Below are 127,046 nucleotides of genomic sequence, written 5' to 3' on the forward strand. Positions count from 1 at the left end.
ACCCCCAAAGGGGTCATAACCCATAGGTTGAGAACTACTGGTTTAAATCTGCCTTCTTTGGCCCCCACCTGCTGCCCCGTTCTTCTCACGTGGATGACCTCCTGGCCCTTGGCTCCTCCCCTTGATCCCCTCCTGTGGATTCACTGGAATGCCCTCCCCTCTAGCCCCTCCCACACCTGGGCCTGCCTGTGGTCTGTCCTCCTCCGTCCCCACATCCTGTTCATGCAACTCAACCTTACCCAGCCCTGGGGAGGTCGTGTGGCCACGCTCATGGTCCCCTCCGTCTACAATTCACTCACTCCTCCTCAGTCACCACCCAAGTGCGGCCTCCCGACCCCTGCTGTCTGCTTGGAGCCCACCCCGAGGTCTCTGGGCCTTTCTCCGTCCTCCTCTGTCCTGACGCAGGTGCCGCTCCATCTCACCTAACCTGCACTCAACACGCCTGGGACGTCTCCTACCCTTCCCTGTGTCTCGTGAGAGAGTTGTCTAATCATTACCACAATCAACTTAGAATACTTTCTTTATGGTACTCAGTTATTCGCTCTTCATTTCCCCCCAACCTCCCCTGGCACCCCCCACCCCCACCCAGAAACTAATAACCCAGTTACTGTTCCTATAGATTTCCCCAGCCTGGATTTCGTACACAGAGTAACATACCAATAATCGTAATAATAAAAGCAGCAACAATAACAAAGTAAAACAGTGAAAAACTTCAATAGAAAAGGTAGAAAAATCTTAATCGAAAATATTAAGAATACACACACACACACACACACACACACACACACACCAAACTAGAGCCAATTTAAGCGGGTCAGCAGGGAGACCAGACGACAGGTCTGCATTTTAACGTGTCTGCCCTCTAGTGGGCTCTGCATGGCAGCTGGCTGTCCACCTCCCTGGTCTGCTGGCAGAGGGGGCTCACCGGAGATGGACTCCACATGCATTTCCCTGTCTCTTTTTAATTTTTTATTTATTTGTTTAATTGGCGGGGGGAGGCTGTGACAAATCTTACGACAATCCGTCGTTCAACTGTATTAAGCACACTTGTTCCATGTCGATTTGGAGCGGAGTCCTGGGGGAAGCTCGGTGAGAGTCTGCAGCAGGATCCAGAGGTGACTCTCGGGCCAGAGTAGGTGACACTCCGGTGCTAAGGCCTGAAGTTGATCTGGAGTGAATTCCAGAGGCAAACTCCATGTGCGGTTGGAACAGCTTCACGGGCAGCGTTCCCATTGGCTCTGAGAGGCACCTGGATGTGAATTTTGAGGTTGACCTCGATGTGGACGTTAGGTGACTTCCGGAAGGGACGGCTGACATGGATGTGTAACAGGTTCAAGAGAGGAGTCTTGACGTGCCTCTGGAATGTGCTGGAGAGGCTCCGGGAATACCTGGGCAGGCAGTCAACGCTAACTGGGCATGTATCAGGGACGCCTCTTAAGGTGGTCCTGGACCAGCACCCAGAGGGGACGCTTCTTGGAGCTCCCAAGCATGAGGCAGCAGTGACAGCTGACTGGATCTGGCGTGTCCAAGATGTGGCTCCCAGGGGAGGTGGCATCTGTGTGGCTCTGGACGGGTTTTCAGAGAAGAGGGCAGAGAGATGTGCAATGGGATCAGGCCCCACGTGGACCTGGCAATGCTCAGGGTTGGTTTCCAGCGTGGTGTCCAAGCGAATCTCAGTGAGTGCCGGCAGCAGGTTTCTGAGCTGGCCGTCCCCGTTCAACTGGAGAGAGGAGCCTGAGGTGAAATTTGATGTACATTTGGAGAGGATTTCAGTTGAATCTTGATGTGGGACTGGAGAATTTTCAGAGGTAAAGATCAAAGTGGCTTTGGGGAGGTATACTGAGGTGAATTCCCCCCCCCCAGACCATTTTATTAGGAGCTAATCCTAACATCATATCATTCTTTAATTCAGTCACATCAAGCAGTCTTATACCATTGCCACCGAAACCAGTTTCAGAACATTCTCTACCTTCATGAACTCCTTGATGTCCGCTCCCCCTTATCCCCTATTGCCCCCCCAACCAGAAACCCTTCTTCTAGTTGTTGTCAATCTGGGGTTCCGTATACCTCAAACACAGAACCCCACATAACAAAGATTCAAGACAGCCACCCCAAGCGACACACTACAACAGAGATCTACCTCACCATGTTACCCCTCTGGGAAGGAATGAGTGGGTCCCAGGCTCTCCATCAGTGTTCAGCCTGGTCAGTCTCTTGGGTGGGGGCGGGGCTGGGTATTCATCAGACACTGGAGAACCGGCCTCTCTCTTGCCCTTGCTCCTTCTTGCTTGCTTGGATCCTGCATCTGCCTCCTGGGGCCGGAGTTCCCATGACCTGCCGGCCCCCGGGGAGGGCTGCTGCCCTGCCGTGCTTCTTCTGACTTTGGACCTCAGAGACACTGCGTCCACTTGCTTGTGATCTCCCACTTTCCTGCTTCATCGCGGGCAGCTGACTGGCATTGGATCCATGGGCTTGGGTTGGACTGTGCTAGGCCACTGGCGTGACATTACTCGCATTCTGGGTGTGACGTTCTGGCTCACAAATGCCTGTGTCACTGGTCTTGTTCCTCTCGTCAGCCCCAGCACAGCATTCTCTGTAGAACTTAGGGAAGACTGTGCTGTGTCCATGGCCACGTTCTTTGAGAAGACAGAGTTGGGCTCACATCTGGCTCCTTGCTCTAGGCCTGTGTGTGACTCTAGACAGGCCTTGTGCTTCTCAGGCCATCCTCAGTCTCTGAACCTGCCCCGGGGCGTCATTCTGGGATCTGCAGCTTGGGGACGCCATCAGGTGCATACAAGACCATGCCGATGAAACCTGTGCATGGTGACACATACAGCTCACGCCCAGAGGGTCTCCAGAAGGGGTGGGAAGCAGCGTGGAGCATGAGTGCGGAGGGCTGGCTTCTGGTGGTGTGATGTTGGGACATTTGTTTGTCCTGTTGGGCTCTGTTTCTCATAGAAGATCTCACCACTGTGATGAACTGGGACCACAGGGCCTTTTCTCTTGGTCCTTTAGCAAAACAGCACAGAAGGCGGGGAATAAATGATTTGGGGGCCCTATCTGAGCTGCTCCCAACTCCAGAACCCAAGCCCACATCAGCCCTAAGCCGACTGCCACAAGTCTGAGGCCAGACACCTCCACCTTCCACCTCCACCACTCCTCCCATGATCCTCTACTTCTCGTCCACAGGACATAATCCTTTGTGATGGCCACAGAACTCGCAGATGCTACTCACGGGTATGATGTGTATTAGAGAAGGTATGGTGCTAGCAAAGAATATTAAAAATACCATGGACTGCCCAAAGAACAGACATCTGTCTTGGAAGAAGTCCAGCCAGAATGGTCTTTAGAAGTGAGGGCAGTGAGACTTCATCTCTTGTACTTTGGACACGCTGTCAGGAGAGACCAGTCCCTGGAAAAGGACATCGTGCTTGGTAAAGTGGAAGGGCGACCAACAAGAAGGCCCTCGATGCAATGGGTGGACACGGTGGCTGCAGCCATTAGCTCAAACATAGCAGCGCTTGTGAGAGCCCCTCCAAGGGACTGCTCCCCTCCAAACGTCTGCGCCACCTCTCTTGGGGACCGCGTGTACGGGGTATGTATGCGGAGCATGCCCATCGGACTTCCATGGCTGCTTTCTGCAAGTGCAGTCGCAGGTCTGTCTTCCCGGCACGTCTGGGGGACTGGGACGGTCACCCGTCCAGTGAGCGGCAGAGAACTTGATGTTGGCCCCACCAAGGAACGCACCACTTCCCTCCAGAAGGATCCATACAAACTCGGGGCAGACCCTCGTTCTGTCTTCGAGATGAACTTGTCACTGAAGACCCCCAAGTCCATAACCCCTTTATTTAAACCGCTCTTTTGGTTTGAGGGATACGGACTCTACAGGTTATCTTTTTGTTACTCTTGGCTTAGTTCTTCTTTTACTGTCTTGTTTATAGTTTTCATCTTGTTTTGAAGTTCTTTCTCTTTCCAATTTCAAGTTCATTGTATACTGTTAAGGGTTTGATGGCTTCTCCCTTTGAGTATTTATTCCCTGCTCTCTTCTCTCAGCTCGTTTGTTTATCTTCATAGAGGAATGTTTATGATTCCTTGTTTTAATTTTATTCCATTTCACTTTCAGTATTGCTTAAGTAGAATGTTTTCTCCATATTGCTTCTCATATTCTTAGGTTGCGGTGTGTTGCTACAGGTTTTCGGTCCATAGGATTACTTTTAGTATTTCTAAGGATGGTTCTTAAAGGCTTGAAGGTGAACAAGTGGCCATCTAGCTCAGAAGCAACAAAGCCCACCTGGAAGAAGCACACCAGCCTGTGCGATTACAAGGTGTCGAAGGGATCCGGGAATAAGGCATCATCAGAACAAAAAAAATCCTACCATAATGAGGGGGGAAGTGCAGAGTGGAGACCCAAAGCCCATTTGTCGGCCACTGGAGATCCCCTTGCAAAGGGGTTTGGGGAGATGAGTCAGTCAGGGTGCGATGTAGCACTGATGAATAGTTTTTCTCTAGTTCCTAAATGCTTCCTCTCCCCCTCCCCCACTATCATGATCTGAATTCTACCTTGCAAGTCTGGCTAGACCAGAGGATGTACACTGGTGCAGATAGGAGCTTGAGGCACAGGGAATCCAGGGCGGATGATCCCTTCAGGGCCAGGGGTGTGAGTGGCAATACTGGGAGGGTAGAGGGAGAGTGGGTTGGAAAGAGGGAACCGATTACAGGGATCTACATGTGACTTCCTCCCTGGGGGACAGACAACAGAAAAGGGGGTGAAGGGAGACGTCGGACAGGGCAAGATATGACAAAATAATAATTTATAAATTATCAAGGGCTCATGAGGGGAGGCAGGGAGGGAGGGGAAAAAAAAGAGGACCTGATGCCAAGAGCTTAAGTGGAGAGCAAATGATTTGAAAATGATGAGGGCAATGAATGTACAGATGTGCTTTACACAACTGATGTATGTAGGATTGTGATGAGTTGTATGAGCCCCTAATAAAACGTTTTAAAAAAGGAGAGAAAAAATTCCTTTAGTTTTTATTTGTATGTTTCTATTTCTCTATCTGGATATAGAATTCTTGGTTGGCAATTCTTCCAGCATTTAGGCTACCTCATTCCATTGCCATCTTGCCTGAATGGCTTCTTCAGGCTTGACCTTGGTATGTAATTGCTCTTTTGTGGCTGTGCCACTCCCAGGAGTGTTGCCTTATCTTTAACATTAGGACATTTAATTATTACATAGAAAGGGGATTTTCCTTTAGGGCTAATTCTATTTGGCCTTCTATGAGACTTCCTGCAGTTATTTTATCTTCTGACTTGTTAGGGAAGTTCTCCCTTCAGATTTTATTGACTATTTTCTGTCTCTAGCCCACAGCCCACCTGAGGAGATGGGAGCCCCTGAGCCCCTTTCAAGGGTCTGGCAGCCGGTGGTGATTGAGCTTCTGGAAGAAGCTTTTGCCAAGTTGAACTCGTAAGTGCTGATCATAATGGCACAGGAAGGGGCGGCCTTGAACTGGGGCAGGAAGCCTGCCTGACTCGGCCTGGATCCTCCGCAGCAGCAGCCAGGTGGAGTCGACCCGTGGTGGCCTCTCTCAAGAGCCTCCACTGTGCCCAGCGCGACCTGGCGCTGCATCTTCACCACATCGAGGGCAGTCAGGAGGGCTGGGATTCCTCCAGCCACAAAGCTGATGCCCACGGATGTCTGGTCCTTTGGCCTGGGCCCACTCAGTCAGCTCTTCACCAGCTCGTAGTTGAACCAATACAGGGCTGAGAAGGGCATGTCCCAAAGGGCAGTGGGCCCCCAGCCCAGCCACAGGGAGCGCCAGCAGCCCCTAGCCACTGCGGCGTGCAGAGGCACCCAGCTCCCGATAGGACACATGCTGAGCCTGTAGCTTCGTCCTCGTCCTCACCCGCCCCAAGGGGCTGACCACAATCACAGTGCCCAAGCAGGCCAGAGTGCCAGCCACCATGGGGCATAGAGGTCAGAGGTCAAGGCCCGGTCACACAGGAAGGTCTTGAGTTGGTCATAGGAGGTGAAGTAGATGGCAGTGGCCGACAGTCATCACTAGGGTGGCTGGGAGGCCAGCCCACAGGGTCCTGGCACCTCGTGCCGCACAATCTTCACAAAGGCATCCGTGGTGCCGGTGAACACAGGTAGAGGGCTCCAGGGCACCACGCAGTACAGGAGGCACTTCCATCTGGTGTAGGAGCCGCTTGAGTCTAGAGGGCGGCTTCAGTTCGGTGGCCACTGAGGGGCGCTGAGACTGCAGGGTTGTCATGGAGAGGTGACCACTGCTCCAGCGCCCGAGGCCACCATTTGTCGGAGGGGCTAATGCCCCGTGGGTCCTGGTCAGCCATCGTGTAGTCTCCATCCTGACTCTAGACCGGTGCTCGCTCAGCGCAGCACCCGGAACCAGGCGGGCCCATAGGGACTCCACTGGCCGTGCATGGTCTGCGGGCACTCGCCCCACTGCAATCACTGATTCTTGATTCCAGTGTTTCTGGCTGTTTCGTTCTTTCACAATGTTGTCTAGTTCTAATGATTTGTGCTCGCCTTTTGTTGGAAGTTATTTCTATGTTTCATTCGTCAGGATGTTCTTCCAAGGCACATCCGAGTTCGTGAATTCTGGCAGTTGCTTGTCATGTTTCCTCCAGTTGCTTGCACTGGAAACCACTGCTGTCTTGACTTTGACCTTGGGAGGATCAATGGACCTCTTCTCCCCCAGACCCCCATCAACGTGGATCTGCTCTGTCCTTCTACTGAAAGGGAATGGGGAGGGGTTTCCTATGGCCTCTGATGGAGGCCATCATCACAAGAAAGCCTCAGCACAGGGACACTGACGGGGTGGGCGGGAGCCGGACACAGTGGCCTAAGTCCTAGGTTGAGGACGACAGAGGAAGGAGAGGACATCTGAGTGTGGGGACACCACCTGCACTCGAGTCCTGGGATGGCAGGGTTGTCAGCCCAAGGCCATGTGCTGGACACAAAAGCAGGGTGAGTGGCTGGTGATGAGGAAGGGGCATAGAGGGACTGGGGCAGTCAAGGCTTGGGGTTGCATGAAGGCAGACGTAGTTCATTGGGAGCTGGCTGCAGGGCACACAGATGGAGCCGTGACCCTAGTTGACCAGACATGCCTCCACCCTCCCTCCTCCTTCCAATGGTGACACCAACCATTCCTCCCATGACACTCTACTTCTTTGCTGGGTTCCATAATCTTTTTTCATGGCCACTCAGAACTCACAGACTATATGGTTATGGGGTTTTGCAAGGGAAGCAAATAAGTGACTACAAGTCAGGGTCAGCAAGCAGTAAGGGCAGTTGTGGGTCCACAGCAGCATCTTACTCAGCCAGCAACCAAGTTTCTCCCTGACCCTGTTTCTCTAGTTGCTCACTGCTGAACAAAGGTAGAAAAGCTCTTCACTGGCCTCCACGCCGTGTGCACACGGCTCTCCGCGGCCAGGAGTCCACAATCGGCTCTGCTGTGCTTGCTCGTGTCAAGGCAACCAGCAGGCACAGGCTCCGGATCATACTCACGCTCTCTGGCCCCGCACTCAGCTTTGAATAAATGGGTACCCTCATTCTAACTTCCACCCTATTTCCCAGAGTTCAGTCCAGGGCCTGGCACAAATGTCCACGAGAAACTCCGGCGCTTGAAGGCGACCACGATGCTGGGTATTGAATGTGGGGCACACACCAGTGGTCTCTGGACACAGGGCAGGACACGCCGTCCTCCACTGCCCGCTGGTCTTCACATCTGAGGTCTGCAACATCCGTGCACTTGGAAGAGCTTTCTTCCCAAGTGCACATTCGGAAATACCTTCACACACGACTGTGGAAAGGAAAACTTTGGAAAAAAACATGGTTTAAAGCAAAATTTAATCTAGAAGAACAGCTGTGTCAGTCACCTAATCTGATGTCAATTTAAGGATCAAGAGTGTAGGGGTGGAGTCTAGGCTGTCAGTCTGCATATAGCCAATGAGACTTCTGTGGGCATGGCTTTCTCCTAAGAATTTTGGGAAATCTGGGACTTCCTCCTTGGAGGCGGAAGACACGCTCTGTCTCTGCTACTCCCTGGGAGACATTGCAGAAGACAAGCCAAATGGAGGCAACCAGACCTCGAAGCCAGAGAAGCCACAGAGATCCCTGCCAGTGCTAAGATGTTTCCAGTGACACTGGATCCAAAGACTGTCTACCCACTAGTGTGATTGTCCTGCATTTAGCTCCATTGCATGTGTTTTGTGAGTCTGACCTTATAGACTGGTATCGGACATATGGGCTAATAGCAGACTTATGGCCTTGGACTGGGCTGTTTTCTTAATGTACAATTACCCTTTATATAAAACTGTATCCTAGATACATATGTGTGTCTATGGATTTATTTCCTAACACAACAGCCTAAAAGTAAATTCATTTACCCCATTATGTTTCATTTATTGTTTGGTTATTAAAATAGTTCTGAACTAATGTCCATTTATTAAACTATGTGCTTACTAGAAACATGAAGAAATGCAGTCTTTTCATTTTGCTACCAGATGCCAAATTCATTTACTTAAAAAACAACCAAAAAAAGACAAAATTTCTATTTCAGTGTAATACAGTAAAATGGTAATTCAAAGCAACAATAAACGCCACGATTTTAAGTGGACCCAGAAAGATGAGTTTGTTCATTTAGGTTTTATTGAAGAATTATGCCACTTTTACTATTCCGTAAGAAAAAAGCAAAGGACAGAGGTCAGCTTAATTCTTCCTGGCAAGCTGCTGGCCACTGGGCAGATAACCGATTCACCTGTTAGTCCTTACTGACAAACTTCCAGAAGGCTAAAGAACTGTGTGCACAAGGACCATGAGATATCATACATAATTACACGAGCGGGTTTCCGGAGCCTCAGCCCTCACTAGTAGGAGCGAATAGCGGGGGGCACGGTGGCACAGTCAGTCTCGTCCAGCGTTTTGTCAATCACGGGTCTGTACTGCAGAGTGACCTGGAAAGCACAAGCCGGACACACCTTAGCAGGCAGGCAGGCAGAGCCACCTCCCGCCCCACTTCTGGCAGACAACTCTGGAGCGGAGGCTTAGTAGGCGGGCACTCCACAGGATTCCCAGGGGAGTCATTTTAGTAACAGAAATTTGAAAATAATTTAAACATGCCACCCAGGGCTGGCCAGTGACTGATGGGAACCAAGTAAAGGTGCACAGCTGTGCAGCAGCCCGCTCAGAGGGTCATCGTCCCAGCGCCTTCCGGACCTAAGGGGCACTTCCCTACAGCCCTGCTGCATGTTTCCAAGGCTACCTGCTACTAAGTTTCACTTGCAGGTAGATATTCACACACGTACACATATACTCACAAAGCCAAACTCCGCAGAGAAGAGAGGGCTTCTAAGAGTGCTAAGAATCATTCTAATTTCATTTCCCCACTTTTTGAAGCCTCCTTTCATATAAAACTTGAGGGGAAAAAGATCCCCAAATAAGAATGCCTTGCTGCTGGCAGCTGGACGACAAAACCCATGTTCCTCTTACTGTGTGTATTTTGTGTTTTCCTAATGAACACACAGTCACCCCAGAAAACCTCCCGGGAAACCCCGAGGGCACAGGTCACTGCTGGCTGGATACGTGATGACAACACTGCCCCTGACAGGCTACCCCGAGGCCTGCACCAAGACCCACCGGCTGCCTCCCCCTTGGAGTCACCCCAGAGCTGGCAGGCGGGGCCATCACGGAGCACAGCTCCCTCCTACCTTCCCAGTCTTGACATCGACGTAGGAGAGGGTGTGCTTCCTCCAGTGCTCGGCGAATGGCTTCTTCTGCTGCCCTTGGACGGGCTTCGAGTAATCGTACTCATCCACCCGCACCTGAAGGCAGAGACGGCCACACGCCTCAGAAAGAGCCCCGCCTGCTGCCTGTCGGGGCCGGTTCTTCCCAGGACGCACCAGACTGGAGAGCCTCCAGGGCTGGCCTCCCTACATCGGCGACCCCAGATGGTCTTGTTCCCCAAAGCCCACAGGCTCCACTCTCCAAACATCCTGGTCCACAACCCAGGCCCACGACTATTCCTACCAAACACAAGCCAGACCAGTCTCTTAACCACCCGTGCCACTAAAACATTCCTCAGGAGGGACAGCAAGCAGGCAGACTCAGCACTGCAGGCCATGAGCCCACGCACAAGGCAGCGCGCTTTCTAGAGAAGAGGAAGCGGCCCCCACAATGTCCTCGTCCCCACAATGTCCTCAGTCCTGGCAGCGGGGCAGGGCCCAACAATGTACATTCAAATCGTGACAGCATCCGTAGTGCCAGACCCTGGGGACATGTGGTGCCCAGGGGAGGGGATAGGCAGTGGCAGGTGGGTCACATGATCCCAGGGGGCACAGACAGGCAGTGCTAGATGGGGACACACAGGGCCTCGGGGAGACTGGATGGGCAGTGCTGAGGGGGAGGGGACGGGTGGTGCCAGGCCCTCCACCTACCTTGTAGTCCTCCCTGGCGTGGGCGCCGCGGGACTCCTTTCGGGCCTCTGCCCCATAGATGGTCTGCAGTGCGCACAGCATCAGGTTCTGCAGCTCCAGGGTCTCCACCAGGTCGGTGTTCCAGACCATCCCTGGGCGTGCACGCACACGCGCACACAGAGACACATTGAGGGGTGGGTGGGCAAGCTGTGCACACCCAGGAGACTCGCCGGGAGGTCAGGCAACTTACAGCAGGGGTGTCCTTTGCTGCTGCCCACCCTCCCCCTGCCTGGGCCCCTGCTCACCCCTATCGAAGGTCTTGAGATGCTGCAGGTCCCCGTAGAGCTTGCTGATCTTCTCACAACCCTCCTGCAGCACGCTGCCCAGCCGGAACACGGCCGCGTGGCTCTGCATGGACTGCAACAGAGAATGATGTCACCAGCATGCACCCCTTTCTCCAGCGGTAAATAAACACGATGTGCCTCACGCAGAAAACGGAGACAACAGACAACTGGCAGCGCTGTAGGTAAACCTTGGACTGTGAACGGCAAGGTCAGCGGTTCAAACCCAGCAGCACTGGGTGGGACAAAGAAGCCATCTACTCTCATAAAGGTGTGTGGCCTTGCACACCCTACAGAGGCATGGAGTCAGAAAAGACTTAATGGGGAGAGGTGTACTCTGACTACACAAAGCTCTGTGAGACCGTCTATGCTCCTGTTGGGGGCAGGTGTGTCTACAAAGATGCCCACCCTGTGAGGCAGAACACTGAGACGTCCAACAGAAAGCACTGCCACTGGCCAGGCAAGCAACAAGGGCCGCCTGGGCACCCACTCCCCCCATCAGCTGGCACCAGGCTCAGGAGGTGCAGCCACTGAAGAACCAGCAGACCCCCACGCAGATCCAGGCCACCCTGGAGTGTGCAGCTAATTGACCGTCAGAAGGATCCACTGCAGAGGGTGATGGAAATCCTAGAGGCCCAAGCGCACATCAGGCAGTCTGGCATCAAAGGGCAGGTCGCCCGGCCAGCTAGCCCTAACCAGGCCTGGGGCAGAGCCTCCTGTTTACCTTACCTCAGGAAGAGCTGCTGTGGGCCTGGCTGCCTCCCTCCCGCCCAGATGCCCTGGTGGCTTCCTAAGATCCCTGATACAGGTGAGCAGGTGACCAGACGCAGCGGCAGGCTGAGCAGGAGGGTGGGCCGAGCCACCTTTTGGGCACACACCGCCCTCAACAGACTGCTCCAGTACACAATGAACCAAACCCAACCGCTGGGAAACTCTATCTGGGCCTAGACAGCCCCCTCTTTCTACCACAGAGTGGCTGGGCGTTTGAACCGCTGTCCTTGCAGTCAGCTGCCCAGCACCTAGCCCACAGCGCCACCAGAACTCCTGTCTGCTCATCGAAGACCTTTTCTGTTTTACACACTTCTACTAAGCTAAGCCTGTTGTTACCCCCAGCAGGAGCCACGAGCTAGAGTGGCCGTCCATGCACACAGGAGTTAAAAACGTAGGGCCACAGCCCAACCAGCCACTCTGGGTGACCCCAAACCAAGAGAGGCTGGTGGCCACGTGCAGCGCTGCTGGTCAAAGATGCCCAAGATGCTGGGGCCACTTTTCGACCCCTGAGCTTCTGAGGGCTGTTTAAAGACACCCAGTTGCTAGGAGCTGAAATACCCCGCGTCTATCCTCAGGCTTGTGCCAGGCTCCTGGGGAACCCCTTTTGGCCAGCCTGCGCCTACTCCTGTAGCAGACAGGTACAAGGGGGCTGGAGCACCAGAAGCTCTGGCCTGGTATGGGTAGGGCTGGCATCTGCCCATGCAGGTGGTCTCATTCCGGAGCAGCTGCATCCGGGCCTCACCTTCTGCATGGTCAGCCGCAGCTCGGATGTCCGAATGCTTCCATCTGCAAACCTCAGCCTGTCCAGGTTCATCACAGACTCCTCACCAGCATTCGACTTAATCGGGGGAACTTTGTCTCCTAATTCAAAACAAAACAAAGCCAGTTTGAAGGTTTGGGGAGCAGACGCGAGCTAACCAGAGGATCCTGGGTGACAAGTGTGTAGCAGGCCATGAAGTGAGGAGGGCAGATGGCAGCGAGCGCCCACCACGGTGGGAGCCTCAGAGGTCCCCCCTCAGCCGCTGCTGGTTCTCTACCCTGAGGGCCTGCTGCTGGCTGCTTGATGGAGAGCTGCAAACCACCTGTGGTTGTGGTTGGAGACTGGTGTCTGATCCTAGACTGCAGCCTGCCCTGGGTTTGGTGGTTCCTAGCAGGGACTGGTCGCTAGACTATGCAAATCAAGTGTCTGACCTACTGAGGGGGTGGGCCAGCTCTAGGCTCCCCGTCAGAAGACAGAGGCGGGAAGAAGAGAGCAGCCGTGGAGACTACTAGCAGTCTTCTGTGGAGTGGAAACCTCTGCCCTGGGAGCAGTACGTACCTGGCTTGCAGGACTCGGCGATACTGAGAGCGCAGGCTCGGCCAAAGACGACCAGGTCCAGTAGAGAGTTTGCCCCAAGGCGGTTGGCACCGTGCACCGAAGCACAGGCGGCCTCCCCACAGGCGTACAGGCCGGGCACCACCTGGTCCTGGCCATTCACATGCTTCAGAACCTGTGCCAAGGACAGTTGGGGCGAGATGTCACTGGGTCGGGGTCTGTCTCTGGGGGATGTATACTTGGGTCTGCCCTCCCAAGCTCCCAGCCCCACTCCTCTCCGGCCTCTCGGGACGCTGCCACCTGTGGCTGCCTTCCTGAGCCAGCTTCCCCGCTCTGGCCCTCGGCCCAAATTCTAGCACAGCCAGCTCCCACTCCCCGCCTCCTGCAAGGTGCTGGTCAGCGGCTCTTGGGTGGTGACCTCTGCAAGGGCTGGGACTGTCCTGATGCCCCTCCACCAGGTCAGGATCCTAAACGGGAAGTACCTGTGAACAGCAGGTCCTCTGACTGCACACCAAGGGTACCAAGCAAAGAACAGTGGGCCGAGGACCACCCACACCACTCTGCCCTCCGCCATGGCTCTCTCCAAGGAGTGCCCTGGTGTACACCGAGCGGGACACACTCGGCCCTAGTGGAAGTTGCCCCCACATCACCTGACCTGGATTGGAGGCCCTCCCCTCAAGTTACCTGGCCCCGGAAGTTAGTGGGGATGCCACCCATGTTGTAGTGCACTGTGGGCAGCACCGGGATGGGCTCCTTGTTGACGTCCACGCCCGCGAAGATCATGGCTGTCTCAGAGATGCCTGGCAGGCGTGTGGCCAACTGCTCGGGGGGCAGGTGGTGCAGCTGCAGGTAGACATGGTCCTTCTCGGGACCACAGCCCCTGGCAGAAAAGGGAGGATATGACTTCCATGTCAGGTTCTTCAGGTGTGGCCACTTGGGGGAGGCCACATCCCTACAAGTCCAGAGTCTGAGGCCATCACAGTCCTGCACCTTTTCTATCAACACACAGACCCCCTAAGGGACACCCACAGGCCATGCTGGAGCCAGTCCACAGGGAGCTGGGCCCCACACAGCCCCGGGGGTACTCCTGCCTCTACTACACATGCACATCACAGGCCACACGTGTGCAGGTCATTTCCAGCACACTGGTTTGAATTCTGAGACTGCAGGTCTTCAGAGATTCTTCATAAATACGTCTTAACAGAGCCTGCTGCACTTGCATGTGTCAGCGCCCGTGTGTGTGTGAAATGACATCTTTGCAGCACAATCATACAAACCTGCCTTCCCGGATTTCCAGGGTCATGGAGCGAGAGACGACGTCTCTGGATGCCAGGTCCTTAGCGACAGGAGCGTACCTCTCCATGAACCGTTCACCCTGGCTGTTGATAAGGATGCCCCCCTCGCCACGGCACCCTTCCGTGATCAGACAGCCAGCCCCGTAGATGCCTGCAAAGGTCCAAGGAAATACAAGCTAAGTTACGGCCAAGTTAGCTGTAACCCAAATGTCCAGCGCCCTCCTTAAGGTAATTCTAGGCATAGAGGGTCCACCACTCCACACTGGAGCCCCAGTAGAGTAGTGAGTTAAGTACTAGGCCAGAAACTCAAAGGCCAGTGGTTCAAACCCACCAGCGCCTCTAGGGGAGGAAGTCAAGGCTGCCTGCTCCAGGAGGTCTTCCATCCTTGGAAATCCTACGGAGCAGTTCCACAGGGTGCAGGGAGTTGGCCAGGACTTGACTGTTTGTGGTAGTTACATAATTGCTTGTCAACTTGAGGATTAAGAGTGAAGGGGTGGAGTCTAGTCAGTGAGGTCTCTGTGGGCATGGCCTCCTGAAAATTATGGGAAATCTGGATTTTCCTCCTTGGAGGCAGGAGACACTTCTCTCTCAGCTCACTCCCTGAGAAGACGTTCCATTAACAAGACACATGGTGCTGCGCCCTGGGAGCTGGAGAAACTACGTAGAGACCCCTGCCAGCACTGAGATGCTTACAACACCACTGGATCTAAAGGCTTTCTACCCACTGGCCTGTGATCATCTTGTTGTGTCTCGTGAGTCTGAAAAGGGCTTTATAGATTGATATCGGACATATGGGCTAATGTCAAACTTATGGGCTTGGACTGGGATAGGATGCTTTCTGGATGTTCAACTGCTCTTGCACATAAACCTCTTCCTTACACACACGTGTTTATGCACTTGTTTCTCCAGTCCACCCACGCTACCACACTGCTTTTGACGGGGTCTCAAGGGAGGAAAGGATAAAAGACCTTTCAACCACAAGGAGAGCCCACTAAGCCACCAGCAAGAAAGACGCCACCACGGGAGGCCTCAGGAGGGGAGTGCAATGGACACGGAGAAGTGCGTGTCAGCCCTGTGGCCAGGGCCCCGTCCAGCTGTGGGTCTGGGGAGTGGCTGGTATGTAAGAAGTGCTCTGAGAGGGCCGGTGAGGGTCGAGGAGGAAGGTGTCAGAACGCTGCTCGTACCTGTGGGGTGGAACTGGACAAACTCCAAGTCCTGGCAGGGCAGGCCTGCTCGGGTAACCATGCCGGTCCCATCGCCCGTGCTGGTGTGGGCGGATGTGCAGCTGAAGTACGTTCGTCCATAACCCCTGGAAGACACTCAGCTGTCAGCATGTCCCTGGGCACAGCCACCTGCATGTGTGCCCCAGAGGAGGGAGGGTCTGCAGTGACCTTGCTCTGGGGGAGGGGCTAGAGGTCCTCCTGGGTTTCACCAATCTGAATGACCACACACAGCGCTCTGGATTAAACTGTTCCTAATGAATACATGAACACAGCATAGCCAGGCCCCAATCTGCATTGCTATGTGACTGTCTTCTGTTTGGGTAAGTGAAATAATTGCTCCAAGTTCTGTAAATCCAAATCTCTACGATGGCAATGAGGCTGGATGCAGCCCTACAGGAGGAGGCATATCATGAGACAACCTCTTCTGAGATAAGAAAGATTACAGAAGGCAGTGGAGATCAGCGGGCCCTCAGAGCACTGCAGTCCCGGTGCTGAGAAACTCCTAGACCCTGAGGAAGACTGACGTCCAGTCACAGAAAGATGCCCAGAAGTAGAAGTTGTTAACAAGACTACTTTGGCCTTTCTGCAGAGCTGAGTCAATCTGGATCTGGACCTCTAGTCTCCTGAACTGTGAAAGCCACCCCCCAGGGCCCTTCTGTTCTTACTGCCCTTGAGAACTAAGCCAGCGTGCCAACAGGGTTGCCAACTTTCACCATGGGAGCAGGCAGCAGGAGTACGAACACAGGCTTCCAGAACCTTGGGTATCCACACGGGTTGGGCCAGGCACCTCCTCTGACCCAGGCTGAGGACCACCACCAAACCCAATGAGGCCCCAGTGTGCCCATCCCCACCAGGTCAGGGGCTCTGCTGTCCTCTTTACATACAAGGGACCAGAGCCAGGCAAGCTCACCCCCTCTACAAGGCAGTGCCCATGCTTGGCATCTTACCGGCTGCCCTGTAATACACCACCCGACGTGGAGCAAAGCCATCTGGAAACCCAGCACTCCTGACGAGGACGCAGCCCTTACCCGGTGGCAATGACGGTGTTCTTGGCGCGGATGCGATGGATGGTGCCGTCCTCTATGCACAGGGCGATGACACCCCGGCACTCGCCGTTCTCCATCAGAAGGTCCAGGGCAAAATATTCCACAAAGTAGCTGGTGTCATACCTCAGGGACTGGAGGAAGAGACCCAGGCCCTCTCAATGTGACCCAGGAGGTGGGCTGCCTGATGACATGCTACAACCAGGGATGGAGGAGTGCAGGCCAGGTTCAGTGCTGCAGCCCTGGGAGCACAGACACGGTGCTGAGGGCACTTGTCCAGCAGAGAAGGCACCTGGGGCTTAGTGGTGGGAATGTGCACACGCAGCAAGCAGGCTGCAGGGCCTCTGCTCCTGATGCTGGATACCTGGTCTGCTGCCTACAGGCCTGTGCTGTGCTGTGTGGCACAGGACACACCCACCACTGTGTATGAGATCACCTCAGCCAGACTCTGGTCAGGGCAGCCCCGTCCCCAGGCAGACCACCTGCATGTGTCCCAGCACTAGGGCAGGCAGCCATTGTCACCTGACTTGCAAAGCAGTGACCCAGGCCAGGCCAGCACATCAGTGAGGGCTGCCCGGGGCCCTGGCCCAGCATGCAGACAGAGCTCAGGGGCGATGGGCCTGAAGCTAGTTGCTCTGATGTCCCGAGCCCAAGACCAGGGCTCGCAGTTGCCCATCTGTCCTCCAACACTTATCAAAGGAACCCACCAGGTCCGCCCACTCAGGCGCCCACCGCCTCACCCGGCCATACAGCGTGTGCAGCAGGGAGTGGCCGGTCCGGTCAGCCACACAGCAGCAGCGGTGGGCCTGTCCACCCTTCCCAAATTTGAGGCTCTGCCCGCCAAACGCCCGCTGATAAATCCTCCCGTCTTCAGTTCTGCTGAATGGCATGCCGTAGTTTTCTAGCTGTTAAACACAGCAGAGGGAGGGAGAGAGAAAGGGAGAGCCCTCGCTGCAGGAGCCAGGAGACCCGTGGCCGAACCACAGCCAACAACTCCCCGCAGCACACACACCCAGAGCGGGCCACTGTGTTAACCGAAAACATCAGCAACGAGAAAAGAAACAGCTGCTTACAGTTATTTCAGGAACCCACGAAGGGAAAAACAACCTTCCGACACCGGCTCATGCCCCCTTTTGGTGGGCGGCCATACTGGTCTTTGTCCCCAGGCCCAGATCCTCCGCCCGGCCCGCCCCCTCCCTCCCCCCCCCCCCCCCGCCATCTCACTAGACCCCCAGGGTCCCCTCCCCTCTCCAGGCCTCATGCAACAAGTTACCTCAACCACAGAGGCAGGCGCCTGCTCCGTCATGTAGTGGATGGCGTCCTGGTCGCCCAGCCAGTCAGAGCCCTTTACGGTGTCGTAGAAATGCCACCTCCAGTTGTCCTCCTCCATGTTGCCCAGAGCAGCATTGATGCCCCCCTGGAGGAGAGAGCAGCCAGGGCACAGGGAGTAGCAGCCCCTGGGCACTGTGCAGATCCCGCCGGATGCAGAGGGGCAGGTGACATTTGTACACCAACCCTGGACCCGCCGCATAAGCTGGGGCCTCGGCCACAGCGTCCAGTCTCTCAGTCTCGGGTCTGTCCAGGAGACTAAGTACGCACTACCCGGCACTGCACGGGCAGGGGCTGAGGCTGCCTCCAGGGGCAGGTCCCTTCCTTACCTGGGCCGCCACAGTGTGGGACCTGGTCGGGAAGAGCTTTGTGATGCAGGCGGTATTGAACCCTGCTTCTGAGAGGCCAAAGGCAGCACGCAGCCCAGCCCCTCCGGCGCCAACCACCACTGCATCAAATTCATGATCCACAACAGGATACTGAGTCGAAATCTGAGCAAGGAAAACCCATCCATCAACCACTGGCTTGGCTGAGCAGCAGGGTATGCACCAAGGATCACCCCCGCTCCTGTCCCCCCACCCCCTGCGAGAGCAGGATGGCAGAGGGCCAGCGCAGGGACACAGGAGCCCTGGGGTAGAGGCGTCACCCAGGCGGCAGGTCAAGAGCACTGCTCCCCTATCCTGTCCACTTGTTGCTTAAGTGCCTGAAATTTAAATCTGCCCCACAGGCACAGACGAGCTTCCAGCAACAAGCCTTGGCTATTTTCTCCTCTGACCACAGGTTGCTACCTGGGGGCTGGTGGTGGAAGGAGGCCCTGGTGATCTGCTCCCATGAAGGTGACCTTGGGCACCATCAGGGACATGTGCTGCAGTGAAGCACAGGGAACAGCAGGGCTCCAACCTGCCTGCCTGCCACGCCTCTCCAGCTCTTCCCACAGAACAGCTGGCAAAAGACCTACCGAGTCGGAAACCTTCGCAGAGGCTCTTTTGTTCCCGTCCACCTTGAAGTGAAAGTTGCGCGCCCCGGTCTGGGCGACTGCAGGGCCCTGTAAGACAAAGAAGCACTTACAACAGCCTCCACCTGCACTGCCGGCCAGGTGAAGCCCACTCACACTGCACTGCAGGACAGAATTGCCAGAAAAAAGCCATCTTTCTCCTGGTAGTTTTGAACCGTTGAACTTGTGGTTAGCAGGCCAACCTGTAAGCCACTAGGCCACCAGAGCTCCTTTATTATGTCCACAGTGAAATGAAAGGAAAACACAAGCACCAGCTAATTAAGGCTTGTTCACTAGCAACCTCACCCGCCCCTCCGCACCCTGGATAGTGTCACTCAGCCTCCACTGGCTTTCCCTACACCTAGGCGCTGCTGCAGGAGGCCTGGGGGCAGACTAAAAGGCCAGCTGAAACCACCAGGTGCTCCAAAGGATGTGGCCTTCTACTGTTATAGTCTCGGAAACCCACAGGGGCAGTTCTACTGTGTAAGTGAGGGGTGAGAGGGAGTGAGAAGGGGGTTTGGGGCTTGAGAATGAGTGGGAATAAGAAGGGAAAGGGGAGTCAGGGAAGTTCTCAGCCACATTCAACTTGTCTTAGATTCAAGTCCAGTTGTAAACGGCAGACTCCCTCTTGCATCTATCTCCCTGTGGAGCTGGGGTTGGCAGTTCAAACCCACAAGCTGCTGCATGGAGCACAACGTGGCAGTTGGTTCCCACTAGAACAGGCTTTTAAAAGGGACCCCGCAGCTCCCCTGGGGCCTGCCAGGCTGCAAAGGGCTCAGGGGCAGTGTGTCGGGTTTGTTTTAAATAAAAAGCCAATTTCATGTTTTCTTTTGGAAAGTGAATTAAAAAGTATTAAGGTCTTAAAAAAAATCCTTAAGGTAATTGCAAAAAAATTAATAAAGAACTAAGCCACTAAGTTTAGCACCAATGATATTAGAAGTTTTAAGAAATACAGCATCGTTATAGGGTAACAACAACCCCCAAAGAACATATATGAACACGCAATGCAACTTCTACAACTGACTTGTTTTGTGCCACCCACGGCCATCGAATGGATTCTCAGCATCCTACAGAAGGCTGCAGGCGGTGAGGTGGCTTTACTGGGTCATCAGCCTCCTCTTCCTCCCCAGGAGTGGCTGGTGGGTTTGAACCGCCAGCCCTATGCTCATCCCACAGCCCCTCCAGGGCCTCTAACAGCAGAGTGGCACGGGACACAGACAGAGGTACCAGGAACTGGCTTCTCCTGTCACGTATTCCTGTTCAGAAAACACACGAATGCACGTGCTTGAGAAGGGCACCCGCTTTACTGAAAGCTCTAGCTACACCCTCAGTGACGCCCAACAAGAACTTTTGCTTTAATTTTAGACATTGAAGAGCTTGTGTCCTTTGTGAAATGAACTAGCCAGTTTGCAGAGGGGAAACAACCAAGCATTTTCTAGGAGGGTAACGTGGTGAATGAGGACCCCTACCTGAGGCAGCATCCCAAAGCACTGCTGACCCTGCTTGTGATGGGGGCAGGCTGCACCTGTCAACTTCCCTTCCCTTGCCTCCTGAGACCCTTTGCTGTTGTTGGGAGCACAGGAGCCCCCCGTGCCATCCTCACAACTGTTCTGCTTGAGCCCATGCTGCAGCCTTCACACAAATTAAAGAGAAGGGAGTACAGCTGGGCTACACAGAATGGACACACCACTGACTTTGGGAGCTTGACGGCACAGGTGAGAGGAAAGCACAGTGAGGCAAGCAGACCACCCCCCTAAACACACACACAGCAGAGGAAGTCTCAAACAAGAAACTAGATTGTGAGAATGAGATTTAGAAGGACGGAAGTAACCAAGAAGGACCTGAAACAACTGCACAACTAAGCTGCAGAGGGAAAGGGGCAGTGGGGTGCCAGTGAACTAAACCTCATAGATCAGCAAGTGAAAGGAGTGCAACTGCATGACAGCTCAATGTCAGGCCAACCCCACGCACAGGCAGAACCGCCCCTGTGACATGTGCGTGCATACACGCAGCTGGCCAAAGGGGCGGAGAGCGTTCCTTTCAGTTACAAAGCCTTCTGCACTAGCTAGCTCATTAAAACAAAACGCTCTTGAGCCCTGCTGGTGGGCGACGCAGTGAGAGCGGCTACCTGCCAGGTCAGCCCTGGAGCCCCCTGCCACTGAGGGGAAGGCTGAGGTTGTCTGCTCCTGCACAGATGTGCAGCCTCTGAAACCCTGGCCTATAAGGCCACCCTGTCAGTCAACTCAATGGTAGAATTCTAGAGTTGGAGGTGAGTATATATAAGGGGGCTTCAAACGCTTGTGCAAAACACCCATAATTTTTGGATTCCAACTTTCCAGGAACTTTTTGGAAGACCCCTTATAGATGTATAGTAATTTTTATTAAGAACTATACTTTAAAAAATACATTTCACACAGTCACCCAGCCCCAACTACAAAGGTTTCACAGGTCCCCTCAGGGAACACTTATCACACAGGAGGCGGGAGACCAGCATTACTCTCACTGAGAATCTCCATCTCAGGGGTGAATCCATTGGGGATTCCCCTTCCGACGCCAGATGCCGGCTGTACTTTCCCTAGTCCCAGAGCCCTGCAGGGGAGTGGGTAGACTTGTGTGACACTGGCATTAGACCCATCCTGAGGAGCCAAACAAGGCATGACTATGAAAATGTAATTCTAGGTACAGCAGGGAAACATCCAGAGCCAGCCATTAGAGAAACAGGCGTATAAAACGACATCTTTGTTATTGATACATTTGAACAATGGTGCTGGCGAAGAATATTCAAAGTACCATGGACTGCAAAAATACAAATCAATCTGTCTTGGAAGAAGTACAGCCAGAATGTGCCTTAAAGGAAAGGATGGCGAGATTGCACCTCATGTACTTTGGACATATTGTCAGAAGAGACCAGTCCCTGGAGAAGGACATCAGGCTCGGTAAAATAGAGGGGCAGCAAAATAGGGGAAGGCCGTGATAAGACGGACTGACACAGAGGCTGCAACAATGGGCACAGCATAACAATCAAGAGGATGGTGCAGGACCCGTCAAGTAGGATTCTGTTGTTCGTCGGGTCACTGAGTCAAAACCGACTCCATGGTACATTGCAGCAGACCACCAGAAAGTGAGCTGGCTGCTTTCCTAGTTCCACTTTCCCCTTCCTGGACCAGTGGACAACAGTTTACAAACCCTGTCAGGGCCTAGGGGCAAGGGAAAGGAAACCACCGCATGGGATGGATCATTTTAACTTGACAGTAGAGGGACCTGGAAACATTGCTGACAAGACTGATCAAAATGAGATTCCAAAAAATTCTCTGTGAACCAAACACGCACACCTATCCAGGTCATCTGCGTTCTGTGGTCATTGCTGAATTGGCTACACCAAGCCCACTGCCTTCCTTTCATCTCATTTGTCTTCTGGTTTCTGCGTAATCGATGCTTCTTCAGCAGCAAGAGTCAAACTCAAACTCCAATAAATGGGTTTCCTCGGGACAGAATTAATTTTTAATGGTTATACGTTGGGGTGCGATATTCATAGTCAGCAGTTTGAAACAGGAAGCAGCTCCTTGAGAGAGAGAGACTGGGCTCAGGTCAACAGCCAATGGTCTCAGAAGCCAACAGGGGGTCCCTATGAGTCAGCAGTTTGTTTTGATTATCAAGATAACAACAAAACCCAACCCCACAGCCCTGTGAGGGGGATCAACCAGCCTCAGCTTTCTCCTGCAAGAGGGCTGGTGCGTTAGAACTGCCCCCTAGCCCACGGTGCCACCAGGACTCCTGTCATCAGTCTGAACAACTGTTCAACACCCAGGGGTACTTCCTGGCTCAAACTTGTGATCTTGTTTACAACCACCCAACTCTCATGGTGCAGTGGGCTAAGAGTTGGGCTGTCTGCTGTGATCAGTCACCCTTGGCAGCCTCAACAAGACTGCCCTGAGTAGATATTCATTTGATGGTTTTGGCTGGAACCAGTGCAACAGGAGCTGTGGAGGGGCAAGGGTTAAGTGCTCAGGGCTCAGCGAAGAGACGGTTGCTTGTGGAACTCACCTAGCTGCTCCTGGGAGAAAAAGCAAGCAGCTTGCCCCTGGGAAGACTTTGCCTCTTCTTTCTCCCTTGGAGCAGCCTGGTGGTTCCAAACTGCTGACCTTGCATTTAGCTGCCCAGCGGGTAACCACTATGCCACCAGGACTCGTGTAAAGAGTTTCTCTAAAACCGTTACTGCCACCGACACCCTCGGTCGGTCACGGTTCTACTCTGTCCTTCAGGGTCACCGTCAGTCAGAATCGGCTGCACAGCAGGCAGTGTTTGGAGTTTTACACCACGAACAGGTGGGAGGGCTTAGAGCCCGACAGCGAGTAAAGCAGTAGTAGCCCGTAGCTCTCGGCTGATTCCCCCTGAAGTTTTTATACAGCAGAAAGCGGTCTTACAAACCGTTTTACAAAGCGAAGAAAGTTGCGCCTGTGGGGGAGGTGTGCTAGGCCTGCAGCCAAAAGCTCGCTCGAGGGAGGTGTGCTAGGCCTTCAGCCAAAAGCTCGCAGTCGGCTCTGGACAACGGCGGGCGTGTGCACTGCGACGCGGCCGCCAACCCACTCGAGTCCCCCATTCGGCGGCCGGCGGTAACGTCCCCTCCTGAGGACGAAGGGCGTCCTTGCGCCGGCGGGGCCGCCTCCTGCCCGTGACCTTGGGCAGACGGTTTCCCTGGGTCACCCCTGCCAGTTGAGAAGGGACCGACTGTGGCCCGTGGGTTGACCCCCGGCCCAGGCGCGCGCGCGTGTGCGTGTAGTTGCCTGGACGGCCCGCGGACGCGTGACCTTCACCGGGACGCAGCAACCCGCGCTCCGCACGGACTCCGCTGGGCTCCGGGCCCCCAACCGCTCCCCGCCCGGCTCCCGCAGACCCTCCCCGCCACCTCCCAACACCAGGTGGTGGGCGCGGGGTCCAGTGGGTGCGGGGACTGGGTTCCGCTCTGTGAGGGTTGTCCAGTCACAGCTGCTGGCCTTTGACCCTCACCCGTCCCGCCCGCTGTATCGACTCACCGCCCAAGTCAGCGCCTGGCGCCGAGCGCGAAGCAGCCGAGACAAGACCTGGACCCCCGACATGTCTGCCCACCGTCGCCGCTCCCGCCAGCCTCCGCGGCGGACTGCGCCTGCGCACCGCGCCTCGCCCGGGGCGTGGGACCGCGTCGGGGGCACCGCGCCTGCGCACCGCACCGCGCCTAGGGCGGTGAAGGCGAACGGGAGAGCTGCGCCTGCGCGCCCACCGCGCCGGGGGCAAAGGACGGCGCCTGGGGTTCTGGCGCCTGCGCACTACGTCGCACTGGGAGCGGTAGGTGGGGACGGCGCCTGCGCGAGCGGGTCGGCGGACGCGGGGCGCACCCGCTGGAGTAGCCGGCCAAAGCTTTGCCTGAAGAGACCCTGAGGCTGAGACTGTGCCGCGGATTGAACGCGGAGGGACCGGACGTTGTGCGGCCGCTACCGCTGTGCTCGGAGCCAAGGGGAGGCGGAGACCCCGGCACTCCCGCCCCTAGGTATGTCGGGCCCCAGTGCCTGGGCGAGTCCAGTGTGCGGCCGCCGGTGACCGGCAGGAACGACCGGAAGATGACGCCCCTGGGGATGGGACCCGCGCCACCCCTCTGGGCCGGTCTCCCCTCTGGCTCCGGCTGCAGGCGCTCGGGCTGAAGGGCAGGGGTCAGCTCTCGTGTACACTCGGTGGCTTGGGCTTTACTGTGCACTACTCCCCCCGGTCTTACCTTAGAGCAGGGAGTGCTTTTGTTTTCGCGAAAAATCCGAGATCCCGGTAGGTCGAGAAACCGAACGCCAGAAGTCACGCAATCAGGGAGTTAACAGGTCTGGCTTGGCTGTAAGATGGTGTCTGGCCAATTCAAGCAGCCCGCTCCCTTGCTTCCCGCGCACGCCCAGACCCTCGCCACCCCCGCCTCTTCCACACGGAGCTCCCCCACCCCTAGCCTTCATTCCGAGAGTATGGATGCCTGACCGTACCCCCTTGTGTCGGTGGGTGCCCGGCCGACTTACAGCCTGCTACTTGATACCCGAGTTTCTGCCTATTGGGTACCGAAACCGGGGAGGGTGCAGTGCTGGGACCACGGGGACCCTCTCCGCTTGCATTATTGACTGCATCCACACACCAGCTGATTCTACTGTTTATTTGGGTTCCTTTCCTGAGTCTTCTCCTGGGAGCTCAAATTCCACTCACTCACCCACCCACCCACCATGGGAAGTGCTCAATCCAGGCCGCCCTGAATTTCCCCTCTGGAGTGCCTAATAGCTAATCTTAAAACTCTGGGTCTATACCCAGACATGAAGCCTAAACACTTAACCTTTTGAGGGAAAAAATAAAACAAAACAACACACCTACCGGTAATATTTTTTTTTTGGGGGGGGGGATCGGGTTTGGCCTCAATACGAAGTAGCCGTGGCTCAAAATGACCAGAAAATAGCTCTTCAATTTTAATGCCCTTTGGGACCTTGTCAACAGAACAGCAAGTACCTAGAAGTTCCTTAGGAATGGACTTTTTTCTCCCTCCACTCTCACCCGTCTCTGTGCAGACAGTGCCACACTACCCAACTCCTGCTGGCTCACCAGACAATGAATATTCCTTCAACAGGTTGGATCATGCCCTTCGGCACACACCCTCCCCTGATGCTCCTCATTATCCTCCTCCAGTCTCGCCTTTGCCCCTGGCTCCTTCCATCGCCTCCTCCAACCTGACATTTTCCACCAAAAATCAGACCCTGCTCCCCTCTCTCCCTCTCTGTGAGGTGGCAGGAGCTGAGGGACTTGTAAGAGTACATATCCCTTTTTAGCTTTCTGCCCTGTCCGTTCTTTTTTTTGCTCTCAATTTTATTTTATTTAATTTATTTATTTTTAACAATTTATTGGGGCTGATACAATTCTTTTCACATTTCATACATATACATACATCAATTGTATAAAGCACATCTGTACAGTCTTTGCCCAAATCATTTTTTTCTCTTTTCTTCTTTTACATTTTATTAGGGACTCCAACAACTCTTACCACAATCCATACATATACATACATCAATTGTATAAAGCACATCCATACATTCCCTGCCCCAATCATTCTCAAGGCATTTGCTCTCCACTTAAGCCCCTTGCATCAGGTCCTCTTTTTTTTTTTTCCCCTCCCTCCCCTTTCCCCCCTCCCTCATATGCCCTTGGTAATTTATACCTCGTTATTTTGTCATATCTTGCCCTATTCGGGGTCTCCCTTCCCCCCTTCTCTGCTGTCCCTCTCCCAGGGAAGAGGTCACATGTGGCTCCTTGTAATCTGCCCTGTCCGTTCTTGAAAGAATATCTGGGGCCCTTTTCCTTTGACCCAGACACTTATATTAAACAGTTCAGGTACCTTTCTCGGTCTTGGGATATTGCCCAGCATGAGATTTACATTATTCTTACAACTACCCTATCTCCCAAAGACAGGGAGAGAGTCTGGGTAGTGACCCAGCAGAGAGGCGATGAAGTTCATGCCCAGAACTGGAATAAACTTTTTGGAACCCCATGTAGTTCCCTGACAATACCTTAACCGAAGTTAAAAACTTGGTCATGAGGACTACACTCTCCAAGATGGCATGGTTATGCACCTCACTGAGGGCTTACAAAAGATGGCCAATACAGCAGTCGATCATGACAAGAGAAAATCCTGCTCGGAGGCGTTCCATACGTGCACCAGGACTGATCCCTCAGCACCAGCGGGCACTACTTTACCTCACTCACTTTTCTTACAGTCAGCTCCTGACAATAAAAAGCTTAGAAAACACAAGGAAGGTCCTCAAACTCCTCAGTGAGACCGTCTCAGTGATTTTCAATAACAGGAATAGGAAAAATTTGGTAAACTAGAAAGGGACAAAACTAAATATCAGATGCTGGCTAACAGCCCTTCAGGGCAAGATGGGTGGATTCAAACCATTAAACAATGAGCCACTGACGGGTAAGCCACCCAGACCCTGCTTCAAATGTTCCCAGAAGGGACATTGGGCACACAAATGCCCAAATCGTCTTCCCCCACTGAGACCAAGCCCACACTACAAACAAGGGGGACACTGGGGAATTGAGTGCCCTTTCAGCCAGAGGGCAGGAAGGATAGTCTCTTCCATAACACCACCACCACAGCAACTGGCTCAAGAAGTTTCCTTGTCTGGGCTTCTAGGCTTGGCCAAGAGGACTGATGGTGCCCAGGGTCAAGGGCCCCCAGGGATCACCGATCACAAGCCCAGTGTAGCGATCCTCAGTTCAGGTAAACCTGTCTCTTTGCTTTTGGACGCCAGGGCCACTTAACACTTCCTGAACATTCAGGACAGACTTACCTAGCCCTCACCACCATTGTGGGAGTCTCCTACAACCCCTTATTACATGGCCACTCTTAATGTAGCCTTTATAAAGTACAATCCTCACCCGTTTCTAGTAGTCTCACAAAGCCCTGTCCCCCTACTGGGCAGAGATATTTTTACAAATTTCAAAGCAGTAGTAACTTTATTTACTGGGTGCCTCTCGGGCCCCAAACTTGTTGCTTCTCTTACAAGTTACACCAGACGTTCTCTTGCCTCATCTTCCCCCAAAATAACACTGGTGTCCCAACAACACCCCCCCCCAATTGCCCTTTAACACCTGCCCTAGTTACCCAAGCCTTTGGGACATCACCTAACCCTCTGTTGCTGTGCACCACCAAGCTGTTTATATCAGATTGCAAGACCCCTGGAAGCTTCCCAATGTTCCCCCTACTCTATAGCCTTCCAACACCTGAAGGGCCTTAAATCCATAATCTCAAAACTCCCAGGGGAGGCCTGTTTAAGGCCCACCGCTCTCCCTACAGCACCCATTCTGCCAGTTATTAAACCCAACAGCAGTTACTGACTTGTTCTAGATCTTAAAACCACCAACTCCACTGTTGCCTATTCATCCCGTCACTCGCAACCCCTGCATGGGGCCAAATGCCCTTACGGGATATGGAACCTAAAAAGCTTAGTGTAAGATTTGGCAGGTGACCAAGCCATTAAACAAATAGCTCAAACTGGCATCAAAAGACGAGCTAGCCCAGACCCTGGTTCCCTGCAAACCAATAGACCTCACCAAACTCAGACAAACTACAACAAGCTGACTCCAGGCATCAATTTGATCTTAACACCACCCACCAACTCTGTATCATACAGTGTTCACCACTCAGTGTTGGTTGTGCCACATAATATCTAGCATCTCCCCATTCTATCATGGGAAACAGTCAACAGAACCAAGACAAAGCATCCCCTGCCATTGGACCAGTGGCCACCAAAGTACTTCTCTTTTCCAGTCAAGACCCTCTCCTGCTCCATTGCCTCACCTGGAATATTTTTCCTATGTGACACCTTTGTCTCACATGCCTATAGGTTAACCAAGGGACTATTCGTCCCAATCTTTTTCACTCCAGACGTAACTTTCATGATGAACAAGACCTAGAAAACAGTACAAAAATACAAATCTGAATTGACTCCTCCAAATTCCCTGGATGTAGCAGAGCAGTTGTAATCCCCATCCTCATTGGTCTAGCACAGCGGCAGCTCTGGGAACTGGAGTTGGAACCATTGGAACTACTCGTTTTTACTACAAACTATCAGGAGACCTGAGCATTGATATGGGAGAGATAGGTGACACTCTTCTAACCCTACAAACCCAAATGAATTCCCGAGCAGGTGTGGCACCACCAAATGGGCCAGCCCGGGATCTGCTCACTGCCGAAAAGGGGGAGCTGGTCTTTCTAGGAGAGGAATGTTGTTACTTTGTTAATCAGACCTAGTTACACAAAAGGTAAAAGAACTAAAGGAAAGATCCAGCACCAACTAAAGGAGTTCGGAGATGTAGGACTGAGATAGTTACTGTGCCAACCTGCCTGATAAACACATGTGGGGTTAATTGAAGGGTGGGGGGGGGGATAAATGGCTCAGTGAGCCTCGCCTTTCGAGTTCTCGGGTCTCTTGCTTTGTGATGGTCAGACCAGGGTGCAGCTGCCTTAGCCAATTTGCTTCAGCTGGCAAGGCTCACTTCCTGCAAGACGTCCCCAAGGAGAAGCCGCATGGACTTACCCCGATGCAGCCCTGGGTGGCTGGAGCAGCCATGTGAAGACCCCTGCCAGTACTGAGATGCTTCCATGTTCACTGATTCAGCTTTCCTCCTGCAATCAGCATCATAGTGTGTGTTTTGTGAGATGGAGGAGGACTTTGTGGACTGGTGTTGGACATGTGGGCTTGGGCAGCACTGGGTTGGGATGTTTTCTTGATGTGCATTTACCCTTTATATAAAACTCTCTCTTATACATGAATTTCTGTGGATTTGTGTCTCTAATGTACCCAGACTAACACAAGGACCCACATGGGAAAACATCTTTGGCTCTTGGAAATCTTGGGCCCCATGGCTTCCTGCCATTCTTGGGACCGCTCAGTTTAATATGTATAACTTGGTGCTTCGGACCTTGTCTGTTCTGCTGTTTTCATTTTTTTTACAGGTACTATACATCCTCCACCAATGAAATAGACTGTGTGTAGCTAGGTTCTATCAGCCCCCAAAGCGCTCACCTGATCCTGCGGAGGCAGAACAGCTAGAAGTCTTGCCACCCTGTCCTGCAGGAAGCTGTTGCAGATGAGACCTTTGGCCCTATTATCAAAAGGCAGGAATAATAGGTCTGGCCAATTCAAGCAGCTCACCCCATGCTTCCCACTTGTGTCCTAGATCAGAGGTTCTCAACCTGTGGGTCGCAACCCCTTTGGGGGTTGAACGACCCTTTCACATGGGTCGCTGGATTAATAACAGTAGCAAAATGACAGTTAAGAAATAGCAATGAAAATAATTTTACGGTTGGAGTCACCACCACATGAGAAACTGTACTAAAGGGTCGAGGCAGTGGGAAGGTTGAGAACCATGGGGCTGGAGATGATGCACCAAACTTGGAGGAAGGAACACCATACTTGCCAGATGTATATTGAAAGTTATCCAGCTTTCGTACTTTGAGAAACCTAATTTTGCTATTCTCTGCTCGCTGCCATTGAGTGAAGTCTTACTGCCTCCTGGGAGCCGATAGCCTCTCCTTCCCCCCTCGGTGCGGCTGGTCGGTTTGTTTAACGGGCAGCAGCAACAGGGGCTCCCTTTGTTGTTCTTTGAACACACACAGCCATCCAGTTGATTCTGGCTCACAGTAACCCTGCCCAGTGTTTCAAAGGCTCAGTATTCGCCTCCTGTTCCACCAGTGAGTGGCCAGTGGGTGCGAAGCTCGGACTTGTTATCGTTGACAGTCCAGTGCTCACCCAGCAGCTCTCCTGTTGGAGCCTTTGTGGTTACCATAAGCCCGTAATAGTAAGTTCTGGGCCATATGCTTTTTTGACATGTCTTTATCAAAATAGTGTGTCTTCACACATTAAAAAGTATTTACCTAAAAACCAATTAAATTTTAGAAAAGGAAATTGGATCGATTTTTTTTCTCGTGTACTGAGAGGCGTTTGTTGTCATTCGTATGTATTTCTTCTGAAATACATACAAAGCTCTGAAATAGAGCATGATTCTACCCTGACACTGTACCCCTTAGTGTTGGGACTTGAAATCCCTGGGAGGTACAGGTGGTCAGAAGCTCTGTTCTCCCTGAGCATGGGGGGGGGGGGGGCCCTGTCCTTCCTGAGGAGCCTTGGAAGAGAACCTGTTGAGCACAGTTCTACTCTGGGAACCAGTGTCAGCCTGATGGTGTTGGTGGTTTCTGTAGGTCCCTAGGGAATTCTTCGCGACATTAGATTCCATGCTGGTTCTTGAGTGTATGCCTGGAGCTGATCCTACTTGTTACCTGGATGTGGATACCACCAAGGTAGAAGTTGCCTCCAGCAATGCCCCAGTCCACATGCACTAACACTTCAGGGATATGTCCTTTCCAGTACCGGAAACTCACGGTTTTTAACTCCATCCTCTAGCTTTCTGCGCTTGTCAGACCCCTACCATCTTCTCTGCCTGTTGAAACGATGATTGTCGTTCAAACTCACGGCCTATGGAGCTGCGCGAATGGTGGTAGACCACGGTTCGGAGCTTGCAGGAAGCCTCCGGAGTAACCTCACTCCCACACACTTGCCGCGGAGCATATGCCCCCCTCTGCTTGTATGTGAGCGATGGAGTTTGGGACATACCTTTTCCCCACTAGATTGTGAGTTGCTTTCCTGTACTGTCGCGTGTTTACGTCAAAACTTAAAGGGCACTGTCCTGTGCCCCATTTGGGTAAATGCTATTGTAACAGATGTGTTTCATTCCTTTTCTAGTCTGAAAACTTTAATTCATTACTTTAAGGTATATCTCCATGAATAACTTAAATGACCCCCCAAATTGGAATATCCCGCCTAATTCCCAAGCTGAAGGTGGTTCGCAAGCTGAAGGGGGTGATGGAGGCCGGTGGAATTATGCCTTATTGGTTCCAATGCTGGGATTGGCTGCTTTCCGTAAGTTGTTTTTTTTTTTATTGTGGGGATGGGGTGTTGGAGGGAAGGGGCAGTATTAAGACTTTGAAATATTTTATTGCAAATTTTTAATCACATATTAAAAATAATGATGTGTATTTACTCATGGAAATACTAGTACATTTTTTGAAAACAAACATTTTTGTACCCTTAGTAACAAATTTAGAAAATCAAATAGGAAAAAATCAATGAGAAAAGATATTTTTAAATAAATTTAATTTTAAAAAGCTATTCAGTAAAGAAAACTATTCGGTAGGTGGACACATATTGACTTTGTACATCAATGCTTTAGTTGTTATATTAAGATATATGTTATTCTGGCAGACTTGTGATTGACATTGTCAATGAATAATGTAAATTTTGCCTGACAGCCAATTCCTATTATTTGTGTAAATAGTGCGCAGCCACGGAAGGATTTATTCTGCATGAGTGAATAATTCAGATATTTGATATGTAGGTAGCCTACACTGGTAGGTTCAACAGGGTTTTAAAAGTTAGTATCAGGGGTTAATCAATGACAGTATTAACAACAGAAGATATTTTTGCTCCAGGGAGATGATTGATAAGACTCTCTACCATAATTTAGCAAAGAAATCTCTAAGGGGAGTCAATGGCAGGTAAAAAACCACAGAACCAGGAATGGATTTGGGTTTGCACTAAATCCTAGCCCCAATTTAAGAACAATTAGTACTTACATCATGGCCCTGCTATCAGTACACACCCTCATGAATGGGATACACAAGATATGGGAGCTATAGCAAAGTATGGTGAAGAAATTATTGGAACGGGAGCCTGACTTACCAAGTAGGTCCCCTTGGGGCATATAACAGTGCTCACGGAGGGGGTTAGTATGTGGGCTGTCTGGACTGAGTGAGGGAACAGAAGTTGGGGAACCAGAGGTCCTGGCTCAGTGGAGACTGATAGGTGCATCCTCATTCCATCCCATCTCGTGAAGTGAGTCTTACACACACCTTAGGCCTCTGAACCTTGGTGTTTCTGTCCAAGGGAGGTGACCATCACACGTCTTTCAAGTCATCGTGAGAACTCAGGAAGGTTTGTCCTTAGGGGATTTTGTTTGGAGTGGGTTTAATAGGCTTGACCCTCTGGCTCCCATGTCCCTGCTATGGGATGATGGGGAGCGAATGAGAGACCAGTGTGTTGTCTGTTCTTGTTTGAGAAATCCGTCTATAGTACTTAGCCCAGGCAAGTAGGTGTTCTTTCTGCTTTGAATCAACTTGGTAGTACTACTGGGAACTTTAACCTCGTCCCATTCGGGTTTATTATTCTGGCCCTTAGTCATAGCCACTGTGATACAACCCTTCAAGTTCAGGGTTAGTGGGTTTTATATATTTTTTTACCACCCATGTTTTTTGGTTGCCGTCTAAGAATTTGTGTAATTGAATAACCATGTGGAAGGAAAGCAAAAACTGCTCTCTATTTGTAGTGGTATATTTAATATAGTGGCCTTTTCTGGGACAGTATATCTTGGGCCACCGGGCTAATGAGAGCAGCTAGTTCAGTTGAGCTGCACCAGGCTCTGCACCTTAGTGAGCAAGGTGTATCCATCCAAATCCTGCCCTAAGGATATGGCCTTTCTGAGCTCATCAACCTGCAATCTTGCAAAACACTTGGAATGGCTACCTGTTGCCCTCGGCTAGGGTGATGAATTCCTACCTCAGTTAATGAATTAGAAGGCTTGAAATGATATTTACTAAGGAACTAATAATTAGTTATATTCAATAATGTAATCATTGGTGTTGAGACTTCAGCTCAAGCTCCCGGCCACCCAGTTTATTGCAATGCATATCCTCCTGGACCCCTTTTATTTCATGTGGCCCTGAGATGATGTTCTCAAGAACTCTAGTGACAAGTTGGGCTGTTCATCGAAAAGTCAGTAGTTTGAGCCCACCAGCTGCTCTGTGAAGAAAGAGGAGGCTCTCTGCTCCCAGACAGGTTCACAGCCTTGGAAACTGCACAGGGGTCGTCCTGTAGGATCTGTAAGTCAGAATGAAATGGAAGCCAGTGAGTCGCTGAGAATATTAGCTCTGGGGGGGTGGGGAGGGGGGTTAGGCACTGGGCCTAGCAACAAGGTGGGTAGTTCAAACATGCCAGGAGAAGATTTACAGTCTGAAACCAGGTGTACTGTTATGAGTCAGATTGACTCCATGGCAGTGGGTAGGCTTTGTTTTATTTATTTTTTTCTACTTAGCTACTTGCTTGGGCAATGTGGTCAGATATCTTCTGTGTCTTTAGAAGGACTTTCTGAAGTCATGTTTCAACATCACTTGTTGCAGAGTAAATTCTAGCATGGTCTAGAAGTGAAGACAATTCTTGATAAATAGTGTTGGCTGGCTTCTGGATGAGAAAGGCTAGTTTTCACTTGATCATTGAAAATGCCAAGTTATATAACTTTCAAGATAACACAGAGATCAGAATCATAGTGCCCGCCAAAGAGCAGCAATCCATGGCAGAAATTCTTGCTTGGGTAGCTCCCTTGAGAAAATCCTTTTCTTCAGTAGGAGGCCTGGGTGGCAGAGGAAATAGGGCTTAAGCCACCATGCGCCCGGAAAATGCCCAGTACTTCAGCCCTTTGGCAGGTGGCCTCTCAGTCTCCATCCCTATTCCATCCTCCTCTTTGCCTGTCTTTTTCTCAGCCTCCCTGTTTCTCACTTCCTCATCTTCTCCCATTTTCTTCGTACGTGTTCTTGCAATATCGCGCTCTTCTTTCCTGGCCTAGAAGTCACGCAGAAGAGTTCATTTAGTCCAACTTTGTTGTGCTGTGCTTCGAACGTGGAGTTAACTGTAGATTTACATGCAGCAGTAATAAAAGATGCAGAGAAATCCCACGTCCCCTTTCTCCTTTTCCCTCCAGTGGTCATGTCACACTGCAGTGCAGCCTTGCAGCCAGGCTGTTGCCACGGGTGCAGCCACAGCAGGTTTCCATCGTAAATCCCCCTCCAGCCTCCCGCCATCACCGCTTGAACCCCCCCTCCCGCCCCTCAGCCCTAAGCCTCGGCAGCCACTCCTCTTTCTCTGACCTCTCTGCAATGTTATTTATATAAATGGAGTCATACAGATAAAACTTTTTGAGATTGGCTGCTTATCATTGGTATACTTCTCTAGAGCTTCTTGCAGAAGACCCTTCAGTGTGTCGTTGCAGGGTAGTACTTCCTGTGACGGCAGCACAGTTTATTTAGCCATTTAGTCACTGAAAGACGTGGTGTGGTGTTTATGGAAGAGTACCGAGTTCTTCAGGCAAGGGTTTGAGTTGTGGGGAACAGAAAGACTTTCAGAAGTATGTAGACCTAGATAGAGGGAAGGTCTGTCAAGAAACAGTAGCTTCATATTTTGATATTTCTGTTTAACAAAGATTGATATGATTTTATAGCAGTCCTTTTTCACTCGGCCTCGTATTTGCCATTGGTCACTGAGTTGGCACTGGCTCGTTGGTCTCTTCCCTTTTGTTTTCCACCTCATTGACTTCTGCTCTCATTATTTGCTGTTTTGTGCTTGCTTTGGGGTGGTGGTGTTAGGTGCCATCAAGTCAGCTCCGACCATAGTGACCCGACGCACAGTCGAAGGAAGCGCTGTCCAGCCCCGTGCCCGCCTTGTTTATTCCCATTGCTGGAGCTGTGGTGGCAGTCTGTCTTCTCTGTGCTGCCCTTCTACGGTTTCAAACATGCCTTTCAAGGCAGTAGTCTGTCCCGACAATGTAGCCACACGATGTAAGACGAAGTCTCACCATCCTTGCCTCTGGAGCACTCTGCCTTACTTCTTCAAGGCAGAAAGGTTTGTCCTTTTAGCAGTCTAGTACTTCCGATATTCATCCACAGCACCACAATTCAAATGCATCCATTCTTCGCCATTCCTTGTCAGTGTCCCAACTTTCACATGGATCTGAGGCAATTGGCTTGGTTCAGGCACACCTTAGTCCTCAAAGAAATATCCTTGTTCAAGACTTGAAAGAGGTCTTGTGAAGCACATTTACCTAATACCAACATATCTTTTGATTTCTTGATTGCTGCTTCTATGAGTGTTGTGTATCCAAGCAAGGCAAAATCCTTGACAAATCCAACCTTTTCTCCATTTCTCATCCTGTTGGTCCAGTCGTGAGGATTTGGGTTGTTTAAACATTGAGTTGTAATTCACACCGAAGGCTGCACTCTTTGATCGTCACCAGCAGGTGCTTCAAGTCCTCCTTGCTTTCAGCCATTGGGGTTATGCAGTAAGCTCTCCTCCAGTCGTGATGCCACATTCTTCAAGTAACCCAGTTTCTCTGGCAGTTTGCTCATGTTTGGGGTTTAGTTATAGATTCTTGATGCGAAATTTTGCCTTTTTTCTAAGGGATGCATTTTGTGCTGTGAATTTCCGCCTCCCTGTGTTCATTGTACCTTTATTTCTCTTGAGACGCCCTCTCACGGAGTTTATTTAGAAGGGTCCTTTATCTCCCAATGTTTGAAAAGTTCCCTGTTGTCTTTGTTTGTCAATTATTTTAGTTTGATTCCATTGTAGTTGAAGGTTACTCTATGTGACTTCAATTCTTCTAGATTTGTTTTTTGAGATTTGTTTTATGGTTTAGGTCAGTGGTTCTTAACCTGTGGGACACGACCCCTTTGGAGGTCGAATGACTCTCTTATGGTTGCCCGATTCATAACAGTAGCAAAATTACAGTTAAGTAACAACGAAAATTATTTTATGGTTGGGGACCACCACAACATGTAAGATCATGGCACTAGGAAGGTTGAGAACCACTGGTTTGGGGGATGGTATATGTTGGTAAGTGTTGTGTGAGTTCTTGAGAATGCGTTTTTTGCTGTCTTGGGTGAGGTTTTCGATATACGTCAGTTTTATCTTAATTGATGATATTAGGGCTTTTTAGTTGATATTTGTTAGCATTCTTATTTTATGTCGTTGCTGATTTTCTATGTAACTATACTATTGTTGAGGTGAAGGGGGATTGAAGTCTTTGGTTATAATTTTGGATGTGTGTTCCTCCTTTTCGTTTTATTTGTTTTGCTTTATACATTTTATGGCTTTGTTATTTGGTGCATACACAGTTCTGGTAGTAGGTGTTTCTGCCTGGTTTCTTTGCTTTGAAATCTGCTTTATCTGACACCTTCCCAAGACCCGTCATGGAAACCCCTGAAGCATAGTTCCGCTCCGATACACATAGGTTGCGAGGGGCTGGAACTGACTCCATTTGATTTGGTGTCACTGCTCTTGCTTTATTTTGTTTGCTATTTTCATGATGTAGCTTTCTTCAGCCTTGGTGGTGGAATGTGTTAAGTGTTGGGCGGCTCACCTGCCAGGTTAGTGGTTCAAACCCGCCAACTGCCCCCTGGGAGGGAGAACGACAAGGCCCCCTTGTTCCCTTAAGCTGTTCGGTCTCTGAGACGCTTGGAGCAGTTGGACTCTGTCCTCCTGGCCGCTCTGAGTCAGAGTTGACTCCCTGGGGGTGGGCTAGGGTTTGGGTTCGGGCTCCCCACGGCCCCTGCATCGCCCATCCCTGGAGGCCGTGTTCACCAGGATGTGTCCTCGCCACCTCCCGCTGTACAAGCATGAAACCAGACTCTTCCCTATTGTAGCTCAGTCAAGCAAGACCCAGAACATTCCAGAGAGCTCACGTCTGGGAGCGGACCAGTCAAAAGCATGTCGTGGACTATGTGAAGCACTCGGAGGTGTGAGGAGAAGGGAGGTGGGAAGGGCCACTTCCGTTTAGGGGGAGTCGGGAGAGCTTCAAGAAAGGGGCGTTTGAAGGGCATCAGGAAGGCTGCCTGCCCGGGAGCTGGCCTGGTGACCATGCGGGAAAGGTCACCCCAGGTGGCAGGAGCAGGTGCCTGAGAGGTGTCACATGTTATGATAGCTGATGTCTCCCTGGGGTCGGCGCAGATGCACTTGGCGTGGAGACTGTCAGGGAGATGCTGCAGAAGACTGAGCACACCCGCGGGGCTCTGTAATGCCAGGCCTTGCAGGCGCTTCCAAAACAGGGCTGGGCGCCGAGGTGAGGAGCCATTAAAGACGCTCTTATTTCTCTAAGGAATCTAAGTGACATCATGGTGGTGACGTGCAGGGTAAGGAGGTGCGCAGGAAGAACTGTTCAGCGAGTATAGGGGGACTGGAACAGAGCGCCGGCTCCCTGCTTTTTCACATGCCAGACAGTTCATGTCCAGGACTCAGGACCCTGAAGGACCCGGGAGGAAGATGGACTGAAGGGCAAGGCCCGTACCGAGGGTGGGGTGGAGGAGAGGGAGGCAGCATGGGTAGTAGCTAAAAGGTAGGACGAGAAGCCCAGAAGCTTCTAGGTGGGGGGCTAGCTGTTTCTGGGGTACCAGCCTGGCACAGTAGAGAGAGGATCGGAGGGAGCAGCCTGGCCTCGTTTTGAGATCATGGCATAGATGGTGCTTCGAAAAGCCATGAAGTGTTGCCTTTGTTGATGTTCCCCAGGGCACGGCCGAGCTGGCCGTGGCTCCAGGATTTCTCTCCAGCAGCAGTCTTACTGCATCACTGAAAAGTCCCTTCACCTTAGTGAAGTGCAGCCTCCCGTTGCTGGGATGGTGAGAGAGTTGGCAACTCCTAGGAAAGAACAAGCACCTGAATCCAGCAGGCTTTTGTGGACGTTGAGATGTCCGGCTTGGTCTGTCTCGGATCTCCAAGCAGCAGGGGCGGGGCGGGCAGGCTGATCTGGTCTTCAGGCTCACCCTTCATTCCTGCCCTGGTTGGGGGTGGGGTGGGGTGGTGTGTGTGTGTGTGTGTGTGTGTGTGTGTGTGTGTGTGTGTGTGATCCCTGCAGGAAAGCAGGTACAGGTAGGACCGTGGGTCCACCTTGTTTGCATGTTCAAGCGCAAAGGCGCCTCAGTCGCCTAGTGGGTCAGTGCTGAGCTAGCTGCTAACCACAAAGTCAGTGAGAAAAAGATGAGATTTTCTGTTTCTGCCAAGATTGACAGCCTCAGAAAGCCACAGCCACAGGGCCAATTTTGCCCTGCCCTCTGGGTCCCCGAGTCGAAGTGGACCCCACGGCAGCGAGGTCTCCATCTAAGCAGGCACGCCGACCTGGGCTGGGCACTCGCTGAAGCCGACCCATATTCAGCTTTTACATGGCACCTCTCTGGGGACACTGGGGCTCGTAGTGCTAGGTTTATGAGCAAAGGAAATGCTTGTAGATTGTTCTGGAACCATAGTACATTCGGGGAAATGGTATGTGCAGCCTTATCATATTTGTCTGTTAGGCCTGCAGTCCTTGCCTGACTTTGCGAGAACTTTGCACACGACATGCATACAGAGCATGCTCTTTGGCGCCTCAGAGGTCCTAAGTTTGGACGGAAATGCTGTCCTGATGTGGTATTTTTGGCAAGTCAAGACTGCAGAACTTCAGCTCTGACTTGACGATGCATTATTTTTCTCCCTGTTTATTCGTGTCAGGTTGGATCTGGTCTAGGGAGTCCCAGAAAGAAATCGAAAAGGAGCGAGAAGCTTTCCGCCAGAGAACAGCTGCCTTCCAGCGGGATCTGGAAGCCAGGTACCACACCATGATCGCAGAAAACCGCCGGGCCGTCGCCCAGTTATCGCTGGAGCTTGAAAAGGAGCAGAACAGAACCACAAGTTACCGGGAAGCCCTTATCTCTCAGGGCCGCAAGCTGGTCGAAGAAAAGAAGCTTCTGGAACAGGAGTGGGCTCGGGTCCTGCAGGAGAAGAGGCAGCTGCAGCCCTTGAGGAGCGCCTATCAGAGCTGCCTTGACGGGGAAGAGGACTGGCAGAGGAGAGCCCGGCTGCTGCTGCAGGACTTTGAGGAGGCGCTGGCCGAGAGGCAGAGCGTCTACTGCAGCCTGGTGCTGCCCCGGCGCCGGCGGCTGGACCTGGAGAAGAACATGCTGGTCCGTGCCTCTGTTGACCCGGTGGCTGCCGACCTGGACATGGTGGCCGGTCTGACTGACATCTTTAAACACGACACACACTGTGGGGAGGTCTGGAACACCAACAGACGCCAGAATGGGAGGCTCATGTGGCTGTACCTCAAGTACTGGGAGCTAATTGTGGAACTGAAGAAGTTTAAGCGCATAGAGAAAGCCATACTGGAAGAGTGAGACAACAGTGGAGTGGAGTGGAGTGGAGCAGAGCGGAGCCTTGTTTCGGATTGGAGGCCCGTCTGGGGGATGTAGAGTTGCGCCTTTCAGGCCTCAGCGGTGATGCTTTCTCCCGACCTTCTCAGCTCTCCCGCAGGCAGAACAGTGTAATCTCATTTTCAGTTATAGGATAAACGTTTGGTTTGCTTTTTAAAGTAAAATACAGTATTAATTTCACCCTGTGCTTTGTTGTCTTATTTTTATTGCTGTCTAAATTGTTTCTTCCGTGAATTAATGTAATTTCAAAAATTAAATTTGAAAGTTGTTAGGTAACATTTCCCCTCCCACTCTTCCAAAGGAAAACAAGTAAAATTCAAGTGGTTTTTAAAGTTTTGTACCCCGGAGTATTTGTTTGGAATTTGGTTGTGTCTACTTGGTACGCAGGTATTTATTAGCAGTGATACATAATAAAAAATGCCATTTTTCATTTGTACAATTTTTTACTCGTGACAAGACAGTGTAAACATTTTACCTCGGCTTTCAGCAGCAATTGAAAAGAGACGAGGCCTGTTGTTGGAGGCGCTGAGCGATCCTGACGGACAGCCGCCGTGTGCAACAGCAGGAGGCCTTGCCCGGTCCTGCACCGCCCTCCCATTCTTCACTGTTGCAGCCCCTCTGTCAGCCCCTCGCTGGGAAGGGTTTCCTGTTTGTCACTGCCCTTCCTGAGTGCCCTCCTCCCAGGGCAGGGGTGTGTGGAACATGCTCAGTATTCCTCACAGCACCCTCCTTCAGAGGCCCCTGTTCTTCACCTTCCTCGCTCACCGGGCAGTCTTTGCGTGCATTCGGGCAGTGGAAGATGGCATGGCTTGCCCTGTTGGTCACAAGTCCAGAAGGAATTGATCCCTTACCATGTGTTTTTGCAGGTCCACTCATGAAGGGACAGGCCCTCACAGTGATTGCACGCGATGACCACACAGCTGCGCTCGTTTCGCAGGTGTGGAAGCTGGAGCTGAGGTCAGGAACGTTCAGTAACCTGCTCAGGTTGCACAGGTGGTCCTGGTGGAGCCGGCATGGAACCAGGCACGTGGGTGATGACTGACCGTGGCCACGAAGGTCTGAGCAAGGTTGGCCACCTTTCCCCTATCATGTTCTCCCAGTCCACCCTCCGTGCATCCACACAAGAGCTGGGAGCCTGTTGGAAGTATTTAGCTCAGAGAAGCCTGGTTCCTGTCCCAGTCTGACATAGCTGAGTGTGTGCATGTTCCTTTCAATCCTCATTGTCCTTGAGACCAGACTCGGGGTGAAGTCCGCCCGAAACTGGCCAGGGCCTTCAATTCCTGCCCCCAGGGGACATGGCCCTGCTTTACTGTCAACCTCCTCTGGTCCCACCGGGTGTCTCCAGCAAATCCAGAGCAGGCCTTGTCTCACGGCCCCTGGTAGACTAGACCCTGACTTAAAGAGTCAGTTCCTATTACTCCAGTGCTTGGTTGTGTGTCCTTGGAGAAATACCTTCACCTGCTTCTCTATAAAACAGTCGGCATTTAACACCCCCTTCGATGTCCAGCGTGGCTAGGTAAATCTGTTCAAACTATCCACACATACGCGGACACTGGCACCACACAAGCACTCCCTGGGTCAGGAACAGGCTGCCGTAGTCCAGTATGTCCTGAAGTAGGTTCTCTCTGATGTTGGTGTAATGCTTGTCTTAGTATATCATACACCCTTCTGTCACTTCAGAAACACACAAGCATCTTTAACATGAGGATAAAATGGTGATGTTCTGGTTGAGACAGCTTGCTGTTAGAAACCCGTGTACCTCCAACTGCAATGGAATCGACTTTGGTTTGTGAGGTGGTGGTGCCCTGGTGGTGGTGTGCTAATTGAAAGACTGGCAGTTGGAACCCACTTGGCATTCCGTGGGAAAAGACGCGGCAGTCTTTGAAGAGGTGACAACCTGGAAACCCAACAGGGCAATCGGATTCGATGTGACGACAGTGGGTTTGGTTGATAAGTTATGAAGACAAACCAGGGCCCCAGTGTAGGCTGTACTGCTCCCTGGAGGAAAACCAGTGCGATGATTTGGTTTTTAGTAGACTTGGGTGTCAAATAAAAATCCCTGGTGGTGCAGTGAGTAAAGTATTGGGCTACTAAGGATGGGCAGGTTGAGCCCACCAGCCGCGCGTGCACAGGAAGCTGAGGCAGTGTGTGTGTTCTTGTGAAGGCAGACAGTCCTGGAAGCCCGCTGCAGCGCTTCTCTACCCTCCAGGGTCAAATCAGAGCCCCTTGTCTCTCCCACGAAGCAGCTGGTGTGTTTGAACCGGCCGTGCGGTCCACCGAGAGCACCATCAGGACTCCTGGGGAGTGTTTGTTAACGTCTGTGTGCATCGGAGTTTTGTCTGATTGAGTGCTAAATGGCTTTATTTCCATCTTGAATTTTGGAAAGATGGATGGGTTCATCATTTACTGAGATCGCCTTTTTGAGGTACAGGATGGAGCCCCCCAGCCTGCACCCCAATGAGACCCCCTATCTTAGTGTCACTACCCAAGTGCCAATATGTAGCAGTAAGACCAAGTTCCGTACTTGTTTCAACCAGGTGGCTGAGCTTCAGGCACACCCCACCTGCCTCTTGGTTCTGCATTGGCTGCCAGCTCAGCCAGGGGCCAGATGTCCTAGGAGGGACATCCAGTGAGAGCATCGGTTGACCACTCAGAGGTGGGTCTGCTGGCTTTGTGTAACCAGATGCAGGTTGGTCCTATTTGCATCCCTGAGCTGTGTTAGGTAGGTTGTCATTTCTACATATGATAAGTCATTTCTGCATTTCTCTGTAAATCAGAACTCATGTAATGTATATGTTGTTAGGGGCCATTCGATCGATTCTGACTCACAGCGACCCTACTCAAAACAGAACTAAACACTGCTCAGTCCTGCACCACCCTCAATGGTTCTAGCCCATTGTTGCAGCCATGTGTCAATCCACTTTGTCAGGGGCTTTCCTCTTTTTCACTGCTCCTCTACTGTCCCTGTTTTCAACCTAAAAGGCAACTATGCACAGACTTCACCAGATGGAACACACAGAGATCACATCAACGCCATCTGTGGCAATACACGATGGAGCAGACTCAACATCAGCACCTGAAACCAGACCAGGGGCTGACTGGTACAGCCATTCATTGCTGTGTAGGTTCAGGATAGACTGACAGCAGTTCCCAGTCCACGTGCTGCTGCAACCGATTTTGGAGACTCTTAAGCAAAGTTTTGCGTGCTATATCCATGATAGCGTTCTGTGGTTTTGAGCATTGTTGGGTCGCCTTTCTTTGGAATGGGGACAAATAGGGATCTCTTCTAGTCCACGTTTGATAAGGTGGAGGGGCAGTGAAAAAGCGGAAAGTCCTAGATGGGATGGGCTGACACAGTGACTGCATCATTGGGCTCAGGCTTGGGGACAGTTGGGAGGATGGTGTGGGAGTGTACATTGTTCTGTGGGGCACGGGGTCACTGAGGGTCAGCCGACTCGATGGTACCTAACAACATCTGCTTTACCAAGTCTGATGTCCTCCAGGGACAGGTCTCTACTGACAAAGTGTCCAAAGTAGGAGACAAAGTCTCAACATCCTTGTTTTTAAGAAGCATTCTGGATGTTAATTCTTCCAAGATAGAATTGTTTGTTCTATTGGTAGTGATATTTTCAATATTCCTCACCAACACCACAATTCAGGTGCGTCAATTCTTCTTTGGTCTTCCTTATTCAGTGCCCAACTTTCACATGCATGTATATCAGGCAACTGAAAATACAATGGCTTGGGTCAGGTATAACTTAAGTCTTCAAAGTAACCTCCTTTGTTTGTTTTTAATAGTTTTATTGACATATAATTCACATATCACACACTTAAGCAGTTTGGTCATATGAAAGAGTTGTATAATCATCACTACACTCAGTTCCAGAACAATTACTCCTTGTGCTCACTGTTAGCTCCCCATGTCCCTGTAACTTCCCCTCCCATACCCCCAATAAGCCATGAATCCAGCTACTATAGATTTATCCCACCTTGGTTTGTCAACACTTTAAAAGAGATCTTGTATAGCAGATTCACCCGGTGCAATGAGTGATCTCTTGACCACTGCTTCTGTGAACATAGACTGTGGATCCAAGCAAGACGGAATCCTTGAGATCTTCGATCTTTTGTCCACATTACACATTGGTCCAGTTGTTAAGAGTTTGGCTTTCTTTGCATGGAATTGTACTCTGTACTGAAGGCTGCAGTTTATATGCGTTTATATAAATACAGTGGAGCAGTGGACAGCTCTTGTTTCATAGGGACCCGGGGGCAGGCATGCAGATGGAGCTAGACTATGAGCGGGACTAACAGCTCTCCTTCTCAGACTTCTGAGCTTGGTAGCCCTGGGTGTGTGGTGGAAGGGGAACTCAGCCCTGAGGCCCCCAGCTCTAACCCAGGACAGATGTCTGCAGGGAGGGCACTGGTCTGAGCCTAGCCATGCTTTCCCAGGGTGCCCGGCTGCCAGCGCGCTGAGGAGCAGACCTAGCTGGGGAGGACAGTACTTCCTCCCTTGGCACACATGCTCCTGGGCGTGGCATCCCGTGCATCTGCTGCCTCCCTGTGGGGGTGAGGAAGGCTGAGCAAGGCAAGAGACTACTTGCCAACCCCAAGCCCCATCCCATACCCACCTGTCCCACCCGGCCCTTGCTTGCTGCTTGTTTCCTGGCTCCCACCAGGCAGCAGAACAGTGAAGCTAGCCGCATTCACTGGTGGTCTGATTGGTATAATTCCAGGACTAGGAGCACCAGGCTGGCATTGGCACCCTTGCCTGTGCAGCGGGCTCACAGCTGAAACCACGACAGAACAAAGCCAGCCCTCATGGTCTGGATGGCTCCAGCCAAACCACATTCTTCATGCCGGCCTATGTGACTCGTGGAGGATGCCAGCCTGCTTCTGAAAGGCACTTCGGGTGCCGTGTTCTATTCACCCAGCTAGCCCGGGGTCCGCTGCCCTTGCAGATGCCCATCTGTGATAGGCAAGCTGGATGGATGGGCCTTTGTGTGCCGGCACAGTTCCGGGGTCAGTCACCAAGCCAGTGCCAAGATCAAGTGACAGTCCGCCCATTCGTTCCTACCTCCAGGTGAAAGTGCCAGGGCAGGAGGGAGGACAAGGACACCGAGGAGCATGCCTTGCAGACACAGGACCGGTGGCTGGGGAGGAAATGGAACCTCACTGCAAGGCCAGCACCCCTTCCTCACTCCACAACATGAGGCCCAAAGGGCCCCACTCTAAGGTCTGCACGTGACAGTGTCTCCAAGCCACCACGGCACAGCAGTTCCACTGGCCCCCGGCTGCTCCCCTCCTCTGGGACCAGCCTCCACTAGGTCTTCCCTGCTCTCCCTCCCGCCACTGGGGGTGAGAGCATTCTTAATAGCAAACAGCTACTTGTGATTCAAAACCATGACTTGTTCTCATTGCTAGTGTATTATGTTAAAGGCCGCTGAGTGCTTCTGGGGTTTGCTGCAGAGAAAGGTACACGTGCCACATGCTGAGTCAGACACTGGATTATAACACACACCGGCCATAGGCAGACTACAGACGTGGGGACGGGTATACATGGAAACCAACAATGAGCGGACATTGGAGGTGGGGACAAGTTTGCTGGGACACCGAGGCTGGGGGAGTGGGAGTAGGGTGTTTGGGAAAGGAGAGAGAACGCTAGCACAACACGAAGACTGTCACTGGGGTGTCTGGATCACACGTATGTGCCACATGACCCTCTAAGTTATGTGTAGATCTGTGTAAGTACCATGTCTTTGTGTCTCTGAATCCTACACATCATAGCATCCCGTCATGCATGCATTATCTGTAATCTGGTCTCTGAACTGCATATGTTCTGTGTCTGCATGTCTGAGTTAACGTGTTTATGTGTAATCGGAATCTAATGTGTATGTACTGTCATTGTGTCGCTCAATCACGTGTACATGTAATCCCATCTGAATCTAATGTCACGTGTGTTTTGTCAAATCCCGTCTGAATCTAATCTCACTTGTATGTATCATTGCATCTCTGAATCACATGTGTATATGTGTGATCCCATCTCTGGATCAAATCTCATGTATGTACTGTGTCGTTGTGTCTCTGAATCCTGTGTGTCTGTCTGTGTGATCCTGTCTGAGTCTCACACGTGTGCTGTGTCACTGCATCTCTGAATCACACATGCAGATCCTGTGGAGCTGCCGTGTGCTTTACGTTTATCCCGAGTGTGGTTTCTGAAGACCTGACAGCTCACACCAATGCTGGGGGTGCTGGAATGAGGGAACCCTGTTGGGTTAGCGTTTAGTTACATGGATGCCTGACCACTGGGCAGCTCCGATCTAGTCCACATGTCTTCTTCACCCTGCCAGGATCTACTGCTACCCCGGCAGACACCCCCCCCCCCCCGGCTGTGAGCTCACCCCTTCAGCTCCTCCAGGCAGCTGACAATGTGGATCCTCAAGGACTGGAGCCAGCAGACACCAGTGCCCCTCCACCACCATCACTGGAGGAAAGCTGCCAACCTTGCTGCCCGGGGCGGAGCAGGAAGAGGCAGCCAGGATACCAGCCCCACAGGACCAACACCAGGGCCAAACAGAAGGGGACGGTCAGGCAGGACACCCTCTCCCTCCCAGCCCCTCTCCCACCGTCTGCCCCCCAGGTATGTCCTGCTGACGCTGGCTCGCTGCCCACTGCCAGGGCCTGCCCTACTCCATCTGCTCCAGGGTGCTGCAGAACTTCTCCAGGGTGCTCTTGAGGGCTTGCAGCAGGAAGGCCCCCAGCTCGGGGCCCGTCTCCTGGACGTCGGGGTCGAAGGTCCCGAAGAGGGGTGTGCAGGTCTGGATGTCTTCCCGGCCTGCCTGCAGCAGCACCGCCCGCAGCTCCCCAGCCACCTCCTCGTACTTCTGCTGGTCGAACTTGGCCACAGCCGGCCCATCCAGCGGGTAGGTGGCGCCCTCGGGGTAGCAGTCCGTGGGTACCGGGAATTCCACGCAGCGCAGCTCTGGAAGCTGGCAGAGGCAGCCAAATAGGCGCCGCAGGGCAGTGGCTGACAGCGGGTTCCCCAGGAGCCGGAGCTCCTGCAGCTGGAGGCAGGCACTGAGGCCCAGTGCCAGCCTGCCCACGTGCTCGTCCCCAAGGCCACACTCCTCCAAGGTGAGGGCGCGCAGTGAGGGTGCAGCGCGGCCCAGTAGCTGGAAGAAGGTGGCTGGGTACAGGCTGACCAGCTCGTGGCCACTGAGGTCCAGCACCTCCAGGTGGGCGGCATGTAGGCAGTCGGCCAAGAAGGCCATGTCCACGTGGTTCAGGGCGCAGTTGGCCAGGTCCAGGGTCCGCAATGGGGTCTGCAGGGACCTGCATGCAAAGGGGGGGCAGCACAGGTGAGAGGGTGGTTCTGGGGAGGGGGCCGATCTACCACTGGTTACCCAGCCCTGGAGCCAGCAAACTGCAGTCTAGGCTGGAGTCTACACTATGCCTTCCTGCTCACCGTGAGGTCAGGTTCAAGGGCCTGCTCTTGTATAGACTGACAAGACTAGAAGCCCTGTAGAGGGTCACAAGTAGTCAGAACTGACTGAGTGCACAATGGGGTGAGCGGAGCCTTGACTTAAGGGTGCTCCCAAGGCCCTGCCTGGTCTGAGCACCTCCAGTGCAGGCTGGAGCTCGAGGCCCCTGGGGACTTTCCTCTGCCCACCTTGATTGGCGCTCCTCCCACTCTTCCCAGCCAGGGGTGTGCACCTCTGGGTTCTCTGCCGGGGTGTGACTCCCCGGGTATGTGCGTCCTTGTCCCTGGGTGCTCTTTGGATAAAAGTAGCCGAGGGCTTCCCCACAGGCCTGACATATGCCTTTAACCCACCGCTCCAAAAACCAAACGGAGTTGGAAGATTTTCTATGTACTGTGGCCCGCAGGAGCCCTCCTGGTGCCGCACCTCTGTCTGCCACCCTGCTCTGTAGGCTAGATCCGGTGGCTGGCTTTTAAACCAGAGGGCAGGCAAGGGTGGTGGGGACCAACTGTCATTTCAAGCTCAGGTGTCAAGGCCCACAACGTCCATTCTGGGTTCCCTGGCCCCTCATGTCCCCTTCCTCCCTGTCATCACTTCCCTGTGTGGTGGGGCCTGGGGCAGGCCTCCTGGTGAGGATCTGAAGCCCCACAGCAAACAGTGGAGCCTAGTGAGCTTGGAAGAGACCCTGTAGGGACCCTGAGCCACCCCCACACTTTGCTGAGGTTCCTGACCCACAGCCAAGGTGATGTCAGGAAACCACCTAGCGTGGTGGGTTAACTGCCTGCCCCATCCTGGGTGATCCCCAAAGCCTGGTTTCCTTATTGGTTGAAGGGCCCGCTCTGCCTTCTCTCACCCACAGGCCCACTCTTCCTCTGTGGCTCTGAGAGGGCTTGCTGGGAGTTGCCCCTTTACCTTGGATCTGCTGGGCAGCAGTCAGCAGCTGGCCGCCCAACACTAACCAGGTCCTAATCCCCACCTCCCACCCCGGTGCGGGCACAGCCTGGCCCCGCCCCTACTCACCCAAGCAGCTGTGGGATCTTGCCGGTCAGGGTGGAGAAGGCCAGGCTTAGCTCGGTGAGCTGCGTCATCTTGCTGAGCGCCATGGCAATGGTGGCCAGGTAGGGTTCCCGGCCATCGGGGGTGGGGGCCCGCGCGCGCGGCGGGTCGAAGGCCTTGGCGGGCAGCGTGAGCGCAGTCAGCCGTGGAAAGCGCACGTGTGCCAACAGCTGCTCCACGTGCCCGGCATGCAGCCGCACGTTGTGCACCACCTGCAGCGACCGCAGCACCCCGGGGCCCGCTAGGCGCAGCACCTGCAGCAGCTGCCCGGGCCGCAGACTGTCGCCGCGGAAGGTCAGGCAGCGCAGGCGCAGTGGCGCGGGGCCCGGGCGCAAGGCGCGCACCACCGCCTCGAAGTTGCCGTCGGTGACGAAGAGGTCGGCCAGCAGATCGACAGCCGGGCGTCCAGCCACGCGCGGCTCGGCTCGCAGCTCCACGCAGGTCCGAACCAGCAGCCCCGTGCGGCCCCAGCGGCCCAGCGGCCGCCCGCAGCGGCAACGCGGCTCCTGCACATCTCGCAGGCCGGTCAGGTCGGCCCAGCGCAGGCGTGCGCGGCCAGTGGCGTGCAGCGCGTGGGCGCGCAGGCCGCGCACACAGGCCTCCAGGCAGGGCCGGCAGGGCCGGTCGCGCAGGTCCTCGGGATGGTCGGCGTTGGGCGCCAGCAGCGCGCCCAGCCGGAACTCGGCCAGTGGCCAGCGCGTCAGCAAGGCCTGCAGCAGCTCGGCGCGCTCCTGCATGAAGGCGGCCTTGAAGAGCAGCGGGTAGAGGTCGTGCGCCATGGTGTCCAGGCTCTGCTCGGCGCCCGCTCCGGGCTCCACCAGGACCTCCGCTGAGAGGCAGCGCAGCGACCGCATGGTGGCTCGCCTCTGCCTGCCGCGGCTCGGCTCTGTGGCTCTGCCCCGTGTGGCTTGGTTCTGCGCGGCGCAGCTCGGCTCTGTCCGGCGCGGTTAGGCTCTGCAGCTCTGCCCGGCGCGGCTCCCTCCGGCACAGCTCTGCTATGCGGCTCTGCTCGGCACGGCTATGCGGCTCTGTCCAGCTCGGCTCGGCTCGGCTCTGCCCGGCGCGGCTCGGCTATTGCGGCTCTGTCCGGCTCGGCTCTGCCCGGCGCAGCTCGGCTATTGCGGCTCTGTCCGGCTCGGCTCTGCCCGGCACAGTTCGGCTCTGCCCGGCACGGCTCGGCTCTGCGATTCTGCCCGGAACGACTCGGTTCTGCCCGGCACTGCGGATCTGCGACTCTGCCCGGAGCCGCTCGGTGTTGCGCGACTCTGCGACTCTGCCCGGAGCCGCTCGGCTCCGCCCGGCACGCCTCGGCTCTGCGGCTGTGCCGCTCTGCGCAGCTCTACGAATGCGCCCGGAGAGGTTCGGCTCTGCCCGGCACAGCTCGGCTCTGCGACTCTGCTCGGTACGGCTCGGGTCTGCCCAGCCCTCCGGAAGGCCCCCGCCTGCGCGCCTATTCTTAGCTGCAGTTGCCCGGAGCGTCGCCAGCCTCTGCTGTCACCTGATGGCTATTTTGGTCGGGACATTGGTTTTCTTGGGGGCGGGGGTATATGTCTGGGTGTTGGCAGAGAGCAGGCCGGGACTGCCGGTGCCGCCCCAGCTCAGACATGTAGATGCTGATCCTTGGGGGCCTCCTGTACGTGGTCATATCAATCTGTGTGTGGGGTGGTCCCTCACCTCTCCTTGCCCATCCTGGGGAACTCTTTCAGAACCCAGCCTAGGGGTTCTGCCGTAGCGCTTCTGCAGGGAATAAAGCTAAGGGGACACCAGTTGTAAGTGGCCAGTCCTGCCCTCGGCTTCTTAGTTCCCTGGGACCCCCCCCCCTCCCCCTAAAGACAGGGCCATGGAAGGAGGAGCTGCAGTCAACAGCATCCACAGACCAACATGTGCCTGTGGCCAGACATGCCCCTCCCCCCATGTCAGCAAGTCATGGACTGACCTCATGCCAGTACCCCTTCTGGTTCATGCTGTCACCCACACCCCTGTGTGAGTGAGTGAGACTGCCCTACCCATCAGGGAGGATGAGGGGGTGGGGGTCAGCTCCATCATCACCCAGCAGAACACCCACCCAGGGCCCAGTCCGATGTTAATGTGGCAGAGTCCCGCCCCATGCTCAGGCCACTACCCATGATGCAACGAGACCATGAACAGTGGGAAGCCTCATTTATTGAAAATTTCAGACCAGTTGCATTGAAGTCAGGCAGCAAAACTAAGAGTGGCTTCTATCTGGCTCCGGACAGGCAGTTTCCAAAACCTACGTGGGCTGTCGTCTGCTCCTTCTGCAGCCAGTGGCCTGGGGAGGGTGCTAGGGTCAGAGGGGACCCTCAGTCACAGGATGAGGTGCAGGCTGGTCCACTCGGGCCCACTGTCTGTGTTCATCACACCTCTTGGCCCACCACTGCAGTGTGTGTTGGGAGGGGGGTTGCTGTGGTCTGCACCCCAAGCATCTGAGGGGCCTCGTTCTGGGAAGGGCAGCAAGCAGCATGGCTAATCCTTGCCCCACTGCATGGCAGTTTGCAGAAGAGATGCTTCCAGGCACTGCTGGCTGTCCTCAGATGGGTAAAGGCATCTTGGCCCTCCATGGGTGTCCACTGAGGCCATAACCCAAGTCTGTGGTCACAGGGAAGGGTCCCTCCAAGATCAGGGTCTGAGTTTCAGCTACACCCCTCCAGAGTGAGGACACTGTCCAGAAATGGGGTGGTAGTGGTCAGAACCAAGTTATGTTGTCCCAATGCCCGTGGTCACAGCAGGTCTGTCCTGCCCTGGGTCCTGGCTGGGCCGGTCACAGCTGTCAAAACAGATCCGGTTACCAGCCACTCCGTGTCCACTGCACAGCTCCTGCCTGCCACTGCAGGAGGCTGCCCCAGGATGTCTCCACCCATCCACCCACTCACCCACGATGCCGCTATCTAGGCAGCGCTGGTGCCCAGGAGCTGCCACACACACACACACACACACACACACACACACACACACACAGGGGAGAGCAGGGGGCCGTGGACTGAAGGGGCCCCAGATGTCTTAGGTTAGTGCAGGAAGGAGGGGGGTCTCTCGCTAGTGAGCGCACAGCCCTTGTGGGCAAGGGGTATCCTTGGTTGGGACCCATGGGTCTCCCTGGGGAGGGGCCTTTTCCTGCACTGCTGGCTTGGTGTCCCATTGTATGGTCAAGCACTTGAGACTCGGGCAACGGAGTACTAACATGGACAGCCAGTTGAATTGCAACCAATGTAAGGCGGCTGGCCTGGCGCAGCCAGTGGAGGACCTTCCGGGCAGCCTTCTGAAGTAGTTTTCCCAGAGGCCCCGGACACTAAGTCTGTGCTCCCTGCCCTGAGCCAGGACTTTGAGGATATACCACCAGCCAGCTGACCCCCAACCACTAGCTGACATACTGGATGGGACCGTTGGGCCCTAAAAAGATGCCACCCTCAGATTCCTCCTATGCAGCTCAGGGCAGGCACCTTTCAACATGTTTCGCCCATGGGGTATGGAAATCAGCATCTACTGCCCAGTCAGTAGGCCCCGCTTAGAGGGGCTCATCTAGACTCCTGCCCACGAGGGCGGGCGGGCAGACTTCCAGCTCTGGTGGAGGACAGCGGGGTGTGGCCTTGGGAAAGGGTGTGGTAGGGACTGTTTGAAGACACACAGGCCGAGGTGGGAGTGGTGTGGGGAACCTGCTGGGCTGCCGGTCCTGTGGCCCCAGAGCTCAGCGCAGGTGGTCCCAGAGTCCAGGCATAGGGCTCTTGGAGGAGCTGCAGGCTGGGATGAGGGATGTGGTGAAGGGACCAAGAAGTAAGTTCATGCATAGGATGGGGTTGTGTGTTGGGGGGTGGGGTATGGACTGGGAGTGGACGTGGCCCCAGGGCGGTTAGTGTGCCTGCGGTCAGGCTGCTCTGGGCAGGAGTTCAGTGGAGTTCCGGCAGCATGCAGAGTTGGAGGGCCTTGACGAGGACCAGCACGTTGGGCAACCCCTGCAGAGGGCCTGAGATGGGGTTGGCTTTCCTCTGACGAGAAGGTGGGATCACGGATCAGGCTTCATCCAGGGCACAAGGACTATTCCCAAAGCCAGCTTCAAGCCCCGAATTGCAGACCCCACATCTTCCCAGGCCTGGGACTTGCCTGGGCTGGGGCATGCCCACAGAGGCCCCGGATCCCGAAGCACCAGCTAGAAGAGGGTACATCCCCATCCCAGGAGCCTCCCTGACTGCCCGAGGCCACTGGGCTGGGCTGGCAGATTCACTGCAGCTTTGGGAGGTCTCCATCGCCCTAGGCTCACGGCCCATGCCAGGGGACACACAGCACACCCAGCTACCCTGGGGCCCCACATGGAACCCAAGCCCCACCCTGGCTGCCTGCTAGGCTCCCCATCAAGCAAGACGAGGCCAGGCCTGGGGGGCCACTAAGGGGTGACAGAAGCATGGTCCTGGGTGGGTCACATCACATGCCAGGAGCCAGCCCCCAACACAGCACTGACTGAGGACCCTGAGGCTGGACAAGTTGCCCACTCAGGAGTGAGGGGGCTCCTCCAGGCCCAGGTGGGACCCATCCCCCTGGTGCCCAGGAAGGCCACTCACCGATGTGGTGAGCTGCCCCCCACACCGCCTCGAGCTCCTGCTGGGAAGGGGCGGGGAGGCACCCCAGGTGGGAGTCCTGCAGCCAGGGCTGGATGTGCCATCATCTTTGTCGGCCAGCTGCCGCAGCCCTGGATGTGGGGAGCTGCCCGGGCAGCCTGCACTGTCCCCCGAGGTGCACTGTGAGGATGCAGAGCTCTCTGTGGCTGCAGACAGATGGAGGGGTTGCATGGGGTCACACAGCCTGAGGCGGCACAGTCAACCCCTGACCAACCCGACAGTGCGTGCCTCTTGATATGTCCCCTCCCCACTCCTCTGCCTGGTCTCTCCTGCCAGCACCTGCACTCCGAGAGGTGAATTCCGCCAGCCCTGGCACTGGCACACCAGCAGTGTGTGCCGAAGATTCCAGATGCTGAACCCACTGCACTGTAAATTCTCATTTTTATCCCAGGGAGTGGCTGGCAGGTGGGAACTGCCTGCTTTATGGTTAACAGCCCAACAAGTCACCCACAGTGCCATAAGGAGGACGTCTTTACCCAACCATTAAAATCAACCTCACCTCCACGGAGTCGATGCTGACTCAGAACGACCCTACGGAACAGGGTAGATCTGCTCCTGTGAGTTTCTGAGACCAAAAGTGTTACTGGGAGTAGAAAGCCCTTTCTCCAGAGGAGCGGCTGGTGTTTCCGAACTGCTGACCTTGTAGATCACAGCCCAATGTGTACCCACTGCCCCACCAGGCGGGGCTCCTCTCCGTAATGATGGCAGCTAGGAAAACCAGGGGGCAGTTCCACCGAGGGACCCAGGTCAGAATCCACCCGACAGCTTGGGTTTGTTTGGGGACTGATGGCTGTTTGTCTCACTAACCTACCCCAAATACTGCCTGTCCCTTCCTAAAGTCCCTTCTGAAGTCGTTGTCTGTCAACAGTGTTTGGGCTACGGGCTGTCCTGAGCCCGTCCCCACGACTTCACCACTCCTGCCCGAGTCTGTTCCTCAGCGGCAACGGTTCCTTCTGCTTGTAGCATTTTCCTTTTGTCAATGACTTTGAACAACCAGCTATGACATGCCCCCAGAATACTTTCCCTCTTCTTTCTGGTGCCTGGGGCTAAGCAAGCTGTTGGTTGACTGACCTCTAGTCCAACTCAAAGCTACCCTACAGCACAGAGTCGAACTACCTCTTTGGGTTTCTGAGACATTGCATCTTTGAGGAGCAGGTAGCTGCTGCTGTCTCCTGCAGAGCGGCTGATGGGTCGGAACCACAGACCTTGTCATTAGCAGCTCCACATATAACCCACTATGCCACCAGAGCTCCTGGACGGTGGGCCAGCCCACTGGAAGCCCCTGCTCATTTTGTGCTCTCTCCTCCTTGGGGTTCTTTTAGCTCTGTGTTGAATTCTGGATCACTGCTACTGCTTTGTCTTCAGATTCAGTCGTATGACTCGCCTGGGTCTCCCCTTCAGGTGCCAGCTAGGAAAAGGATCCAAACTATCCCATGGTCTCTGCGGTGGGGCAGGCAATTCCTTTCGGGCAGGGAGATGGCACATGCGGTTTGGGGACTCCTATGGGGGCCTCCCAATCAGAAGCTTCTTGGGAAGCTGTGTTAGGAAAACTGAAGTCTGCATCGCTGATAACACGCCCCAGAAAGTGGTGCCAATGTGTGGTCTTTCTCCCGGAGCGATGCCCTTGCTCATTCCCCGAAGGCCACAAGGGCTGGCCTACGAAATTCAGTTGGGAAACCTTGCCCCATCCACCCTACAGCCCGGATCCTGGCCCCCCAAACTTCTCTGTGTTCTCCAGACTCAGAAAACATGGGGAAAATAACGCAATTGGAGTTGCCCCCGCAAATGCCAACGCTGCCATGTTGATGCGGTATAAACTGAAGCACACAGAGTTCTTTAGGAAAGGTGAGAGAGATGGACACGCCACTTTCAGAAGAGTCTAGACCTAGATGGAGAAATATTAGTTTCAGACTTGAAATGTTTTGAATAGAGGTTTCTGTATCTATTCTCTCAAGTAAGATGTTGCCGAAGATCATCGACAACAGTTGAAGCAGCACACTGACAGGGAGCTGCCAGAAGAGGACGTGGAACAAGGGATCATTGCTGACATCAGAGGGACGTTACTCAAAGCAAGAAGACCAGAAAGATGTTGGCTGTGTCTCATTGTGCACAGGCATTGGACTGCGTGGAGCATAGTCAGCTGTGGGCATCCTTGAGAAGAGTGGGAATTCCAGACACTGCATTTTGCACATTCGGAACATGTACACAGACCAAGAGGCAGGGAGGCAAACAGAAGAAGGGAATGCAGCCTGGTTGAAATGGTTTAAAATCAGGGAAGGTCTGAGTCGGGGTTGTGTCCTCTCACCACACTTGTTCAATCCGTAAGCTGAGCAAATCATCAGAGAAACTGATTGTGTGAGGAAAAACGTGGACTCGGGATTGGAGGAAGATTAGGAACAACCTGCGGTGTACACAGATGGCACGGCACAGCTTTGCTTGCTGACAGTGAGGAGGACTTGAAGCACTTGCTGGGGAAAAGCAAGGATCACAGCCCTCAGTGTGGATGACAACTCAATGTCAAGAAGACCCAAATCCTCACAACTGGTAACATGATAAATGGAAGAAGCATTGACTTTGTTAAGACTTGTGTCTCGCTTTGACCCACAATCAGTGCTCATGGAAACAGCCATCAAGAACTTAACTGCATTAGGTGCATCTGCTGCCTAAGACCTCTGTTGAGCATTGAAGATCAGGCATGTTACTTTGAGGTCTAAGTTATGCCTGACCCAAGCCATTGCCTCATATGCATGTGAAGGTTGGCCTTGGACATGGAATAAGGAAGACTGAAGAATGGCTGCATTTGAATGGTGCTGAAGAAGAACATCGACAGTACCCTGGACTGCCAAAGGGCAAACTGATCCATGTTGGAAGAAGGATGACCAGAGGGCTCCTTAGAGGCAAGATGGCAAGACTTCATCTTACAGATTTTGGACATGTTGTCAGAAGAGACCAGTCCCTGGCGAGGACATCATGTTGGGTAAAGTGGAAAGCTCTTGATGAGGTGAGTTGACACAGTGGCTGCAACAATGGGCCCAGGCATAGGTATACTTGTGAGGATGGTCCAGGACCGTTCAGTGTGTCATTCTGTTGGACAGAGTTGCTGTGGGTCGGTGTCAACTCCGTGATACCTAACAACAATACTTCTGCCTACAGAACATCCCTATTAGTTGGAACTGACTTGACAGCACCTAAAAATAACATGATTTACTTAGGCATGTATCATGATTTTTATCTAAGTTTCATCTCAATAAGGTCTTTTAAATATCTCTGTCTTTACTTACAAGGAGTCCTGGCAGCCTAGTGGTTACACATTGGGCTGTGATCTCCAAGGTCAGCAGTTCGAAACTACCACTGGCTATTTGGAAGAAACAAGGGGCTTTCTATGCCTGCTAAGAGTTATAGTCTTGGAAACTCCCAGGGTTCCCACAATCTACCCTGTCCTCTAGGGTCATTACGAGTCAGTATGGACTTGATGGCAGCAAGATATTTACTGAGTGTGGTAGTTACATAATCGGTTGTCAATCTGAGAGGATTAAGAGTGAAGGGGTGGAGTTTAGCCTGTCAATCAGGTCGTAGCTTGATGATCTCATTTGGCCGCACTAAGGAGATAAATAGCTCACGGGAGGCAGGACGCAGGTTCACTCCCTGGGAGGCACTGCAACTGACAAGACACATGGAGCTATGCTATTGTCCTGAGCTGGAGACCCGTGGAGACCCCTGCTAGAGCCGAGATGCTTATAACACCGCTGGATTCACAAGACCTCCCATCCACTGGCCTGCGATCTGCCTGCATTCGGCGTCATTGCATGTTTTGTGAGTCTGAAAGGCCTTTATAGATTGGCATTGGACATATGGGCTAGTATTGGACTTATGGATTTGATCTGGACTGGGCTGAGATGTTTTCTTAATGTATAATTACTCTTTATATAAAGTTCTTTCATATACACGAGTGTCTATAAATTTGTTTCTCTGGAATAACACATTTAGCAACCGCTGACCAAACCCTCAATAAATCATTAGAACTTGGAATGTGTGAAGTATGAATCTAGGAATATTGGAAGTGGTCAAAATGAAATGGAATGCATAAATATAGATAAGCCACGTACTAGTGAGCTGAAACGGACTAGTATTGGACACTTTTAAATCAGAAAATCATGGCTCACTCTGCCGGAAATGACAGATTCAAGAAGAATGGCGTCACAGTCCATTGTCAACAAGGAAGTTTTCAAGATCTATGTTGAAGTACCACACATCTGATAATATCTATCCATCTACACAGCTGTTACTCAAATGTATACACCAACCAAAGAGCCAGTCATGAAGCTGTTGAAGAATTCTACCAACGTTTTCAGTCCAAAATGATCGAACATGCAATAAAGCTGCACTCATAACGATTGGTGATTGGAATAAAAAAGTTGGAAACCAAGGAGCAGAAGTTGGAAACCACTGCCTTGGAGACAGAAACGAAGCTGGAGCGTGCATGGTACAATTCTGCAAGGTCAACGTGTTCAGAGCAACAACACAAAAGGACACGGACTTCTCCAGCTGGAACATACAGAATTCAAATTGTAAATGTCTCTGGGAAGAGAAGATGCATTAGCTCAATATCAGCAGCTAAAAACCACGCCAAGGGCTGACTGAGGAACAGACCATCAATTGCTCTTTTGTAAGTTCGAGTTGCACCTGAAGAAGATTAAAACAAGTCCACAAGAGCCCAAATATTCGTACAACCTTGAGTCTATCCCACCTGAAATTTGAAAACATTTCCAGAGCAGATTCGATGCACTCAACACTACCGGTAGAAGTCCTGATGAACTGTGGGAGGACATCAAGAGCATCATTAAGAGAGTAAAAGGTCATTCAAATTACAGCAAAGAAAGAAAAGATTAAAGTGGGTGTCAGAAGAGACACTAAAACTTACTCTTAATTATATAGTACCTAAAGCAAATGGAGGAAATTATGACGTTAAAGAGCTGAGCAGAAAATTCCAAAGGGCAGCTCAAGAAAAAAGTAAAATATTATAATGAAATGTTTAAAGACCTAGAAGTAGGGGGGAGAAAAAAAGTACATTCAGCAAACTGAAAGAGTTCAAGAAAAAATTCAAGCCTTGAGTTGCAATATTGAAAGATTCGATGGACGAAATATGGAATGATGCAGGAATCATCAAAAGAAGATGGAAAGAATGCAGTCACTGTACCAAAAATAACTAGTCAACATTCAACCATTTTAAGAAGTAGCAGGAACCAATGGTATTAAAGAAAAAGTCCAAGCCGCACTGAAAGCATTAGACAAAAACAAGGCTCCAGGGATTGATGGAATTCTGACTGAAATGTTTCAATAAACTGATGAAGCTCTGGAAGCACTCACTCATCTATGCTAAGAAATGTGGCAGACGGCTGCTTCACCGGCTCACAGCTGTGAAGACCAGAACGATGTTTACCTGTGCTCCATCGAGTACGCAAAGACATTCGACTGTATGGACCGCCTCGAGAACAGGAATTCCAGAACACTTCACTGTGCTGCTGGGAAAGCTGTACGCGGAGCCAGAGGCAGTTGTGGAACGAACAAGGGAACACTGAGTTGCTTAAAATCAGGAAAGTGGGCCTCAGAGTTGGATCCTCTCTTCATACTATTCCATCTGGATGCTGAGCAAATCCGAGAAGCTAGATTGTATGAAGAACAACGTGGCATCAGGATTGGAGAAAGGCTTATTTGCAATATGCAAATGGAACAACCTTGCCTGCTGAAGGTAAGGAGGACTTGGAGTACTTGCTTATGAAGGTCAAGGATTTAAGCCTTCAATATGGATTATGACTCAGCATCAAGATAAAAATCCTCTTGACTGGGCCAATAGGTAATATCACACTAGGCAGGGAAAAGATTTCAGCTCATGGAACCAGATAAAGGGTACATTGCATTAGGTAAATCTACTCCACAAAACCTCTTTAGTCTATTGAAAAGCAAGGATGTTACTTTGGGGTAAGGTGCACTAGACATAAGCCACGGTATTTTCCATCACCTCACATGCATGAGAAAGTTGGACACTGACTGAGGAAGACTGAAGAAGTATTGATGGATTTGAATGACAGTGCTGGCAAAAATCTTGAAAGTACCATGGACTGCCAAAAGAACCACCAAATAGATATATGTGCATATATTTATAGGTTTAGTGTTAAGGTAGCAGATGGACATTGGGCCTCCACTCAAATACACCCTCAATACAAGAACACTGTTCTATTAAAATGGCATTCCGTGATGCTCACCTTCACATGATCACTGAAGACAAAGCGGGTGCATAAGCAAATGTGAAGAAAGCTGTTGGTGCCCGGCTATCAAAAGATATAGCATCTGGGGTCTTAAAAGCTTAAAGATAAATAAGCTTTCATCTAGCTGAGAAGCAACAAAACACACATGGAAGAAGCACACCAGCTTGTGTGATCACGAGGTGTTGAAGGGACCAGGTATCAGACATCAAAGAACAAAAAAATCCTATAATTGTGAATGAGGGGGAGCGTGGAGTGGGGACCCAAAGCTCATCTGTAGGCTACTAGTTATCCCGTTACAGAAGGGTCATGGGGAAGAGATGAGCCAGACAGGGTACAGTGTAGCAACGATGAAACAACTTTCCTCTAGTTCTTTAATGCTTCCTCCCTCCCACTATCATGATCCCAATTCTACCTTACAAATCCGGCTAGACCAGAGGATGTACACTGGTACAGCTAAGAACTGGAAACGGAATCCAGGGCGATGAACCCCTCAGGACCAGTGGTGAGAGTGGCGATGCCAGGACTGGGGAGGCAAAGTGGGGTAGAAAGGGGGAACCGATCACAATGATCTACATATAACCCCTCCCTAGGGGATAGACAACAGAAAAATGGGAGAAGGGAGACATTGGACAGTGTAAGACATGACAATATAATAATAACATAAATTATCAAGGGTTCCCCAGGGGAAAAATGAGCTGATACCAAGGGACCAGTAGAAAGCAAACGTTTTGAGAATGATGATGGCAACAAATGTACAAATGTGCTTGACACAATGGAAGTATGTATGGATTGTGATAAGAATTGTACGAAACCCCAATAATTTTTTTTTTAAAGAACCACCAAATATGTCTGTGAAAAAGTACAGCCAGCATCACTCCTTAGAAGAGCGGATCTATTTTGGACACACTTTGTTGTGTCAGGAGAGACCAGTCCCTGGAGAAGGACCTCATGCTTGGAGAAGTGCAGGAGCAAAGAACAGAGGAAGCCCCTTGACGAGACGGATCACCACTGGTTACATCAATGGGCTCCAGCCTAAGAACGATTGTGAGGGGGACGCAGGGCTGGGCAGTGTTTGGCTGCTATGCGTCGGAACTGACTCGATGGCACACCGCTGCCGCCGCCACCTTCACTTTCTACACATCTGGAACTCAGGTTAAGATGGCCTTAATGCCTGTGACCCATCAGTCCAACATCTGCGTCAATTCTGGGCTGCTTCTATGTTCTCAATCATTTCCCTCCTTGATCTCACGTGGGCCTGCTTCTGCATACACTGATGGCCTTTGAAGGAAAGTCAGACTGTGTGAATTCTACTTCTTGGGTCCTGGATCTATTTGCATTCTTATACATCATCAGAGTTTTTTTCCTGTGGTGAAGTTAAAGAACAACGACAAAAACCCAAATTCATGGCCATGAAGTCAATTCACACTCAAATGCCCCCCACAGAGCAGGGTATAGTTCTACCCTGTGGGTTTCCAAGATAACTGGCTCTGGTAGCTCTTTACAGGAGTAGAAAGTCCCATCCTTTTCCCACTGGATAGAGTTCAGTTACTTGGAAATAGCTGGCCCTTTTGGGGTCTAGTGCTTATGGTTTGACAGGTGGGTCTGGTTAGGGTTCTGCCCCACGAAGGACATTTTTCCAGTCTGGCCTGAGTGTGTGAGAGCAATTGTTCTCTAGTCCTTCCGAGTGTTTTCCAAGCCCTCTCCTAGCTCTGTGGGCCCTCTGGGCCTGTCTCCCAGCCAGATGGTCTTTCTCCCTACCCTATGGCCCCTCTGGGCCCCTCTCCCGGAACTGTGGGTTAGAAACCCCTTTGAGGTCTCACCCCACTTGCTCCCCATCCGAAGAATCACTGCTGCCCCCCGCAATTCCTCATGCCTTGAGATCTCTTGGTCACGTGTGTGGTTTTAGGGGGTGGGGTTGGTATTATGACTTCATTTCCTGTGACTCCATCTGGAGTGGAAGTGACAATCTTGTTTTAAAATAAGAGAGAGTTTAACTTGTTTGAGAGACACTGAGAAGCACATAAAGTCAGGTGACCTAAACAAGCCGTCCCTGCACCCCCTGTGCTTCCCTCCAGCACCTCCCCCCATCTCTGGAGCCCCCAATGCCTCCCTCCAGCACTCCCCCATATGGACCCCCCAATGCTTCCCTCCAGCACCCTCGCATCTCTGGAACCCCCAATGCCTTGCTCCAGCAGCCCCCGGCGTCCCAGGCGCCCCACTCACTCATGGAGGGCTGGCTGCCCGTCTCCTGCTCCAGCTCATCTTCCTCGATGCAGGCTCTGCCGTCCCGGGACCAGGGGCTCAGTGGGCCCGGGGGGCTGGGGTACACGTGCAGGTTCAGGGGGCCCAGGACCGAGGAGGACCGGCTACTGGAGGAGGAAGTGCTGCTCTCCGAGATGGTGGAGTGGGGCCTCTTGAAGGGGGTGGCACGGTCAAAGGAAGACACCGCGATGGAGGCACGTGACCGTGGCTCTGCCAGTGGACAGGAGGGCAAGTGGGTCTGGCCACTGTGTGGTCCACAGCCTGGACCCAAGGACACAGCATATCCCCACCCCTTCTCCTCTCCCAGCCAGGGCCAAAGGGCCGAGGCTGGCCTCGTCCCCCTCTCCAGGGCTCAGGAGGCACCATACCTGTCCTCTTCAGGATGTAGTCAATGGCCCGGTCACTTATAGCAGCATCACTGGGCTGGATGTCCATGAAGGGCTTGTTGCCTATGCCCATGGACACCATTTCTTGCATCCTGAGCTCTGCAAGGGAAGGGCGGGTGGACGCTCCTTTGTAAAACCTGTCCTTGTGAGCTGGGTGACCGTTTACAGAGTAGATCCGTTTTCCATGTGGCAGGTCACACGTGTTTCACGTCCTGGACTGACATCCCACAATGTAACACAGCTTATCCCGCCTCCTCCTGCTGTGTGGACGGTTTTCAGAGCAAATACCATCGCTGCAAATGGCGCGTGTCCCCCACTGTCCAGCCAAGTGGCCCGGTCCCTGCTCTGAAGCGTCTGAGAGGATGAGCGGTGCCAGGGCACTGTGTTCTGAGACACACTTATGATGTGGCCTCCGCGTGGCCTCCCCAGGGAGCAGACGGAGTCAGCCAGGGAGGAGGGCATGGGGCCTTGGAACCGGGGGAAATGGAAGGCCGGCTCTGGAGGGCCAGGTCCCCAGGCAAACAAAAAGGAACAGCATCTGGTGTGCTTGAACGTAGCCTGGAGATTTAAGCTGGAGTCAGGATTTTAGAATGAATCCATTTTTGGTGAAATCATCGCAAAGGCAAACCAGGGAATTGGGAGCTGTCGGGAGACCCTATAGGCTGGCAGGAACTAGAACGATAATTCCTATTGCATCCAGGGCAGCACATCCAGACTCAATCAGGAAGCTACAACATCAAAACCCATTTTCAGCCCGTTTGGGGAGAACGGGAAGAGGCCACGGCGAGTGTGTGCCTGCATGGTAGAGAGTTCTCTCTGCCTCCCGGCGACAAGGGGACAAGTGCGTGTGTGGCCAGGTAACAAGGAGACAGGTGTGCCAACTCGTTAGGTGTGCAGCTGGAAGGAGGTGGGCCAACAGGCTGACTGGCAGCAAGAGGACCCAGAGGTGCAGCAGAAGGAGCCCCCAAACAGCTCTTTTCCTGTGTGCCTTCAAAGCTTAATTTTGCTTTTAGACACATGGATGTGGACCACGGCTCCTGCTTCAGTGTCTGGCTCAGAACCACCAGAACAATGGGCTGTTCTAACACGTGTTTGGGGCAATGTGAAGCTCCGAGGCAGCCACACCTCAGGGAAAGCGGGGCTCAGGGACGTGGCACCCCACATTCAGTCTCAGAGGCTGGTGCAGATAAGATTGGAAATCCAAGGCTCACCAGGGATGTGTAGCCCTGGGAAACACCGCCTGGTGGGAACCCCAAATACCAACACAGGCCTTAGCAGCAGCCCCACAACTGTCTGGAATTCAGCCTGTCTTCAGCCACTCGGGCCCTGACCAGATTAAGACAAAGTCCTTGCTCCAGAAACACCCAGCGAGAGCCTAGAAAGATCTTTACAACCTCGAGTACCCAACTTCTCTATCCAGTAAGAAAGCCTCAGGCACGCAAGGAAAAAAGGCCTAATGACTAATATCCAAGAGGGAAAACCCGGCAACAGAAACACCCCCAGGAGAGCTCAGTACTGGAAGTGTCGGGGGCTTTGGTGAAGTGAACCGGGATGGATGCCGTCAGGAAGCAGATGCCAGGGGAACAGAGAACACTGCAGATCACAGAGCTCTAAGCACGGAGGGACCAAATGGAAACGAAACCATCGAAAGCAACAGCCCAGTAAGTAAGCTTGTGGTAGATCAGCTTCGTAAACTTCGAGTTTAGTAACTACCTAGCCCGAAATATGGACAAAGGTGACAGGAAATAGCAACAAAAAAACCCCAGAGACATAAGAAACCTTGTAAAAGGTTGTTTAGCTGGAGTTCCAGGAAGAGAGGGGAAGAGAGATGGAAAAGAATATTTGAAAACATGAGGTCTCATGCTCCAAGACTGTGGAAGTTACATCATCTGGTGCCAATTTGAGAGGATTAAGAGTGAAGGGGTGGAGTCTAGCCTGTCAATTGGGTCGTAGTGTGATGACCTCATTTGGAGGCGCTAAGGAGATAAATAGCTTGTTGGAGGCAGGACACACGCTCAGTCCCTGAGAAAAAATTCTTGTTGACAAGTCACATGGAGACAGGCTGATGGCAGCCTGAACCTCAGAGCTGGAGAAGCCACGTGGAGACCCCTGTCAGCGCTGAGATGCCTCTGCTCCCACTGGATCCACAAGACTTTCCACCCATTGACCTGTGATCATCCTTCATTCGGCATCACTGCACGTGTTTCATGAGTCTGAAGAGGACTTTATAGATTGGTATCTGATATATGGGCTAATATCAGACTTATGGACTTGATCTGGACTGGGCTGGGATATTTTCTCAATATTCAACTGCTCTTGTATATGAAGCTCTTTCTTTCTTTCTTTCTTTTTTTGAAGCTCTTTCTTATAGGCATGGGTCAGTGAATTGGTTTCTCTAGTCTACCCAGACTCACACAAAGACGGAGCACGTGAGGAGCACCAAGCGGGGCTAAATACAGAGCTGCCACTCCTGGGCCACCCACGTAGAACTCTCCACAGTCAGCCCTCCAGTCTCTCGTCCACCCAGGGAGGGCTGCTGTCGCTCCATGTGTGCCTCCAGCCGTGCCTCCAGCCAAGGGTGTTCTCTGGCTTTGAGAGCATGGTTCTGTCTGTGTGTGTGTGTGTGTGTGTGTGTGTGTGTGTGTGAGAGAGAGAGAGAGAGAGAGAGAGAGAGAGAGAGAGAGAATGGAAGTTAGGTGTCCCAGTCTGATCAGTGAGGGACAAGAGCTGGTAGAGAAACACCCCAGACTCCAGCTCCTTATGGGAAGATGCCGAGATGTTCTGCTCAGCCGTTCAGAGGATCCTCAGTGGAGCCTGCTTAATGGTTACACCCGTTTTGACTCTTCTCCTGTCCCTGGCTCATTTCCCTATGCTGTCACCAAAGGGCGAAATAAATAGAACACAAAGTGGAAGGTAGGTTCATACCCAGATTGTGCCAATAATTACAATAAACATGCTAAATGGTCCAATTAAAAACCAAATCTACATAGACTGTATTAAAAACAACATCATGTGTGACTTAAAGAGGCATAAGGGCACCGAAAGCTTCCAGGAAAACACACGGAACCAAAAGGACCCAGCCAACATTTAGATAAGAAAGCTTTCATTAATATAAAAGTAGACACAGAGGTGGAAGGCATTCCTAGAGCTCCACATTTCACATGTGGGGAAAAAAAGCAGCTCATTTTTCCAACAGGACAGAATGTCCTAATGTGAACAGAACTAGTATTTATATCTGGGAGTGGCCCACTTGTATTCATATGATTCTCAGTGGCTTTTCTCCCCAAAGTGGATTGTCTTTCGCCATCATCTGTTTTCAGTCTGAAATCGAACAACATTCTGCATTGGCACTTCCACTGCACAAGCCTCTCTAAGGTGTCGAACGGCTAGGATGTTACTTTAAGGACTGAGCTGTGCGCAAGCCAAGCCATGGTATCTGCACTCATCTCAGATGTAAGTCGGACACCGAGTACGGAATGCGGAGGAACGGGTGCATCTTCAGAAATTCTGCAAGTACTACGGGCTGCCATAAGAAGAAACATCTGTTTGGGAAGAAGTACAGCCACAATGCTCCCGAGAAGCAAGGATGGAGAGACTTTGTCTCAGGGACTCTGAGACAGCATGCCCTGGAGAAGGACATTGCGCTCGGTAAAGTAGAGGGGCAGTGAAAGAGAGCAAGACGCTCGACGAGATGGATGGACACGGTGGGGGCCACGATGGGCTCTGGCATAGGGACAGTTGTGAGCCTGGCGGTGGACCGGGCTGTGTGACCTCTGCTGTTCAGAGGGTTGCCATGCGTCCCTAACAGAGACGCTGACTTAGTAATCCACACCATAACGGTAACGTGTCAGTCAAACATCAGCAGGTCAAAGGGAGAAATGGACAAAATCAAATTGACATCACCCAGGGGGATTTTCACACAATTGTTCTTAAGTGGAAAGATCAGAGTATAGAATACTTTGTAAAACACATACTCTGCAAACCGCAAGCAGGACACTGCCCACCCCAGTTCCCAGTGCATGTGGAACAGTTAGTTATCTAAGTGCTGAGCCCTCACACCTTTCAGAGAACCGGAACTGTAGTGTCTGTCCTTTGTCCAGAGAGGTCTACCACTCAAAGTCACTATCAACCAAGTATCGAGAACATAGTAGCCACTAAGTAATATAGTCCCATGTAATCTATAAACTAAGAAGAGATCAAGGTGAAAATTAGAACATCGATTCAACCCAATGATTGTAAACACATGGCATGAAAATTCATAGGATTCAGCTAAAACTGCACCTGGAGGGAAATTCATAGACTTTAAAATACACATCAGGAAAGGAAAAAAAAAAAAAGGCTGAAAATCAGGACATTAGAAAACAGAGCCAACAGCACCTTACTAAAAGTCGCCGGATAATCATAAAGGTAAGAGTGGAAATTAAAAAGAAAACAAATGCGGAGCACAGGTAACCTGCTGGAAACCATGGGGAAGGGACTGAGAGAGGCGCCACTGCTGGCCCTTAGGGCCCCAGACAACACGAGGCACACAAGGCCTCTGGACACAAGAGGTGGCCAGCTGTGTCTGCAGAAGGGGATCGCAGCTGAGCACCCACACCCACACCCACACCCTGCTCCTGGGGAGGGCGTGCACTGTGTGTTCAGTGAGGGCCCTTTTGGGGTTAGGAGTCCACTTGAAAGGGTTTTAAATGGCCATTGGGCCCCGTGAGGCGCTGCTGGGGTGTGGTAGTTACATAATCTGTTGTCAACCTGAGACTACTAAGAGTGAAGGGGTGGAGTGTAGCCTGTCAATCAGGTCGCAGCTTGATGAGCTCATTCGGAGGCGCTAAGGAGATAAATAGCTCGCTGGAGGCAGCACACACACATTCCCTGCAAGACATTCCTGTTTAGAAGACACATGGAGCTACATTAGAGCCCTGGCGCTGGAGGAGCCACATGGAGACCCTGCCAGCGTTGAGATGCTCCCACTGCCACCGGATCCACAAGGTTCTCCACCTACTGGCCTTTGGCTTCATTGCATGTGTTGCATGAGTCTGAAGAGGAATTCAAAGATTGATATCGGACATATGGGATAGTATCGGACTTAGGGACTTGATCTGGACTGGGATGTTTTCTCACTGTTCAGTTGCTCTTGTATATAAAGCTCTTTCTTATATGCATGCGTGTCTATGAATTTGTTTCTCTAGTCTACCTAGACCAATGCGTGAGGTTTGGAGTTTGGGTAGACAAGTCCTCACAGAAGGGGTGCCGAGGCCCTGAAATATATCATCCCGGAGAGGAGGTGGCAGGAACAGCAGTAAGAAGAGGAGAGACAGAGGACGGAATGTTGGGCCTAGGAGAGATTGTGGGTAGCCCCCACGCCGGCCTCTCAAGGTCCCGGTCCAAGTGGAGCTGTGCTGTGGGGAGGGCCCAGGGGAAGTAGCTTCTCCAAGATGTGACCTGTCCATGTGTTCTTGACTGGACCTGGCTCCCTCTGCCCACCTCTCCCTGTGCACCCCTGCATGCTGGCTACGCCCCATGCCTACAACCCACCTCGGTTTCGCAGTGCCTGCCGCCACAGGATCCTTCCTATGAGTCCGGTCCAGGCGGCCTTCACCTCCGCTGAGCTTGCCTGCAGGATGTAGGTGTCCTGCGACCTCCGGCGCCGGCGGAACCAGATCTCGAACCGCAGGCCGCTGTCACCCACATTCTCGGTCATCCCGATCTCAGCCGTCTGGTCACAGCAGACACCACAGTGTCCAAAGGGCCCAGCGCCTTCTCCTTGGCAGCCTGCCTGCCTGTCTGCGCTGCCACCCCCACCACCTTGTGTGGCCTCCGTGCAGCTGGGAGCTGTATAGCTGCCCCTTGGGCCTCAGTTTCCCCATTTGGGAAGGGAGGAGCCAGTCAAGAAGGACCTGGGCCTTGGGCACCTCCCTCACTCATACCCTGCGTCGCCCTTGAAAACCTATATGGTTTCAATGCCCCCCAAGAAACCCCCAGCAGGCCCATGTACAGGATGGTCCTCAGTTGGAGGGGGGTGGCTGTGAGGAGACCCCTGGGAGCCTGCCAGGTCTGGCCACAGTCACCTGTGCTCTCCACACTTGGAAAGGCTAGGGGCACACCTGCTCCCACAGTGGCCCAGTTCCACCCGGGACACTGCAGCTCTGGGGTGAGCGTGGGCCGGAGTAGTGGCAGCGGCACTACCTTAAAGGACTGCTTGTACACATAGATGTCATAGCCACCGTCCATCTTCTTGGTCTTGCTGAACAAGATGAGGTCCTCAAAGAGGAACACCTGCCGCAGGTACTTCCTCCGCCCGCAGCAGACGACAAACTCGTCCTGGCACCTCAGGGGCCCCTGCTCCTTCAGGTTCACCTGCGGGGAGGGGGCATGGTCAGCGGCAGTGGCTGTGTCGAGACAGCGGCGAGGTCACACTCCCATCATCTCTGCAGACACCCCTCCAAGAAGCTTTCCCGCCACAAGCTGTGATGGCAGTGAGTCTGTATTGCTGCTTCGCTGCACACAAGCCACTCAGCCGGACTGGGCCCCACTGCCCAGCATCCAGCCCCGCCACCAACGCCAGCATAAAAGCTAGCTATCACAGCCACGTGTGGGGCCCGGGGGCAGCCAGGGCTGGGGACCTCAGACCATGGCACCTACATCTGCGGAGGCTGCAGCGCGCGTTTTTTTGGGCTGCAGCTTCACGCCCCACTTTTAAAGTCCTCGGAGACACTGTACTGAAATCCCACTGATAACCACGTCATCCCTGCCGCCTTCCCGCCGCCGCCGCCCCTGCTCAGCGTAGGCCTCGCCTCACCATGCTGCTTGCTGTGGGCTACTGCCCTCCCCACAGCCCCGGAGAGCAGTGGCCACCCTCAGAGGCCACGGGGAAGGCCCAGCGTGTTTCGAGCCGCGGGCTGCCGTCTTGAGTCTCAGCGTGGCTCTAAGGAGGGCCCACGGTGCCCCTCTGTCCCGCTCCAGTCCCACAGCTGGCCTGGCCGTGGGAGGTGCAGCGCCCCCGGGTGCAGGGCCCCTGCGCACGCACGGCGCGCACTCACATCGCAGCCGCGCACGGCGTCCATGGCCAGCAGGTCGTTGCCGTGGCGCAGCTGGAAGCGGACCATGCTCTCGGCGGCCCGCAGCTGGCCGAGCTCCTGCTCCCGGGCGGGGTTGCGCGCGGCCTCCTTGACCAGGTCCGCGAGCAGCAGCGCGTACTTGCTCATGCGCTGCACCGGCTTCAGCAGGTAGGACGCCAGGTCCATCTTGTCTCCCAGCGCCTGCTGCTTGGCCTGCGGGGTGGGGTCCAGGCAAATGGGTGGGCTGGAGCCTGCTGGGGGCGGGGCAGAGCGTAAGGGGGCGGGACCGACCTTGAAGAAAGCGTTGCCATGGCTGCTGAGCAGAGCGTCGGAGAGGGGCTTGTTCTTGCTATAGAGCGCGTACATGCAGAACTGCTCCTCCTGGGGAAGGGGGATTGCACGGGGTCTGCAGGCCGCACCGCCCAGCACAGACGGACACATGTGCACACGGGTACACGCGGACTCCCAAACACAGGTACACACGAATTCACAAACACAGGTACACGTGGACTCGCAAACACAGGTACACACGGATTCACAAACACAGGTACACATGGACTCGCAAACAAAGGTACACACGGATTCGCAAACACAGGTACACACGGACTCGCAAATACAGGTACACATGGATTCACAAACACAGGTACACACAGATTCACAAACATGGGTACACATGGATTCACAAACATGGGTACACACGGATTCACAAACATGGGTACACATGGACTCGCAAACAAAGGTACACACGGATTCACAAACACAGGTACACATGGACTCGCAAACAAAGGTACACATGGATTCACAAACACAGGTACACACAGATTCACAAACATGGGTACACATGGATTCACAAACATGGGTACACACGGATTCACAAACATGGGTACACATGGACTCGCAAACATGGGTACACATGGACTCACAAACAGAGGCACACATGAGCAGACTGGACACGTATGCCGACACAGATGTATGTGGACACACACACAATACATAAACAGTCAGGCACAGACAATGTGAATACACAGACTTAATGAAACATACATGGAAACACAGACACACACTCAGACACACCCTGACAGACATGGAAATGCAAACGCAGGTACACATGACACACTGGACACAGAAACATACATGGACAGATTCATACACACACATGAAGGCATGTGAACACACAGCTATACCCATAAATACATGGAGACACAAACACACACTGACAGACGCATGGGCTCAGACATGCAAGCACTGATATAACTAGAGATACACAGGTCGAAACAGGCACACACCTGGACACACACACACACACACATGACCGTGAGAGATTCTGAGCTGGGCACAGACCCCCGTGTCCCTCAACAAACTGGTAGTATTCTTTTTAAGACCAATAGGCATGTTCTGGGGAGAAGGAAAACCCTTGAATGTGGGTGCTACAGATAAACCTCAAGTTCTGTGACAAGTAAGTGGGTTCGATCACAGTGGCCGTGGGCTTAGCTGTGAACTTGAGACCGCAGTCCCTGGACATGGTGTACTCTTCTGGCTGTTCGGCTTTCCTTCTGGCCCTGCGGTGAAGTGATAGGTCTTACTCCGGAGCTGGAGAAGGGCTTGTGGCTGAAACACCATTCCAGGGCCTGCGGGGGCTTCTCAGTCTTTTGTTTTTATTTCAACATCTGAACAACTCTGAGATGTGAAGTCCTAGAATTTCATTTTTAAATGCTAAAAATATAATTCTTCTGCCATTTGGCTAACTTGGTGAAATGCTGCAAGTGGGGAAACCTTATCCCCAGAGAAGACAGGCCGTTCAACAGATCAGGAGGAACCCGCAAAAAACGGAAGATACTCCGCCCGTCAAAATGCTGAAACGACCAGCTCTGAATATGCAGTCGCGCACACGGGAAGACACTAGATGATTTCGAATCAAGAAAGGTGTGCCTCGGGGCTGCGCTCCCTCACCAGCCTTCCGCCATGCGTGTGCTGAGCACATCCCGGGAGAAGCTAGCTAGACTCCGGGAGAAGCGCAGGGCTCCAGGATGGGAAGGAGAATCGTTAGCAGCGTGTGGGGGGCGGACGCGTGCAACCTTGCTTGGCGAAGGCGCGGATGAGGACCAGAGACTACAGCCTTCGGTGTGGATGATACCTCCACGGAGAGGAAATGGGGGCCCTCACAAGGGGACCCTCGAAGCACCGTGATGAGGAGAGAAGGATGGAAGTCCAGAGCTTCGTTTTACTTGGACCCACAGCCGACACCCAAGGAAGCGGCAGAGAAGCCAAAGGATGCACTGCACTGGGTGAATCAATGCTCTCTAATGCTCTCTCTCTCTCTCTAACAAGCAACATGGCGCTGTGAAGAATGCAGCCACCTGACTCAAACCACGCTCATTTCTGCATGTGAAAGCCGGTGCTAACTAAGGAACCAGGGAAGGGCTGGACCTTCGAACGGTGGTGTTGACGTGATGAGGTGCAGTGGCTGCTCCCGGGCTTCCAGGAGAAAGGGGTAAGCACTGGGCTCCCAACAGTGTGGTGGGCGATTCAAACCCACCAGCCTGCTTGCTCCTCGGGATCAAAGTCTGTGCCCGTCTCAGTGGAGTCTCAGAAGGCCCCATAGAGGGCTGTTCTGCGTCGGAGTCGACTTGGGACAGTGGGTTGAGTCTTTCTGGTTTTCCAGAAGAATCAAATCTGCCTGGAAGGACAGCCAGAAGGCCCGCTAGAAGGCAGAGGTGGAGACTTCATCTTATGCACTTGGACGTGTGGTCCGCAGGGACCAGTCCCCGGAGAAGGACAAGCTCGGTCAGGTGGAGGGCAGTGACAAAGGAGATGTTCAGAGAGAGGATGACGCTGTGAGGGTGGGACGGTGGCGCACGTGTGCTCTCCAGAACCGACTCAGCAGCGTCTGCCAACACCACACTTCACAGACGAATAGGCTTTTTCACGGGCAGTTCAGTGAACGGCTTTTGTTCCTTTTGTTTTCTGATTCTTTTATGAACGAAGCAGTTATCCTGGCCACTGAAGGCCCCACTGCCTGGGACCCCACCCCTTGCATATTTGTTGAATTTCCAGTATGTTCAACATGTCATTAAAGGCAAATGTGAAAAACCACCCTGTTCATGGTGGAGAGGAGACTCACAGAGAGCGGCTCTCCTCACCCAAGGCCAGGTCCACAAAGGCTGTCCCCAGCGCTCGGCGAAGCAGCCCGCATGCCCCTGGAGGGCAATGGAGAGCAGAGAGAGGGTCTCAAGGGGGACCCAGTCAGGAGCGTTCCCCGAACGCATCCTCTATGCAGGCATGTGCCGTGACTGGTCCACTGTGAAGAATACATGTCCTACACGTGTGCTGAAGCCATCCCAATCCTCCAGCAGGAAGGATGGAGCTGGCCCACGCTGGGGACAGGGCCCGGCCCAGGGACTCACGTGTTTCAGGAAGCCACGGCCCACGGCCAGCGGGCAGTGCCGGCAGCGCTCCAGCTCCCTGAGGAAGTGCTGGCCGTGGAAGCCGTGTAGTTTCTCCAGGTTCCCGAAGATGGTCCCGCGCTTGCCCCGCAGGTCCTGGGGCAGGTCCGTCCTCTCCATTTCTGGAAAATAGTTGTCGATGACATAGCCTAAGGACTTGACATACTCCCTCTCCGTGGCAACCATCTCGGCCACGATGTGGTGCAGGCGGCTGGAAGACAGAGAGAGCAGGCTGGACGCTAGGCTCTGGGGGACGCTGTCCCACGCGGACGTGGAGCAGGCAGTAGGGGTGGGGGCACCATGGGCAAAAACCAGAAATGCTGCCATTTCAGGGGTGTTTCAAGCCTGGTTCACCCTTGGGCTTTCTCTTGCAAATCGGAGCACTGTGGGACTTACACAATCTGTTGTCAATTTGGGAGGATTAAGAGTGAAGGGGTGGAGTCTAGCCTGTCAATCAGTCATAGCCAATGAAGCCTCAGTGTGGGCATGGGCTGAGGATTGGGGTGGGCACTCTCCTGAGGATTCTGGGAACTCTTTAGACACTCTCTAGCTCAGCTCACTCCCGGAGAGACTCTACTGACAAGACACGTGGCGCTCTGCTGATGGCAGCAACAGTCCTGGACCTGGAGGAGCCACATGGAGACCCGCTCCAGTGCTGAGATGCCTCCGCCACCAATGGGTCCACAAGACTATTCTCCTGGCCTGTGATCTTCCTGCATTCGGCATCATTGCATGTGTTTTCTGTGTCTGAAGAGGTCTTTATACACTGGTATAGGACATATAGGCTAATATCGGATGGATGGACTTGATCTGGATTGGGCTGGGATGTTTTCTTAATGTACGTAATGTATAGAAAGCTCTTTCTTATACACACGAGTGTGTCTATGAATCTGTTTCTCGAGTCAACCCAGACCAACACAAGCACGCTTGAGAAACGGGAGTTCGCCTCAAGTAGTCAGGAGGGGCTGAGGGACGGGCTGTGGGGCTCCAGTGCCCCATCTGCACCTGTAGCACCCGCCAGTGCCTGCAGGGTATCACCGACTGCCTGCACCACTGGGGGGGGGGCAGGGGCAAAAGAGGGGATGACAGACGTGACCCTTTACTGAGCAGCTTTCCTCAGCAGCTTGGGAGAGGCCCTCTGAGACATAACCTCTGGCCTCTCCCTGCAGGGAGCAAAGAGGTGTGAACACAAGCAAAGATTCCAGGGGACAATTGATCCAACAGACAGACCGGCCATGGGAACCTGGCCTCCGTTACCAGGAGAACCAACTGGTGCCTGGAGACTGCCACTGACCTCAAAAGCCCCTGTCAAAAAAGGGGATAGGGGGATGCAGAACAAAAACTTAAAATACAACAGAGACCAGACTTATTGGTCTGATAGGGGCTGCCGGAACCACGGGACAGTGACCCTAGAACACCCTTCAAGCCCACCCCCAGGGTCCTCTTGCAGCCAAACAACAGTGGGGCCCAGGAGGTGACCGCTAAAAGCTAGAATGCCCAGCCCAGAAGTCACCACTGGAGATCAAAGGGCAGTGTTTTTGCACCCCCAAAAGCTCAGCAGGTGGCAGCAGGCAGGACAGAAAGATCCAAGTCCCGGATCAGTAAGAGAAGAGTCAGAGTCAGAGTGTGGGAGTGGTTCCCACAGGATGCTCAGACCAGGACAGGACAGGGTGGGGGTGACTGATCCATGGTAGCCTGTGGTGGAGGGAGTGCAGGACAGGACAGGGTGGGGGTGGCAGCCCCCGGGTGGAGGGACCGCAGGAGAAGTGAGCCTTGCAGGGGTTTCAACGGCCGCTGTTGTAGAAACAGATCACCAGTCTTCTTCCCAGGCATTTCTGGGTGCATTGGAACTGACAAGCCTCCCCAGTGAGTAGTCGAGCACACAGCCATCTTTGGGCTCAGAGAGTGGGCCGGGGATCCCCAGTAGGGCTACCTCGAAGGCAAGCATGTAGTACGCTGAGGACACTGACCCTGGCCCTCACGGAGGGTGCATCCACCTCACCTTCCCGCACGTGGCCTTCCATCCCCGTTGGGGGCGGAGACCCTAGACGGAGAGGACAGGCTGCGGTTCCGGGGGTCTGGGGGGGTCTCGGCGGCCACAGAGCTGGTCACCTCCAGGCCCCTGATGTGCACCCCAGTGTGTCCCGGCTGGCGGGGCTCCCTGGGGCCAGCAGGCAGGGCAGCCTCACAGCTCTGTGTTCTCATCATCTTCTTCAGGGGCTGCTTCCTGAGACGGGGGCCCGGGGCCCAGGAAGGCGCAGTGGGGCAGGGGGAGCTGCCGTCCGGGCAGTCCCCCAGGGCAGGCACTTCTGGGCCCCAGTGCATGTCCTCCTGTGCAGGGCTAGCCTCCAGCGGGGAGAGCGGTGAGCTGCAGCCAGGGTGGGGTACAGGAAGGGCCTGCTCCGGGCGGCTGGGCAGCGGGGACCACAGGGCCTGGCTGGGCCTGGGCTCCTTGGGGACATCTGCCTGTTGGCAGCAGCTCCCTACATGCTTGGGGTCCTCTCTGCAGGGCGGCCTCCACCCAGCTGCCTGGAGACAGAGAAGGGGAAGGTCAGTGAGGGGTGGGCAGGGTGTTGGCCTGGGATAGCTCTGGTGGGCCCAGGCAGGACAGAGAGACGGGCAGCCAGAGGAACAAACTCACATGCAGAGCCCTAGATGCTATGGGGGGAAGCGGGGAAGGAAGAAAGGGCCTGGTTTCCCCACCCACTCCTCCAGCCCGCCCCACCTGCCCCTATCATTCTTTACCCACTCTTCAGGGGCTCATATGAGTGGGGTCCCATGAGCACCAGGGTGGAGTCAGGTGAACCCTAGGGTGGGGCCCCATGAACACAGGGTGGGGGTGGGGTGGTCTCATGAGGCTCAGCAAGGAGGCTTGGGGTCTGTGTCTGGCGGGGAGCACCCACCATGACTGCTGCCTCCTGCAGGGCTGAGATCCCTTCATGCACCTCGCTCTGGCTCCCAGGAGTAGGCGGCTCCTTGGGGTGGACGGTGAGCTCTGGTTCTCTTTCCAGCCACCGTGGGACCTACGAGGGTAAGGAGGAGCCAGCAAGATGGGTCATCCTGGGTTAACAGGCCAAATCTGAGCCCCTGTCCTAGGCTGGGCCTAGAGTAAGTCAACAGAAAATGAAGGTCTGGGAGGGCTTGGCAGCCACTGGCCTGTCGGTCACCATCCCAGATGGACACAGACAGCTGGAGTGTGGAAATTTCACGCCAAGGCCACAGCCAGGGAGCCAGCGAACTCAGCAGCACTGGGAGCAGCAACACACAACTGGCCAGCAGAGCTGAGTCGGCCCAACTCCGGGGCATGGCCCACCTCTAGCTTCAGGAGAAAAGTAAACTCTGACAGGTGAGCATATTTGAATATAAGCTGAACTCTCAATCTCCCGGCCAGTGAGTCAATCTGACTCACAGCAGCCCTACAGGACAGGGGAGACGGTCCCTGTGAGTTCCAAGCCTGCACTGTCAGGGGAATGGAAAGCCCAGTCTGTCTCCCATGAAGCAGCTGGTGGTTTTGGGCTGCTAACCGCTGTGGTTAGCAGCCTAAGCGTCACTCACTCTACCACCAGATTCTCTCCCTGCCACGAGTCAGTGCTGACTCATAGCCACCCCCCGAGGGTTTCCAAGGATGTCACTGTCTACGCAAGCAGGAAGCCCAGTCTTTCTCCCTCAGAGCAGCTGGTGGGTTTGAACTGCCGACCACTTGCATCGCAGCTCAGGGCATGACCACCTCGACACTGGGGACCCGTGTGCCACCAGACTAGTCAGCCTGTGAAGGGAAATCAAGCCCAGTTCCATTCCCAGGAGCTGCCAGAATGAGCGGTGCCCACTGCGCTCCCTCCGGGCCTGGGGACACTGACCTGGGCTGTTCCCTGCTCGCTGTGCTGCAGCCTCTGCAGGTCCTCCAGCCACTGCAGGCACCGGTTGGAGGTTCGGACCAGCCTGTGCACCTCCTCGTCCACCCGGTCATACAGCCTGGTGGCCGCCTGGAGGGCGTCCCTGGAAGAGAGGACAGAGTGGTAAGTCCCACCTCTACACAGAGACAGCTTCTCATGGTGGGGGGGTGGGACGCCGGGAGGGTGCCCGCAGAGATGGTGCCCAGGGGACGGGGTAGGGACACCACAGTTTACTAGGACCCGTGCAGTCACGTATGTTTGCATAATCAATAAAAATCAAATACAATGGGGCCTTCTCCTCGCAGCACGTGAACCAGGGTCAGCTCTGGGTCCCGGCAAACGGGAGGGCAGAGTGGTCCAGGGGGGACCTGCTCCCCATGCCCAGGGCAGACTGCGCGCTCCCAGGAGCGGCTACCGCCCATCCCGTGGGCTCTGGGAATCCCTGCAGCGGGGCAACTCACCGGCTGTCCTCACTGGCGCCCGGTGCATCCCTCCTCAGCCTCGCCAGGACAGCGCCGCCCTCCAGCCTCAGGGTGACCAGCAGGGGGTCTTCCAGGACGTGCCGCATCACGGCCCTGTGCCTGTGGATGAGCTCGGTGGCTTCCTGCCGGGCGAAAAACATGCACCCAGTCTGCTCCAAAGGGGTTCGGCCAACTTACCGCAGCAGCCCCACTCCAAGGGACCCCCGTGTTAGTGGCACCCCTACTCCAAGCAGGCTCTCCCTCCTTGTCAGCAGCAGGCCCGCCCTCAGGGAACCCCCACCACCCACTGCTGTCCACCCGGTGGGTCCCGACACATGACAACCCGGGTACAACAGGACGTCACTCTGCCCGGTCCTGTCCCCTTCTCAACATGGTTGCGTTTGAGCGCAGGCTGGCAGCCACTGTCGATCCATCTCCCGAGAGTCCTCCTCATGTGCTCCTCTGAAGTGAGGGTGGCAGGACGTCGTCTCACCTAACTCGTCCTTGGAGAAGTGCGTGCTTGGTGAAGTAGACGGGGCCCCGCCAGGAGACAGACTGACCCGGTGACTGTGGCAGTGGGTCCAAAGAGAAGAACGACGGTGTCCTGCGGCGCAGGCGGTATCAGCTTCCGTCGTACACGGGGTCACCAGGAGTCAGAACCAACTGGACAGCAAGCACCGAACAACAAAGAGATCTTCTGCAGCAGAGGTGCTCAAAGCAATATGTGATTTGATTTCTTGACTGCTGCTTGAGGAGCCCCAGTGGTGTAGTGGTCAGGAGTTGAGCTGCAATTCACATGGTCAGCAGTTCGAAACCACTAGCAGCTCCTCGGGGAAAGACTGGGCTTTCTACTCCCACCAATAGTTAGTCTTGGATGCTCACGTGGGGGTGGGGGGAGTCATTGAGTCAGCATCAACTCAACAGCAGTGAGGTTTGTTTTTCTTCCTTCCACGATCACTGACTGTGGATCTGAGCAACATAAAACCCATCCAACACCAATCAATTCTCCGTTGAGTATGTGACTGATGGCCCGGTTGGGAGGACTCCTGCTCTTTCCGTTGATCATGTTGTGACTGATGGCACGGCTGGGAGGACTCCTGCTCTTTCTGTTGAAGACTAATAAAACTGAAGGCTCGAAGTCATTTCCTTCGATCATGTCTTCGTTCATTAAGGGCTCCAAGTCCTCTGGGGCTGCGGTCAACAGGGCTGTGTCACCCGCTCATTACGGGTTGCTAATAAGTCTTCCTCTAACATGCATGCCAAGTTCCTCTTCATGTAAACCCGGCTTCTTGGATTATTTGCTCAGCTTACAGACTGAATAAATGCCATGAGTAGATGCAACCCTGACACACATCTTTCTTCTATTGCAGTGGGTCGCAACCTTTGGGGGTCGAACGACCTTTCACAGGGGTCGCCCGATTCATCACAGTAGCAAAATGACAGTGATGAAGTAGCAACGAAAATAACTTTATGGCAGGGGGTCAGCACCACAGGTGGAAGTGTATGAGAGGGCCGCAGCCTGAGGTGGGGAGCCGTGTGCTATTGGATCGACTGTCTCTTGCTCTACATCCAGGTTCAGGAGCACGTTCAATTGTTCTGGAGTCACCAGAGTTTACCGAGATCCACACCTGTCACGCTTTCGTATAAGCAATAAAACCCACCTAAACATCATTCTAGTATTCTTTGCTTCCCACCAAGATCCATGCAACACCAGCAATGATACCCCTCATTCCTTGTCCTCTTCTGAATCCAGCGTGAACTTCTGGGAGTTCCTGTCAACGTACTGCTGCCACCACTCTTAAAGTATCTTTAGAAAAATGTTCCTTGCATGGGGTCTGCATGGTATTGCCCGATAAGGTACACGTGTGTTGGGTCACCTTTCTGTGGAATGGGCACAAGCATGGAGCTCTTCCGGTTGGCTAGCGAGGTAGCTGTCTTCTAAATGTCGTGGTACAGATGAGGGAGTGCTTCCAGGTGTGCGTTCACTTGTGACAACATCTGGTGGTGGTCCCTCAATCCCTGGGCATGCCTTCAGGGCAGCGTGGGCTTCTTCCTTCAATACCAGTGGCTCTTGATCCTGTTACCTCTGGAGTGGCTGCACGTGGACCGAGTCTTCCTGGTACCGTGACTGTGTACACCCTCCACCTTCTCTTGATGGTTCCTGCGCTCTCCGACAATTTGCCCACGCAATCCGTCAACATGGCTGCTTCGATCTTACGCTTTCCAGTTCTTTGGCGTAAGAAATGCTGAGCATGCGCCTACCTTTTGCTTTTCTAACCCCAGGTCTGCACACAGTTAAACACTTTGCCCTCGGAAGTCCTGCCCAGCTGTTCTCCCCGACCTCCGAGGGTCGCCGTGAGTGGCTTCAAGATCAAGTTTCCGTCTTCTCCGTTAGCGAGGTTTTCCTTCGTCCTGTCTTTGCCACGACCTTTAGCTTTCTTCAGTCTGAAGCCCTCCCGTGACTTGGCTGATCTGCGGTTATTAAGGTTCCAACGCATCAGATCCGTTCGTTCTTGAGGTGGTTTAGATGCAGGTGGGACAGACTCACGGCCGTCCTCAGACGTTCGTGGGCTTGTTTCCATTTTCTTCGGCTTCAACCTGACCTTGCGTACGAGCAGTTGATGATCTGTTGCAAAGCTGGCCCCTGGCTTTGTTCTGATCGATGATGTTGAGCTTCTTCATTGCCTCTTTGCACAGACGTGGTCAACGGGATCCCGGTCTACTCCATGCAGCGGGGGTCGCGGATATTCCCAATGAATAAGCCATTTGGTTTCACAAGATCCTGTCTTCTCCTAGCATTCCTGGTCTCCATCACCAAGGCCATATTTGAAAATGTGTTTTCCTTTCTTGTTTCTAACTTTTGCATCCCAATTACCAGCAACGGTCTGTGGATCTTGGTTACATGGCTGTTAAACACCAGGCCACAAAAATTAGTAAAAAATCTTTAACTCCATCGTTTTGGTCTCCCCTGTAGGCATGTGACTACTGCCCCATCACCAGCAGCACTGGACCGAAGGACAGATTCTGAAATGTTTCCTTTTAAACAATGAGTAAGATGCTGGTCCTCTTCAATTTGTCTTGCCTGCCACAGTAAACCACAAGACTGTCGGATTCAAAATGGCAAATCCCAGCCCATTGCAGCTCACCAATGTCCAGTGACCTGAGCCTGTGGTATCAGATAATGTGCTCATTGCAAAGTTATAAAGGCCTTTAAAAAACATGTTTTTAGAAAATAGGTGGCCAGGTCTTTCTTCCTCACCTGCCTAGATCTTGAAATAGTGCTAAAACCTCCCACCCTCTTTCAACGTCAAATTCTGTCCCCACACCACTGGATATTAGTATGTGTACATGCATGATAAGTGATGGCTACAAAAATTAGCTAACGATAGAACTACATTTTCGAAAAATTTAAGACACCATAAATAAAGAAAACCTGTCCACCACCGGTGATCCGACTTATATTCGAACTATCAATGGCTTAGCTTCCAGCATCACAGCAACATACAAGCCACCGCCGTGTGACACACGGACAGATGAGGGGTAGCCCAAGTCAACTGGCAGCAGGCATGCCACAGTGACCCACATTCCTGGTTTTAAAATGAAAATAGAAGAACCACAGCGTGGCCTCGCCCACACGTGGACACCAATTTAGAGCAGGGAGTGAAGCCTCAGACACTGACAGGAGGGTGGGTGTCTGAGGTCAAAGGGTGCTCATGAGCATGCTGGTGGCAGCAGACCTACTGTCACAGGTCCTGCCCCTGGACCTTGGCCCCACACCCACTGGAAGTCTCCAGGGCCCGTGGTCTGTATCACCAGCCCACCCCACCGTCTTGCCTGGGCCACACACTCTCAACAGCATTCGCTGTGCCACAGGACCTGCCACCAAATCCCGTGGGGCATTTCCTCCTCGGCAGGGCAGGGTGCTCTGGATGACGCCCAGAAAGACCTGATCTCTTGCTAATTAAAAGGAGGTCTGATGGGTCACGCCTTGCTTGAGCTGCTAACCACAAAAGCCAGAGGTTCAAAACCACCAGCTGCTCTGCGAGAGAAAGATGAGGCTCTCTGCTCCCACAGAGGGTTGTGGTCTCGGGAAACCCATGGGCGTAGCTCTACCGTTCTCTAGGGTCACCGTGAGTCACAGTCAGAGTTTCAAAGTCTCTACGCCAGACGACAAGGAGACCCGACGTTTGTTTTCATCTTGGCCGAGCCCCTCTGCCCCCACGTATCTGTAAAGAGGGGTGTGAGGACCTACCTGTGCTGTACCTGGAGCTCTGCGGGGGCTGAGGGCACAGAGAGCGTCTTGGAGGAAAGCAAAGGCTTGCTTGCAGTTTACCATGAAGGCCTCTAGCGTCTGTCGGGCGCGAGAGGCGGGGAGACAGCGGTAGGAAAATTGTGTTAGACGCCGGGCCAAACAGCTCTGCGTCCCTGGAGTGCTGGTCATCGCTCAGCGGCAAAAGACGGCCACTGCGTGGCGCGTGCTCTTCGGGGAACCATCGAGGAGAGTGGCCCACCTCTCCCAACCCAGGGGGGCTCGTTCTCAGTCAAGTGGGCACTGGCCCTGCCTTCCACGTCTGGGCTGCGAGGGGTGGCTAGGGTGGTGTGGCCCACGGGGTAAGGCGCTTTCTGGATATGAGGAAAAGCCCCGAGGCCAGTGCACGGCCCTTACCCTTCGGAAGCACATCCAGTCGCGGTGGCTGTAGGGAAAGGTGCCGTCCAGCGCTGCGGTCAGCTGCGAGCCATCAATGAGCTTGTGCAGGGCCTTCAGGGAGCTCACCACGTCACACTGCCAAGAAATGACGTTCCCGGGGTGAGGGCCGCAGGCCGCTTTCCTTGGGGAACGGCCCCTGTGAAGGGTTTGCTTCTGGGACGATGGCTCCTGGCGGGAGGAGGCCTGCACTCTGGTTTGCCTGGGTGGTTATCAATGGACAGAGTGCGGCTGGGCCCAGCTAGGAGGTGAGAGCGAGTGAGAGAAGGGGCCACAGGGAACCGAAGAAAAGCCCTCCTTGAAAGACAGACACTGACCAGTGGAAAGAAGAGAGGGCAGCCGGATGAGCGGAGAGGAAAGGGGCAGAAAGGAAGAGGAGGATGAAAGCCCACCCCCCCTTTCAGCATGGCAGTTGACCTTTCTCAGTTAAAAACCCACAAAGTCCAAGTTCAAGACTATGATCCAAAAGCTCAGGAGGGTGACCAGCAGCTATGAGGTAGGAGCAATTAACACAGAGCAGCACCCCCATTTCTGTGGTACACTGTGTTCATGATGAGATGTGCAGGGGCGGAACTCTGATAGCAACTGGGTATCTCCCTGTGTGAAGAGCCGGAGAACAGGCTTGGGGGTGGGGATTGTGCCCCAGCCATGGGAAAGGGAAAGCAGATTCCCAAATGAAGAAACGCAGGGAAGGTGTTCCCGGGAGTGTGTCAACCCGGTGGGAGTCTCTGCTCACACGGGGCAGACCGAAAGGAGCCTGCGGCTGAAGGCTCAGAGAACCGAGTCAACCCAATGAAGGTGGTTATGAGTTTTCACTTTCAGTCGAGCCAGGTTAGGTCCATGCTGAAACAACAACACTCTCCAGAGGTTTACAACAGAATCTAGTTTCCACACCGGAGCACTCACAACGTCCCAGTTGTCATCCAACACACAAATGTGTGTCGGGACCGATTCTCAACGGGGAAAATAACCCAGAGGACAATCCCGAGACGATGCAGATGTCAGCCTTCGCGGAGAAGGACTGTAAAGCAGCTGCGGTGACTGCGTTCAGTGAGGCAAAGGGACACGTGCTACAATAGATGGATGGAAAAGCTCTGCAGAAATAGTTGTGTTTTTTTAAAATTTTAACTCACTGGAAACTTCATGTGGTAGTTACATAATCTGGTGTCAATATGAGACTATTAAGACTGGAAGGGTGGAGTTTAGCTTGTCAATCAGGTCACAGTTTGATGAGCTCATTTGGAGCTGCTAAGGAGATAAATAGCTCGCTGGAGTGGGGGCTCACACTCAATTCCTGGGAGACATTCCTGCTGACAAGACACTTGGAGCTATGCTAGAGCTCTGAAGCTGAAGGATCCACATGGAGATCCCTGCCAGTGCTGAGATGCTTCCACCACCACTGGATCCACCAGACTTTCCACCCACTGGCCTGTGATCTTCCTGCGTTCGGCATCATTGCATGTGCTGCGTGAGTGTGAAGAGGAATTTACAGATTGGTATCGGACATATGGGCTAATATCAGACTTAGACACTTGATCTGGACCGGGCTGGAATGTTTTCTTAATGTGCAATTACTCTTTGATATAAAACTCTCTTACACACATTGAGTTTCCCTGGATTTGTTTCTCTAGTTAACCCAGACTAACACACTTCAGATGTTGGAGTAAGTCCAATATCTGGAATAGAATAAGCCATTCGATAAACACATAATTTGAAGATGTCAGAGTAAAGAGCTAGTGCCTCTGAAGACAGATCAACAGATAATTGTGTCTGAAGACGAGAGAGGACACATCTCCGCGGCCTGTGGGACAATACCAATAAGCATAACCGAAGCCCTGGAGAGAACCCGGGCAGGAGAGACATGTTTTCCGAGAGGTAATGGGTGAAACTTGTTTGGTGGCAGACAAAGTTCATGGACTTTCAGGAGTCGGCCAGGCTGGAGCAGGGCACATATGCAGAAAACGAGGTCAAGGCGCACCCTGCTCAATTTGTTGGCCCAGCAGAGCATGAAACTAATCCATCATGCACCAGCGAGGCCCCGTGCATGTGGAGGGGTAAAGGTCTGAATTAGCGTGGGCTCTGCGTCTGAAACGAGGAGGGCCAGAAGACAGTAGACCAACCTCTTACAACCGCTGACGGGAAAGAACCAACAAAAACCGACCCTAGATCCCGCGAGTCCCTGAGAAGCTGTCCCTACAGTGGCTCCTTCCCGTTTGTCTTTCCCCACACCTCATTGTCAGCAGTAAGCACAGCATCCAGTGGTGCAGCATCTGACTTGCTGACGTTACCATCTTGCAATGTTCCCTCACAGATGATCGATTTTATGATCTTACGTTCAAGACGTGGCAGTGTTTTGAAATGAAACCTGAAAAAGGAGAAGTATTCAAAGTGCCTCAGCACCGACTTATCGCAAGTTACCCGACCGACTCACTTCCTAGATCAACCACTACCTGTAGAGAGAAAGCATCCTATCAGAATGAAGGCAAAATGAAGGCATTTTCAGATAAAAGAGGAAAACAGCAAGAAAAGAGAATAGGAGAGAAAAACCACCTGGTGGGGAAGAAAGTCCAGATTTTACATTACTTTGCCAGACTCCCGCAGAACGTAGGAGATAAGAGCTGGGTTTCCAGGTTCCCACTGGGCTGCAGACACAAATGCTGCCTGTGAGGGGATGCGTCCTCACCCGCTCTATCAGACACCTTATCTCCCCAGATGTGCGCCCTCACCTGCTCTATCAGACACCTTATCTCCCCAGATGTGCACCCTCACCCACTCTATCAGATACCTTATCTCCCCAGATGTGCGCCCTCACCCACTCTATCAGACACCTTATCTCCCCAGATGTGCACCCTTACCCGCTCTATCAGATACATTATCTTCCCAGATGTGCGCCCTCACCCACTCTATCAGATACCTTATCTCCCCAGATGTGCGCCCTCACCCACTCTATCAGACACCTTATCTCCCCAGATGTGCACCCTCACCCGCTCTATCAGATACACCACCCACCCCAGATGTGCACCCTCACCCACTCTGTCAGATACCTTATCTCCCCAGATGTTCACCCTCACCCACTGTATCAGATAACTTATCTCCCCAGATGAGCGTCCTCACCCGCTCTATCAGATACCTTATCTCCCCAGATGTGCGCCCTCACCCGCTCTATCAGACACCTTATCTCGCCAGATGTGCACCCTCACCCACTCTATCAGATACCTTATCTCCCCAGATGTGCGCCCTCACCCACTCTATCAGACACCTTATCTCCCCAGATGTGCACCCTTACCCGCTCTATCAGATACATTATCTTCCCAGATGTGCGCCCTCACCCACTCTATCAGACACCTTATCTCCCCAGATGTGCACTCTCACCCGCTCTATCAGATACACCACCCACCCCAGATGTGCACCCTCACCCACTCTGTCAGATACCTTATCTCCTCCAGATGTGCATCCTCACCCACTCTATCAGATACCTTATCTCCCCAGATGTGCACCCTCACCTGCTCTATCAGATACCTTGTCTCCCCAGATGTGCGTCCTCACCCGCTCTATCAGATACCTTATCTCCCCAGATGTGCGCCCTCACCCACTCTATCAGACACCTTATCTCCCCAGATGTGCACCCTCACCCGCTCTATCAGATACACCACCCACCCCAGATGTGCACCCTCACCCACTCTGTCAGATACCTTATCTCCCCAGATGTGCGCCCTCACCCGCTCTATCAGATACCTTATCTCCTCCAGATGTGCACCCTCACCCACTCTATCAGACACCTTATCTCCTCCAGATGTGCATCCTCACCCGCTCTATCAGATACCTTATCTCCCCAGATGAGCGTCCTCACCCGCTCTATCAGATACCTTATCTCCCCAGATATGCACCCTCACTCGCTCTAGCAGATACCTTATCTCCTCCAGATGTGCGCCCTCACCCGCTCTATCAGATACCTTATCACCTCTAGATGTGCACCCTCACCCACTGTATCAGCTACACCACCCACCCCAGATGTGCGCCCTCAACCACTCTATCAGCTATCCATCCGCCCCGATGCTAAGGGCCCACATTCACCTGCATGGTGGCCTCCTTGTCAGGTTTAATCACCGATTCTTTGTCCACCAGCAGCAAAATGCTATGAATTACGGGAGGCGCGGTGTTCTGAAATAAGAAAGGTTATTGATTAGCTCTGTAATTTCCCACCCCCCTCAGGAAAATGTTATCTTTTGATTTTCTTTATTAAAGTTTTATTAACACAAAACTCACACACCATACAATTCAACGGCTCGACATGTGTACTGGTGTCGTCGGCACAATGCGCTTTAGACAGTTTTGGTTTTGTTCTCCTCGCTATTAGCTCCCTTTCCCCGCAGCCCCCCTTTGCCGTATCCCCAAGAAACGATTATCCTATTAGCTGTCTCTATAGAGTCACCCTTCCTGGATCTCAGATACAGAGAATCACACCAACAACCCCACAACACACACAGCCCGTCAAGGGATGCCCTTCAACCCATGATACTGCCCGATCTTCCCTTGCCCCATATCTTGCTTGGTGACTCTCAGTATGAAGGTCCTGCTGCATGTGCAGCAGAGATGGGCGGAGAAGTGGCCGTTAGCCTCAGTGGGAGGAGGAAAGATGGGATTCCAGGGCAGGAGAGGAATCATGGCCCCGCAAAGCCCACACACCCAGTCCCCAGCACAGTCTGGCCTCAGGGGGCCTGTGCACACCCATCAGGGGAGCCAGAGGGCCCCACGTGGGCCCTAGAAGCTGGATGCAGCTGCCAGCTGAGTGTTCCAGGGCCTCCTCCCCCACAATGAGTCCATCTCCCTTGTCCATGCCTCAGCCTTTGGGGGGAATGCTTGTCCCTGTACCCTGATTTTCTGACAGACTATGAACTCGCAGCACCCACACACGTAGTCCTGCCAGGCTGTAAGGCTCTGCAGCCACTCCAGAACACAGCTTCCCCGATGGACCGGAGGACGGACAGACAGGCAGATGTTCCTTAGCCCGATGGCCCTGCCTGACCCTGAAAGACCAGGTCTGGGGGCTTGCTGACTCCACGCTCCCTCATATCTCTCTCCCGTTTGAATGCAATGCTCTGGCCCACCAGCTTCCCACCTCACCTGCAGGGCCAAGAGGGCCTGGGAGAGAGCAGGGGTGACCGGACCCTTCCTCGCATCCACCAGGACGACCAGTCCCAGGTCCCGCACCTCCTTCCTGCAGAGAGAGGGATGGGCATTGCTGGACGAGAATGGCTCAGGGTTCTCACGAAACAGGTCCTCCACCCCAAGTGTGAGCAGTGACCAGAGGCCCCTTCAGCCGGAGGCGGGGACTCCGCCCCGTCTCAGGTCAGTGCTAGTCGTCGGTGGGTGACAGCGATGAGCAGTCTGTAACCAACTCACCTTGTCAGGTCTGCCTGCATGCAGGGCCTCGGAGTTAGGGGGGATGGCTATGGGCCCTGCTGGGGTCGCCCCTCCCAGGGCTCAGACACACCAGGCAAGCGTGAAGTGGCTCATGGTCCTCAGCCTCCCCCGGGGAAAGCAGAGACCCCAAGCATTCCTGCCTGTTTGCCTGGTTTGGGGGCACTCGCTCCGGAGGGGGAACAGGAAGAGAAAGGGGTGCCGATCTCGCAGAGGGAGCAGGTCCACACCCGCCATGTGGCTGTCTCTCAGAAGCACCAGCTCATCTGGGAATTACTTGACAAACTTTGCCACAGTGGCGACTGGCGCAGCCCATTCTAAATCCGAGGACCCCTGCCGGCACAGCAGGTTACGCGTCAAGCTGCCAACCACATAGTCAGTGGTTCGGCACCACGAGCCGCACCAGGGGAGAGAGCTGCGACGCTCTACTCCTGTACAGAGTTACAGGGTTGCTGTGGGCCAGGACCCACCCAGTGGCAGTGAGCTGAGTTCAAAATTTAACTGGACAAACAGCCCAGGTTAGCCTGGCCAGACAAAGTCATTTCCCTTAGTTCTCCTTCTCCGTGTAAGCATCTTCACTGCCGCTTCCAGGGCAACCTAGTACCCGGGTCCACCTGTGCCTCCAGCTGTGGATCCCAGAATGGACACGTGCTCCGCCCACCCCATCGTTGCCTCCTCCTTTCTCCAGCCACCACGCACAACCTGTGTCGAGATGAAAGCGGAAGCCAACTTTATTTGGCATCTGTATTCACTTGTATGTACATTCTCCTCTGTATTCCTTAGGTAAATGCTGGACAGATAGTTAGGGATAAATAGACACACGGATGGGCAGCTGAGTGGAGGCTGGATGGGGAATGTATGTTCAGTGACTGCATGAGCAGGAGGACTAATGAAGGTGGAGCACCTGGGGCATCGAAGACTGCACGAAGGATACATGGCTGGAGGATACACCAAGGGAGGATGGATGGGCAGAGGGAGAAAGGGTGGACAGTTGGTCAATGGACAGAGGATCGATGGACAAATGTGTGAAATGGTAGGATGGACGGATGGATGGACAAAGGATGGAATGTTGGTGGATGGAGGATAAAAGGTTTGTGAGAAGGTGTTAGAGGGATGGTGAAGGAGGAGGTGAATTCATAAAAGCACAAAGGGTTGTTGGTGAGGATTGGAGGATGGATGGAAACATGGATTAAAGATGGTTAAAAGGATGCTAGATAGGTGGATGGATGGGTAGGGTGAATAGGATGGTGGATGGGTGGAAGGATGAATGGGTAGGTGAATGGGATGGTGAAAGGATGAATCGGTGGATGGATAAATGGGTAGGGTGAATGAATGAATGGATAAATGGGTAGGGTGAATGGGATGGTGGATAAATGAATGGTAGAGTGAATGGGATAACGGATGGATGAATGGGTAGGGTGAATGGGATGGTGGATGGATGAAAGAAAGAGGGATGGCTGGCAGAGGGATGGAGAATGGACAGATGGAGGAAAGATGGCAGTCTGGATCGAGTCTAGATGGATGGAGGGTGGGCAGGTGTTTGTACGTGTGTACGTATGAAGGCTGACTGGTTGGTGGGCAGGTCAAGGAGAGCCGGCTGGACAGAAGATGGACGGATTAGTGGGTGGGGTGAGGGCATGGGCGGTAGGGCAATCTCTGCACTGGTCACCCCAGGTAGGAGGACGTTGGTGGCTGTCTACCTGCAAGCTAAGCCCACAGGCATGCAGGACCCCTCATCACCCGCCCTCAGGCCCTGTGAGCAAGACGCTCCTCCCCGGGGGGTAGCTAGGCCAGGCCCTGCCAAGGCTAGCATGCCCGTGCCTCAGGCCACACCCCACGAGGGCAGTGGGTTTACCTTCTCAGGTGCACTCGTCCCCGAGGAGCCTGGCACACGCGGACTGTGCAGGAAGGCCACCAGCTGAGCCCTTGGGTTTCAGCAGCCTGTCCTCCCATGCTTTAGAATCTGCTTCTCGTCCTCAAGGGGCAAGGACGTGCCAGTCCCGTCTCGGACACAGCTCCCACTCCGTGCGGTCCCATGTGTTACTGTGAAGGCCCTGCTGTGCCAGCTCCCGCCTGCCTCCCAGTCTTGCCCGGATGCCACTAGCCCTTCTGCACAGGCCCCAAGCCTCGTCGGGTTTCCAAGAGTGCCAACCTTAGGGAGCCGACTGGCTCCTTCTTCTGTCTCCACCTAGGCCCACACTTTACCTGCTATACCAGGTGACGGGGCGGGCACAGGTGCAGGGCATGGGGGCACTGCGGCACCCACTCTGGGGTGGGAAACCAGTGTGGGCTGGGGCTGGCAGGGCCCGGAGGTCTGAAGGACAGATGGAACAGGAGCATTGATGGCAGAGGGCTGGTGTGGTAGTTACATAATCTGTTGTCAATTTGAGAGGACTAAGAGTGAAGGGGTGAAGCTTAGCCTGTCAACCAGATCACAGCTTGATAACCTCATTTGGAGGCAGGATACAAGCTCACTCCCTGGCAGACATTCCTGAGGTGAAGACATGTGGAGCTAAACTAGAGCCCTGGAGCTGAAGGAGCGATGTGGAGACCCCTGCCAGTGCTGAGATGTTTCCAATGCCACTGGATCCACAAGACTTTCCACCCACTGGTCTGTGATCTTCCTGCATTCAGCGTCATTAAATGTGCTTCGTGAGTCAGAAGAGGACTTCATAGATAGATATGGGGCACATGGGCTAATATCAGACTTAAGGAGTTGATCTGGGCTGGGCTGTTTACTTAATGTACAATCACTCTTTGTTTTATTAGTTTTTTCCAATTACTCTTTATATAAAGCTCTATTTCTTATACACATGAGTGCTTTCATGAATTTGTCTCTAGTCCACCCGGACTAACAGTCAGCCAGGCGGCCTGCAGCCAGAGGGAGGCCCTCTCTCGGAGAGCCATCCCAGCTGCTGATGTCACCCCTGGGGGCCCACCTGGGAACGCTGTGCAGATACAGTAGGAGGCGGGTCAGCTCGGCACGAGAGGCCTGCTCCCCGGCCCAGGACGGGCCGCCTGTGCACACCTGCACAACCGCCCGGCCACCGCGGTCCCGGGTCCCTGTGGGGAAAGAGACGTGGTAAGTTTGGGCTGAGTCTGGGGACCCGTCCACAGAAGACAGGGCTGCTCACCTGGAAGCATCACAGAACCCACATGTAGCAGTGCCGAGATGTCACCCCATGCCTGAGCGGGCACCCCAAGCTCGGGAGTCCTGACACCCTTGGGGCCCAGCAGCTGGGGCTGCTTGTCAGAGAAGGTGCCGGGCACCAGTCTCGGGGAGCCAGTGGAGGCGAGGGGAACACCTGCCAATAAAGACAGAAGGCTGTAAGGGAAGCATCCCACCAGGAGGCAGCAAGCCCCCAGTCCCCCAAAGCCCATCCGCGACCAAGCTCAGAGGTTAGGGGGGAGGAGGAGGCCTACACACAGGAAGGGCAGGGTGGGGGTGGGACAGAAACCAAAGCCACGTAGCACCCTGTGGATGAGCTGCTGATGGATCTGCTCTGCACGTTCAGCCAGCTCACAAGGAAAAGGTTTTGCAAATTAAATGGGTCAACTCCCCCCACCCCAACTATCATGACCTTAGTTCTACCTTACAAATCCAGCTAGACCGGTGCATGTACGCTGGTGCAGATAAGAGCTCTAGACACACAGAATCCAGGACAGGTAAACCCCTCAGGACCAATAATCGGAGTGGAGAGACCATGAGAGTAGGGGAAAGGTGGGGAGAGAAAGGGGGAGCCAATCACAATGATCGATGTGCAATCCCCCAACCCCACCCCAGAGGGACAAACAACAGAAACATGGCTGAAGGGAGAGAGCGGATGGTATAAAATATGAAAATAAAAGTAATTTATAAATTAGTAAGGGTTCATGAGGGAAGGAGGGTGGGGGCGGGAGGGGACAAAAGAGTTGCTGATACCAATGGCTCAAGTAGAATATGTTTTGGAAATGATGATGGCAACCTATGTACAAATGTGCTTGATACACCTGATGGATGAATTGTTATGAGTCCCCAATAAAATGATCTTTTTAAAAAAAAAAAAGGGAGAAAGAAAGAGGCCGTTGGGAGGATCTCCCTCTGAGGCCTGAGGGCAGCCAGTCATCAGCTCAGTAACAGTGACACCAGAAGAAATCCTGGGTCCCTGAAGGTCCCCCCAGGGAGACCGGCCACACCTGCGGGCACAGCTACCCCCCTGGAAGCAGGACGGGGATGAATGATCTTTAACGATCCCGGTTTCCATCCTGTCATTGGGAGCAGCGTCGGGGCAAGTCCGTCTGGAGTCCACATGGGCTTGGAGACAGCTCGCCCAAGCCTGGGACCAGTGCGTGAGATGTGGGCTGGGCATGTACCTTCTTTCTCCTGGGGGCTCTCAGGGCTCCCCACGGCCACACAGCTGCCAACGGTTCCCTTGCCAGCAGCCTGACCCCCAGGGCGGCCCTCGGGCTGGTGGCCAGATGGGTCACTGGTCTCCTGTCGGGTCTTGCCAAGGGGGCTCTGCAGGGGCTTGTCCCAAGACCTGGACCTCCTGGACGCCATGACTGCTCTGTCCGTATGCAGGTGGCTCCCCCGGGACGTCCTCTGCACTGGGCTGGTGGTCACCTTGGGTCTGCTGCCTGGGGTCAAGGGTCTGACTGCTTCGTCTGCAGCTTCATCCAGGAGGGACTCCTCAGAGCTGGTGCCCAGGGGCACGGGGTTTCGAAGGGCTTCCACGTAGGACTTCCGGAACCATCGCCCTCCAGGGCCTGGGCTGGACCCACCTGTGTAGAAGGCCTCGGGGCTGCCCCTTCCGTCCAGGAGCCCCGGCCCTCCTTGTGGCTCTCCAACACCTTCGTTGGAGCTCTTGCTCAGGGCCTGGGGCCCTCGGCCTGGGCACCCACTGGGGGGCTGCAGGGTGGAGGTGCCCTGCTGGGAACAGGGACCGGCCATGGCCGAGGTGGGGGCCTCCTGGGCGCTGTGGGGCTGTAGACACTCAGGCCAAGGGAGGTCCTGTGGGACGAAGGCCGAGTCCAAGATGCTGTCCCATGGGGCGTGGTGGACACTGGGGCTGGTGGCCAGCAGGCAGTCCTGCAGGGGGAAGCCGCCCCGCTCGGCGCTCACCCACTCCAGAAGCTCTCCTGCAAAGACATGGCCGTACATGGCCACAAGGACAGGGACATGCTCCTGCCTCGACCTTGCGGGAGGGGACCCGCCCGGACCAGTCTGGCTGCCTCTGCCACCACCTGCGTGCACAAGTCACCGGGCCCAAGCTGGCCTCCTTGGGTGGCCACCAGCTGCACCACCACCTTATATTGAACACCTGGCGTGGACTGGTCTGCGGTGTGCTGGGCCTGGGACAGAGGACAGGAGAGAAGCCAGGTTAGCGGGCAGGGACAGACTAGACAGACCACCTGGAGGCCCTAGCAGTCTAGCCCCAACATCCCCAGGTCTCTGCACTGGATCCTGCCAAGCTCACTTCCGCTCACAGTGGAGAGGAGGGGGCACCTGGGCCCGTAACTCCTATTACCAGCCCCCACCCACAAACATACCCCATGAATGATCCAGACCCCTCAGCAGGGCACAGTCCCATCCCTCTGCACAGGACAGCCTGCTAGGGCCACCCCTGGGCTTGTCTGTTTTGGTGGGGGGGGGTGCAATCCAGTCCCCCAATTTAAGAAAACATCAACCCCTCAACTCCGCAGTGGCCAGTGCCCTCAGTCTGCATGCCCCTCAGCAGTGGCCGGGCCTCTGGGCTGCGTGGTGTCGGACCTCAGGGCAGGAGCTCCATCTCCACACCCAGGGCCTGTGTTCTGCCCCGGGCTGTGAGCTGGGCATCTTGGAGGGGCTCAGCTGGTGGGGCACTAGCCCAGGGCTCATGCCAAGGTGGTACCTTCAGCCCCTCTGTGTGTAGCCTGGCTGCCCGCCTCTCTTACTCTGTCCCCCCAGCCTCTGTCTCTATGCATGAGTGTTCCCTCTCATGTGTCTCGGAGCCTCTAGTTCTCTCTGTGTGTCTGTGCCTCTCTGTTTTTGCATCTGTATTTCTCTCTGTTCAATTCTCGCTGTGTCTCTCTTTCTATCTGTCTCTGTGTGTCTCTCTCATCCTCTCAACTTGTCTTTCTGCGTTTCTCAGCCTATTTGTCTCTGTTTCTGTCTCTCAGCCTGTGTGTGTGTGTGTGTGTGTCCCTCTCTATTTCTGTCTCTCCAGCTCCTGGTGTCTCTCCTACCTCTGGCTTCCTCGCCAGAGTTTGGGGGTGGGGAGCTCTATCCGTGGAAAGGTGCAGGGCAGGCCAGTCCTGGCTGTAGGAGCTGTGGCCCAGCGGAGCCTGGGTCTGTGACGTGGCAACAGTGTCCCGTGATGAACAGCAGGTGGCAGCAGAGACCAGCGTCGTCTGCATCTCGGGTAGGACGGAGGTGACAAAGGGGAGGCCTTTCTCAACTCTCCCCCCACCCTGCCCTCCCCACCCCACACCGGCCCTGGCCCATACCTAGCCGTTACGCTAGCATCTCACAGACGCCGGGGTCCACACACGCTGGTCCCCAGGATGTCGGGGCGCTAAGCCTAACTAACCCTGGAAGGGGGTGGTGGTGGGGTAGTCTGTTCTTGATCCCGGGAGCCTGTTGTCACCAGGCCATGAACAGAGTCTGACCCTGAGTATTTCCACAGCCACAGAGCTGGGCTCCCCTCCTCCCATCAGCCAAGCACAGGGCCCACGTGCAGCTCTTTTCGGGAAGCCAGAGTTGGGTTATGGTAACCAGCGCAGGCCATCAAGTTCGCTGGCCCTGGGGGTCTCCACCCTCCCGGCCACCCCTCATCGCAACGGCAGCCTGCAGAGGCCTGATGTGGAAAGGAGGGAGTGTCCCCACTGCCATCCGGCTGGCCCTCTCCCTGTTCCACCCCCCCACCAGACACAGTGCCCACAGGGCTGCAGCCTGGCCCTCTGCCCGGTGGGCAGACAGGGAGGGGTGGCTTGAAGCACTTCATCCCAGGAGTCTCCTCCAGATTGGACAGCACCATGGGCCCCAGGGGGTGGTGAACTAGCCACCAGAGGTCAGGCACCAGCTTCCTTTCTCTGGGCCTTTCCCAAGGCCTGTCTCCTGACCCCCGCAAGCTGGGGCAGCCTTGGAGCTAGGGAAGGGGTCCGAGGAGAACTGCCCTCATGCACCCCACCGTCCTCTGAGCACTGTGCACTCCCCAGTGCCCACATGCTCCCTTCCATGGTTTACCCAAGGCTGAGATGAAGCAAAACTTCACCCCCTTTTCTGCCTTAAGACGGCCACGTTCCCACAGTCCCAGACAGTCAGGAGGCCAAAGGGTGCAGTGCATTGGGTAAGCCTCCTGCACAAGACCTCTTGTGAGGGTGGAAAAGCAGGGATGGGCCTGACCCAAATCATGGTCTTTTCAGTGGCCTCGGATGCCTGTGACAGTGGGACACGGAATAAGGAAGATGGACGACGCATGACAGTGAATGACGGTGCCGGGGAGGAGTCGTAATGCCAGGGATTGCCAGAAGAACCATATCTGTCTTGGAAGGAGGACAGCAGGAGGCTCCCCAGAGGCAAGGATGGAGGTACTGCGGATACGTGGTCAGTCCCTGGAGAAGGACACACACCACGCGTGACACAGAGGAGGGCAGCAGAAAGATGGATGGCACAGTGGCTGCAACAGTGGGCTCGCGCTGAAGGAGAGCTCTGAGGACTGGCAGTGCTCCGCTCTGGCACATGGGCGCACTGAGTCAGCTCACCGCCACAAAGCTGGGTGCTTCACCTCTCGGCCTTGCTCACCTGGGGGGGTCTGTTATTCCGTTTCCTGGGTCCCCCCCTGCAACATTCTCACCACATGATGTTCTCACCGACCACCCAATGCTCTCTGCCCCAAGTACCCCTGCAAGTGCTAGGTCCCCTTCCACCATCCTCCTGGACCGGGGACCCCTCCTACTGCAGAAGGTCTCCCACCGGCCTCCTGCTGTAGACTCTGCAGCATCTTCTGGGTCCTCTGGCCAGTACGAGGACGTCAACGCTGCCAGAGGACCGTGGCCACTGTGGTCTTGCAGGGCAGGTAGAGGGCAGCGAGTATGGCCTGGACATGGGCGTCCAGGGGCTCCCCGTCCTGGGACAGATGGGTGCAGATGCTCAGGCCAACTCCGCAGGTCCAATGTTTCCACCCCAGCCCCCTTGGGTGCAGATGTACCCAGACTGCAGACCTCACACTCTGCCTTGGGGGGTTGGTGGGGAGAGCACGCAGGGATTGAGGACGAGAGAACACCAGGTGCCTCCCAAACGCCCAAGTCCAGCCCTTCAAGCCCACACCTTAAGCTGCACTTGGATGCGGCCACCCGCCAGCCTCATACTCCTGGTCCGACTTAGGGGATAGCCTGTGGCCACGCAGCCCTTTTTACAGTCGGGCAGGACAGAGAGTGGGGTCACAGGGCCTCAGTCCTGGGACCACTCCGCCCACTCAGCCACACTCTTGTTCCCCCTGGACCAGCACGCTTTCATATCATGAAGGAATTGCTTTCTCTTGGAAACTGAAGGCTATTTCGGGATGTGAGATTTCCTGAGGAAATGCCACCAGAGGGTCCCCTTGGCAGGGAGGGGAATGCAAGGCTGGGAATGATGACTGGAAGCTGAAAGGGCTAAAAGCAGGACCCCAGAGTCTAAGGACAGCAGTTGTGCTCAAAGTTTCCCTGAATAACCACCAGCATTTCCGAAGACGGCAGCAGCAGTCAATGGGGCCCGGATTGGAGGAGGCGTAGTAACAACCTGCAGTAGGTAGAAGACGCGAGGACTTCAAGCCCTTGCTGATGAAGATCAGGGACTGCAGCCTTCAGGATGGATTTGAACTCAATGTAAAGAGACCAAGAGCCACAGAGCTGGACCCACAGACAGCATGGTGATAAGAGCAGGAAACACTGAGGCTGTCGAGGATCTCACTGGAGGAACCCCGGTGGTGTGAAGGTTGGCCCACAAACCCTAAGGCCGGCAGTTCAGAATGACCAGCCGCTCCGAGAGAAAGATGAGGCTTTCTCCTCCCACAGAGATTTCACACGGTGTCGGAAACCCCCGGGGGCGGATCTGCTCTGTCCTGTAGGGAGAGTGAGTCGGAACTGACTCTAAGGCAGCGCGTTTGGTCTCATGAGTGAGAGGATTTCTTGCTGGCTGGACCCACAAGTAACACTCATGCACACAGAGCCACACACTCAAAGGACGCCGGGCTCTGGGCAAACCAGCTGCATAAGGTCCCTTGGAGGTGATGCAGAGTGGGGCGCCTGGCCTATGCCTGGCCTATGCCCCGGCATTTTCTTTTCTTCAACAAATCATTTTATTGGGGGCTCTTGTAGCTCTTACAACCAACAACCCATGCATCAGTTACATCAAGCACATTTGTACATATGTTGCCATCATCCTTTTCAAAGCATTTTCTTTTTACTTGAGCCCTTAGTATCAGCTCGGTTTTTTCCTCCCTCCCCCACCCTTGATAATTTAATAATTATTAGTTTCCTATCTTACACTGTCTGCGGTCTCCCCCACCCACGTTCCTGTTGTTCGTCCCCCTTCTCTCCCCACCATCCCCCTACCCTCATGCTATTGCTACTCCCATTACTGTTCCTAAGGGGTTAATCTGTTCTGGATTCCCTGTGTTGCTAGCTCTTTATCTGTACCCATGTACATGCTCTGGTCTTGCCAGATTTGTAAGGTGGAACTGGGGTCATGATAGTGGGGGGGAGGAAGCATTAAAGAACGAGAGGAATCTTGTATGTTTCGTCAGTGCTACTCTGCACCCTGGCTGGCTTGTCCCTTCCTTGTGAGCCTTCTGTGAGGGGATGTCCAGTTGTCTACAGATGGGCTTTGGGTCTCCACTCCAACCCCCTCATTCACATCCACATGTTTGGTTTGGGTCTTCTGATGCCTGATACCTGATTACCTCATGATCACACAGGCTGGAATGCTTCTTCCAGGTGGGCTTTATCGCTTCCCCAAGCCCAGGTATTTCCAAGCACCTCCCATGCACACAAGTAAGAAAGACCAAAGGAGAACTGCTGCTTTTGAATCACGGTGAAAAACACTGAAACCATCACGCTGTGGTTGTCAGGTGCCGGCGCTCACCACGGTCCCTGTGCCTGAGCCCAAGAATGCAGCCACCGGGTCAGTCCACCTCGCTGAGGGACTTCCTCTTTGTTTCCATCGCCCCATCCACTTGACCAAACAGCCCATCCTTCTCCAGGGACCAGGCTCTGCTGACAGCCTGCCCTTCGTCAGTAAGACAAAGTCACGCCATCCTCGCCTCTAAGGAGCAGTCTGGCCGCGCTTCTCCCAACACCGCACTGCCTTCCTCTGAGCAGTCACGGTGCGCGCAGCGCTCTTCTCCAGAAACACGCTGTGCTGGTGGATGGAGGAAGCACCACGGGCTGGCTGAATGACAAACGGACATGTGTTGGAGAGAGGTTGTTCCTGACCACTTAGGGTGCCCAGGCTCCTGGCCACAGACTCCGATGTGGTCTCAGAGAGACCCATCGCTGGGGAAGGGCATCATGCTTTGATGAAAGAAGACGGCTCGCAAGGACGGGCACCGTGGCTGCCACACAGCTCAGGCAGATCATTGCTCCTGAGGACGGGCAGGCCGGGTGGTGTTTATTCAGTTGGATGCAGCCGGCACAACAGCACCAAACAAGTCAGGATTTACGCGCCCCGTGCTCGCCTGCACAGATGTCTGGCTTCTCTCACCCACGGTCACCTGGGCACACTCACGTGTGGCCCATCTTGCCCACTGCGGCAGAGCCCAGAGGCCAGGCCGAACTGCATGGCCCCAGCGCGGGGAGCTGGACAGAGCGGGCAGACAGGCCCCACCTCACTCTCCCTGGGCAGGCTGCAAGGGCCAGTGCCTCCCTCGCCAGTCTCCTCACCTGAGAGGGGAGGGTCTGTCACAGTAGAAGGAAGGCTCCTCACTGCCCCTCCTGCTGACCCCGACGCAGCACTACCCGGGTGAAGACACCAGCCCTGCCGTCTCTGAGCTCCAACTCCTGGTAGTGCCAAGGCCAGGGCATGTCCCCTGTGGCTTCCACAGACCTGCTGCGACCTGCTAGTGATGGGCGCGGCGGACGGTCCCAGCCAGCGAGGGGGTGGCAGCCACCCCTTCTTCCTCTCCGGGTCAGTGTGCTGACATGTCTCCAAGGGGCCTCTGCTAACGTCCTGCTCATGCACCTCTCTGGCCCCTCGGGTAACGGAGAAGGCCCCTCCAGTGGACACTCCGCCCAACCAACAAGAGAGGATGCCGGAGGCCAGAAGGACCCCTCGTTCCACCCGAGACCTTGCAGTGGGACTGGGGGAGCATGTCGAGACCAAGAGGCACTGGTCAACTTGGCCCACAATCCAGGGCCTGCACAGGCAAGTTCACAGTCCTGAGCAAACCCCCACTTTGTGTGGAGATGTGTTCTTGGGGAGACCACACAGGGGCTGCCTCTGCAGCAGCTTCACACCCCCAGGACATCTGTCCCTGTGGTTCCCAGAGGGCCCCACGCGCGTCTGCTTAGAGACCGATGGAGAGAGAGGCTGGTGTCCATGGATCAGCCTTGAACTCACAGTGAGCTTTCCAGCCAGGTCATGGCCTGACCTTCCTCCTTGAGACCCTGCGGGCTCTCTCTAGGGTGTGACGTTGTAGGGCGCCTCAGGGGGAGCCCTGGTGGTCCAGCAGTGAAGCACTCAGCCACTGACAGGGCAGGTCTGTGGTCTGAACCCACCAGCCGCTCCGAGGGTGAAAGACGAGGCTTTCTGCGTCTTTAAAGAGTTAATAGTCTCATCAGTCAGTGTAAGACATGAAAACTAACAATAACTTATAAATTATCAAGGGTTCATGAGGGAGGGAGGGCAGTGGAGGGAAGAAAAAATGAGTTGATACCAAGGGTTCAAGTAGAAAATGTTTTGAGAATGCTGATGGCGACAAATGTGCAAATGTTCTTGACACAATGGATGGATGGATGGATTGTGATAAGAGAGGGATGAGCCCCCAGTAAAATGACTAAGAAAAGAAACAAGGGGGAAAAAGAGTTACAATCTCTTTAAAGTTATAGTCTCTTTAATCCCACAGGGACAGTTCTCCCTTGCCCTGCAGAGTCACGGCTAGTCAGAATCCACTCTTGGGCTGTGAGCTCATGGCCTCATTAGTGATTCCCCTTCCCCGGTAGCCATCCAGGAAGGCTCAGGGTGGAGGCATATTGCCGACTTCCGTGGTCTCATAGCACATTTGCCCTTGGGCTTACTCCACTCAGCATAAATGACCCCGAGTCCAGACTGTTGCGAGATGCTCCGAGACCCGTCCTCCAATTTCCAAGCGGAACAGTGCACTGGGGGCATGTCCCACCTCTGTGGGGTGTGCGAGTGTGTATGTGTTTGTGTGCACGCACACTTATTTCTCTCGGAAACAAGGGAAACCTGGGAGGGGCCTGTCCTATCGCCCCATCATAGCATGCCTGACTTCCCTCCTCCTGGGTCCGGCGAGGACAACCGCCCACACTCACTGGGCCAGGCCCCACCTGCCCGTGCACCTGCACCCCGGGTGCTCTGGGAGCTGGGTGGGAAAGGCCTTTCTCCTTCACATCCTTTGTCTGGGAGGCTCTTTGGCAGGATGCGGCAGCGCAACCAGACGCAGGTCTTCTCCTCCTCCTGTCCTTGTGCCAACACCCATTACACGCAGCCAAGACAAACCACCTTCGGAGCACAGTGCATGCCCCTTTGTCTGGGCCAATCTGCTCTGCCAACGCCGTCCTGGGATCCTGCCTTCAGACAACACACCTGGCCGCCCTCAACCTTTCCCACGGGTGCTTTCCAGAGGAAAACCACCTGCCTGAACTCCTGGAGGGAGTGGCTGGAAGGAAGCTTTCCACACTGCATCTTTGACAGTGGGTAACATCGTGATAAAGGGGAAGAGGTGGAAGGTGTCAAGGATCTTACCCTGCTTGGATCCACAACCAATGCTCATGGAAGCAGCGGTCAAGAGATCCAATGACGGTAAATCTGTGGCTGCACCAGATCTCTATAGAGTGTTGCAAAGCAAGGAGGTGACCTTGAGGACTGAGGTGCGCCTGACCCAAGCACTGCTTTGCTCAACTGCCTCGTGTGCACCTGGAAATAGGACGCTGCATAAGGAAGACCTAAGAAAGATCGGTGCACTTGAACTATGGTACTGGAGAAGCAGCAGGTTGAAAGCAAGCAGCACCACCCAGAGAACACACAGATCTGTCTCAGAGGAGGATGGCCAGAGTGCTCCCCAGAGGCAAGGACGGCGGGCTTCGTCTTACGTACCATGGACGGGTTTCCAGGAGAGACAGTCCCTGGAGAAGGCACTTCCTGCTTTGAAAAGTGGAGGGTCAGAGACGAAGACCCGGACAAGATGGATGGACACAGTGGCTGCGGCAACGGGCATAGACCTCAAGCCAATGTGAGGCTGGCACTGGACCGGGTGGTGTGATGCTCTGTGGCACGTGGAGTCGCGATGAGGCAGGACGGCTCCGTGGCACCGAGCAGCAGTAGCCCCAACAACTAAGCTAAGGCTGGCGGTTCAAAGCCCCCCTGCGGGGCCCGGACAACAGCAGGGTGGTCTGCTCTGCTGAGAGAGTGCAGCCGTGAAGACCCTTGGAATGGAATCCACTGGGCGCACCCAGCATGACTGTCCCCTTTACTGCTCACGGAGGACAGAAAGGCAGGTGGGGAAGGGGCTGTGTGCACCCCACCTGTTCGTGAGCAGTCTCCAGCCCCTAGCTGTGAGGCCAGGAGCTGATGAGACAGTGGGTCTGGGTCTGTGCTCTTCAAACAACTCCCAGAATCCAACGAGCCCCCCCTATTGACCTCTGGCCAGTGTCTGCCCCTGTAGGACACCTGGCAACAGTGGGTACCTCTACCCTGACCTTGTTTAACCACCTCACACAGGAAGTCATCTGTCTCAGAAGGAGTCAGGCCAGAGCGCTCCTTGGAAGCAAGGACAGCGAGGTGCCCCCTCACCAACTGTGGACGTGTCGTCAGGACGGGCAGCCCCGGAGAAGGACGTCATGCCTGGTAAAGTAGGGACATCACCCCTCTGGACCAGATGGACAGGCACAGTGGCTGCAACACTGGACTCCGACATAAGAGATACTGTGGGGACGGTGCGGGGCCCGGCGGGGTGACCTTCTGTCGAGCTCAGTCGTGAGGAGTCGGCACCGACTGGACTGCCGCTAACAACAGCAGCCGGTGTCGAGTGACGGTGTGACTGCCGGCCACGGGGCCCACATGATTCTTCCTGCTTTTCTTAAAGAACCACGTGGTTCGGACCCAACTGTCAGACACGGGATGGTGGCTGCCAAGCTCGGGAGCAGAGGAAGCTCTGCGAACCCGAGGTGCCACTGGTGCCCACAGCGCCATTTTGCTGGGATGAGTGGCCACCACCTCCCATCTCCTCCTACAGTGTGGTTGGGACTGGGGGGCGAGCTGGTGTCTCACGGTCCAAATTCGGTGGAGGCCGGATGGGAGAAAGCTATCATAATGTGACTTCATAGGCAGCAGGCCCTTGGTTACCAACTTCCATCCTTGGTCATGATTTTTCCTCACAGGACTCCGATTTAGACAGGCCTGGCTGGACACTGGTGGCCTAGTGGTTATGGGTTGGGTTGCTAACCATGAGGTCAGCTGTTCCAAACCCCCAGCGGCATCTCAGGAGAAAGATGAGGCTTTCTATCCCCATAAAGACTTAGTTTTGGAAGTTCACAGGGGCGGTTCTACCCTGTCCTATAGAGTCGCTATGAGTCAGAATCGACTGGGTGGCAGTGAGTTTGTTTGGGTTGTTTTGCCTTCTGATAGCGAATTTCTTCTTTAAAAAAAAAAACTATTAGTTGAAATTTAATACGTGTATCATATCGTTCCAGATTTCAATCACGTCAAGTAGAATGTACAGCTGGCAGTGACGGCGGCCTGGCTGAGAGTCTGGGTCCTGCGAATGTCTTTTTGAGGCCTTACTCTGAGCTGTCAGGGCTAGTCCGGCCCCTCTTAGGGCAGGGTCTTCCTGGAGCCCAGGACCCCCAGTGGTCAGTGAGGTCCCCCCGTCCTGTGTGACCTCACCCAGTTCACAGCCACAGGGGCTGTTCTCAGGCTCGTGGGGCCTCGTCTTTGGAAGGAGCATCGATCAAAGACTGGAGGGGACCCTGCACAGCCTGGGACGCCTCTCGCTGTCGGCTGAAGCCTGGCTTCAGTGGATGAGAGGGGAGGGAGGCAAGAAAGCTCTGGAGCTTGGCTGGGGGTTCACTGGAAGGACCCCGTCTCTCTGGGACTTGGTGGTTTTCCCAGGGATGGCTGGTAGGACTGGCTCGGCTGCTGCCGCCTCCCCCGGGGGCAACTGGGACCGTCGTCACTCCTCCTCGCCCGCTGTGTCTCGTGGACAGAGTAGGAGTTCATGAAGTCAACAGTCTGAGTTCAAGAGGTCAGCAGAGGCGTCATGAAGTGCGTCAACCAGGACAAAGATGGAAGCGGATCAGGAAAGGCCAGGAGAAGTCACCAGGGGCACTGGGCCCCTGGGGACGCCTGGTGAGATGCTCTCCCTGTCCCCCACCCTCCCCCCAAAAAAATCAATCCCAGTGACGAGTATACCATCAGCCGGGATCAGAAGCCCTGGGAATTTGAGTCAGAATCCTGGTCAGATGGGATCTGGACCTCTGACGGAGACTTGTCTGTCAAGAGGGTTTTTTCCGACCTCAAATGTGCTTTCTTAAGATGTCGTCTTATGAAAGGCAGTGAAACAAAAAGACAGAAGAATAAAACTCGTTCCAGAACCTTCTGGAAACGGTCAGCAGCCTTCCCCTCCTGCTGGTAGCGCTAGTCTCCGCCTGAGGCCTGACCTCCTTCCCCGGGTGTAATCCATCCTCCATCAACCCTCCCACGTGCCCTTCCTTTTCAAACGTTTGTCTTTGTGGCAGGGCCGCTCCGGACACACAGGTGCCGCTCAGATCTCAGTGCTTGGCGCTCGAGGCTGACTGAAGGTTTGCCCCAGTTAAGCCTCCTCCAATCTTTCTAAAGCACTCACCAGGGCATCGCTGGGGTATCTGAGCTCCCTGGACTTCATGAACTCCGGGGGCGGGGTAGGCAGATCCACAGCCTTTTCTTTCACAAACGTTTACGGATGCAAAGCTTCTGAAATCCAACAGGGGGGGGGGGGGCAAGCATGGCCTACGGGTCATTGGGAGAGAGTCCAGAGCCCAGAAATTGGTCTAAACATCTGTGGTCAGTTGGCTTTGACAAAGGCCCCAAGTCCAGTCTGTGGGGACGGAGTAGTATCTTCAACAAATGGTGCTGGTACGACCGGATGTGGCGAAGAATAAAGCCGGACCCATACCTCACGCCATACACAAAAAACAACTGAAAACGCACCCAAGCCCTAAAAGGAAAGGGCTGAAAGTACACACTCTCAGAAGGAAAACAGGCGGACAACCCACAAGGTCGGATTTGGCACTGGGTTTCTTCAATGTCACGACACACGCAGGGTCAACAGCAAAAGCCAAATAAGTGAACAACTGTCAAAATAGTACATCCTTGTGCACAAAGGACAGCGTCCACGGGGGAGGGGGGCAAACCCACAGAATAGGAGGACATCGTCCCTCTTGACTATTAGATACTTGTAAATCATTTCTCTGAATAGCATTTATCAAAAAAAACTCACTGTTGTGGAGTCGATGCTGACTCTGGCAGCCCTGAAGGCCAGGCAGAACCGCCCCGTGGGTTTCTGAGGCTGTGACTCTCGGAGAAGCTGGTGAGTTCACACTGCCCACACTGAGGATGGCGGCCCAGTACGTGACCCACCCCCACCAGGGCTCCACCTACTGTCCAGACGATATCAAGAACTGCCCGGCAACTCCTACTTCTCAGCAACAGAAAGACACACGGCCTAATGAGAAGCGGGCACTGCAGGGCATGGACAGCCATCTCATGGCCTGAGTCACCCCCTCATCAAGAAGGGCACTCGCCATCCTTTGTCATCCTTCGTCACAGCCGCACGGTGAGACCACTCCATACCAGGACAGGGCTCTAGCGATCATTTTTTTAACAGCCAATGCAAGAGCTAGCAAAGATGTGGAGAACTGGAACCCTCTGGGGAGAAGACTGGGTTGGCCATTTCCCAAAAATAGCTAGACGCAGAATAACAATCAATAAAAACTCCAAACCGCACGCACGGCCAACACGTTGGTTCATTCTGACTTACAGTGCCCGACAGGACAGGCTGAAAGTGACCCTGCGTGTGGGCTTCGGAGACTCGGACGCCACTGGAAGAGAAAACCTCGCAGTTCCCCTTTGAAGCTGGTGGTTCCAAACTGCTGACCTGGGGCGTTAGGATAAAACCGTAAAATAAAATTTACAAGCTCACTGCTGTCGAGTTGGTGCCAACTCATAAGTTTGCAGTTTTAACCACCAGGTGCTCTGTGGGAGGAAGACAGGCCTTTCTCCAGCCCCTGAACAGCTCCATCTTGCCTTGGGAACGCCACAGGGCAGTACTACCCTGTCCTTAGAAGCTGCCTGAGGAAATAACCATAAACAAGGACAGACACTCGCTGCAATCCAGTCAACGCTGGCGCATAGACAGACCCTCCGGGTTTCTGAGCCTGTAGCTGCTCCTGAGCATGGACAGCCCAGTCTCTCCCCCTTGGAGCTGCTGGGGGTTTTGAACTGCGCGCCATGGGGATCGCACCCAACATGTCACCACGACATCACTAGGGCTCCAAGAATAACCACCGTACCCAGTAATTCCACTCTCAGGTATCCCAGAGGGCTTCCAAAGTTCGAGGGGAAAATGGAATTAAAAGATACAGAAACTTTTCCACAGCCGGCCCGCAGCCCCCTACAGAGTCAGTCAGATCCTTGGACATGGGTGCTCATTACATAACTGCCAAAAGGTGGAGGCCGTTGGGTGTCACCCCCATTTGAGGGGTGCACAGCATGCTGTGGCTATCTACGCAATGGAATTTTATTCAGCCCTAAAGAGAGTCTGGCACATGCCATATGGATGAGGCAGCCCTCATGGGGCAAGGACAAGTGCACGGCTCTGTCCGTGTGAGGAAGGGAGAGGCTGGCAGCTCACGGAGACAGAGGCTGAGGGTGGGACGCAACTCTGTAAGGCAAGGGGACGCCGATTCCATCTGGGGAGATGAAAGTGTTTCAGAAACACAACGCAGACTAAAACGGCTGCACCACTGTGGGGATGTTACGATGCCGTGAGACTGTACGCTGAAAAAGGTGAAGATGTTTTATATCCATAAAAACCAAACACAATGAATCACATGACTTCGCCAGGGGGCTTCAAAGGGTTCAGGAAGATGTTCTCTTTCAATTCCATTTTCCACCAGCCCTTTGAAGCTCCCTGGTATTTAGAGCCAGAGCAGCATAAACTGAAGCTGTGTTTTTACTCCTGGTGGTATCTCACCTCCAAGTCTGTGGGTTCACTGGATGTTTTTCCTTGAAGAATTTGACCCCAAACATCACAAGCTGTTTCCTCTCTAGCTTGCCCTCCCTTCTCAGTCAAGCTCTCTGCTTTGTTGCAAGGTCGCAGGGGAGTCAGGGGCCTTGGTGGAGAAGCAGAGCCAAGAGGCTGTGCACACCCTCCCCAAAACAGGAGCTGCCACGTCCAGTCCCCAGCTCCCCACAAACCAGGCTTAGGAATCCAGGGGTTCCTTTCCTTCAAGGCACCCTGCTGTGCAGTGGGTAATGATTTGAGTGGTTAACAACCCTCGGCAGTAAGAATCTGCCAGCCACCCCTCGAGAGGAAGCTAAGGCCTTCTGCTCCCGTAAAGGTTTATCGCTTCGGAAACCCACAGGGACAGTTCTACTGCGAGTACATACATTGATGCACGCACACGCACGCACCAAACCCAGCATTCACACCCCCATTTACACCTGCGTCTATGCACACTCCCAAACACAAATACACCCCCCCCCAAAGAATGCCACCGCCCGTGGGAAAGACTCATCTGAGTGGGGAAAGAAGTGTGGGTCCAGCTTGGGTGGAGGGAGGAGCCCCAGGAGCCAAGGACCCATTCCTCACAGCCAGTGTTCAGCTCTTTGAAGCCCACGGCCCAAGGTGCTGGCCAGCTCAAGGAAGCAGTGTTTTACTCTCCTAGTAAAACCTTATGGGGTGATCCAAAAGGAATTGTTCACTGAGTGAACCCCAAGAACTATGGAACAACCGGGAGGGGCAACTTCTACCCGAACCTGCTCCCTCAGAAAGATATATGGCTCCCTGAACAGGGGTCCTGCGGTCACTGGCTGAGGGACGGGAGGGTCCTTCCTCCACAGGCCCCTTGGGAAAGGTACCACGTACACATCAAGTCCCAATACACACACGTCTGTGCACTGGAGACCAGCCACTAGCACAAGCAGGGTGGCAGGCCCTCCTGGAAGCCGGGAGCTGTCTGAGACCTTCCAGAAGCAGCAGCTCAGGGACATCCAGAGTGGACCCCGTCCACTGTGACGCCCTCACGCAGGCCAGGGCTTCCCCAGAGCCTCCCTCAGGGCACAGCCCGTTTAATGGCCAACTGGCTCAGCACAGCCATTTCATAACTTATTAATTATGCACAGCTTCCAGTATGGTCAGCTTAATTTTCTAATTATATGTCTTCATTCTTAATTGAACACCTGGAGGTGCCAACCACCCATTCCAAGTAGAGTGCTCTTGAGTAACAGGCCCGGAGTATAATTAGGGTGCAGAAAACACCCTCTAATCTCCCCACGCAGCAGAAGATCCAGACAAACCCCACACACTGTGCCTTCCCAGGGAGAAACACCAAGTCCGTTCTTTCTCCAAGCCACTGGTGGGCTCGGCTCACTGGGCAGGGATGGTCTGGGGGGCTGGGGCGGCCCTTGTCATCCTTGGCTTTGTCTGCGGGCTTTGTGCTCCTCCCCCTCCCCCCTACCCACCCCGCCGCTGAAGCCCCTTCAGAGCCTGAAAATGCAAATCTATGTCGGAAAGCATTTCCCTCGTAAATATTCATGAGGTGACTGGGAAGTTTGCTCAACTACGCTGAGCGCCTCAAAAGTCAAACTTGGTGGCTCTCCGGGATGGAGATCGTCGGCGGGGTAGACCCTCGTCTCTTCTCAGGGCCCGCCTACCTCGTCGCACGGTGGAGACCCCCTGGCTTCACGCCGGCGCCGCCTTTGTCCCTGCGCGCGCCCCTAAGTCCACTTTGTCCGAAGCGCGCGCTGCGCCGCGGTCCCTGCGTCCCCGCCCCGGGGCGCTGTAGCGGCGGGGGGGCACAGAGGGGGACACCGGGGGAGTCAGGGGGACGCGTTTCAACCTGAGGGATGCGCCCCAGGTAGGAGCTGGCGAAGGGGTGCTCACCTGCGGGAAGAGGGGTCTTCGAGCTGGGTGGGGGGGTCTCGCCCTGGGCCCCCGGAGGCAGGCCACAGGCAGCGGCTCACATCCGGGACGGACCGACCGGCCACCGAGCGGCCCAGCCCTGCGGACGCGCCCTCACCTGGCGCGCCGACCTGCGGGACCAACCTGGGCGGGCACGCTCCTCCCTCCGGGCCGGGCGCCCGTGCTTTGTTCCCGCCGAGCCGGGGACTGCCATTTTACTCTGGGGGTGGTGGCTCCCACGAGTGTAGACCAGCCGCCCCCCATTCACGCGGGTTTAAGCCGATTCCACGCTCCCACTCCCACCGGTGTGGATGGGCTGCTCCCCCATCCCCACGCGTGCAGAAGTGTTGCCCCCCCCCATTGTTTCCATCAGTGTGGGCGCTCCACACATCCCTGTCTGCAGGGGTGGCCCAGCTGCCCTCCCCCCATTCCTGCAGGTGTTGATGGACTGACACCATTCCCACAGGTAGCCGGGCTGCCACCCCACACTGTTCCCATCAGTATAACCGGGCCACACCCCCTACCTGCTGGTGTAGACCAGCTGTCCCCCTAATTCCAATCTGTGTGGACAGGCCACTCCAATCCCCAGGGGTGTAAACAAACACCCCCCATACCCACTTCCCACCAGTGTGGACAGACAAGCCCTGGTTCCTGCAGGTGTACAGGAGTCCTACCCCCATCTCAGCCCGTATGAAAACAGGCCACCCTCATTCTCCCCAGTGTAGACAGGCTACCCGATTCCCACAGGTGTGGAACATACACACACGCACACACATGGCTCCGGTGGTTTCCTGGGCAGACTCCGTGCCGGGTAAACAGGCCTGAACCTTCCCAGTGGAAGGCTTGAATGTAGAACCTTGGCATCTTCCCACCACTTTCCCATTCCCAGAGGCGGCTGGATCCCCAAATCTAATGCCATCTTTTGGGAGGGGCAGCACAGGCTGAGGGTTAGGCCCCATCCACACCCTTATGTGCATCACAAAGGAAAGCCTGTCCTCGGAGGGGCGGGTTCATGGGCACCATGTGGCTTCCTGAGTTTGAGCATTAGACGTTTGCAAGGGGGCGCTCCTGCCAGGGCGTCCTGTGGCACTAACCCTTCCTCCACGTGCTTGCAGGCGTTTCCACGAAGTAGGAGCCTGGTGGCACCTTGAACCAACCAGCTGCTCGCTGAGAAGGGTGTGGCACTGGCCCTAGGGGGCAGTGCTACTCAGCTTTACAGGGGAGCTGCTGGTAGCGCAGTGGGTGATGCCTCCAGTGGCTAACTGCAAAGTCAGCAGTTCGAAACCACCAGCTGCTTGGAGGGCGAAAGATGAGGCTTTCTACTCCGGCAAAAAGTTAACAGTCTTGGAAACCCACAGGGCCATCTCTCACCACAGTCTCGCAGGGTCGACTCCATGCAGTGAGAATGGAGTTCAGAATGAGCTCGGCTCTACTGGGCAGCCATGGGGCTGCCTGGCAGACTGGCCGTTTACCCCTTTTCACCTAGTTTGTCACTTGTTGCGCCATTGAATAACCCAGAACCAGACCCACTGCCATCAAGCTGACTGGGACTCACTGGGACGGGACACAGGGTTTCCCAGGCGGTAAGTCCTGACCAGGGCAGAAGGCTTCCTCTTTCTCCCAAGGAGCAGCTGGGGCTTCGTTAGGTTAGCAACATAGTTACTGTACCCTGTGTTAAAAGGAATGAATACATTGTTAACCTGGTGACGTAGTTGGGCTGCTAACTGCCAGGTCAGTAGTTCGAAGCCTCCAGACCCTCCTCAGGAGACACATGGGAATTTCTACTCCTGTGAAGAGAACCCCAGAGGACCAGTTCTCCCCTGTGTCCTACAGGGTTGCTGTGGACGCCACTTGGCGAGTTTGGTTGTTTTAGGTCATTAACATTGTGTCAGAAGCCATGCCAAGAGAGCTGTTTTCCACAACCAATGAGACACGAGCAAGGGGCGGGGTCAACTCAGCTCCTGGAGGCAGCTCCCCGGGGGCCGGCCTCAGTGCGTGGCCCTGCAGCCCCCGTGGTAGGGTGGAGGCTCTGTCCCCTACACCCGTTGACACAGCCGCCCAGCAGCATGCCTGTGTCCTGAGCTACCCACACGCGTGCGAGCTGTGAACCAAGCAGAAGTGAAGAGTCTGGCGCTCACAAGGGAAGGCTGCCTCTCTCCGACCACCTCCTGCCACCTTCCAATGAGCTGCATTCTCAGCTGCCAAGCCAGCATTAAGCAAACATTCACTCTGTCTGGCTACTTCCTACCTCTGGGGGTAAATCGACCCTGCAACCCCCAACCGGGGAGTCACTCTCTAGTTTGCTCTTCCCCCCACCCCCCACCCCCACCCCCTAAGGGACCTCAGAGGCCGGTGGCCCAGCCACTGCCTGGCCTCAGGTCCCAGCAGGACAAAGCTGGGACACAAAGAAGGCTGAGGGGGAGGCAGACATTCCTGGGGCCTGGAATGTCAGCTATTCACATGTTCGCTCTGGAAGGGCTGAGGGGCCAGCGGGCTGGTGCACACGGGCTCAGACTTGCTGAGCCCACCTCTCACTCCACACCCAGGGATTGTCACTGCCTGGTCAACCCTGACCATGCTCAGGGAGCGAGGCTGGCAGGAGTCATCTGTGGTTCTTGGGGCCACAGCTGCCCCGCCCTGGGTGAGGACAGACACCTGCTCCCCGTGGGTCAGGGCTTCACCCCTCGCCGCCCCACCTCCCTGCCCTGGCCCTGTGATGGTGTCCATCCTGCGGGTTCTCCCTGTGGCTGTGGAGTCCGCTGTGTAGGCCTCCCACCAGGCCAGCACCTGCCCCCAATGCTGCTAAGGCAAAGATGTGGCAGAGCACAGTGGGACCAGGCCAAGAGTGACCGGGACCGGGGAGAGGCTGGGCTCAGTGGACCACACAAGTCCATGCCGAGCCCAGCCCAGCCCAGCCAGCCAGCTGTGGTCTGGAGGTGGCGGGCACCTGGGCCGGGCGGGGCACCTGCACATTCCTGTGTGTCTGAGGCAGACCTGTGCACTGGGTCCGACCCCAGCGGCTGCAGGCTGCCTCAGGAAGGCGGGTCTGCCCCACAGCAGGAAGAAGGCAGCCGAGCTGAGCCAGGCCCAACAGGTGGGTCCATGCCAGCCATCAGGGAGGAGCAGGACACAGTCAGCACCCACCTTATTCAGTACTTTTCCTCCCAGGACATCTGTGTGCCACCGCCTCCACCCAGGAGACCGCCATGTGTCTTCTCTTTCCAGCCTCAGCTCCCTCACAAGCAGTGCCAAGCAGAACTGGTGCCTGGACCTGGTTCTGAGACATGTAAGGTGTGTGAAGGGAGCGCTGGGATCCTGCAGGGGTTAGAGATCTGACTGCTAGTCATAGGTCAATGATCAAAGCTGCGCCGTTTGGAAACTAGAACATTGCAGTCAAACATGGGAGGCAAAATATTTCAAAAATGACCTATCTGTCTGGGATTGGGCAATACCTGGGTACCTGCAAGGAAGTCCAATGACTGAAAGATTATTCAAATCTACACACCCATCACTAGAGCCAGCGGTGAAGAAAGTGATGTCTTGCGGCTGAAATTGAGCGAACATGCCATCAAGAGGCATTGCCCATCATTGGCATCTGGAATGCCGACGCTGCAAACAAAGAGGAAGGGATGAGACGGCCTTGGTGAGAGAAATGAAACCGGGGTCCATATGCGAGAATTGTGCCAGGCTGGCGAGACGTCATCAACAACCCAGATGGTGTTTGCACACATGGACCCTGTCAGATGGAATCCACAGGAGAGACCACGGAGAGGCTCGCTATCAGACCACGGAGAGGCTCGCTATCAGCAGCCAAAGTGAGGCCAAGAACTGGCCATCACTGTTCATAGGTAAGTTGAGGGTGATGTTGAAAAAAATTAAAACACATTCCCAAGAGCCAAAGTAAGGCCTTGGGTCCATCCCACCTGAATTTCGGAACCATCCAGAAGAGATGAGATGCACCGAACACTAGAGAGAGAAGCGCTGAGGACCTGGGTGAGGACAAGGAGGAGGCCAACGTGAAGCAGCAAGAGGTCATTCAGAAGGCAGGGAGGAAAGGGAGCTCAGAGGGGTGCTTCGAACAGAACCTGGAGCTTGCTCTTGATGGAGGAGCAGTTAAAGCAAATGGGAGACAATGCCAAGAAGACAACCTGTCTTTGAATTGAGTGTGCAGAGACCTGGAGTCAAAGACAGACAGGAATAAACACACCCAGCATCTCTCAAGCTGAAAGAAATGAAGAGCAAAGTCAAGCCTGGAGCTGTGCAACAGTTACGTGTTGCTGGGCTGCTGCTAACCACGAGGTCAGCAGCTCGAAACCACCAGCTGTTCCGCTGGACAGAGACGAGGCTTCCTACTCTCGTAAAGAGTTACAGTCTTGGAAACCCACAGGAGCAGTTCGACTCTGTCCTGAGTTGGAATTGACTCAATCGCAGTGAGTGAGAGTCTGGCCTGACAATCAAGATATGAGAGGGTTCTGTGTGGGCATGGCCCTCTCCTGAGAATCCTGGGAATTCCTGTGTTTTCCTCCTTAGAGGCAGGAGACAGCCCCTCCCTCTGCTCACTCTCTGGAAGACACTCTACTGACAAGGCACATGAACTACGCAAGTGCCCTTAGCTGGAGAAGCCACGTGGAGAACCCTTGCCAGTGCTGAGATGCTTACAACGCCACTGGATCCAAAGACTGGCCTGTGATCCTCCTGCAATCGGTGTCATTGCCTGTGTTTCATGAGTCTGAAGAGGGCTTATAGATCCGTATCAGACTTATGGGCTTGGACTGGACTGGGTTGGGATACTTTCTTAATGTACAATTACCCTTCATATAAAACTCCCTCCTATACACGTGTGTTTATGAATTTGTTCCTCTAGTCTACCTGGACTAACACAGTGAATGAGTGGCAAAATACTGAATAATGCAGAAAGCTTGAAAAAGAAGACGGAAGGAATACACAGAGTTAGTATACCAAAAAGGACTGGTCACTGTTCCACCATTTCAAGCTGTGTGTGCCTGGGCAACCCTGCCCAGCTCCCCGTGGGTTCTCCTGGGACCGTGAGCCTGGACTCCAGCCTCCAGGAGGTGGTGAAGTGAGGTCACCCCGCCACACCGAGTTCCTAGGCCTGCGCCATCCAGACTGGATGGGACGCACCTGGAGAGCGTGACACCACTGGGTGCGGGAGCCAGTTCCCAGCATTGCCCCCGGTCCACGCTGGTCTACCATGGCCACACCCGAGACCTGGGTTATGTGGTGTGTCTCCATGGTCAGCCCCACTTCGCCTGCACTGCCCACCGTCTGAAGGGGTTGGCGGAGACACACAGGTCCATAGGCGGGCAGCAGGCGTGGCCCCATTGGCCCTGTGCAGCACAGCCGGGACTCTGGCTGTTGGCAAATGACAGGAAGAGGGGCGTCACTGCGTGCTTGAGGTGAGAAGTGACATTCCTGGCGGATGGGCTGCTGGCAGAGCATGGCAGAAGAGCCTCTGCACCCCTCCAGGAGTCTCGGAGACCAGTCTTTGATGCTCGGCAGCCCAAAGCAGGTTGGTGCACGTTAGCAGCGGTGAACTTGAAACCAAACTCATGAAATCCTGGCAAAGAAACTTCACAAAAGATTCGAGGAAAATGAACCGTGGCAGTCGGCTGTGAGGAAATGGGAAACATTCCAGGTTCTGGAAGGGGAAGGCTTCACGTCCGAAAACCATGGATGCTCCCAAAATTTGCATGTCAAGTCGGAATTTCACCTGGAACCGGAGCCCACACTGCTGTGGTCAGTGCGGAGCAGGGGCTGCCAAGAGCAACCACAGAAAGAATAGAAAGGAAGGATGGGGGCAGGGCGTGCCCGCCAAGTCATGGAACAGAGAAGTCATTGAGGACGGCGGCGGCACCACAGACAGAGGGCCCAGAGCCCACTCATAATTGATCCAAGAAATAATTGGTCCACATGTAATTGGCCCATGTCTCTTCACAAAAGGGACACTCTTATGTGCTGCAGAGGAAAGCACTAAACCTACAGGTTGGGGAGAGGGCCGGCCATGCCCACACCAAAGCAAACCAAGGAGAGAGAGCGAGGGACTAGACCCCGTGCTGTCACAAAGCCCTGAGGGTGCCGTCCCTGCACGGGGCTGCTGAGGCACAGAGGGCTGCAGGGCCGACAACGGCTCAAGACACGACGTCACCCCACTGGAGCACACGCACCACAACAGAGGACAATACTGGGGACACGCGGTGGGGAGTGAGTCCAGTCTGACCACCCCCACAGCAGGGCAAACCAATAAGGGAACATAACAGGTGAGCAACAGGGGCAAAGCCAAGCCACAAAACCCCTGAGGAGCGCCCCAAATAGACTTCAGGCTAGGAGGGGAAGTTCCAGGAAGCCCACAGGACCGATAGGGAGAGAGTAAAAAAGGTCAGTGGCCAAACCTGGAATTATTTATGCTTTTTCACTTTTTTGGGCTAGTTTTTTCTCTTTTAATTACATCTTTTGTCTGTGTTATTGTTGGTTTGCCTACCTATATAAGACAGGCATGAGAAGCAAGCCCGAGGAAAAAGCAATGGGACTGATGGTCCCAGAGGGACTTAGGGGAGGAGGAAGCGGGGGAAGGGAGCAGTGAGCAAACAATGCTATAGCCAGGGGAACAACTAGGGAATTAAAAGCAACAACAAGGAGGACATAGAGATCCCGAGGGTGTTGAAGCAACAGCAATCTTGCTGAGAGGAATTGGTAAGAGGCAGAATACGGGTGAGCTTGATGGTGGGGCAGGAGGAAGGTAAAAGGAAACAGAGGAAAGATGTAGGAAGCAAAGCTACAGATAGAGGTATAAACATAGGTGTGCATTTACGTAAACATATTAATTCATAAAAATAGAGGTATTGGCCTATGTACATATATTTATGTGACAAAACATTGAGGAACTGGACAGGCTTTGGGCCTCTAATCAAGACCTCCCTCAATGACACTTGGTTCTCTGTGATGCTCACTCTCCCCACACGATCACTGAAGACAAAATGGGTGCACAAGCAAATGTGGTGAAGAAGGCTTATGGTGCCCGGGTATCAAAAGATATAGCAGTGCCTCTCAACCTTCCTAGTGCCGCGACCCTTTAGTACAGTTCCTCATGTTGTAGTTACCCCCCAACCATAAAATTATTTTTGTTGCTACTTTATAACTGTAATTTTGCCACTGTTATGAATCATAATGTAAATATTGGTTATGCAAGATGTATTTTCATTGTTACAAATTGAACATAAAGCATAGTGATTCACCACAAAACAATATGTAATTATAGATTGTGAAATATTTATTTCTAATGAAAAAATCAACGAAATTTTGTCTTGAAGCATGTTGTAGCATGGGGAACAGTCTTCACACCAGGGACTTATATGTGGGTGTATCTGCAAGTGCATGGGCCCACCTGGAGACGGATAGAGGAGCGGTGTCTCGGTTCCTAAGACCATCGGAAATATGTGTTTTCTGATGGTCTTAGGCGACCCCTGTGAAAGGGTCGTTTGACCCCCAAAGGGATCATGACCCACAGGTTGAGAACTGCTGAGATGTAGCATGTGGCATCTTAAAGTCTTGAAGTTAAACAAGCAGCCATCTAGCAGAGAGGCAACAAAGTCCACATGGAAGAAGCACACCAGCCTGTGTGATCATGAGGTGTTGATGGAATCAGGTAACAGGCAACAGAAGACCCAAAACAACCCAAAAACAACATTGTTGAGGATGAGAGGGGTTGGAGCAGAGACCCTGAACTCATTGGCAGACAATGGGATATGGCCTCACAGAAGGGTCACAAAGAAGAGATAAGTCCACCAGGCAGGGTGCAACACAGCACTGATGAAACACACAATATTCCTCTAGTTCCTTGAGGCTTCCTCACCCCCCACTATCACGACCCCGGTCCTGCCTTTCAGTTCTAGCTAGGCCGGAGCATGTACATTGTTACAGATAAGAGATCAGGGCGCACAGAATCCAGGTCAGATAAATCCCTCAGGAACAGAAATGGGAGTAGTGATACCAGGAGGGTAGAGGTAAGGTTGACGGTGACGGGGGTAGATGGGGGAACCGATCACAATGATCAACATCTAACCCTCCCCTCCAGGAGGACAAACAATAGAAACGTGGGTCAAGGGAGGCAGCAGTCAGTATAAGATATGAGAATAAACAAAAAAGATATGAAAACAATAGTAATTTAGAATTTATCAGGGACCAGGAGAAGAAGGGGGAGAGGAGCTGATACCAAGGACACACATAGAAAGTAAATGTTTAGAAAATTATGGTGGCAACATATGTACAACCATGCTTGATATAATTGACGTATGGAATGTTTTAGAGATATAAGAGCCCCCAATAAAATTATTTTAAAAAGAGACTTTCTCAACACAAGACGCCAGATAACGAGAATAACATGGAGGGAAAGCCATGCTAGGCGCGTGACTATCAGAAAGCCGGCAGAGAAATTTTAGCACTTGTTAGAACCGCTGTTAAAAATAAGAATGTTCTCTTTGTATAAGCAAGGCACTAGGCAAAACAAAAAAAAAGACAGCCACCATCAACATATTTGCACCCGACTACATAGTCTCACGTGTCAAACATGGGGCAACGCCTGCACAGAGAAACAGAAAATCTACAAGTGCAGGGGGACTGCTACACTGACACCGAATCAGAGCGACACCCAGTCCTGAGCGAGGGGCATATGTCATTGGCAGCTGTTGGGTCAGTTCGGACACACAGTAGCGTGCGTTCCACATATGGCAACACAGCTCATCCTGTCTGCGCCACGGTTGCAGCAGCCATTCTGCCTAAGGGGCTTCCTCTTGCTCACTGAGCCTGCACTTCATCAAACAGCATGCTCCTCTCCACGGATGGCATGCCCAAGCATGTGAAGCCAGGTCTTGCCATCCTTGCTTCTCAGGGGCATGGCGACCTCTGCACGTCCTCCTACGCAGGTTGGTGTGTTCTGCCGGCAGACAAGGCAGGAGACCGTGAGGAGGACCTCGTGGCCTCAGGTAGACACTGGGCTCCCGTGTGAGTCTGGCATTCCATCCGAGGGCAGCCATGGCTTAGTGTGGAAGTGACACTCCCACTCAGAGGGACAGCTGTCCTCGGATAACAGAGACGGAGACACCAGGCTGAGTGAGGTCTTCAAGGTAGGCCAGGCGGGTGGAAGGGCCCCTCAGCCACCCCTGATGGCAGTGGCCCCGCTGGTCGGCCAGCAGGCCCATCGTGGCCATGGGCCAGTCCCAGTTCAAGCCTACGGCCTTGAAGATTCATAAATTCTGCTGCTTCCTGTGTGGACGATGCACTGGCCTGGAAAGTGCGTTCCCCTCGACTGGTGCCCACACTGACCTGCAGGTGGGACCCTGTGTCTTTTGTGGCCATATCAAAAATGTAAGCTCATCACGCAGCTAATTTTGCTGCTATGTGGACCTAACCCACCCTATGCTTCAGAGCTGCATCCTCTCACTGTACTTATTCAATCTGCATGCTGAGCACATCCCCAGAGAAGCTGGCTTCTATGAAGAAGAGTGTGGCATCAGGTTTAGAGGAAGGCACTTATCCACCCGAGGTACGCAGGTGACACAGCCTGGCTTGCTAAGAGTGAGGAGAACCTGAAGCCCTTGCTGATGGAGCTCAAGGATCGCAGCCTGCAGTGTGGATTACCTACGTCTCGATGTAAGGAAGACCAAGGTAATCACCCCCAGACCAGGAAGGAGCGTCTCGATAAACGGAGAAAAGGTTGAAGTTGTCAAGGATTCTGTTCTGTTGGACCTACAATCAATGCTCGTGGAAGCAGCAGTCAAGAGATCCAAAGCTGTGTTACCCTGGGTAAGTCTGCTGCACAAGACCTCTTTGGCGTACTGACAAGCAGGGCACTTTTTACGTTGAGGACGGAGGCGGGCCTGACTGGAGCCGCGGTATTCTCAATCGCCTCCCCTGCAGGTGAAAGTTGGACACTGAAGGAGGAGTCGGAAGAAGAATGGATGCAGTTGAGCCGTGGTGCCAGAGAAGCACATTGGCAGTACCTTGGTACCTTGCTACCAGGGCAAACAGATCTGTCTTGGAAGAAATACAGCCAGAGTGCAGGCGTGTTGTCAGGAGAAACCAGTCGCTGGAGAAGGACATCACATTTGGGAGCGGGGCAGCAAAAGCAAGAGAAAGGCCCTCCCCGAGATGGACGGACCCCGTGGCTGCATCACCGGACTCAGGCGTCAGAACAACGGTGAGGAGGGTGCAAGACCGGTGGTGTCTCATTCTGTTGTTCGCAGAGGGTCTCCATGGGTTGGAACCAAGTCAACAGCCCCCAACAACAGCCACCATTCCAAAACGGTACAATTCCCCAGCGGAATGGTTGCAAAGCAGTGCCGTGGGATTCGACCCTCGTCTCCCCAGGTCTTGGAGGTCCAATGTGAGCCTCATGCCCGCATCCCATGTCAGGCTGAAGGGGCTACATTCAGGTCACCCCACCCCGGCCCCCAGGCCTGGGGCTCCTGGGCTAAATGGTGCTGTCCTGGCCTCCTGTACCCGAGTGACCCTTCCCTGCCCTTGCTGGGTCCATCCACCCTGCTCCTCCCCAGGCTCAGCCGGTCAGCAGATGATCCCCTGACCCTGTGCTGAGGACATGCCGAGCCCAGGCCTCCACCCCACAGCTGTCCCACCTGCCCCCAGTGGCCACCAGGGCCTACCTCCTCCTGGGCAGCAAGGAAGGATGAAGTTGGGGCCACCTGCTTCCCATCAGCCTGACAGGAAGGAAGGAAGGGCTGTGGGGTCACTCTGAAAGGCAGGGCCACACAGCCCACCACAGCGTTGAGTCAGTACACAACCCACAGGGCAGGGGCAGAAGCATGGGCTCATAGGGACCCTGGACTTGCGATACACATAGATGCTGAGGGTGAGACCCCTGCTCCCTCCTCGCCCACCTCTCTCAACTTTCCTGCTCTGCAGACCCTACCCTCACCCTTGGGGTCAGACACCCCAAAACTACAGTCCCACAGCCCCTCTGGCAAGTCCCCTGATACGATAGGGCTCAGACTCTCCCCTCGAGTGCTATTACCACCCCCATCTGCTCCACTGAGAAGGGATAAGAAGCTGGACTGGGGTTGAAAGACTGACAGTGTGTCCACACAGAAGGAGGTGACTCTGGCCCCTGAGGAGACACACCCTGACCCAGGACCAGTGGGAAGAGCCACATGGCCAAGAAGGAGTTCTCCTTTCTGACGTGGCAGTTCCCAGACTTCCTCACAAGGGTCTGCACACACACAGCATGAAAATCCGCCCCAACTCACCCAGGAGCTGCACACCAGAGTCACTGTCTACACTCAGGACACAGGCTTCTACATGGGTTAGTTGTTGTTTTACAACATACCATCAGCTGTCTACACAGCACAGTGCACCATCTACATGCCAGATCACCTACCATCTGGAACAGCAGTTCTCAACCTGTGGGTCGCAACCCCTTGGGGGAGGGGTCAAATGACCCTTTCACAGGGGTCGCTGATTCATAACAGCAGCAAAATTACAGTTATGAAGCAGCAATGAAAATCATTTTAAGGTTGGGGTAATCACCACCACATGAAAAACTGTATTAAAGGGTCGAGCCACTAGGAAGGTTGAGAACCACTGATCTAGAACATTCCTTTGATGCCCAGCTGTGAATCTGTCCACTGTAGATGCACTGGGACAATATGCCCCAGGCAGAGTTCTGACTGGAAGGACCCCTGCCATGGGGATGGGGACAGGAAGCATGGAGACTGGCAGGGAAAATAGAGAAGCCCACACATGGGCAACCCCGTCACAAGGGGCCTGGCTATGGGGCTGATGGGGGTGGGACACACAGCTGACAGCGCCATGAGGCAAAGGTCCTTCGAAAACTCCCCAAGACGGGTAAACCTGGAGGTCCATGCATGGAGTTTGGCCTGCCTGTTCCTCTGGCACATGCTGGTCAGCCTGGTGCACCGGCCAAGGGAGGGGCCGGGTCCTGGAAAGGCACCTGCCGTGCCCTCCAGAGACAGCCCTGCTGGGGGAATCCCTTTCAGGACCTAGGCTCTGGACTTTCCACTGGGAGAGAGCCCAGTGCTGTGGGTGCCGGGCCACACTGGGGTATCTCAGGCAGAGGTTTTAGGTGGTGAGTGGCCTACAGCCCAGCCGGCAGACATCAGCAGTGTTGGGTGTGGCCACTGGTCAGACCTTGCCCTGCCGCTCACAGGGCTCTCTAGTCTACCAGATACCACCAGCAGAAGTCCGAGGCTGTCTGCCCGCACCGCGAAACGGCGGATGTGGGTGCGGGGTTTGCAGCAGCACGCGGCTATTAGGGAGAATCCGGCATCCCAATCCTCAGCTGTGCTCAGCATGGCCTGCCTGTCCGGGCCTCATTCTCAAACCACAACCAAACTCCCTGCCACCCGTCTGGTGCATTCTGACTCCAGGCGACCCTGCAGGGCAGGGTACAACTGAACGTATCACAAAGCCAGTCCGAGACAGGATGGCGGCCCATGCTGTGTGTTCTACCCTTCTCCACAAAGCCAGGTCCGCTCACTGACACTCAGCGTCTCTGCCCGGAGGATCCGGTGTGTCTGCTTCCTGCTGCAGGACAGAGCTTCCACAGCTTCTCGGGGACGGGTGCAGGGCCCAGTGGCTTCTTACTGGAAGTAGGCCACCAGGGGTGGATGTCCATGGCTAAAAGGGACCCCCAGCCTGCGTGAAATGCACGAATCCCAGCCCTGTCAGATAGCTGTCACGAGAGCCCCTCCCTCTCAACCTGTGGCAATCTTGGTTTGAGAGGGAGCGGTCCACCAGGCCGGGCAGGATCACTGGGAGTCAGAGAGGGCTCAAGGGCAGTGGGTGGATCTAATACGGGATCAGGGACCTGGGGGATCTGCTCCCATAAAGAGGAAACCAGCTGCCGACAGAAGCGGCCCAAAGGCAGGGTCGGAAAGGGCCCCTGGGTGTCTGAGACCGTGAGTAGTTCTGGGAAGGTTTACAGCATTGTCTCCAGGGCAGTGAGTTTGGGTTTTGCTGGATTCTTAAACCATTGACTCATTTCTGACTCATGGTGATTCTACAGGACAGGCCAGAACTGCCCTTGGGGGTTTCGGGGACTGTAACTCTTTTCGGGAGCAGAAAGCCTTGTCTTTCTCCCACAGAGCAGCTGGTGGTTTCAAACCTCTGGCCTTGAAGTTAGCAGCCCAGTGCAGAACCACTATACCACCAGGGCTCCTGGTGACAGGAGCAGATGGCCTCACCTTTCTCTTATAGAGCAGCCAGTGGGTTCTAGTGGCTGACACACCGGGGCAGTTCTGCCCTAGCCTATCAAATCACAGCGAGTCGGAATTTAACCCAACAACACCAAAACAACATGGAATTAATAGTCTTTCGGTTCCATCGACCCTCCCAGTGACGCTGATAAGTTCACTTACAAAAAGCCCCAATCCCACCCCCCATCTCCCTGAGGCCTGGCACTCAAATGCCCTGTCAATTCAGCCCGTGTTCTCCAAGGCCCAAGGGACTCCCCCTGTCCCCAGGGAGCTGAGGCACCCCCAAGCAGGAGGGAGACAGGCTTCTCACCCAGGGCTACCACCAATGAGGGCCACCTCGCCAACACTGAGGCCACCCCCAGCCCCTGACTCAGGTCCCTGAAACTAGCCCGCTGACTTATGCTAGCTGCTTTCAAACAACATGGGTGGGGTGGGGGTCTGCATACTTTTGCCTCAACTTTAGATGGTACAAAGCGTTCTCCCGTCGCCCCACTCTCCCACACAACGATGCTCCCAGGTCAGATGCGGTCCTCACCATGCAGCAGGGAAAGTAGCTGAGGCCCAGAACTGAGTGCTGGTGCCCACACCGCTCACCTGCTGCCCACTGGCTTCTGACCTTGCAAAGAGGCAGGAAGACAAGGTGGCCAAGGAGGTCAGAGGCATGAGGAGAGTGCCCAGGACAGAGGTTGGTGAGGCAGCTGGTGGCCAGCTGACAGGCGGCCCATGTTCCTGCATTCATCACTCCTTGGGCGGACGAGGGTTCCTGCTCCCGTAAAGAGTGACCGGCTCAGAAAATCTCGGGGCAGTTCCACCCTGTCCTGCAGGGTGCAGGTGCGTCGGCATCGACTGGGCAGCAGTGAATTATACAGAGACGTTGGGACAGACAGGGAGCAGACCTGAGAGGGCTCTTCTGCTCCTTTTGGATGTTTTCTACATCGATTCAGCAAGGGGCTTCTCCAGGATGATGAACCCAAAGTATCTCTCACTGTGGGCCGACGGTGGGGTGTCTCCTGCCTCCCTGTTGTTGGGGATGGTTTGGCTTTTGCGGGTGACTGACAGCTGTCGGGACGCAGTAACATGAACTCCACTCTCGAAAACACCCAGGCAAGGAAGAAGGCACCCTGAAGCCAGAGGATGCTAAAGTGCTCGATGGTGAGTCAGGGCAGGACCCCGATGCAGAAGGCTGTGGGTTCAGCTGAGACATCACACCGTCTTCCTGTCCCTGAGCCAGCAGGCCCAGGGGACAAACACATGCTGCCCCAGCACCGGGAACGGCAATGTTCAGAGTCTGCAGGATCAACGTCAGTCACACAGCAGGGACTGCGGTGTGGGACCCACACCACAGTGGGATGCTCCCTTCAAAGCCCACTGCACACAGCCCTGGGGGCGTTGTGTACGACTAACTAACTGCAAAGACAGCCATTCAAAACCACCAGGCACTCTGGGAGAAAGGAAGGGCCTTCTCTTCCCTCAGTTACAGTCTGGGAAGCTCATGGGGGCAGTTCTGCCCTCCCCTGTGGGGTCCCCGGGGTCAGAACTGACTTAGTGGCATTGAGTTTGGACTTTCAGACCGGGAGCTTCTCAAGACAGGGACCTTCTTGGGAGGTGCGCCTGTGAGCATCCCTGAAACCCCAGGGTCTCCTCCTAAAAGGTTGGATCGCTGAGCGACTAACTAAATGGGGCCCTGGACACTGGACAGAAGAGGAAGCACTGGGCAACCAGACCCCACAGATCTGAGGTCACACAGACGCCCGGGCCCGAGCACCTTCCCCGAGTTCCCAGGACCAGGGGGTCTCCATTCCAAATTAACTCCCGGGACACTCCGTTCTCTGCCCCTCATCCAATCAGCAGTCACTGAAGGACGCACCCTCCGTCCCTTCTGCCCGGCGTTAGCCATTTGTCCCTTTCTGAATAGAATTAAACCCAACAGCCGGGGTGCAAGGAGAGATTTCCTGAAATGGATACATTTTGGCTGAAAGAAAGGGCAAACTGTTCTCCACAATGATCCCTTGATGGGTGTTAGAAGAGATGGGGAGTCTGTCTGGGAATCCCAGAACATTCCAGGTGAGTGGTTACAGTGTTTCTATCCTGCCAGCTCTACCGGAAGGTCAGTCTCTCCCAGAAGAAGGTCAAGGGTGGAGAGCAAGAGGGTGGAAATCAAACCCTCACACAAGCTCCGGTCAAAAGAAGAGGGGAAAACCCACTCCTGCTACATCCACACATGCATGCACGCAGTCACACGTGCACGCACATACACTCAGAGACACTCACACACATATACACTGTCACACAGACCCACACATGCACGCACTCATACACATACAGAGTCACATGTGAGTGCACCCACTCACACACATTCACACAGGCCCACACAGGCCTGTGCATACACACACAGTCACACATACGGCACATGCACAAACATATTGTCAGAGGCTCACATATGTATGCACACACTCACACACAGGCCCATGCATGCATGCACAGTGTCACACGTGCACGAACATAGTCACATGTTGATACATGCAGGTACACTATCACACAGGCCCACATGCACGAATGCATCCATACACACACACGCACACCTTCACAAATGCAGTCACATGTCCATGTGTCACACACACTGTCACACATGCAAACATACACACTCATGCACACACTGTCACACAAGGAAACATGCAGGCACCCAAGTGCATACACATTTCTGCACACTACACCCATGCACAACCAAGTGCACACAAGGCCATACACACACTGATGTTAGCACACATGTGCACGTACGTACGTACACACACACACACACACGCACGCACACACCGTGACATAGCTGTAGGCGAATTCTACCCACAATACAATGTTGCTCTCAAAGCTGCACAACCGATGCCGATGTCTTACTCCCTATGCCCGATGTCTTACTTCCTATGCCGTTGTGTTGGCCTTGGCCGTGCTTCCTCTCCTCTCTGTGTCTGGCCCTGCAGGAGCAGTGCAGACAGCTGGTCGACCCATGGAGGCAGGACCCCTGGGGCCTTCCACACGCAATGTCCCTGTTCCCACGGGGTCTCTAGGAGTTGGAATTGACTCAGTGGCAGTGAGTTGAAAGTTACATGAAAAAGAGGAAGGCCCCCGACAAGACAGACTGACACAGTGCAGTGGCTGCATCAATCACAGTGGTGCTCGGGCACAGGAACAATTGTGAGGCTAACTCAGCACCCTGCAGTGGTTCGTTCTGTTGTGCACCGGGTCGCCATGGGCCGGAGCCAACTCGATGGCACTGAACCACAACAACAAACATGGTATTTCACCGCCTGTGCACCTCCCGCAAGCAGTCTCTGAGGAAAGAAAGATGTGATGTATGAATGAAAGCCCCAAAGGGCCTGTGGTGCTGGTTCTGGCCTCAAGGCTGGTTCCGGCTGCGCTGAGCACTGCCCTGGGGCTCTGAGCGGCTAGGAGTTGTCTACAGCACACATGTCAGGCCCTATGATGAGAAGCTGCCCTGAGCTGCACCCCCACCCAGGCAGTCACAGCACCTCACACTCAGTTGAGCAGCCCCCTAAGGCCCTCTCCCACCTGGAACCCAGTGACCACGGTTCTCAGCACCTCACCGCTTCAGCCTCTGGGCCGGCTTTGTGGATCTGATCCGTCCAGACAGGTGTGTGGCTGTGCACAGGTGTGCGCTTAAAATCTCCCAGGGGGCAGGGCAAAAGAGAGGATGGGCCCCAGTCTCTGCGCCAGAGCCCAGCTCTGTGGCCATCCTTGCTAGTGGGCTGCGCTGCACCCGGTCGTCCAGGCTGTCTGCCTTCCTGGGATGCCTCGGTCACACGCAGGAGACAGGACACTGATGCCTGACCACGCACCCCCGATGGCACACCCCAACCCCCAGAGGCCACCACAGTGCTCCACGTCCAAGTCCTTGACCACTCATTCACACTCCCAATGACCCCCCCCAGACCACCGTACCCCACAGCGATGTTCTGTACCACACTCCCCCATGACACTCCCAGGCCACCACAGAGTTCCACAAGGATGGCATCGACCACCCACCCCCACATGGGGGCCACCATGTTGCTCCCAGAGTCCCGCTGTTTCACCGCCTGACACCTGTTTCCAAGCTTTGATTGTTTCCTTCCCAAATCCTGTGGGCAGCCCCGTCCAGCAGCCCATCCCACTGATGTGGGCCCTCCTCTGGGGAGGACCCTGAGCCATCCAGCCATCCACCCCTTATTTCAGATGAATCCTGGCAGCGCCCCCCGAAGGCACCTTTCACCCCAACACTCCTCTGAGCCCAGCTGCTGCTCTCTGAGCTGTGTCCCTGCTGAGTGGCATGACCCACCCACCCCCAGCCCAGACACCTCTGAGCCTTGAACATGGACCTCAACAGCCCCTCGCCCTGCAGGCCCCTATGTCTAAATACCTACTCTGACCAAGCCCACAGGAGCAGGCACCCCTCCTGTAGAGACCCCCAAAATTGGCACACTCCCCTTCTCAGACAGACCCTTCCTCCTGCTCACCTCTTCAAAGCACCTTCCCCATGACCTCTTCACGCAAACCCCAGCAAACCCCAACGGACTGCAAAAGGGGAGAGGGTGCTGGTGGGGAAAGGGTTCCCCACTGCCAGGAGTCCACTTCGACTCACAGCCACCGGAGACTGTAACTCTTTATTGGGGCAGAAAGCCCCTTCGGTCTCCTAGGAGCTGCTGGCGGTTTTGAACTGTGGACCTTCCAGTTAGCAGCCCAATAGGTAACACTGAGCCACTGGGGCTCCTGCTAAATGAAGAGGGCGTTTAGCAACATTAAAAAAACAGGCCAGGAAGTCGGGAGATGAGTAAGCGAACTGGGTGGGTGGGTGGGTGGGCTGGGAGAGGGCACCAAGGGTGTCCTTGGGCAAACCACCTGGGACCAAGAGGTACAGGGCCCCCTGGGACAGCAAGCCTGGGGGCGGGGGTTAGCAGCGACCTGGGAGCCTGCCACCCCTGGTGGGCCGCCCAGGACCCTCATTACAGTGCGGTTGGAGTCTGCTGTGGGAACCTGCCCCTTGACCAAGTACCAAGGACTGATCAAAGGCTTGCGGCCCTCTGAGGCACCCCAGCAGGGAATGTGGGTTCGTTCCCAAGCCAGCCCATGCCCATGACAGCGCCTGGGCTGTGGGCAGTAAGGTGGTCAGTTGTGCAGGTGGTTCTGCTGGGCAGGTAGTCCAGCACTTACGACGGCAGGAGGGGCGAGCTGGGGGCTGGGCCAGCACCGGAGGCCGCAGACCACAATTCCTGCTCTCAGCGGGAACAGCCCTCGACGCGCGCACAGAGCCCTGCTAAAGGCACTTCCACGCAAGTCCGTGGGGCGCACGCGGAGCCCCACGGGCCAGTCTCCAGCCGCGCGCGCACTCTCAGCTCACCGCACCCACCCAGGTCGGTCGGTGTCGGCGGAGAGGGGTAGAGGGGTCGGTGAGCCAGAGGGGGAGGACGGGTAATTCTGGACGGCCCTCGCCCCCTCCTCCAAAGACACTCACGGTACGGGGATCTTAGACCCGACTCGCTCCGGGCGATGCGCGGACGCAGGGACTGGTCTCAAGGATCATCAGAATATGGGGGGAAGGGCGGGCTGCGAACGCCTCCTCACAGCCCCCCCCTTCCGGAAACGCGGCCCTCGCCGCCACCGTCCCCCCACCCCACCCCCACGGCCGGGCGCCCAGGGCCAGGCGATTGGCTGCGGAGGCGGGAAGGCTCGCGCTCCGCTAGCCACCAACTTCGGGGACTCTGCGGGGGGCGGGCGCGCAGGGCCTCCGCCTGCTCCCAGTTTCCAAGACTCCGTGCGCAGGTGCGCATCCGGCGGGAGGAGCACGCCCTCGGGTCCCAGAGCGCGAATCGTCCATTGGAGCCCAGCCCTCCTCGGAGGCCCCCGGCCCCCAGCCAGCCTACCCTTCCCCCACCCGGCCGGGCCGGTTCCCGCGCGCCCAGGACGACCGGCCTCTCGCTTCCAGCGGACCCAGCAGGCACCCCCAGAGCCCAGCCGACCCCGGGGTGCCCCGAACCGGAGCCACCTCCCACCCGGTGCGACCGACGGCCCCGTTCGGTTACCTGGCCAGCGGCTCCCGGGGCGCAGAGGGGCCCTCCGGGCAGAGACCCGCGGGCCCAGAGTCCCCTGGATGAATGGGGGACAGGGGGAGGGGAGGAGGCCTGAGCGCCAGCAGACCCCGCCCACCCTTCACGCCCTCCCGGGCCGCTCCCAGCTCCCGGCCATCCCCCAACCACCTGCCCCGAGGTCCGCCCCGCCTCGCCCCGCCCCTGGGTTGTCCCCGTTTCCGGCCCGCCCGCCCCTCTCCTTGGACAAGCCCCCTCCCTGGCTGCCCCGCCTCTCCTCGCCACGCCCCTCCCTCGTCCTCTGGGCCGGAGGTGGGAGGCCAGGCCGCGAGGGCCAGGCGGTGCGGGGTCACCATTCAGTCCCTAAGATGCCGCTTCCTGCTCTGAGGCCCCCGTGCGCCCCCTCTCTGGCCCTGAGGCAGCTCCTCCATTGGGGTGTGCGACCTTTGGCAGATTCAGCTTGTCCACAGTGCGACCCTGTGCGCCGGCGCCGCCCTTGGCTTTGGGGACACAGAACGAGCAAAAGCGACAGTCTCCCCCCTCCTCTAGACCCTCATGACGCCGAGAGGGGGCGCCGGTTTAGGAACGAGATCCAACTTTGGGGTACTCACTGCCCCCAGTGTGTCCCCGAGCCCTGCCCGGCGACACCCCCCCACCCCCACCCCCCGCCACACACACACTCTTTGTCCTACCCAAATCCCATGCTGTCGGAAAGCCAATCTTTCGTGGTGCGGGACCACAGGGAGGAGGCACGAGGTGACCCTCTGGGGCGCCAGGCGACCTCTTCTCTCCTGGGGACGGAGGGGTTAGCAGCGCTGGTCCCTTCTCTGTCACTTGGGGAACCTGCATGTCCGCACTGCACCCTCAAAGCTAGCGTGATAGAGGGCTATTTGGGACCATGAGTTCCAGCAGCACCTGCTAGGACTACATCCCAGAAGTGGGGCGTTGTCCCCCCAGGTCTAAGGTTCCTGCTGTCTGACAAGAAACCTCT

At 54.3% G+C, this 127,046-nt stretch overlaps 4 protein-coding genes and 1 pseudogene across 7 annotated transcripts; 1 reads left to right on the top strand and 4 right to left on the bottom strand.

Annotated features, from left to right (window-relative positions):
• Nucleotides 1-5,402: 5,402 nt before the first annotated feature.
• Nucleotides 5,403-6,351, bottom strand: LOC142439257 (mitochondrial glutathione transporter SLC25A39 pseudogene; annotated as a pseudogene).
• Nucleotides 6,352-8,653: 2,302 nt separating this feature from the next.
• SDHA (succinate dehydrogenase complex flavoprotein subunit A) lies at nt 8,654-23,935 on the bottom strand. Of its 2 annotated transcripts, none has more exons than XM_075540846.1 (15): nt 23,779-23,935; nt 18,710-18,796; nt 18,081-18,242; nt 17,696-17,839; nt 17,163-17,327; nt 16,408-16,556; nt 15,341-15,465; nt 14,139-14,307; nt 13,546-13,741; nt 12,865-13,036; nt 12,289-12,407; nt 10,740-10,851; nt 10,456-10,586; nt 9,730-9,843; nt 8,654-8,976 (listed from the first exon to the last, which is right to left on the bottom strand). In XM_075540846.1, the coding sequence occupies exons 1-15, from the start codon at nt 23,839-23,841 to the stop codon at nt 8,890-8,892; spliced, it is 1,995 nt and encodes a 664-aa protein (XP_075396961.1). In that variant the 5' UTR covers nt 23,842-23,935; the 3' UTR covers nt 8,654-8,889. The 2 variants fall into 2 exon arrangements, with proteins under 2 accessions (XP_075396961.1, XP_075396960.1); XM_075540845.1 differs by lacking the exon at nt 23,779-23,935 and adding an exon at nt 22,076-22,105.
• A 116-nt stretch (nt 23,936-24,051) lies between these two features.
• CCDC127 (coiled-coil domain containing 127) lies at nt 24,052-39,533 on the top strand. 3 transcript variants are annotated; one of them, XM_075540849.1, is made up of 4 exons: nt 24,052-24,269; nt 30,703-30,929; nt 31,042-31,218; nt 38,656-39,533. In XM_075540849.1, the coding sequence occupies exons 3-4, from the start codon at nt 31,080-31,082 to the stop codon at nt 39,315-39,317; spliced, it is 801 nt and encodes a 266-aa protein (XP_075396964.1). In that variant the 5' UTR covers nt 24,052-24,269; nt 30,703-30,929; nt 31,042-31,079; the 3' UTR covers nt 39,318-39,533. The 3 variants fall into 3 exon arrangements, with proteins under 3 accessions (XP_075396964.1, XP_075396962.1, XP_075396963.1); XM_075540847.1 differs by having other exon boundaries at nt 31,070-31,218; XM_075540848.1 differs by lacking the exon at nt 30,703-30,929 and having other exon boundaries at nt 24,053-24,269; nt 31,070-31,218.
• A 6,468-nt stretch (nt 39,534-46,001) lies between these two features.
• On the bottom strand, nt 46,002-49,284 carry LRRC14B (leucine rich repeat containing 14B). Its single transcript, XM_075542974.1, has 2 exons — nt 47,849-49,284; nt 46,002-46,682 (listed from the first exon to the last, which is right to left on the bottom strand). The coding sequence occupies exons 1-2, from the start codon at nt 48,736-48,738 to the stop codon at nt 46,037-46,039; spliced, it is 1,536 nt and encodes a 511-aa protein (XP_075399089.1). The 5' UTR covers nt 48,739-49,284; the 3' UTR covers nt 46,002-46,036.
• A 2,499-nt stretch (nt 49,285-51,783) lies between these two features.
• PLEKHG4B (pleckstrin homology and RhoGEF domain containing G4B) lies at nt 51,784-100,422 on the bottom strand. The gene is made up of 23 exons (XM_075541523.1): nt 100,374-100,422; nt 97,128-97,198; nt 94,398-94,488; nt 90,755-91,519; nt 89,536-89,706; nt 89,341-89,464; nt 86,105-86,198; nt 85,055-85,141; nt 80,942-81,058; nt 80,528-80,626; nt 76,276-76,418; nt 75,779-75,917; nt 74,825-74,944; nt 73,924-74,450; nt 71,883-72,132; nt 68,770-68,859; nt 68,461-68,691; nt 67,607-67,777; nt 66,956-67,136; nt 61,406-61,522; nt 60,999-61,247; nt 52,453-52,655; nt 51,784-51,882 (listed from the first exon to the last, which is right to left on the bottom strand). Exons 1-23 carry the CDS (start codon nt 100,420-100,422, stop codon nt 51,784-51,786), a joined length of 4,188 nt encoding a protein of 1,395 aa, XP_075397638.1.
• Between the last annotated feature and the right edge of the window lie 26,624 nt (nt 100,423-127,046).

This window comes from Tenrec ecaudatus, chromosome 2, assembly GCF_050624435.1.
Source record: "Tenrec ecaudatus isolate mTenEca1 chromosome 2, mTenEca1.hap1, whole genome shotgun sequence".
NCBI classification, from domain to species: domain Eukaryota; kingdom Metazoa; phylum Chordata; class Mammalia; order Afrosoricida; family Tenrecidae; genus Tenrec; species Tenrec ecaudatus.

Excerpts from the sequence above, each read along its gene's own strand:
- PLEKHG4B (XM_075541523.1), bottom strand. The coding sequence starts at position 100,422 with ATGACGTCCTTCTCCGGGGCTGCCCGTCCTGACGACACGTCCACAGTT. Across the intron at positions 94,489-97,127 it reads GTGGGCAAGATGGGCCACAC|GACGGGGAGCCCCTGGACGC; the intron begins GTGAGTGTGCCC and ends CATCTGTCCCAG. Across the intron at positions 61,523-66,955 it reads GCAGGCACTGCGAAACCGAG|AGCTCAGGATGCAAGAAATG; the intron begins GTGGGTTGTAGG and ends CTTCCCTTGCAG.
- LRRC14B (XM_075542974.1), bottom strand. The coding sequence starts at position 48,738 with ATGCGGTCGCTGCGCTGCCTCTCAGCGGAGGTCCTGGTGGAGCCCGGA. Across the intron at positions 46,683-47,848 it reads AAGATCCCACAGCTGCTTGG|GTCCCTGCAGACCCCATTGC; the intron begins GTGAGTAGGGGC and ends CTTTGCATGCAG.
- CCDC127 (XM_075540847.1), top strand. The coding sequence starts at position 30,895 with ATGGAGTTTGGGACATACCTTTTCCCCACTAGATT. Across the intron at positions 30,930-31,069 it reads TACCTTTTCCCCACTAGATT|GTATATCTCCATGAATAACT; the intron begins GTGAGTTGCTTT and ends CATTACTTTAAG. Across the intron at positions 31,219-38,655 it reads GCTGGGATTGGCTGCTTTCC|GTTGGATCTGGTCTAGGGAG; the intron begins GTAAGTTGTTTT and ends TATTCGTGTCAG.
- SDHA (XM_075540846.1), bottom strand. The coding sequence starts at position 23,841 with ATGTCGGGGGTCCAGGTCTTGTCTCGGCTGCTTCGCGCTCGGCGCCAG. Across the intron at positions 14,308-15,340 it reads TGTCCAGTTCCACCCCACAG|GCATCTACGGGGCTGGCTGT; the intron begins GTACGAGCAGCG and ends GGACCTTTGCAG. Across the intron at positions 9,844-10,455 it reads ACGCCAGGGAGGACTACAAG|GTGCGGGTGGATGAGTACGA; the intron begins GTAGGTGGAGGG and ends CTCTGCCTTCAG.